We start from the raw sequence: 118,513 nt of genomic DNA on the forward strand, positions 1-118,513 counted from the left end.
GAGCAGAAGGAATGGTACATTAGAACACGTGCTGAACCAAACTTCCAATAAATAATGTTTTGAGGAGGAAAGACTCAATGTACTAGACAAAGAACTTCTAAATACTGACCCTTAATTCTTATAAAGCAAAGATAACCAGAGAAGATGGAGAGCGGGATGGGGATGGGAGCAGAGGACATAAATCATCAAGAAGGAGAAGCAGAAGAAAAGAAGGAAGAGACGTGAAGGAAAAACATCAGAAACACTAAACAAAAAGGAACCAACTCTGAGCCCAGGACTCAGCCTGATGAGATGGGTCATCATGAGTTATACCCTCACGGCTCACACGAGAGCCACGGTGCCTGGGGCCAGGGACCTCCCTGTCCAACACAAGCTCCAAATTCCAGAATCATAGACTCTTAGAGCTAGAACACTCCTCTGAGTTCATCTCTCACCCCCAGGGGAGTGGTTCCTCTGCACTACCCCTAAATCTTTCCGTGTAACTTTGTCCTGTGGCAGGACACTCATTACCAGTGGGAGTGTTCCTTCACTGGGCCACTCTAAACACCCCAAATCCTTCCTAATGATCTAGCTTTATCATGTAGAAGACTAAAATCTGCTTCCCTGTGATATCAACCAGTTCCGTCCTCCACCATTTGGAGTTCAAATGATATTTCCTGGTGGTTTGCCGAGGTACAGGCTATTTCTCCCACATACAGACTCTGGGGCCTGCCTGCCTTAGTTCTCACCCAGGTTCAGCATCCTACAAGCTCTGTGGCCATTGGCAAGTGACTTAATCTCTCTGTGCCTCAGTTTCTCATCACAAGATGCAGATAGTAGCTGTAGCGACCACTCCAGCACTACTATTATGAGCATTAAGGGAGATAATCCGTGGAGAATTGTATGTGGCATGAACAAGTGATATATTAAGCGCTCAGTAAATTCCATCTGCTGAACTGTGCAATAGATTGGAGGATCTTCTAAGACAAAGACTACATTTTATTCATCTCCGTAACGTTTTTGCCTAGCGCGGGGTCTGGCTGAGTATTTGGTACAAAATCAATGTTTACCAGTTGAATAACCAAATGTTTAATTGGCAGTAACTCTATTCTGGTGTAAATCCCTATACGTGATCTCGGGTCTGCGACAAACTTCTTATAAAAACCCATCCCCCAACTTTTCCGCTGTCCCTAATTTAGCCCTCTTTATTACTACTTAATCCTGAAATACCAACTTCTCTTCCCAAGGTGAGCTGGAGGGCTTTGCCTTGAGGCAAAGGTCACGAGTCACATTCCAGGTACTGAGACCGACCCTGTGGAGGAAGTTGCTGGGAAATGTCCTTCACTGTTTCCCCGTAACCAGAGTCACACTGTGATTGAGGTACTAAGGCTAATATGGTAAGGATTTGTGGAGAGGGCTGCAGGCCTTCGGGAGGGCTGGGGCATGAGAGACAGACTGAAGTGAAGAGGAATAGGAAAGTTCTTCTGGAGAAACTAGATCAGAAAGCAGAAGAAGATGGGGTGGGATGGAGGTGGGGTGGAGGCAGCCCAGGCTGGGAGGGAAGAAGATGGGTGGCTAACTTGGGTTGGGAGTTTAGCTGGATAGAAAAAGCCCTCGGGTCTGGTAGCAACCAGTTGGAAGCACAGCAGAACTAGGGTAAAATTTCCAGCCACCAAACAGAAATAGCACTACCTGGGGAATGAAGAGAGGCGCTAAGGGAAAAACTGTACTAGAGCTGGGATCAGAAGCAAAATGCTCTACTAGGAAATTAAGTATCATGGAACTGCTTGTTAAAAGTTCAGAGCACGTTCCCATGCATCAGCTCATGCCCACTCCAGTCTCTCGCAAAGCCAGTAGCTCACACCCTGCCAGTGCTGGGCCCAGGACTCAATCAAGGTACTCCAGGTCCCTTTGCTGAAGCCCAACATTTCTTGGACTATAAATGACCAACCAAGTGGCTTCTCTAAGATACACAAATGGAAGCAGAAAAGAAGGTGGGCAAATTGTGACTTAAAATGTTTTTTGGTGGGGATATGCCTGGGTGGCTCAGTTGGTTAAGCATCTGACCCTTGATTTCAGCTCAGGTCATGATCTCATGGTTCCTGAGATGAAATCCCTGCATTGGTTTCTGTGCTGTCAGTGCTGGAGCCTGCTTGGGATTCTCTCTCTGCCTCTTCCCAGAGTGCGCTCTGTCTCTCAAAATAAATAAATAAACATGAAAATAAATTAAAATTTTTTTTTCTGAAAAACCACACTGCATTCCTCATGAATGTTGGGGGGGGGGGAGCGGAAGCCCCACAGTTGGCTACCCTGGCACCTCCTTCACTGGGGCTTTCTCCTAACTTGATGTCTTTCCTCCCTATTCCCTGGGTGAATGGTGGTAGGGCACCCCAGCATCCTGGGGGAGCGCAGAGCTGCCTCCAGCCTTCACAGAAGTGGGTAGCAAGGGCAGAGAGGGGAGAGGATTGCTTATTTGTTTCCTGGAACACCCTGTTAAGAATCTCAGCAATTGCAGTTAGTGCCCGATCGTTTGGCAAGCGGAGTAGCTTCTCGTCGTTCCCAGCTGCACGGGATCTAATTCGCAAATGCACCATCTTGCATTCAACACTTAAATGGAAAACAAGCAGCCCCGGAAGGGAGGCAGGCGGTCGAACTCTGCAGGCCCGTTTCGGAGGGATTTATGTTTCTACGTCGGGTGCTGCCGTCCCCGGAGAGGATTTCTTTGAGCGGCGACCCTCTCTCATCTCGTCTGGGCTCCAGAACTCACTCTGGCGGAGGTTGTAAACTGCAATTAAACATGGGGAGAAAACGGAATTTAGTTGGGCCTTAGGCCTTGCCAGTATAAAATAGTACCTAAAATCTATTTGAGAGCTCAGATTTTAAAGGGAGATACTGCTTATTCTTCCTCACTGGAAACCTGGTTAAAGGAAATTAAGGCCTCTCTTAAAGGTAACTAAGATTAGAGGGCTCGGTTTCCGTTTTCTGTGTTTCTGTGGGCCGAACGCCCAGGTCGGTCAGCGAGTTTCTCTCTGGGTGGAATGACGAATTCCTCTCGCCTGAATTCTAAAATGATAACTTTGCTTGGTGCTGCAGCTGCGAACGTCTGGCGCCCAGCGACCCATCCAGGCGGTGGCGTTGCGGGGGGTGGGGGTTGGGGGGGGGTGGAGAAGTAGGGGTAAATGGGGACGGGGAAGAGCCATCCCTCGGTGAAAAGTTGGGAGAGCTGATAGGAGGAAAGTAAACGTGACTCTTATTGGCTTCGGCCCCTTTAAGTGCTTCACTGACTCAGCTAAGCTTCCCCCTCAGGTCGCGTTTTTTATGAATGAAAAACGTCCTTACATTCATTATATAAACAAGCCTGTGCTGATTGGCCAATGGCCCCCGGTGCATAAATTATGTAAAACAGACCCCTGAGGGGGTGGGAAGGGAGACAATATTAACCAATGGGAACTGGAGTTGATGGGGCGGCTTGGCTGGATTTGCCCGCAGACAGGGTAAACAAGACGTGATGGACAGGCGCTGGGGCGGCCTCGGACCAATGAGAACCAGGCTGAGCTAGGACTGCGGGCCAATGGTGACGGGCGGAGCAGCAGGCCCCAGGGGGCCGGGCCAGCGCTCCAGCCTGGTTGGCAGCTGCGGCGCAGAGTCCAGCCGCTGGTGCGCGGAGCGGTTCAGCGTCCCCGGAGCGGTTCGGCCCAGCCATTCGCCCAGGCGCCCAGGCCCGGTGCGCGCGTGCGTGAGCGCGCCTGCGCCCCGGGGCCGCTGCAACGGGAGGAAAGCGGCTGCCTCAGGTGAGGGGGCGTCGAGGAGGCAGGGGGGCATCGGGGTGTCCTGGAACGGGTCCGAAGGGCCCAGCCCGGCGAGAGTTCACTGGCTGATTCAGAATCCTCAAAGTCGGGGTGCACTTTCTATCTCAACTGAGCCACCCCCCGAGCCGGGCGCCCCCTCCTCTCGTGGCCCGGTCCGGTTCGGTTTCTGGGAGGAGGTGAGGGGGCTAACGGTTCCGGAGCGCGCAGAGAGCGGGTTTCCGCACGTCGCTCCGAGGCGCGTCCGGGTGCAAGATGCGGGGGCTCCTGGGTGCGGATGGGGGGGGGCGGTGCAGAGTTGCGGGGCTTTACCATCTCTGGAGGTCTGAGAACCCGGGGGAGACTTGGAGGCTCGCGAGAAGAGACGCCCGGCGGAGCTTTGCAGTGGAGAGGAGGGGGCGGGAAGCAGCTTGAAGGTGGAATATTTGAGAGGTGATGCCCCCCAAAGCACCGGGAGGGGTTAAGTGACACAGGCATGTGCAGCCTGAGGGGTTGGGGGTTGGCCAGGAACTTAGGCAGGCCTTGCAAGTTTCAAATTGTGGAAAGTGGACACTCAATCCCCCAACTCCCACCCCCAGCAGCTTGAGGGCGTCAGGCTGCACCGCGGTTCTCGAGAAATCGGGGAGCATCGGAGCAGCGGCCTGGGAATAGTGGGGAAAACGGGTGCGGAGGGGGGGGGGGGGATGGAGAGATGCTGGAGCCTCGCACTGGATTAGGGATCTGTCCGCATTTTCAGAGAGGAGACCTCTGGGGGGAACCGAACTCCTATTGAGGAGCAGTGCCAAGGAGAGATGTTTGGAGGTTTGGAGGGCTGGGGGCATTGGAAGAGGTTGGTAGCGCCCCGCGCCGCAGCTCGGTTTTATGAATGTGGATGACTTTATGAATGAAGCGGGTTTCTTTCGTTGGCTCGTTGCTCCCTGCGGCTTTTTTTTTTTTTTTTTTCCTATCCCTTTTTGTGAATGAAGCATTGAGCTTTCTTCCTAAATCGCTGGGGTGAGGGGCCTGCGTCGGAGGCTGGGCGTGCGTTGGGAGTGGGGGCGGGGGTGCATCTGAAGGAGTTTTCATGAATGGGGAAGGCTGGGAATTGGGTGGAAGTGTGTCTTGTTTTGTGAATGGGGCCCAGCGCGAAGGATCCAGTTACAGCCTTTACCTGATGTGGCGGCCGCGGCTCGCTCTCCCATTCATAAAACCAGGCCCGCTGCGCGCCGCGGGGGAGGGGCCTCGATCGCGCCGCTGCGCCGCGTTAAAGTTTTCCTGGGGGCACCGGGAAGGGGGGACCACAAAGGAAGTGGCTTAAACTCCCTTAAGGTTTTTTAAAAAATTATACTTTGAACACGATTTTCCTAGCCCTTGAACTCTGAGAGCTGCTTTAAACATCCTCGATGCCTCTTTTGGGTTCGCTTATGGTAGCTTCTTTCTTTTACTTGATTTTTGAAAAGGTATTTTTGCTCTTCCTGGTGAAGTATTTTGCAATTGATTTCATCGTGAGGCTCTGAAAACATGTCCCCCTTCCGATCTTTTCCCCGTTGTCCCCTTTCCCCATAGATATTTACAGAATTTCTAAGGTCACGATTTAATCTGACAGATTTTGAAAGCTACAGAGGACTCACTTTCATGGCCCTGAACTCACTGCCGATGTTTCTCAGATTTTCTCTACGGGTTGGTGACATTTGAGAAAGAGGCTTTATTCTGAACGTTTAGCGCTGTTTGGAAGGCACGCAGGCAGGCTAACGGGTGTGTTTTTCTAGGAAATTATGGACTGTATGCAGTTTTGCTCCTCTCCTTCTTTCTCTTTGACTTTGAAAATACCTGATTACTTGGGCCCCAGTGCTGAGAGGACGTTGGCCATGAAGGGTTTTCTTGTACCCTGCTCACTTAAAAAAATTGATGTTGTCCACAAAGTGAAAAACACACTGGATGGAATTGCCCACGGAGAGAAAGTTCCCTTTTAAAAATTTGTATACAAGGCAAACAAAAGAATTATCCTTAAGCATTTTGCATTGTTTAGAGATGGGGTAAATGAAATTCCTGTTTTCTCCATTTTTTTTTTTGATTTAACTGCATCTCTATTTGGAGAATGAAACAAAGTGTTTGGGAAGATGGTACCTTCCTAAAATTGTTACTTGATTCCTCCCAAATTAGAAAATAGTTCCTCCTTTCCATTTTGACCTTCAACCTGTTTTCCTAGCTGCAAGACTGGACAGTGCTGAAACAAGTTTAATTTTTTTTTTTTTGGCAAGTTTGAGGAAAATTGACTTCACGATAAGAAACAAACTGAATTTTCTTTACATGGATCTTTTGCTTTTAATGTTTGTTTTTAAAGACCTGTGGTAAAGATGCATTTAAAATATGTGTGGTGGAATTTAGTTTCCTTTATCCCTTAGTTTTCGTAGCTATCTTATTTATTTTAGAAATTGGTGGTGTCATAGATATTTCTGTAAGTTGCCATAGGAGTATTTGTGACATGACAGACACTATATCTGTTTGCACAGAAGATTTAGGTTTTAAAAGAGTGTTGTGTGAAGATTAAGTATACTTCTGATCGATATATCCCTGGAACTATATGCGGTGTTTTACCACTGACCTACAAACTACTTTTAGAAACACTATGTATGTCAGATTCTTAATTGCCAATAATTTGGAATGCTTAAACCCATTTTCTCTACTTCCTGTCACTGTACTGTCAAGAATGAACTTATTTAAAAAAAAAAAAAAAAAAAAAAGACCTAACATTACCAATGCCCAGGAGAATCTTCTATTGGAGAGAATCTTGAAATCACCCTTTTATAATGAAAATAAGGGGTTTGGGGCTTTGTTTATATAGGGAGCGGTTAGTAGCAGGTAACTTACCATGTTAATGAGAAGAGAGAGAGGGAACAATAGGTAGGTAAATCGATGTGACTCGAAGTACGTGAAGAACCTTTGATGCCAAGGGAACTTTTAGTCTGTAAAGCTCACACCTTGAGCAGGCTTTAAGTACCTCAGAGAAAGGTAGTGATTTTGCACAACCCCTAAAGAAAGCAATAGTAATTACTTCATTTCTCTTCCCATCCCCCCTCTCAGTTAAAATCTCCCAAATTCATATTACAGGAGGACCCCTTTCCTCCCAGAAATTACTCAATGCTGAAACCTTTCAAAGTGATATTAGAGGCGTTGGAAGCACCATGGATGGGTTTTATGATCAGCAAGTCCCTTTTATGGTCCCAGGGGTAAGTTTATGTGGCTTTGGTTTGTTTTGTTCCCTCTTCGAATATGAATCTTCTCCTTATTGGGTTAGTGGCACAACCCCCTTTTTTGACCCCTTTGTTACCCTTGAGCCTTCACTGTCTTTTGGCCTCTTTCAGAAATCTCGGTCAGAGGAATGTAGAGGGCGGCCTGTGATTGACAGAAAGAGGAAGTTTTTGGACACAGATCTGGCCCATGATTCTGAAGGTAGTGAAGGTTTCCCTTGGGGCTGTGGCTTCCTCCAAAGGCCCTCTGTGCACAGCCCTCTGTGAACGGAGCACAGACTCGCCCTCAGTCTTCTGCCCCCACCCCCACCCCCACCCCCACCCCCAGGAGTTCTCATGCTGGTGTCTTCTGTTTTCAATTCCAGAGTTGTTTCAGGATCTCAGTCAACTTCAAGAGGCTTGGTTAGCTGAAGGCAAGTTTCTTGGCTGTCTGTGTTTCCATAGAAAACATTTTCCTGTGCTTTTTAATAAAACTTCAAGGTCTAAAATAAAAAATCTCTTTTCCAGCACAAGTTCCTGATGATGAACAGTTTGTCCCAGATTTCCAGTCTGATAACTGTAAGTACCTTTCTGGTGGCGGCACATTTGTTCTGAAAATGTTTGGTCTTGGAACATCCATGCGTGGAAAACTCTTTTTGGCCGTCGCCAGCATATTCGGACAGTGGAATGCATTTAGTTTCTTTTAGTAATTCAAAGTTAACCCCCAAAACTTTTGTTTCATTCTTTGTTGGAGTTATTTCTAAACTGCTTTTATTCTATTGCAGGTGAGATTTACTGAACACAGTTTCATCCTAAATTTCTTTTTGCCTAAGAATATTGCAAGGCTTCAAACTCAAAATTATAAATCGATTGACATTATATATATAAGATGTTGGCCTTAGCATCCATTAACCAGACATTATTATATGGTGTTTTTTGTTTGTTTTATAAATTAAGTCCTTGATGCAGATCATGAACCTGACATTCTTTCTCTTTTAAAAGGTGCAGAAAATAGTTAATGGAAGATTCCAGTTAATTGTAGCTTCCCCACGTGTTGTCAATTTTGTTTCTACTTCTGGGTTGACAGAGGGTGGTCACGGCGTGACCTGATTTACCCTTATTTTTCATACAGTTGTCAGGACTTTATCTTTCAGAGGGGAGTGAAAACTTTTTCTTCAAATGGTCATTAAGTGCTCCTATCATTGAGATACCAAATGCAGCAGGAAGCTCAAAAGATGGCTCTGGGCACTGGTAAGGACATGGTTAGCTTTGCACTGATCTTTCGGGGCTGTCCTCAACAGGTTTGGGAGCTTTTATGGTCTAGGCAGAGCTATCAAGGACAAAGCCGGCTGATGAAATGTGAGTGGCACAGGGCAGCTCTAGAGAGCATTAGTCACTGGCGAGTGAGCAGGTTTAAGAGAGGCCTGGAGAAAACGTTGCCTCTCTTGAGAGTTGCATCATAGAGAAATTCATGTCTCTTAGTCATAGTTTATAATAGCAAACACCTGAGCCAGGCAAGGATTCGATTTCTCATTTTGCACCAACAAATTTCTTCCTGGCTTTGTTTTTTTGTTTTATCGTGTGTGTGTGTGTGTGTGTGTGTGTGTGTGTGTGTGTAAATGCCACTGGAAAGAGGGGGTATCTTTGTATCGAAGTAAAAGCTGGGTGTTCTGAGTCATTAGATGAAAGACCAGATGGACCATCTAAACATTCTTTAATGATAGACCTCCTTTTCAAGGCACAATGCCATGAAACCTTTAAAGGGGATAAACTATAACCCACAGATGCATAGTTACCTTAGCGTTGTCACAGCTTGCTATAGTTGTTTTCTATAGGAAAGTAAGTGCATGTTAATTATTGCCCTTTGATTGCTTTCAAGTGATTGGGAAGCTTGCCACTAAAAGGCTAAAGATAACCCAGATGTGTGTGTGTGTGTGTGTGTGTGTGTGTGTGTGTGTGTGTGTGTGTGTTGCAAGATAAAAGACAGGATTTGTAATCCCACTTTGTTCTGTGTTGACAATTTGGCCCAGCCTTTCCCGTTTCTGCTCAGAGCAGCAGAAACTGCAGCCTGGGAGCTTTCTTGGCAGAAGTTCTTTGAAATGCTTTTATGACACTTCTGTTTGTTTCTCCGTAACCTAAAGAGTTAAAAGGGAGATGAGGTGACTGCATTCAAATTTATTTTATGTAACTGAAGCAAAGGTAGACTCTTGAGAGAAAGATGTCCGTAAACAAGATTTGTATTTGGAGAGATGTTAGGCTAAAGAGAAGGAATCAATAAATGTGTTTTGTTTGGCTCCTTAGAAGTAATTCCTGCTCGACGAATAGAATGTGCTAAACTCTAATTAAATTGCCATACCTACCTAAAATGGACATGCTTTGGGAGATATTTCTGCTTACCAAGTGTGATGTGTTTTTTACTTTGTTTGCATTTTGCTTTAACTTCTTCAGGTTGAGCTTTCCTGGATTTTAAGGATAAAACAGATGGTTGAGAAGCCTCAAAAAGTCTGTTAATAATTCTTTCCCCCTCTCTGACTCTTATTTTGGGAGATAGAGCCTTAAGAAGGGTAGCTTCAAATAGATCACCTGGCCTTAGAGGTTACGTAAAAATACAAGTGTGGGGTGGGATGTCTTTGAGCTGTTCATCCTTACTGTTAAGTGCGACTGGTTTGCCTTCGGTTGTGGATGGCCAGTGTAGATGCATGGGAGCTGGCAGAGCCTTGGGCTGGGCTTACTCCCGGTAGCACATGTCACAGCCTTGGATTGTGGATTAACTTTCACTGTAGTCACCTTCTGGAAGAGCCCATGACTATGCCAGGGGAGGGGGGAGAAACTCACTCAAATTTAATAAAATCTTATGAGTTGATTTGAATCAGCCAATCAATGAACTATAAACCAAATTTGCACTTGCCCAGGAAAACAAACCTTTTCCCTGTAGTTGCAAAAGCATTTGTAACAAGTATGTTTCTGTGGCCTGCCACTGATTATAGTCTACCTTTCCTTTTAACGATCATTTGATTACTGTGTGTGTGTGTGTGTGTGTGTGTGTGTGTGTGTGTAAGAGAGAGAGAGAGGCAGTGAGAGTCTGTGTGTATGTATGTATGAGAGAAAAAGAAATACTAAGTAATCTGGGTAGTTGTTTTTATTTCAGAATGTCAATTTTGAAGATTATAGCTTACTTTTTTCAGTAAGTGCTATGAGCTCAGCTTCTAAAGAGATTATGTTTTGTAAGTTTTCCAGATTTGGGTTCCTACCCATAGGCATCCGTCCATAAGTGTTATTTGAATAAATGAAACCATTGTTGTCTTCTAGAAATGTTCAGCTTACTTCTAGCTGTGTAGATTTCACTTTATGTCACAAATACAGACATTAGTAAAGCATCCCCCTTTGGAAACTCTTAAAGGTCAAATTCAAGGGAACAGAAAGGACAGCCTGTAGACCATAGGAGTTCTACCAGTGTCCCCCATGTTCCTTGGTCCTGAGAAGTAACCTTGAAGATTCTGGATTGTTTGTGCTGCAAGTCCCTTGTAGAGATAGTCTTGCCCAACTCCTTCATTTTATAGAGGGGCTAATATAAGGTCCAGGTAACTGGAGAGACTGACTGGTGGTTTGAGGCAAATGGAGAGGTTAGGTGAAATGAAGAGGAAAAAGTTATACAATAAGATCCTTAAAGAAACTGTCACGAAGCTGCAGACCCAGGGGGTACTGGCATGTACAGGTGAGTTCTGGGCTCTCCCTCATTATTACAAAGACCTAGAGCCAGCACTCAGGAAAGACTTAGGGAGACTGCCGGCTACCCAGTCTGACACCTCAGATTTCTTCATTCCATGATGCTGAGAGACGGATTAAATATCTTGGTGCTTTGAGTATTTCTATCTAGGATTTGGAAGAAAGAGACCTATAAAACAGAAAAATTATAAAACTGACATCTTTTCTGCAAGACACCTTAATGTGCATACAGATAAAGCTGTGTGTATATATCTTATATAAATAAGTGTGTGAATGCATGTATATCTATATAAATGTGTGTGTAGCTAGATATGTATATTAACACACAGAGTTACAAACCAGGAAATCTGGGTCAGCAGTTAGATGTGTGTACATTTTTACCACACACTTTCATAGAATTAACTATAAATCAAAGCCATGGATAAGATTGGAACTCAAAGAGCTTAGATTTGTGGGGGGCTTACATTAATTTTTCTGGGCTAAATGCTTGGGCATTTAAGGATATTACTAGATTTTAGCATATATTCATAGTAGTATTTTTTAAATGCAGATTTCAGTTCTAATTTTATTTTTAATCTCATGCATTTGTTTCAATTGTGATATTGTGAATATTTAACTGTCAGCATCTTGAACAACAAAAATATTTTACACTGGGGAAAAAAGCATGATAAAAATCTTATTTTAAAACCATGGCCTCTGGGGGCACCTGGGTGGCTCAGTCAGTTGAACAACCGACTTCGGCTCAGGTCATGATCTCACAGCTCGTGAGTTCAAGCCCCACGTCGGTCTCTGTGCTGACAGCTCAGAGCCTGGAGCCCGCTTCAGATTCTGTGTCTCCCTCTCTCTCCGCCCCTAACCCACTCACATTCTGTCTCTGCCTCTCTCAAAAATAAATAAACATTAAAAAAATTTTTTTAAATAAATAAAATAAAACCATGGCTTCCATAGCAAATATAATTTAGAGAATTGTTGGAAAATCCAAATGACCTTATTTTCCCCTTGAAGTGTTCTTTTTTAGATCTGTGTTTCAAAAAGAATGGACCGACTGAAGGAAGTACTAGTAATTTCCTAAGGACTGGCTAATTAACTGATAAAATCGACTTTTCATAAATACATTGTAATAGGTGGCTGGGAAAATAGAATGAACTGTTATGGCAGCCCTTGATCCTAAAACACATTGATCTTAATCTTATTTCAATATGAGATTATTCAACTGGATTTTTTTTTTTTTTTTTTTTTACTACATATGAAATTGACATAGTAGAGGCAGTGCCTTCCTTTTGTAAAGGGCACATCATTTTGGACCCAGTTTGTAACAAAACTCTGGGTTTACTTTCTGTGTGGCCTTGGGCCATTTTTATTTGAAAAGATCATCCCAAATTCTTTTTGTTATGGAAAGTAAGAAAACAACAGTAGGCACTTTGAAAATAAGAGATTTGAAGGAGTCAAGGCTATCAGTTTGTCTTTTTCAAGAGCTCTGGAGAGTTCTGAAGGTAGAAGACAGAAGAGGGCTACATCCAGGAAGCCAGAGGGATATGTGGGGGGGAGAGGTTATTTGACTCCAGGCTACAGTGTAGCTTTCAAAGTCTTTGTTAGCTAGCCCACTACCTTACCACTGAGAGGGTGCTAAGTGACTTGAAATCCTTCCTGTTTTGATAGCCAGCCTCCAAGATCCTTAGACCAGGACTCTTAAGGATCCAAGACCTAGAGTTCCCGTTACCTAAGAGAGCCATATGTTCACAGAGAATCCATTTTATCTCATTTTAATTCAGTCAGGCGTACTGAAACCAGTGAATTTTTCTCTTCCTCTTCGATGTCTTACAGCTCTTAGCCCTCTAATAAGACCCAGTAACCTTCCCAGTCCTTTGTGCTTGGCAAGAAAGACTTGGGATGGGGAATTACATGTGTGTCTGCCCCAGGCAGATCGCTTATGTAGATTCCAGAGGTAACAAAATCCTGGTAGCAATTGAGAAATTACCATCTATCCCCAGTTTTCAGCATTCTTTACTTTTATAAGATTAAGATGTAGATAGCATGATAAAGCTGAGAATTTGTATTATCTGCCATTTCTACCATCTAAGAGTATCATTGTTTTAATTTCAGTCCCAGGAAAAAACGGTGGTGGTGGTGGGGTTGGGTGGGGTGTGGGATTCTCTACCCAGAGACTGTACCCTCCACATGTTTCTCCAGTTTCAGTGGTGGTAAAGTACCTCCAGGCTCAGAGGCTGACAACCCCCTCTCAGGCACATGGCTGCCCTTGAGGCAGCTTGGGCCCCATCTGTGCCCTGGCACACAGTGCTTCTCCTCTTGGAATCCAAGGAGCTCAGAGTCTTGTCATGTTGCAGCTCCCAGCTCTTGGACAAGTGCCAGGCATGCTGATGCCAGTACCGGATTAGGTTGCTTTTTTAAAAATTCATTTTGTGAACTCATCAAGCTCATTTAACAGAGGCTTTGGTCGTCAGTTTCTGTCATTGTCCCAGCCTTCTGAGAGGCTCAGCTTAAAGGAGGGGCCGTAGTGTAGATGCTCGCCCCTAGTGTAGATACTGGTGGGCGCGTGTGAATGTGTGTGTGCGTGTGCGTGTGTGTGTGTGTGTGTGTGTGTGTGTAACCACAATGTAAGAACACCTTTAGGCTTGGCAGGTAGATGACAATGGAGTAGCAGCTCCTCTCAAGGAGAAGAGCCCCTCTATAGCAAATAAAGGGGGCTCCCCTGCCCAGGAGGAGGAAGCGTCTGGGGGAAAGCGGCAGTGTAGGGTGCAAAGACTCCAGGGAGAAAGATAAGATCTAGCTATCAAGAGGCCAGGAGTTTGCCACTGGTCTGCAGAGCAGCCAAGGCACCAAATGGGGATTCTGTGGTCAGAAAAACTATAGAGGAATGCTTCCCATGTCTCCATCTGGGTTCACTAGTGTTGGTAATGGGGGCAGGCAATGAGAAGAGGTAAACAGAAGGTATTTGAAAATAGCCAAATGTGTTATGGAAAAAAGGAAACAACCCATGTGCTAATTTACCTCCTGGATTTGATTTTCATAAAGTAGTATGCTTTTCTTGCAATAAACTCTGGCTGTCAGACTGGCTTTATCAGATCTCCTTCAGGGTAATTATTGAAAAGTTGGGAAAAATTCTCGAAGAAACCTAACCAGTTTTTAGCCTTGTACTTTGCGTTGTCCTTGGAGTAGTTTTCACCCGCCAACCCCAGATACTCATGCTCTTCCCTTTTGATGTCTCTTGGGCATGGTATGTTGGTGTGTGTGTGTGTGTGTGTGTGTGAGCACGCACAGATTATAAACCTTCCAAGCCCGATGTGAAACCAGTAAAAGAACTGTGAAGCTGTTCGTAATACGTGGCTTGCACCCTCCCCCCTCTGCAGCCAGAGAATCTAGTAGTGTCTCCAGAGACCCTCTCCCTTGGGGAGGATGCCAGGTGGCTCCTGATGTAGCTATTGGCAGTGAATGGAAAAGCAGGGAGTCTGGAAAGGCTGAGTTCCATAGAGAGCTGTCCTCTAATACAAACCAGCTTGCCCCCGGGAGGCAGGAGAAATACCTGTGAAGTCTGTTTCTCTCAGCTGGTAGCTATAGTCAGATTCTGAACAGGGCAGCACTGGATAGTTTTCTTTTGCCAGAGGGCACTTGCTGACCTTACAGCTGACTTGCACATCCTTGCAGATTTCAGATTTCAGCCAGGGTCTTGGCCATCTGAATCTTCGGGAGGGTGCAGAGCAGGCAGGCGCCTGCAGTGTCTGAATTTCTTACATAAACACAGCGCACTGGGCGAGCAAGCGTCCCTGTGGCGACAGCTGGGCTCTGTTCCGTCTGCCCCAGCGAGCTGAGCTGCTGAGTCCCCCTCTTGCCTGAATGGAGCATTCCAAATTGGTTGTGAATGGAGGGCGGGGCTCCCTTGCAGACTTTTTCAATGAATAACCAGACCCTATTGTGCAGCCTGTGGAAAAACAACCAACTCAAACAACACTGGGACTGTTAGAAATATGCTTGTGATTGGCAGCTTGGAGAACCTCCAAAATTAGTTTCCTTTGGCTTCCCCGCTGCTCCCTGTTCTCCGAGCCTGGGCTTAATGAGCCCGGGCTTAATGGGGTTCCAGTTTTCTTTTAAGTGCTGGCTTTAACCCCGCCACTGCCAGGCTGCCGGCCTGGGCTTCTGGGGTAGGGCTGCTACTGCCCAATGAGGCCGCCCGCCTCTCTTTGTCTCTGTTTGTCTCTGTAGCTGTCTAAAGGGGGTGCTAATAGGAGAGGGTGGTTTAGCTTCCCTGGAGAGAGAGGTGTTGAGACTTGATCCAAGGATATTACCCTTTTATCTCCTGCTTGCCGTGGGGCTGTGGCTTTAGCTCCCAGTGAAGATTGCTGCCTGCTCTTCCCCTCCAAGCTCCAGCCTCGCCTCCGGGACTGAAGCTCGGGTGTTTGCCTGCCACAGCGCAGCAGAGGTCTCCTGCTCAGGCTTACATTTGGACTTGGGAATGACAAAGCTGTAATTTCCCTACTCCTTGGCCTTCTCTGTCCTGTTTCATTTGCCACTGTGGTCGGATACATGTCATTTTAAAATGATCCTTCCCAGACTGTTACTCAGCTACGGGGGAGCTTCACTCCGGCTGTGACCCTTCCGCTGGGCACTCATCAAATGCCTTGTCTCCTCAAATGAACATCACAGGAAGTACCAGAAAGAACCCAGCCTCTGTGCAACCTCAAAACCCGAGAGGCCTCCTCCCCTGAAGTGAGGCCAGGTTCTAGGGGTCTGCTTGCCTCAGCTGCACCCACCTGAGACATCCTCCACCATCTTGGCCAACAGCTCACAGACACGTGCGGTCAGGACAAGGGCTAAACCAGGGCCACCGGATAAGCATGAAAAGCACAATCCGTGAAAAAGCAACCCAAAACTTAGTAGTAATGATTCAGTGCAGCTGCCTCAGGGTTTTAAAGAGCTCTTCTGAGTTCCTATCCCTCATCCTCACCACTGAGATGAGACTGTTGCATTTGTGTTTTGCTCTAACGTGGTGTTTTTTTTTCTTCCCCTGAAATATTTCCTTCACTATACATTGGGCCTGCAGGAATGTCTTCCTTTCCCCATTAAAAAAAGAACAGGCCTGGGCAGATTGTTCTTTTGTGAGACACTTTGAAACCTCTCAGGAGGTAACCCTAGATATCAGCTGTGTAAGAGGATGCTGATATCTGTGCTTCTCCGGAGGGGCTGAGGAGGACTTCAGCTTACATAAACACTTTTCAGCTGAGTGCCTGGAAATGCTTTGTGACTGCCTGAAAGGGCACTTAATGAGGGTCCTTTATACTTTCCCCATAGAAAAGGTAGAATAGACGAGGAGGCTGTGTCTTCTACGTGGCTGCAGGCCCACAGTAAAGACCAGATCCTGGAGTGCCTACCCCAAGTGTTGAAATCTGAATCTTAATAGAGAATAATTTAGTGGTGATGACATCACAGTGACGAGGGCTACTCAAGTCAGAAGATTTCTGCCCCTCAATTCCTTTCCCTCTCCAAGGAATCTTTCTTGAGGAATAAGGAAAAAGCAGCATAGGGTTTTAATGTCTTCTGTATTTTGATGAATATTAAACTTAGTCCCTGCTTCCCGACTCACATTCTTGTTGAAACAGGAAACAATTTCTCTTAGGCTCTAAGTGTCTCCAAAAGCAGAGAATCCCTGTGCTATGTTTCTTTATAACTGCTGGAGCCATAACACTGAGCACTGCACACAGCCACTACTTGGTGAATGCATTTTGCACACCAGCCCGCTCTCTGTTATGAACCCTTCCCACTCGCGTCTTTCAACAGCCCCCAACACCAGCCTCTAACCGCTTAGAGCAGTAGAGGATCTCAAAACCCCAGTTCTGAGAGTCCTTGGGATGACCTCAGAGATAAATAGGAAAAAAACTAGTTAGGACTAGTTTCTCATTTTCTGATTCCTCCTTCAAACGCATCCTCAAGCCAACTCTTCCCAGGCTGCATTTAGACTTTGTGCAGCTAATGCTATGTTTCCCAGTAAAACTGCATGTGCTAGAGAACAAGTCACAGTGTAGGCACCCTTGACGCACTTGCCCAGTTTCTGCTTTTAGGAGGAGGGCCATAGATAGAACAGTTCTCGGAGAAGCTGATTTCCTAATTTCTCTAGAGTTGGAATTTTCTCCTGTCAGATTTTAAGTTTGAAGTCAAAGATGAAATTGTCCACAGTGCCTAAGTCCCACTTAAAAGACTTTTTAATGATAATAAAAGTATTATTAGCACTTTTCTTTAATGCCGGCTTAGAGAAGAATCATGTAAATTGGGAATAAATTATAAGAGGGATGTTGAAGAAGGTTTAGTTTTGCATTTTTTTCACCATTCAGGAAAAATGCCGTTTCCCCTTTTCTTGCTGGTGTGTTGCCCGATGAGCAGCTCTCCGTGGTAAAATCTGCTGTCATTGACATAAGGCCCACAGTAGAGGAAGCCATCCTGTCATCTCTGCTGCAAAGGCTCTCAGTATTTATTTACTTAAAAAAATTTTTTAAGTATTTTCATTTACTTATTTAAGTAGGTTCCACACCCAGTGTGGAGCCCAATATGGGGCTTGAACTCACCACCTGGAGATTGGGACCTGATCTCATATCAAGAGTAGGATGCGTAACCAACTGAGCCACCCGGGCACCCCACAAAGGCTCTCTTTAGACCTATTTCTCGCAAATGAAAAGTAAATAAATAAGTTGTCTGTCATACGGGCAAAAGTCGAATATTAAAATTCTTTGAACAGCTGCCCCAGGAAAGGAATTAATAAGAACAATGTTCAAATTTTCCTTTTGGGGCAAGGAGGCCAGTCAGCTACCTTTTTATCCTACTACCCTCTGTCTGTGTTCTGTTTTTTGTTTTTTAATTTGAGAAAGAGAGAGCTTGAGTGGGGGAGAGGGACTGAGGGAGGGAGGAAGAGAATCTTAAGCAGGCTCCACACTCAGCACGGAGCCCCAATGCAGGGCTCGCTCCCACGACCCTGGGATCATGACCCGAGCTGAAATCAAGAGTTAGAGGCCCAACCGACTGAGCCACCCAGGTGCTCCTTCCTGCTGGTCTCTTAAGCTTGAAAGTAACCAAGTGCCCCAGGTGGAAGCCAGTTCTCCAGGCTGTGGGTCTAAAAAAGCCCCACCCCGTGGTAGTTGTAACGGGGTGGTGCATTTAAAGCCAGAAGAACCGCTTATTTTTATCCTGACTCTCCTCTGAGTCAGCTCTGTACACTCGCATAAGCCTTTTACTTGACTGTCAGATGCTTTGGTTTCTCCACGGCCCACAAATTTGGGGATGTGACACATTTATGCAATTAGATATATTCGTTCTGTGAAAGAGCCTCATATCTGTTAATACACAAGCCCTCCTTCAAAGTTGGGCCAGTTCTTTTCGAATCTCCTTGTTGTCTAATTTCTAACTCTTCTATTCAAGGCCTCTGGGTTTCCATTTTCAAATTCTAAAGTAACAATTCTAAATTGTTGGGATAAATGCGTCCTTTGAAGAGAAGGAACTACCCAGATCCAGGCTGTTACAAAAATAATACTGTGGTATGGAGAGTGTGACCCTGAAATAAACCTGCAACTAATTCATCTGTGTCAAAACAACAACAACAACTCTGCTACCGTTGGCATTAAATTATCTTCCTTCTTTGATAGCAGGTTTTCTGTTTGGAAATGACTATTCGGAAGATTTGCAATTTTGTGCTGAGGACAAGAGGGAGCTGTTCCGTGGTAGACACTTGTTCTTACCCACAGTTTCCCATCTGTGAATCAGGACATTCCTGATTCAGTACCTACCTCCAAAGTGGGTTCCTCCTCCTAACACCACCACTTCTTTTAAGGAGGATTCATATACAGAATCGATTTCCTTGTGTTTCAGCCAGATTTAGAATAGAAACCTTTAAAAATCACCTGTGTCGTTATGGTTATACTGACAGAGGTAAAGAAAGGACAAGATCAGTATCCCAAGTTCCGTTTAGCAACTGGTCCTCCTAGATGACCAGAGAAAGACATGACAAGCCAACTTTTTACCCTGGCAAACTCTCCTCAGGACCACAGGTCAGCCGTGAGGACTCTTGCTCCTAAGCCTATAACAGGCCGTTATCGACCTGAGCTCTTCCCGGGGCCCACTCAGCCTTTGCCGGTGGAGAGTAGCTTCCAGCCCCTTGCAAGAGAAGACACAAATAGCTCTGAGGATCACTTCTGCTCTTCTGAGCCAAAGCTGTCCCCCTCGCTGTCTCTCCTATAGAACTTGGGTGTCATCCTTGACTTGGATCACATTTTCTCCTCTCTGGAGGGGGAGTAAAGAGGCAGGGGAAGCCTTGAGCCCCGCCTGGAGGCTAGGGTGCCTCCCGCCCCCATATTCTGAGTGGTCGGCCTGAGAGGTAATACAGTGGTACGTTACACAGTGACCTCCCAAACTGACTTTCGTGGGCGAAATTTAGTTTTTCATCTTAGGGCGAGTAGTATTTCGGTTGGTGATTTGATTCTGAGATACCATGTGCTAGTTCTGCCAGCCAGCTGCTGCCATTGCTGGAAGAGACCGTGGAAGAAGGGGGAGGGGAGGGAGGCCATTTATTTGCGGGATGTTGTAATCGTTGAGCTGAGCCTAGCAGAGGCAAACCTCCAAACCACCCCCTTCCTCTCCCCGTTATATGAAGTCACTAGATGATATAAACATTATAGTTCAAATAATATGATCCCAACAGTAGAAAACACCCCAATAAAGCCCTTTCCTGTGAAGCATAATCCCTGTCAAGTCAATCCCCCTTTCCTACAGAGAAACTTAAAACCTCTTGTAAGTGTAAAACCACCGTGGTTTTTTTTCTCTTCTTCTTCTTCTTCTTCTTCTTTTTTTTTTTTTTTTTTTGTCTTTTCCTGCTTTTACCCTAGCCAGAAGGGCTTTGTGTGAGGGTCTAACAGAAGCTACAGGCTGGGGGGCCCCTTGAGCTGGAACTGCAGATGTGGTTCAGGATCCTTGGAACTAGATTTCTCTGTAGTTGAATCTGTCTCGCATCATACCTTCCACATTCCAGGGAGTCGTGAGGGCATAAAATGCCATAACGCCGGCCCTATACAAAACAAAATTTAGAAACCCTTCGCTTTCCAGAGCCAGTGTGAGCACTGCAGCATCCTGTCACTGATCCGATGCCAATCCTGTGTACAGCCAGCCTTTCCCCAGAGAAAGCAATGTTCTGCGAGCTCCACGTGTATCCATGGCACGGCCTAGACCCATGTTGCCGTCCGCTCCAGTCCCTAGAGATTTAGGGATCTCCAAGGTAAACAGAAAATGGAAGAGGGGCTTACACAGCCTGGCTTCGTGGTTTTAACTGCCTCGTGGTGTCAATTCTGTTGTCTGATTTGAAACCCAGGTGGAAGAAGTTCTATCAATAACTCTAATTCCTGTACCCTGGGAGGAATTCTACTGCCTTTGCAGGTGGCCACTTAGAGATATTTCAGATACCACTCTCCACTCGAGCTATTTATACATTTTCAAAGTTGGGCCAGTTCTTTTCTAAGCTCCTTTTCCTCCCTTTAATTTCTAACTCTTGTATGCAAGGCCTCTGGGTTTCCATTTTCAGAATTCTGAAGTAATCTTTTGATGTCCCCGCTAACCCTGCTTGTCTGCCACCCCGTTTGTGAATTGGGAGTGAGTTCTCCAGAGACCAAATCTCCACCCTGTCTTTCAAGTAAGTACCTATCATCTTTAATAAGAGCTCAACCAATGGGATTCCTAAGCTTGCATCCCCAAAAAGTTTCCAGCTCTTGAATTTCCAAATATTTGATACAACCTCATCCACTCTGATGAGCAAAGAAAGGTATCTTCTTCCCTCACCCTTTTCCTTGAGCAAGGCCTGGCTCCAGGGTTTTTTTGTTTGTTTGTTTGGGGTTTTGTTTTGTTTTGTCGTCATTTTTGGGGTTTGTTGTTTTGTTGTTGTTTCACTCTAGTATTCCCCAGCCATGTTCATGCAGGGTCATAAGACTTGAATCTCACTCTTAGGTTAGCCCTTTTCAAATAGCAGTGTAACCCTAGCCCTACTTTTTGGATCTGCCTTTTCCATAATTCATGTCATGATAGTAAGGTCAAAGTCTTTTTTTTTTCCTTCGGCTTATTGTGTTACCCCAAGTTTTTAGCTCTAAATCATGAAAAAATAGAGTGGGTTTTTTGTTTGTTGTCCACACACCCAATTCCTGAAGCCTCTCTTTTGCTGACTGTACGTTTTCCCCACTGCATAGAAGAAATCTGATTCCTGAAGCCAGATGTTCCGGGAACTAGCTTTATCAGATCCTAATTTGGCTCTTGCGTTATTTATCGTACAGACGATAATATTGGTCATATAAGAAGGGCTTCTACAATTGCTAATTGATGAATTCTGCTACCTCATGGTTGGTTCTCTACCTTGGGGCCCAGAAATAGACCACCAGGGTGATGATACTCAGTCCTTTGGTCCCCAACAAGCAACTTGACAAGTAGGAAAATATAACCTGGAGTAATCAACACCGTAACCACCACCATGATTAATCACCAATCTGAAACCCTGAATACTGCCACTGTGCTAATCCTGAAGAGAACTTTCCCTGTACCTACTGATACCACATTCAATCCCGGAGAGGAAGCCTTGCTTTCTTAATGTGGGATTTTGCTGAGGACAAATGCAGCCATTCTTACAGTTTGGGACTGCAGAATGAGTCTGTCCTGAAATCTTAGTCCGTGCATGTGTATGCTGACCTAGATGTTGGCTGCACCAGATGTTTGTCATATTTCCCATGAGTTATATAGAGAGCTTTGATTCCACAGCAGAGTCCTACTGCCATCCTTGATTCCCAAAACATAAATGCACGGGGGAATTCTCTAAGCCAACATACTTTTAAAATACAACTTGGGTCTTTAGTCCACATACCTTTTTGATCTAGCCTGGTAGGCTAAGTTAGACCAGTTGGAGCCTCCAGAAACTCTTGTGCCTTTTCTCTCTAAGGCTCAGAGCACCAAAGGCCAAGGCTGCCCATTTCAAGCTGCTTCTCCTGGCCCTGCCCACCCTTTATGGACAGAAGGAGCCAAATTAGCTGCTTAGAAGGGAAGAGAATGAAGGAACCTCAAGGAAGAGAACTTTAATTCTTTTTCATTCTCCCAACCTTCACAGATTGGTGGTGACTACATTGTGTCCTCTTGAGGACTCTAGGGATAAAATCTAAGGAGTTGTCCACCTGTTCTGGTAATGTTCTAAACCTGTTGTGCGTATGTATTTACATGTGTTTACAAGGAGTAAGAATGCTTTGTGGTCTTGAGTTGGGCATATGTTTTAGTTCCCATTATGTATGTATTAATGTGTATGTGGAATTACTGATAGATTTTACTTTTTTTGATATTTTGTACTTGTGTAATTACTGTCTTTTTACGCAGGCAGTGGTAGAGGTGGCCATGGACCATAGTCATGATGACAGCAGTGGCACTTTTCATTTTACCCTCTCTTGGGTGTTGTCTTCTCCTGAGTAGACCAAGGCCAAAAAAAGTATTTGAGAACTACTGGCTTAGATGTTAGAATGTAACCAACATTTGTCTTTGTGTAATTTTAGATTCCCTGGGCTGCATCACCCAAACATGGTCAGGGATAAACGGGATAGTATCCTTCCAATTTGGTAATGGGCCCAGGGTAGCTTTCTTCATGTGTGAATGCATGGTTTTGAAGTTCTTAGCACATCTACTTTTGACCTGTTAGTCAACCATAAGAAAGGCGTTTTTTTTCCTCTGAGTATCTCAGAGGAGACGGGGTATAATATCTGTCTTATTGATTGATTTTTAAAACATATTCCTGTATTTGCTTCATTTCTCTGTGCATAGATTTTTTTTTCTTTCTGAACCATTCAAAAGCAAGTTGTAGACATAATATTTCACCCCCAAATACTTTAGTGTACATCTTCAAAGATTAACGATATTCTACATACCTAAGAAAATTAACTTTTATTCAGTAATATTCAGAATTCCCCAGTTGTCCCTTAAATGTCTTTTCTAGCTGACACTATCATTGGCTTTGTTCTCGGATTCAAGTAAGAATCATATATTGTATTTACTGTTATGTCTTTTTTATCTTCTTTACAACAGTCTATCCCTTTTTCCCCCGTAACATTGACCCTTTTTTGAAGGGCCCTAGACAGTTGTTTTTTAGCTGTTGACTTTTGGGGGTGCATTTAAAGGATATGTAGAAATGCAAACATATAGAAATGCTGGCCTGAGGCACAGAAATGTCCTATAGGGTGCTGATTCTCTCACTCTTATATCCATGTTATTGTGTTGACTTTAAAATTTTTTTTTCAACGTTTATTTATTTTTGGGACAGAGAGAGACAGAGCATGAATGGGGGAGGGGCAGAGAGAGAGGGAGACACAGAATCGGAAACAGGCTCCAGGCTCTGAGCCATCAGCCCAGAGCCTGACGCGGGGCTCGAACTCACGGACCGCAAGATCGTGACCTGAGCTGAAGTCGGACGCTTAACTGACTGCGCCACCCAGGCGCCCCATGCGTTGACTTTAAAATACTGGTAAAAGAACAGAGCAAGTCAGATGGAGATACTTGGGTCAGAGATAGTTTGTGCGTGTTTGAGGAGAGGGCTTTGGAGGGAATCATTGAAATTTTTTAGCACAGCTTACTAAATAGTTGACTTTACTATTTATGGATGATTTTTCACTATATTCAGTTTTTAAATTTATGCTTACCAAGGTTAGCTGTGTTAGATATGAAAGAAAACAGCACATTCTCTCATACCTCTTCCAATTCTGCTTTTGGATCTTGTGCCCCCTAACTGCATTTGATAACATTTCAAATTTTTATTTTTGGAAACCGTTGCTGGGCAAAATTAACGTTAACTATTACAATGGGTTTGAGTATGTTTCTTATTTGGTTTGGAAATCCAAAAGGCATCTCCTTTTCCAGATGCTCTTTTGAAGTGCCAGAACTTATCCACTTACTTTATCTGCCTTAAACCTTCTCGGTTCCCAGAACAGGGTATTATCTCCTGTCCTTGTCATTCACCAGGACTGCGATAGCAATCACAAAGAATATTGAGACATTAGGAATATATTTTATGCTTGAAATGAATTTTTAATCTACTCAGCCCTAAAATAAAGACCTCTTTCTGACCTCTTCTGGTAATATGGTAGAATATAAAAACTAAGCCTAATTGTATCTAATCTTTTTTTCTTAGAACTAGCTATTTGCGCTTTGTCTCAAAATTTGTCCAGAAAAGGCGAGAGCTAAGGAAAGGCAACGGTATATTGGAAAGTAGGCCTGTTGGCTTTGTTGTGCTGTTCAAACCAGAGGTCCCAAGGGACACTACATCTGGTGACTTAAAGCCCTCTGGTCTTTGCCAGTAGGGTACTCTGACAAGTAGAGGGTAAATGAGAAGAGAAGAGATCACACTTGCTCTTTCTGGGTGGCTTCTTTGGTTCTATTTGACCAGTGTCCTTTTCATACTCACATGTCCTGCTTGATGGTCTTTCCCTCTGCCTTCTTTCCTCATGCTCCACTCACTGCCGTAACCGAAGAACAGTATGGGCAGATGTCTTGGGCTCTCTCCACCCCCCCGCCCCCATTCTTGAACTAAACAGTACATATTTCCTTTCTCTGGAGGGAAGTGAAGTGGGATGGTAGTGGTCTAAGTGAGGAACAGTGACCTAAATCCAGCGGCAAAGAGAGTAGTAAGCTTAAGAATAGACCTTCACTTTAGGATTACGACTCTGGAATCTCGAGAAGTCTCTGACCACGACTATATTCCACGTCACGTTTGTTCAGAAGGGCTCTGAGAGGCTCGAGAGACAGGCGAGCCACCTCAGACACAGCCTCGTGGACATGCCATTTGGAGGCAGGTGTTGGTATTCTGGTCAACTTCCGTCATGAGACACAACTTTCCATGTGAAGTAAGAAGATCGTGGCTGTCGAGTGTGACCAAATAAGGTCCTCCCCCAAGGGCAGGCCTGCACAGCTGATTTGGGAAAGATTAGTCTGCCCCAGATGAAGGTATTGAAACTGAAGAAGGGAGGAGGAAAACCCCAAAGCAAAACCTGAATGACGATTACCAGGGGAAGGTAGGCAAAGCCTATGTGTGAAGCAGGAGAAACAACTAGTCTTCGCCCCACCCCACCCAGACTGCAGTGTAACTGATTGGCAATTTCTTTAACACTCAGCAGCTACCTAAATGTTACATGTATTCACAACAAAGTCAGTGGCAAATTGAAACTTGGATGATTATGAAACACTAGAGGAAAGGCTTATTAGACGAGGTGGGTTTTGTCTTTCTTAAAAAAAGAAATTCATTTTGAATCAAACTGTCGTTCATCATAACATTCAACAAAAGTGTTTTCCTTTGTTTTGATCGTATGTGCTGTAATAGTGAAGTTCACTGCCAGCACTGGCATGGGGTAGCTCCCTTGGACAGAGTCCACAAGCCTGTACTTGTGGGCAGGAAACAGATTTTGTCAGCAGAGGGAATTATTATTTCTCTTGAATGGGCCAGTTTGTCTATTTTTTTCTATTTTAAAACAATTGGGCTATTTCTTTGGAAGACTGCTTCTCTACCCTCACAGAATAAAGATTTTTTAAAATTTGAGAAATCTTCATAAGTATTAACTCAACGATGCTGTTTAACAGGGCTGCTCTCTTTAAAAATGAGGAATTTGGTCTCACTTCAACACACATACTAAACTTGGAACGATACAGAGAAGATCAGCACAGCCCCTGTGCAAGGATGACACACAAGCTCATGAAGCGTTCCATATTTTTCCTAAAATAACACTGTATGTGAACAATCCTGGTATTAAAATTCTAATACTTAATTAAAAAAAAGAAACAGACTTGAAATAATGTAGAGCAATCGTAAGAGTACAGTTTGACAAGCTGTACAAGCATTTGGATCAGGACCCAGAAAGCTTCTCAGAATACAAGACCCCTTGTGGCCCCTGAATAGGCACTACCCTCAGAGTAACCTCGATCCTGATTTTAAACACCGTGTATTGGTTCTATCTCCTTTTGAATGGTGCCTAAATCTTTTGTGTCTGGCTCTCACTCAACATATTTGTGAGATTCCATGTTGTCCATGTAGTTGTAATTTCTTTATTCTCATTTCTGGGTAGTGCTGAGGTTTAGTTTGGGGTTACATTGAGCCTATAGATAAATTTGGGAAGAATTGATATCTCTATAATATTATGCTTTCCAACCCATGAACATGATATAGTCCTCCATTTATGGAGAATTCTGTGATTTTCTTGGGTTTTGTAGTTTTCAGCTGAGGCATCCTACATGTCTTTTATTAGATGTGTTCCCAGGTATTTGATGTTATTTGTTGCTATTATAAATTTACTTTTTAGATTTCATAGGTCTACAGAAATAGTTCTTTTTCACATTAGCCTTGTTGCCAATCATCTTCATAAATTAGCCTATTGATTCTTCTATTTTGTGGATACTTTTATATTTTCTACATACCCAATTAGGCCATCTGTGAATAATGACAGTTATATTTTTCCTTTCTAATCCTTTTGCCTTTTATTTATTTTTCTTGACTTATTGCATTGGCTAGGATCAGGCCAGATTTTTTTTAAAAAATTTTTTTAATGTTTGTTTATTTTTGACAGACAGAGAGAAAGAATGGGGGAGGGGAAGAGAGAAAGGGAGACACAGAAACCAAAGCAAGCTCCATCCAGGCTCTGAGCTCTCAGCACAGAGCCCGATGTGGGGCAGGAACTCATGAACTCCAAGATCATGACCTGAGCTGAAGTCAGATGCTTAACCGACTGAGCCACTCAGGTGCCCCAGGATCAGGCCTGATTTTTGATCACTGTGTCAGAAAAATGTCCCAAGGAGTTTTCTAATAAGTTAAGTTGATTGGTTTGTGAACTATAATATCTAAATTTAAAATGGTGTTATGCTGGTCTACAAAGCAATACACTGTATTTTATGGTGCATATCCACAGATGTGGGCTTAAATCTAATCAGATAGCCGTCCTTGTCTTTCCTACCCCTGACAAGCAGAGGTATAAATCCCATATTTATATGGGATATATAAGTATTCCATATATATTTGTGCATGGATCCTTAACAGAGTTCTTATACTCCAGTAGGAGTACAGATAGTCCAAAGTGTTCTTGCCTCACACGTGGCATTGAGAGGGCATTGTCTAGAGTCAGTTGCAGGAGGGACAAGACATTTGGGGAGAGAAATGGTATCCATGGTAGCAATGTGTTATCTGGCCAGTCAGTGACTGACTGTGGAAGATACCAGGTCTCCAAAGTTCCTGCAGTTGTCTAAATAAGCAGAAGATATTGGCCAACTGGAATATAGAAGGGAGAATGAGATCTTTTAGGTAGAGTGGGAGGCAAGGACTGATAATAAGTAAAGGCTACTGGAGTCAAGAAATGTTGGTTGCCAGTAGGAGTGAGGGAGGGATTCTGGGCATTTTAGTGGCCTAGGGAGAGGGAAGGTGTGAGTCGAGTGGATGCAGGTGTTATCAGGTGTCCCTCCAGCTGAAGAATGCAGAGAAAACATGAGGATACAGACCCTGAGAGTTGGCAGAAAGTATTCTTCCACTCTCTTCTCTGGTGTTGTCTTTCTTCTCCATCTCTTTCCCTATTCCTTTTAATTCCTTTTTGATTTAGTCTTTTTCTCTCAGATTTCCTCTAGGAGGCAATGTGGTAGAACACTAAGCAGTGTTTAGGTAGGAATCCTGACCACTTACAGCTACGAGACTGTGACAGATTACTTACCCTTTTGAGTCTGGGTTTTCTCATCTATAAAGAGGGGACACTGGAAGTAGCTTTCTCACTGGGTTGGGAAGATCGAATAAAATAATGTATGTAGGAGCAGTTCGGTGCAAAGTAAATCCTAAGGAGTCTATGTGGCTGCCTCTGTCTTGATCTGTCTACCTTGTTCTTTTCCAGAGGTTTGTTCTTATTCATTTTTTTCTTTGTTCTAGAATACTTTCTTTCAACCAGGTGTAATGTGATATTTTTGTTTTTGTTGAAAAAAGGTTTATGTACTCTATTTTTAATGTACAAAGTGGAGGAGTGAAATGTCTCCCATTTCTGTCAGTGCAGTAGATTACCGAAATGACAGAAGCTCTGGCTTCCTCTCTTCTCTAATAGCAGAAGCTCCAAGACCTTGAACAATTACTGTAATTCCTTTGGGTCTCAGTGTCCTTATAAATGTAGGGGCCTGAATGAAGTGAACTGTGAGGCCCTGTGAGGTCTAACTATACACGCATCTATGAGATGATGCTAAAAGTCAGATTCCTCACAAAATTGTACATGCCATGAAGAAAGGGCCATGTTTGTTGGGCATACCGTCCTGTCCTCAGCATCTCCAGGATGCTTGACCCATAGAATATGCTCAGTGAATGGATGAATGGATGAATGGATGATTGAACGAATGAATGAATGAATGAATGAATAATGAAATATTTACAACAATGAATATGTTCCATACTCACCAGGAATATTTGTCAGGGCACCATTGGCTTTATAGGCCCATCTTCTATAACTCTGAGCTTAAACTCAGAGTTTTTAATTGTAGAAAATGTTTATCAACTTACATACTCAACATTTTTGGCATTTCTTTTCCAGTTTCCTCAGGAGTTCATGATCTTTTTAAATTCCAATTCATTACCATGCTTTGTAGTCCTGGGTCTCTGTCATCGTTTAGTAAGTTGCCTGTGCGAAGTTAAATACTCTATTTTTGAAAGCACAGTGTATTAATACACAACATCATTGCACCATCTGCAAGGTGCTGTGCCATTTTATTTCTCAAGGCAGCATCACATATCTCATTTTACAAAGGAGGGAACAGACTGAAAGCAAGGAGCATTGCTTGGGCTTCTAAGTTCCTGCTTTAAATACACCACTATCTCTGACTAATGCATGCCATAATTAGGTTCCTTCACACATCCCCTGGTCCCTGTAGAGAGCTGAGCCTTCTTCCTTACCACTCCAACGGCCCCTAATGATTTTCTTGTCAGGGATCTGAGAAACTTTAAATCTCACTCTGGCCGTGTTCCACATTCTTTTCTCTCTTTCGAATGGTTCATTCCTGGGGAAAAAATATTTATGACTAACACTGCTTTGCCTTGTAGGGGAAATGGAGTCCCAGACTTCAAGGTTAAGAATTCATTGGAAACATAATCCATTCAGTCGCTCAATGTCTTAGTCCATTCAGGCCGCTGTAATGAAACACCACGGACAGGGTAACATAAACAACATAAATTTATTTCTCAAGTTCTGGAGGCAGGAAGTTTGAGATCAGGGTGCCGGCATGGTGGGGTGAAGGCTCTCTTCTCGTTTTGTCCTCACATGGCTCTGCCCTCTTGACCTAATCATCTCCCCAAAGCCCTCTTCCTAATACCACCACATTGGGGATTAGGATTTCAACATAGGAACTTGGGGGAGGGCGGAACACAAACATTCAGACCAGAGCACTCATCAAATATTTCTTGAACTCCGCCTTTGTGTAGAGAACATAAGATTTCAGGTAGAAGACAATTTGAGGGTAGTAAAAAGTATCCTATATTTTGCAGGCAAAATGATACGATACACACTGGATTTGAAGAAATCAAGACATTAGACCTAGCTGGCAGTTTAGATTCTCTTTTAAAATGGGTATATATGGTTCCTGAAGCCATTATAAAGTTTTTCTTTGTGGACAACTCTGGTTTATCCTCTGGTGTTAGTCTTGTCAGCAGATCTGGTAACTTTTTAAATAACATTGTGAAAATGTCAAGACATTTCCAAAAGCTTAAATAGGAAAATTGAGTGATACCATAATTGCTTACTTTCTAAACGTAGGTAAAATAGTGATTATAAATGATTTTCTTTAGATAAAGAAAAGTAGACGTTTCAAGGACATGTAACTTTTGTTTACACTGGGGTATCAACACCTTTCCTTATTACTTTTCCAAAACTTTATGAGAGGAAAGGTGACGAATGACAAAGGGACAGTGCTGAGAACCACCGGAATATGCACTGCATTGGAGAAGTGCTTTGTTGTTGTTTTTTTTTTAACATAGTCTTTTCTCTTTTTTTTAATGTTTATTTATTTTGAGAGAGTGTGCGGGTGGGAGGGCCAATGAGAAAGGGAGAGAGAGAATCCCGAGCAGGCTCCGTGCTGTCAGTGTGGAGCTTAACACAGGGCTCAAACTCATGAACCAGATCATGACCTAAGCTGAAATCAAGAGACACTTAACCGACTGAGCCACCCAGGCCCCCGGAAGAAGTGCTTTCTATGTCAAGTTGTCTGACTCTCCCTTTTCATTTACTAACAACATTCTAACAACAATACGCTTAGTCATTTTCTGTCTAAAATGTCCAAAAACATTTGATAACAATTGAAGGGTAGCTGCCATGATGTCACCATCAAAAAATCATGAGACTCTTATGACTTCTAAATATAATCTTACAGTTCCGAGCCTATTTCATGTATTTAGGAAAAGCAGTTGGCATTATGTAGGAAAGGAAAGATAAAAACCTATCCTTTCCAGTCAGTCATTGGCAGGACTTTGCTTTATAAATTTATCATCTGTGATAGTCATCTGTCTCATTTGCTTACTTCTGAGACCCAAATTTGGGGTTGGAGAAGGCACCTGAGAAATCAGTTGGCCAGAAGATTGTTCAGTCTTAGCAGAAGAAAACAGATGCTCACTACGCTCATTCTGCCTAATATAATCACTAAGAATTAACCAAACACCTGAAAGTATATTAGGAGTAAGCCCTGAGTCATACAGAAATTTAAGTGGGTCACCAGGGCACTGACTGTGGTTAGCTATCTAATGAGACCTTTGATACACTGGAGAGTAGCCGGCACAAAACTTAACTCCTCCCCCACCCTTCAAGATAGCTGGACAGAGAACAGCGATTCTAACTCCTCGGTAGAAGAAGGCATCCCCCATGGTGTAGCGTCTTTTAGACTTTGTCCTTCTACCTTGGGTAAAATGCCCTCTGTAAAATGACTTCGCTCCTAGATAAGACAGAAAGGGAAAACCTGGTGTTACTTTGTTTCATTTTGCCACCATGTAAGTCATCTTGATTTGAAACAATTTGTCCTCTCAGAATCACATATGGAACATGCCCTTGACTTCCAAACATTACGCAAGAGCTCTGTGTATCATTTCATCAGTTTTGGAAAAGTAATTGGCACTTATCTCAAAGGATTGGTTATGAAAGCTGCCCTTCCTGGTTGGTCGGTAGGAAAGGCACAGAGCAGACCTGAGCACAAAGCATGAAGGTTTCCAGGACTTGTCCTTATGCGGTTAGCCTTTCCTAGATCATGGTTTAGTCCATTGTTGTCTTCCTTTGCTTTTAAATTTTTTGAAATGCCCTTAAAGTTGAGTATTTCTTGGGGCGCCTGGGTGGCGCAGTCGGTTAAGCGTCCGACTTCAGCCAGGTCACGATCTCGCGGTCCGGGAGTTCGAGCCCCGCGTCGGGCTCTGGGCTGATGGCTCAGAGCCTGGAGCCTGTTTCCGATTCTGTGTCTCCCTCTCTCTCCGCCCCTCCCCCGTTCATGCTCTGTCTCTCTCTGTCCCAAAAATAAATAAACGTTGAAAAAAAAATTAAAAAAAAAAAGTTGAGTATTTCTTACTCAGAGCTGATATTTAAAGCCACTCTAGGAAGGACTTTTAAAAAGTCATATATTTAATTTATATGCCTCTGAGTAAGAAATGTGTTTGCCAGGGCAGTCTCAAGCCTCTGATAAGCTAATGTGGAATGTCCACCGATGTATTTTTGGCTCTTTTGCCCTTTTTGGAAACAAAATTCTTCCTGTCTGCAACTCTTGGTATTCTCTCACACCTGCATTTTTCTTGACGAACCGTCACCTGCAGGAACTTTTAAGGATTTCAAAGCCTCTGGGAAGCAGACCCAACACCAAAGAAATTGGGGGGAAAGACATGGCTCTTCAAAATGATGTTGAATTGTGACTTTACAGAACTTTTCATTGGTTTTAGATGGAAGGCTCTGTGTTTAAGTGTTTGGCTTTCTCTGGCATGAGACTTGACCTGACTCCCAAGAACAATCAGCCAGTTCCAGGGTTTGCAGAAGGAAGCATCGTGCTCCCTGTTAATCGGCTGTCCTCTCTCCGTTCCCCCCTCGCCCCTCTTCTGATTGCAGTGGTGCTTCATGCCCCACCTCCAACCAAGATCAAACGGGAGCTGCACAGCCCCTCCTGTGAGCTGTCGTCCTGTAGCCATGAGCAGGCTCTCGGTGCTAACTATGGAGAAAAGTGCCTCTACAGCTATTGGTAAGTGGAGCCAGAGCGAGGCTGGCCAGAAAGGAGCCGTCGGGCCGACTGTTTCAAGTACTATTCAGCAGACACTCAGCGTAGCGTTCCTGGTCTTTCATGGCGACGTAATCCCCTAGTGTAGGCCAGTCCAAATGGGGCCTTTGTGCTGCACATAAAAAGCAAAACTGCTAAACTGGCTCCATGGGGGAACTGAGTTCATGGGGTACTGAGCCCTCCTAAGGGAAAGAACCTTGAATACTGGGATATTTGATCTGTGGCTTCTAGGGAGGGAATATATACTTCTTCATGTCTATCATATGTTAATGTGAACTTTAAGCACCAAAGAAGTAATCTTCAAATCAGAATATATGAAAAAGTCCCGAGGCTTGTGCCCTTTACTTAGGAATATCCAGGCCCCAGGAATGAGGCTTTAATTTTAAATCATTCTTTGCTCTAGAAGATAAACATAGATCTGCCTGAAACGGGGAGAAGAGTCGTTAATTCAAGTGATGTTACAGCAGAAATTTATCTGCAACAGAGATTCTGACTAGTTCCTGGGAACCCTGGAATACTTGGGAGAGTGGGCCAGAAACCTCCCAGAGCAAAAACTCTCCCCTCTCCCACCCATCCATCCCTACACACGCATACATGGAGAATTCTGTTAGAAGGGGGAAAAAGGAAACCGGAAGCAGAGGCTAAAATTATCTTTGAGAAGAATCACTAGAAGTGTTAAACAAGTCCCTGTGACGCAGTGTGTTTGTCACTTTTCAGAGGTACAAATATTCCCTCGGGGCTGCCAGCAATTTAACTATGTTAATGCTGTCACTTCCTGGCAACGTGGACTGCAACCTAGCCTAGCTGTTCTGCTGGATCTGGTGACCGTGCTAATGGCTTCGTTGCAGCTTAACGGTTCCTTCTCTTTTTCTGTTTACAGTGCCTATGATAGGAAGCCTCCCTCTGGGTTCAAGCCATTAACCCCTCCCACCACCCCCCTGTCACCCACCCATCAGAACTCCCTATTTCCCCCACCTCAGGCAACTCTGCCCACCTCTGCACATGCCCCTGCAGCTGGCCCGGTACAAGGTGTGGGCCCCGCCCCCGCCCCTCATTCGCTTCCTGAACCTGGACCACAGCAGCAAACCTTTGCGGTCCCCCGGCCACCCCATCAGCCCCTGCAGATGCCAAAGATGATGCCTGAAAACCAGTATCCGTCGGAACAGAGGTGGGTACTGATCTGAGCTGCTTTCACCGCCTCCATCGCCTCCCCTTTGCCCTGTGGGGAGAGAGGAAGCAGGTAGTCGTATTTACCAGGTCCCTATAAAGATCTCAGTGCATCGAAGCCCCTTGTGAGGTAAGATGAATGATGATATGAATATGACCTGTTCTTGAGGCACTCCGAATGATTTATGAAGTAGATAAGGGAGAGATCATTAGTACTGTCCCCCCCCCCCATTATGGAGGTAGAAGCAGAGTGGCTTGACCAGGATACACAACCTGCTGACCCTCCCTGAGGGCAAGTCTCCTGGCTCCTCATTGGATCCTGCCTACTAGAATTGAGCCTTGGTTTATGCTACCCATAAATACTTTATTAACATTTTACTTGCATATCACAGAAGGTTGCTGAAGTATAAAAGGTATTACCACTCATCTGATTTTAACACATTTTAACAGGGAATTAGCTAAAGACCTTATCTGTAATTACCTACTTTTGAGATAGAAATCTCCTGGTTTCATTCCAGGTAGGTAGTTCTACATTCCTAGTAAGAAAATTGAGGCATCAGAGTCACTCATTTGTCGAACAAACTCCAGTAGGAAGGTAACCTACCTGCAAACATCAAACTTAATGTTTTAGGTCCCAGCCTTGTTAGTCCTTTACTGGGGAATTCTAGAATTTTGTGGATGCGTGTGGCCCTCCTTTACATAGTGTGTTCCGGGACCTGTCTTTTTCTTTCAAGTCTCTCTGGGATGTATATAGGTGAAGAGTCATCAGTGAGGATGTTACCAGGGGTTGTAAGATGGTGACCATTGCCTTTCCTTTCTGTCTTTCTTGTTCTGCCTCGTGTGGGTGTGGAGGTGAGGGGTAGGAGAGGTAGGAGGGAAGAGTATACCTTCCGCAGGCCTGGTCCAACCCAGATGCCTCCCAAAATTTGTTTGAGGGTCACTTTATTTCTAGATGAAATACAGAAAAAAAGCAAGCGTTCTTGTTTGGTTCTGATCCCCTTCCCCGCCCCTGCTGTGAAAGTCACCCTAAAGAACTACATAATTTGCCTGGTTAGTCTTTAGTCCCCTCGTGAGGCCAAGAGCCGTGAACGCTGATGATACATAGGGCCCCAGGGGGCAAGCGCTGACTGGGGGACTGGCTCAGCAGAGGGCCCTGGTTTCAGTAGAGAGCCCATCTGAAGGAGACAGCCACCACGAAGTGTTGCCAGTTTATTACCTTGTTAACAGCCTTGCACTTCTTCAGGAGAATTTGGAAATGTGGATTTTTGTGTAAAAACCCCAGGTTGTGTGGTTTTTCTTTTTAGGTTGGCAACTAACTCAAATTAAAAACAACAGCAACTCTCTACAGACTAAACAAAACCTCCCTGTGGGCAGAATCACTCTGCAGGCCTGCCAGTTGGTAAACTCAGGCCTGGACACCATTTTTATTTCAATAGTTTTTTTTGGTGTTGTGTTTTTAAACAGTATCTTCCTGGTGTGTCTGCAGGGATTATTAAGTAAGGAGGAGGGATGAGGTGGAGCATTAGATTTGGTATTTGAAGTACTTAAACAAACGTTCTACCACGTGTAAGGGGAAATTATTTCATGTTAAATCTCTTTGATTCATAGTCCCCCCTCAATCCCTGTTTCTTATCCAGGGGGCTTGTGTAAGGACAATGTTTGTCCTCCCACAGCCCCGGCAGACAGGTTTGTCACCAGGCTACCCAGCCCCCTCCCACAAGGGGGAGGTTTGATCCCTGAGATGTAGGAATGTCTTCCCTCAGGGGTCCAAAGAGACAGAGGCAGGGACCAGAAACCAGGTGTTTCTTTTTAGGGGGGATTCCTCCCTGAACTTTGCCTGTCCGTCTTGGATTTACCTCCCCTACACGCTGCCATTGGGAATATGGGTCTAGAATAAAAAGACCTTGCACACACTGGGCGGGTACAGAGATCCTTGAGAGAACTGGGGTGAAGGGCAAAGTCCTAAATCGATGAAGTAAAAGCACCACTGAGGCAGTTAGTCTTCTACCCCAGGGCACTGTAGTTGCAAAGTTGCAAGGGTGCAGGAGTTCCCGTGGAATTACTCAAGATGCAAATTCCTCACTCCACCCTTGATCTTGAGTTTGGTGTGTCTGGGGCATAGCCTGGATACTTCACCGTCCCACTTGGAGAAATCACTATCCGGCTGTCTCTTCTGCCCCCAACCTTACTCCACCCCACCTTTTCCTTAAGCGTCAAGTACCCAGTACTCTGAATTTTGTTCTCTTGCCCTTGTCTGTTATTAACGGGGGTGTCCATGTGATATTTGTGTGATGCAAAATACATCAGAAACGTGGCAAATGATTTTGCTTGTAGATACTGGAGAGCACACAGAAAATGAGGCAAACTAAAATCTCTGGTCTGATTTTGTAAAAGTAACAATTGCGTGTGTGTGAGAACAAGCTTAATAATCCCACCTCTAATAATTGTTACGCCTGCCTGAAATGGGGTAGATTACGTTTTTTTGTAGTTTGCTCTTTGCTAGCTTTTTGTTTAAGCAATATTACTTCAAAAGTAACCCCCTAACAAAAATATATGGCATTTTGCAGGATAGAAGGAACTACGGCCTTATTTGAGCTTTTTATTAACAGTCCTGTAACAGAGCAGAGTGAAATACACCATTTCATAGATAAGAATATTAGGCCTCAGAGCAGCTAAGGGACTTCCTAATGGTCACATAGCCAAATACAAGGGCCTACATTTAGAAACCAAAACATTAATTCATAACTGCACCATTTGTTTTGGTTATGATGGCGGGGGGGTGGGGGGGGGAGCGTTGCTAACTGCCAGAACTTTATCCATGTCTTAAATTACAAAATCCTACTAAATTCCTACTTCACTTATCTAAACTCATGTTGTGACAGGTATCTTTTTTGTTTTGCTCACAGTATGCCTTATCTCTGCAGTTGAATAAACTTTTTGAGGTTTAAAAACCATGCTTTAGACCCTTCTTGGCCTGGTGTCTTACTTGTCCTCAGTGTATGTTTATTGATAGTGATAGCAGTTTGCTAGGATTATACTTTAAACAACATAATCTAGGCAAAAGTATATTCTTAATTTTCTGAATGATCTTAGTATATAATTCTTCACAACTCATAAGTTATTTTTAGAAGATAAATACTGTGTTTGGAAGCCATGATTTATATTTGTGATTTCCTCCCCCACAAGGAGGGAAAAAAAAAAAACAAACCATGTAATTTGGCATGTTGAGACATGTTCCATTTATCCTTAAAGACCAGCCGCTCCTTAAAGAGTGGGTGTGTTTTTCGTTCAGCCATCCTGATCTCAAAAGTTTTTTCATCATACTGTTTATGATGTTTACATGGGCTAGGTGGAGGAATTTAGAAAAGGTTCCTACCTTATATACCCATTGTACCGGTCAGGTATGATTTTGTCCTTCGTTATATACCATTTCTCATTACAACTCAAGGTGAAGGAGTCCCCACAATTCCATTGAAAGGGCTCCACTAGGAAATTTATCATCGAAGAATTTTGGGATACCCTGCTCTCTCACCCAGCATCAAGAAGCACAACATTTAAGAGAGTACTGCTAGTGGAAGAATCCCCCGCTTCTTGATGTTCCCCAGAGGCATCAGTGTTGTAATAGGCTAGCCTGCTGAAATTGATAGAGTGCTCCCAAGTCCTCAAGAAAGGGTCAGTTAGGCACAGCATCTTCTAGAAGAGCAAATCGCCTAACCCGTTTGAGAAAGTTCTCTCCCTCAGTGGTTCTGATCAAGGTTTCAAAGCTTAAAGGAATGAGCTTAAGTGTTCTGGAATTGTGATTTGATAGATAACTACTCATTCCCTGAAGATGCTATGTTTAATATACTCAAGTCTTTCTGCTGTTTGTACTTCCCCTCTTAAAGTCCATCCCCAATAAATTGCCATTCATTTTTGTCCTTTAGATTTTGTAGTTTTTAGAGAGGGAGGAACTTGACTGTGAGTCATATTTGTAGCCTGGCCTGGAATGAAGTGAATGTGTCTGACGCATCTCCTCTCCACGCACGGCTGTTAATAGCATGTTATGTATGGCAGCACACATTCACTTTGGGATCCGAAACTGAGTCTCTGAGATGCTTAATGGAGCCTTCTTTGACAGGCTGAATAATGTACTTCTGATGGTTACAGTGTGGGGTGTTTGTAGTTCTGAATCTTAAGAGGGCTTGTTTGTAGCATTTCGCCGTGTTTACTATAGGTGTTGTTGTTGTTGTTGTTGTTGTTGTTACCTTTTGTCAAGCTAAAGGAAATTTCCTTGTATTCTTCGTTTACTCAGAGTTTTTAATATGAATGGATATTGAATTTGATCATTTTTTCTGCCTCTGTTGACCTGATCAAATGAATTTTCTCCTTCCATTTCTTAATGTGGTGAGTTACACTGGTTTATATGCAACCAGCATTGTATTCGTGTGATAAACCCAACTTACTGGTTATGGGTTACCTTTTTTAACATCGCTGGACTTTGTATTCCAGTATGGTATTTAGGACTTCTTAAAAATTTTGTTATGTTTTATCTATTTTTGATAGAGACAGAGTGCAAGTCGGAGAGGGACAGAGAGTAAGGGAGACACAGAATCCAAAGCAGGTTCCAGGCTCCTGCCAGCACAGAGCCTGACACGGGGCTTAACCTCGCGAACCGCGAGATCATGACCTGAGCTGAAGTCAGACGCTCAACCGACGGAGCTAGGTGCCCCTGTATTTAGGACTTGTGCATCACTATCTATGATTGAGGATAATGTATAATTTTCCTTTCTTGTATTATCCTTGTTGGGTTTTAACATTAAAGTAATTTTCATCAGATAAATAGAGGGTGTCCCCCTTTTAATGTATACTAGAATAGCACATGTGAAATTGGAATTTTTTATTCCTTGAATTTTTGGAAGAATTTACCAGTAAACCATTTGGGCCTGGTATTTTCTTTGTGGGAAGATTTTTAATTACTGGTTAAGCGTCTTCACTTTTCTAGTCCTGCTCTGAATTTCTATTTAGTTGAGTGAATTTAATAAATTACTTTTTCTGGGAAATTTTCCATTTGGTGTGAGTTTTAAAATTAATTGCCGTGAAATCTCTAGTTAGTCCTTGGCAGACAATATCATTTGTCTTTTCAACAAATCAGCTTCAGTTTTGCTCATCCTCTCTATTAGATGTTTTCTATTTCATTGATTTCTCTCGGCTCTTACGAAAATAATTTTATTATTTCTACTTTCTTTCAGTTTACTGTTTTTCTTTTCCTAACTGCTTTGGTTGGATGATTCACTCGTTAATTTCTTAGCTTTTTGTCTTTATAGTATAAACACGTAACCAAATAAAACTTCTCCTAAGGCTGGGGTGACCATACATTCAGTTTTTCCCAGGTCAATATGGTTTATGCCTTATCTGGAAGTCACTACTCATACCTTTCCTTTTTACTCCCCAAAATGTCCTGATTTGGATACCCAGTTATTTGATTTCCCTACCCAAGTCCTGCTTCAGCTGCATACCACAAGTCCTGACTTAAATTAATTCTGATTTGATTTAAAAGCTCAGTTCTAAGTGTTTTCTATTTTTTTTCTCTCAATCCTGTAGTTCTTTAAAAATATATTTCTTAATTTCCAAACATGGGAGTTTTCTAGCTGTCTGGACTATATGATTTTTGTTTAAATACCATCAAGGGAGCATTTAAAAGCAGTTATAGAAACAGTATGGGCTCCGGAGTTAGGCCTGGGATTGAGTCCCGGGAGCTCTGCTGTTTCCTATCTGTATGACCTCAGGCAGGCACTTAAATTGTCTAAGCTTGGGTTTCTTCATGTGAAAATGGAAGAAGAGTAGATAACTTCCCACATAGAAACATTGGGTGGGTTAAATGAAATCATACTGGCACAGAGAAGGTACTCAATAAATGCTAGCTTCTATGACACTTTTACTTTTTAAAGATTGCTTTTATAATCCATAAAGAAAGCTATTAAAGGAATCTTCCTAAAATGATACAGATATCACAACTTAGGAACTTCTGATGCTTCATCGGTCAATGCTAGGTTTTTAACGGGTGAAACTCCCTTTATCTATAGTCTTTTCATCGTCAGACTTATTAGTGTTGTACATATAAAACTAGTACTTTCGGCAGCTGATACTCTGGGGACATCTTGTATTTCCATCACCTTCCTTCTTGCATGTTTGATGTTGGGAAACCAGACAAACATCCAGGCCTTTAAAGGGCGTATTTTGTTCCTCCTCTATCAATGTTTTATCACAGTTTAGATGGTCCAGTTTGCATGTACACAGTGCTGACAGACCTCACAGAGCCCTGAGAGCTTTTGCAGAGTTCTGTGCTGTGCTTTTAGGGAGTGTTTGAGTTTTGTTTTGCAACAGTGTCTGGCTCTTGGTTTATGGCAGGAAAATAAACATTAGTGTGAAATAAATGTGAATGAAAATCAGCACTTTCATTGTGAGAAAGGGAGAATGGATTTTGGGTAGGCAGCTAGTGGACTCTGTTATGTGCGTGTGATAGTTTTCTCCCAGTTCCTTAAGATCTCCCCTTACATTTGTATAGCTTCTGAATTTAGTTTATTGGGGGTTGGGGGATGAGATGGGGCAGTTGATGGTGGTGTTTGAAGGTAGTGTATATTGAGAACTTAACAGTGTGCCAGGGGTGGTTTCATGCATTGGTTTATGTAATCTTTACAACAGACCTTTGGAGAGGTATCCAGGTTGTCCTTACTTTATTGACAAGGAAAATGAGGCTCAGAGCGGTTATATAACTCACCCAAGGTCACACAGCCAATAAGTGGTAAAGATTGGATTTCAGCCCAGGATCTTCTGCCTTCACAGCCACAGCCTCTTACCCAGCTATGCTGCTTTCCTGTTGTATCTTCTCTTAGCCTAAATGGAAACGTTAAGTACATGGTATTGGTTTCTTGGCCGATTTTATGTGTCCTCTCCCAGCCGGCCTCTGAACCATGGCTACTTTACCTGGCACCCATAGCCACTGTGTAGCCTTCATCAGATCCACACTTTTCTCCTTTCTTCCTCTAAGCATTGTGTTTACTCTGTGTGTTGGCAGCAGAAACCGAAAAGGAAATGCAGAAAAAGCATCTAACGGTTTTCATAACGTAAACCAAATGTTGGTAGCGTGGGTGAGCTCTTGGGAGGGAAGGCGCTATATAAATCTGACAAATAAATAAATAACTGTTTCTTTAAATAAACTGGCACTGAAAAAGCCTTAATCCGTAACCTATTGAATTTAAGCTCACCCAATAGTCAGAAATCTCCTTTTGCTCACCAACTGTGAGTTCACCACAGCCTGGGGAGTTCTCTTGGGATGACGGGTTGGGGGAGGAAGGAGGGAGAGGGGGGTGAGCAGGAGAAGGGGTTTGTTAGGAACCAAGCTGCCTCTCCATTGAAAATGATTGCCTGCCTCAGTAAACAAGAGGCATCTTTGTCATTGCTGTATTATATATACAACACATTCTTAGATACTTCAAAAGGATTGCGGAAAGGGGAAGGGGTTCAAATGAAGGGCAGTGAGTAAAGTTCACGGGATGTATTTTAAGGACAAGAACGGAATTGCTTTCCTCATCTCTGCAAATGAAAGCCATTATCAACAGCAAGCTCTGAGAGAATCTTTCTCCAAGTATGTTGGTTCCGTGACCTACCCTTAAGATCCCCTTTGCCACTGCCACTCCCTCAAAACAAACCCGGCCTGAACCATCCCAATTATAGACTCTGTTCTGCAGATCCCGGGCCCTTAAGCACCGTGCACCATTCAAGCGCAGCTTGGGGGAGGGACAGGGGCTGCTGGCTGGTGCCCATATGGAAGTACCTTTTCCTGAAGGGACCACACCAGGCCGACTCTAAAGTTTCATTCTGGAAGCTGAGAAGATAGGCACCGAGAGGAAGGGAAGGGCCTGGGCCTGCCAGCAGAGGCTCTGGTTACAGAACTGAGCGGTTCTGTGCCCTCTCGGCGCCATCAAAGGAAGTGACTTGTGGAGGTCACCTTTGAAGGTGCGAAGATGGTGGCAGAGAGGAGAGAATGTGGAAGACGTGCCCCTGTTACTGTTCCTTCCTGCTAGCAGTAGGTTTGGTACCTGATAAAAATAAGGCCTTGAGAGTATCTTCATCTTTCTCTTCTGCCCACTTCTTCAGAATTTGCTTCAGAAATTTCAGGTTTGCAGTGTGCTGCTGGGGCCTGTGTTCTAAATGTCAAGCCTAAACCCGGGTTTCAAATTTGCACTTCTTCAAAGACCATGGAAGGTTTCCTTAAATAACAGCAACCTTGAAAATCCTCATTCCTGATGAAGTTGCACCGCAATGCAGTCGGCGCCCCGGTGAAAGGCTCTCAGCCCGCCGAAGCTTCCGTAGTTTGTAAAGCTTGCTTAATATATTGGCCAGACAAATCCTGATGCCTTTGGTGTCTGGGATGAAAGGATAGGTATTTGTAAAATTGTTTGGTGGTCTTCATGTTGTGACATGATCTTCTGGTGCTGCTTTTGGTAAGGTAGTAAGGAGTCACACAGAGTGAGTGCCATGCTAAACCCCGATCTAAACGATGTTTTATATGCATCCTGATCTCTTCAGTTAAGGATTTCAAATCTTGATGTTCTACAAATCTGTTGGCCACCTGTTGCCACAGATTGATTCAAATCAAGTTTAAATTATCTCAGGAAAACTATTAATAGGGTTCAAGCTAAATTTGGAGGGAGGCCTTAATACGACAGGATTCTATTGTTGATTTTTAAAATACCAGTGAAATTAGTGCTCAGTTTTTTATTTTTCCCTGAACCTTGGCTCCTGCTTTCTACCTGAGGGCATATATTCAGAAATGCTTTTCCTTAAACACATGGATGAGTGCCTTATACATATTTCATGGACTGACATCTCTCTTCGAGGGTTACACTCTCTGACTTCTACACCGGCCCCGCTGAAGTCTACACCAGTGTGTCCGTGCGTATGGCTGTGGCAGAAACCAGGCTCTGTAGACATGATTTTATTTCATCGTTCCAGCAGCATTTTGGTGGCTGATACACCCCCATGTTACAGAGGAGGAAACTGAAGCCAAGAATATCTGCCCTCTGTCACTTTTCCTTTTTACTGCACTGCCTTTCCAACAAAGAAAGGCCAGTTGGCACCATTTCAGATTTTTCTGACAGCTAAAGGGTATTTTCTTAATAATTTTTCTAATTTTTGAATGTTTGTTTATTTTTGAGAGAGAGAGAGAGAGCACAAGCGGGGCAGGGGCAGAGAGAGAGGGAGACACAGAATCTGAAGCAGGCTCTGCACTGTGAGCACAGAGCCAGACGCAGGGCTCCGACCCACAAACCGTGAGGTCATGACCTGGGCCAAAGTCAGACGCTTAACCGACCTGAGCCACCCAGGCGTCCCTCCGACAGCTAAAGGATGTTATGATATTCAACAAAGAATAAAAGCGTTTTATGGTTCTGTCTTACTATACAATAATCATATTTATTAAATTGTAGATGAACAAAAAAATCGCCTAAAATCATAATCAACCAAAGATAAGCAGTATTCACACATTTAGGTGCAGCTCTTCCCAGGATTTTGTATGACACCACAAATACTTTTTTTTTCATAAGTACTTTTTATTTTTGCAAAAATTTGATGTTCTTCGTACTTTTTCACAATATATCAAAAATACCTTTCCAGGTTCTTACATATTTGTATATTACATCATATTTGTTGCTTTCAACTGAGTAGCCATATCATAATGTACTGAGCCACATTGGTGCCCATCCTTGTAGCTACAGCGCTTTTTATGTGCCAGGCACAGATTTATTAGCTGCCTGTTCATCCTCCAAGTAACCAGGACAAACCTGTTCTCTCTTAGTACTTTTCCAATTACTAATGAACTTGAACCTTTTGTTTGTTTATGATCATTAGTATTTCTTCTTTACTGATTTTCCTATTTGTATTCTTAACCCATTTTTTTCTACCAGGATATTCATAATTTTTTTTTAATGTTCATTTATATTTGAGATAGAAAGAGACAGAGCGTGAGTGGGGAAGGGGCAGAAACAGAGAGGGAGACACAGAATCTGAAGCAGGCTCCAGACTCTTGAGCTGTCAGCACAGAGCCCGACACGGGGCTCGGGCTCAAACTCATCAACCACGAGATCATGACCTGAGCTGAAGCCAGACACTCAACCGACTGAGCCACCCAGGCGCCATAGGATATTCATTCTTTACTGATTTTGAAAGGCTGCTTCTGTCAACAAATTTAACAGTGCTGTATCTGGTAGAGACTTTTCCCCAGCTTGTTTTAGTTTGGGTTTTGTTTATTTTTTCTGATATTTTCTGACTGTTACAGATGTTTTCTTCAGTTTGTTTTCTTTTTATTTTGTTTCTGGTGTTTTTTGAACTATAGAGATTTATACAATGAGGAAAATTTATACAATGAGGAATATTTATCTTGATGATTTCTGCTGTTGGTATGATGTGTAGAAAGGTTTTCCCTCACTCCAAGATCATATATTTTCATATATATATTTACTCTACCACTAAGGTTTCACATTGAAATCTTGAATCCATATGAAATTGGTTTTGACATATGGTATAAAACAGGATCTAACTTTTCCACCATTAATTTGAAATGCTAAAACTTTAGCAAGTACTAGATTTTAGAATACGCTCGACATTTTATGACTTCACATTCAGTTCCTTTGATATGCCTATCTTTCATTCCTTGTATTTCTGTTTTAATTATTACAATTTTACAAAAGTTGTGAATATCTAATAGAAATAGAAAATCATTATTTCTTTTCAACAATTATTTAATATTTTAAATAAAGTTTAGAATCATTTTGTCAGGTTGATTTTGGGAAGGCATTGCTTTTACAGAATAATTTTCAGGGAACCAATAGCTTCAAAATCCTAAATATTTCCTCTTTAATTAAATTTTCTTTCTTTTCCTCCAAAAATAGTTTTAAGGGCTTTTTTTAAAGGTTTTTATTATTTATTTTTGAGAGGGAGAAAGAGAGAGAGAGAGAGAGAGAGAGAGAGAGAGAGAGAGAGAGAACATGCAAGCAGGGGAGGGGCAGAGAATCCGAAGCAGGGTTCAAAATCACGAACTGTGAGATCCTGACCTGAGCCAAAGGTAGATGGTTAACTGATTGAGCCACCCAGGTACCCCCAGGTTTAAGGTTTTTATTCTTATATGGCTTACACATTTCCTGATTATCCCTGAGGTTTTATGTTTTTGATTGCTATTATGAATGGGATTTTTAAATTACATTTTCTAAGTGGTGAATTTGTACTCTTTGGTCTTTAAAACTGAGTTCTGTCTACAGGGGAAAGAATGAATGAACTAGTAAACACATGTATATGTTAGTACTATTTGCAGATAAGTGGTCTGATATATTTAGGTACATAATCTGGCCCAACTGTACAGATAGACTGTGCATGAAATAAACATGCATGGGAGATAAGAGGCTACCATGTCATTGCTTTGATTGGTTTTTTGCCACTCCCTTACTCAAGAAGTCTGAAATATGCCGTATAATTTTGGGAAGAGGGTGCCTGAACTTCTAATTCCCAGTGCTAAATCATAGTAGGTATTTATCATGTTCTTAGTTAAAAACTGTAACTACTTTCTTCTTACAGATTTCAGAGACAACTGTCTGAACCCTGCCACCCCTTCCCTCCTCAGTCAGGAGTTCCTGGAGATAATCGCCCCAATTACCACCGGCAAATGTCCGAACCTATCGTCCCTGCAGCTCCCCCACCCCCTCAGGGATTCAAACAAGAATACCATGATCCACTCTATGAACATGGGGTCCCAGGCATGCCAGGCCCCCCAACACATGGGTTCCAGTCACCAATGGGCATCAAGCAGGAGCCCCGGGATTACTGCGTTGATTCAGGTTAGCATAAAATCATGCCACTCCTTTCTTCATTCTCTCATTTATCTGTCTGGTCGGTATTGTCTTCTGTGTGCAGGGCCGTAGGGAATCATTTTATAAAAATCACCCTCTAAGAACTTAGGAGCTAGTGAAGCAGACTTGTTGATGCATAACCAAATACAGAACAAAACAGAAAAGCCATCGGATGGTAGGAAGTGCAGGAGGCATTCAAAAGGGGTGGGGAGTACTCGTCCGAGTCCAAGACTGAAGCTCCCGTCTTGGCAATGCCCTTTTTAAGACCCCTTATCTTAGGGTCACTGGACAAAGGAAATACCATTTCTGCATTTTAGTCCTGCCCCTAGCTTCATGGATTTCTTTTTGAATACAGTAGACTCATAAACTCCCAGTGTGAGCATAAGGAAAAGGGTCCACATGGAGGGTGGGATTCTTTCTGTTCTTGGAATGAATGGTACTCTGAGAACACACCTGGGGTGACATAGCAGTACAGAGTGCTGGGTGCACCATGGAAAAGGTGGTCTTGATTGCTTCGTGGGATTCACTGCCCTGTTGCAATGCTTTCATTGGGGGAAGTTCCTGGTAACCTTCAGAGGCTGCTGGTGTACATGGGGAGAGGTAACATGTTAGGGCACTTAGGGCACCCGTTGTCTGGTTATGGGACCTCTCGTCTAGAAATGGAAGCATTTCAGGAAGTTTAAGCTGTACTTGGGAGCTTTCCCCCTGCCACCCCCCACACTACTCACTAACTACATACCTTACAGGCCAGACACATTAAATGAGGTCATTAGGGGAGAGGAGGGTGGGAATTCTACAGTTTGCACATTTAGGAACTGTTTCCTCCTCCTCTTTTCCTCTTCTTTTAGAAATTGCTTAAACTTTTTCACTCTTTTCTTGCAGTTGGTGCTAAGGGAATTTGAGGGTGGTGTGTGGGTTTTCAGCCTTTTCCAATGGGTGTTTTTCTTGAAGGCTCTGGGGAGGGGTGGGGCAGTATGTATTTGAATGGTTTTTGCAAATGGAATAGGATATAGAATTTGCTCTTGGCCTTCTGGGAGATAATATGTAGATTGATTAATTCAGGCAGAATTGGGTTATGAGAAAGCCTGGGGAGGTAGACAGAAGGCAGACATCTGTTGCTTTATGATAAAAAAAAAAAAAGTCAAGTGTATAGGTATTGATAGCTTATAAAATTCCCACTGGGCTTTCCTTCTGAAGGCTTTGATGTATTTTTCTCAGGAGCAGGCATGACCAGCAACATTTTTCCTTTGGGATTGACATTTTAATCTGTCCTGACGAGTTTTTCACCCCAGACTATCCCTGAATTCAAGACATTCAGCAGATGTTACCGTATCTGTAATTTGTGTGTCCCAACTGGGCACAGCTCAGCTCACCAGCTTTCCTCTCCATAGACACCTTGATAATGTAATGCTTGAAGAAGAGTTCACTTGAGCATGGGTTTGATTCTACCACCTCCAACATGGGGAAATGTACTGGCAAACTACAATCCCCTCCCTCCTGCCAGCTCTTTTCCTAGCTTCCTAACCTCAAATCCCCTCATCTCTTGGGCCTAAAAAGCACCTTCACCCATTAGAGTAGAATTGAATGTGACCATCCGCTGTAAAGGGGGGCAAATTGGGGAAGATCTAAAGCACCCCTCCTCCCTCTCCAAACCCCAAAGCTCCCAAGTCAGTTAGAAACAGAAGGCCAAGCTTGGCCTTTTGAAAGCCAGTTTCTTTTTCTACCATTAACCGTGTTAGCAAATTTCCAAAATGTTATGAGAATGAAGCATCGTTTTTCCCTCCTAGTTCTCTTGATTAGGAGTCAAGAGTCCTACTTTCAAATGGTGGGTGACAGTGTTCCCCATGTTACTTATTAGGGTGGTACCTCTTTCCTAGGACAGGACCAGAAAGACGTGACCTTGGGGTAGGGGAAGCTTTAGGGGGCCTTACTGGAGAGCGGCAGTTCAACCCATATGCTGATTCACCTGCAGAAACTACTGACAACGTGTGTGTCTGTTTCTCTTTCAGAAGTGCCTAACTGCCAGTCGTCCTATATCAGAGGGGGGTATTTCTCCAGCAACCATGAAGGCAAGTAATGCTTTTTAAAACAATATTCAAGGAAGCTTAACATGCTCAGCTTCCAGGCTCAGATGTGAGATCAGAGGTTAAGCCTTTCTTAAGTCATGAAAATGGGAGCTAATTGATGGTAATCTTCAGTCATCTTGAGGCACGCTCCTGAACACAGTGAGCGCCACCATCAGTTTCAATAGTAAGGACTCTAACTTTTAGGAGTTTATGGAATAACATGAAGAAAAAGTAAACCAAGCTGGTTTCCACATTTCCATTCAAGGAGGTTTTATATGGCTGTATATAACATTATTGGCCTAAACTGGAACTGGGGAACTACGTCACAACTTGAGATGGTGGGTTTAGGACTTCTTCCCTGGACACTTAAACAGGAAATGGGTTTTTTTCTTAGAACATTTTCCACAGAAGTTTGTCTTGTCTTTTGTCATATATATCTGTCTTCAAATACCTAGAGCAGTGTGATTCCCCAAACCCATAGCATGAGCTTCACCTGGGATTTGTTAGAAATGCAGGTTCTCAGGACCTGCTCCCCCCCCCCCCCCAAATGGAATCAGAGGCTTCAGGGCTGGAGTCCAGGAGTCTGTGTTGTGACAGGCCCTCCTGGTGATCCTGATGGGCTCTCAAGTTTTAGAACTACTATTGTGTCATGAGTTGCAGCTTTGGCTGCATGTTAGAATCAGCTAGGGAGCTTTTAAATTTTTTTTTAATGTTTATTTACTTTTGAGAAAGAGAGAGAGAGCACACACACACGCATGCACGCCTGGTGGGGGGGGCAGAGAGCCAGGGAGACACAGAATCCAAATCGGGCTCTGAGCTGTCAGCACAGAGCCCAACACGGGGCTCGAACCCACGAACTGCAAGATCATGACCTGAGCCAAAAATCAGACGTTTAACCAACTGAGCCACCCAGGTGCCCCCCAGCTAGGGAGCTTTTAAAACTTTTGGTGTTCAGGCTTCATCCAGAACAAGTAACTCAGAAATTCTAGGGTGGAGCTTAGGCATTAGTTTTTAAAGTTCTCCAGGTGACTCCAATGTGTATCCAAGGTTGACAACCACTGTTCTCTAGAGGTTTTGAGGAGGTTTGAAAAAGCTAATAAAACAGCACTAGGAAGCATCTGCTCATTTTGTAAGCTACCGGTTTACAAGCATGATTTCTATGGGTAGCTGCTTCCCACTGTCCTGGTGAGAGAGAAGACCCAGTGTGGTTGCACTGGGTGCCTGAGAATATTCTGAGTGCGTGTCCAGCCCTGGGAAGGAAGGGCTGTCTACCGGACCTCTGACTGCGACCGGCACAGCTGTGCGGGGCTCTCTTCCAGGTTCCCGAATGTTTCTGCGGCAGCAATTGATGTCTGCAGCAGGCAGACTGGGAGGGAGTGGGGGAAGAGAGGGAGGAAAACATTTTGCATAATTACAACATTTAGGAAGGAGCATGCTCTTAAAGGAAATATTTTTAGTAAAGCTTTGGGCTGCTTACTACACACAGAATATCGGGCGAGTTTATGTGTTTTCCCCCTCCTCTTTCCCATTCCTTTCCCTGACCCCACACACATCGGGGAAGCTACTTGCAAAGAGACCTGCATTCTTAATTGCTCTAAATTACCGTGACGTGGGCTTTTTTCTCCTTCTTATTTATATATGCTTGACCACAGGCGCCAGTTAGTGGAACAAGTGTTTCTGATTGGCATCTGTGATTACTAAGATAGCCGGCCCGCCTTAGCGTTCACCTGGAATCTCTGCAGAGCGCGTGAATCTTTCATTTCCACTTGGCTCTTCACACAGGTCCTTCCTTCCTGCCACCTTCAGTGGAGTGGTTGGTGGTTGTGGCCACAACTGATGTAACTGCTGGTGCAAATTTAACTGACTTAAATTTCACTTAAATCAAGAGCATCTTGCAGATGTTTTAGAGAACCTCGCGTGGCAGGGACTAGTGACCACAGAGACACCAAAACGACTCTCACCGGCAGACCTTCATCTGATTGGTTTGAAAGCCAAACCTAGGATTTCATCTAGATGTACATTTTTTTTTCCCCTGTGTGCTGTGAATGTAGTATCCTTACCTAGAGGAAGAACAGTGCCAAAAATAGCATGGCAAGTTTGACAGATGTGTAAACGTTGAAGGAGTTTATTCATGATGACTTGACAATAAAGGCCATTAAGACATCACTGGAGTGTTAAAATCCATGTGGAAAGTCAGGAAATATATAGCTTCCTAGCAGCCAAGGCCAAAAAAAAAAAAAAAAAAAAAGAAGAAGAAGAAAGAAACATGAGGGGTTATGTAATTCTTGTTGCTAATATAAAGTATAACAGTTTGTCATAAAGTCAGTTTCCTAGTACCAGATTGGAAAATAAATATATCATAGGAGTCACTGAATCCCTGACTTAAAAGTTAACATTGTAGGGGCGCCTGGGTGGCTCAGTTTGTTGAGTGTCTGAGTGTTGATTTCAGCTCAGGTCATGATCCCGGGGTTGTTGGATCGAGCCCTGCATGGAGGGCTGAGCATCGAGCCTGCTTCATATGCTGCCCCTCTCCCCCTGCCCCTTTCCCGCTCTCATGAGCATGTGTGGGCTCTTTCTCACTCTCAAAAAAAGTTAGTATTGTATTTTTAAATCTTTTTTTAATGGATTCATTCATACTTATTCAAAGATTTGTTGAGCACTTATGTACAAGGTGATATGAGGATACTAAGATATTCAGGACGTGGTCCTTATCCTCAAGGAATTTAGAATCCATGACAGAGAATTATAAAAGAAAGCTCTCACATTATCCAATTAATTTCTTAATAGTACTTATCACAATGTACAACTACTCTCTTCATTTTTTTAAACTATCACTTATTGTACATTTATGTGCCAGGAACTACTCTTGGCACCCTGGCGTAAAGATAAAACAGATCAATGTAACAGAATATATATTGACTCATTGTATTCTCACACAACACTGTAGCAATGGCTATCTTCCCCTGTCAGCAGATAAGGAAACAAGCACAGAGAGGTCACGCAGCTAATCTAGGTCCATCAGTCTGGCTCCAGGGCCCACACTCCTTAATGCTCCACACTACCCTGTGTCTCACTTTTCCCCCCGCCTTTTTGGTGCGTGTCCCCCAGTCGGGATACAAGCTCCATGAGAGCAAGCACCGAGTCTGTATTCTTCTTATCTGCCCCCTTCTAGCACAGTGCCTGGCATAAATATTTATTGGATTAAATAATAAATAAATGCTAATAAAATATGCTTCCTTTGATGTTGTTAAATAAACAGAAATAGCGCTTGGGGCTGAGAATAATACAAACCTCAAAATAATCTCAGTTTCCTCCAAGCTGGGCAGTGCTTTCCCGTCCCAGGCCTCTTAAAAATGGTGCTGGTCCTGCCGAGAACTTGATCTTAAAGAACAGCAGATTATTTATTTCTTGGCGTCTTTCCCCGCGGGTTTTTCAAGTCCTAGCAAATCCCTCTCAGCATCTAATGCCAGTCCTTCACTGCAGAGCAACTCCCCTGGCCTCTCCCCACGACAAACCCAACACACATAGCCTGTACCCCGCAGCCAGATGAATGGAACGGGGCGCATGGCTTAGCACACAGGAGCTGCTAGGGCTCTCTCCTGAGGGGCGTGCTGGTAGAGGACAGTGCGCTTGGCATGCTCACACGTCAGACCCAGGCTAGGCCACAGGGAAGGATGTGGTCCCCATCAAGCCTGTCTATTAACCAGCTTTGAACTGAACACTGATCTTGTCAGGGTGCCTGGTGACGTGACGTGGTGGTCAGCATCGAATGCCTATTAAGGGTTTGTGGACTGAGAATGCTGGCCATCCTTCCTTCTCCTTGACCCCTTTCATTTTTTGCCCTACCTTCCTTTCATTTCCATTTCCATGTGTTGAGCCCATCAGCTCCCCTTTTTTGACCTCTGTTTTATTGTCTAGACAATGAATAAGTTTTCTTGCTAGAAGAAATCTCTTCAGATTTCCTCCATTACGTCTGGTGATAATACCGCCAACTTGCTTTTAAACTTATTGCTGGTCACAGTCCTCCCCAGGCCCATGTCTTTACTCATTTTGGCAACATCGTCTACCCTCTAAGCTCCTTCATAACTGAATGGGGTACAGTGGCAGCCTTGACGATTCGTAGGAAAGGTTGAAATTAATATTTGCTAGAAGGAAAATGGCAAGACTACGTGCAGATCAACCAAATCCTCCCAGCTAGGCCAATGGAAATAGATGAGATGCCTTTTCAGATATAAAAGCTTAGCCACAGCAACAATGACCCACACAGACCTCATAACAAGATGTGAAGGAACTCACCCGTGACTCAGCGCTTCCCCGCAGTCTTAGCTCGAATAGCAGGAATCGATGCCTCTCTGACTAAGACATCAGAACACAAATGCCTAAGTCCTTTTGAAGCCCCCCAAATTCAGACTCGCACGCATACCGCAATTAATATGCCTTCGGACCTGAAATGGTAGAATTCCATTTTAGTCCTTAAATCCAGAGTGTTAGTAGAATACAGATCGAGTTTGTCAAGCAACATGGTTTTTCTTTTTAACTTTTCCTTCAGGCTTTTCATATGAAAAAGATCCCCGGTTGTACTTTGACGACACTTGTGTTGTTCCTGAGAGACTGGAAGGTAAGTAGCCTCTCCAGTTTGTTGCTAAGCCAGAGTGTTGGAGATGTCAGAGCGCCTCAGTCAGTGTTGTTAACACCGAGTCGGCAAGAACAACTCCTTCATGCCTGAGACGCCTGAGAAACTTAAGACTAAAGTATTGCATGTATATCCTTGTCCCAAATAGGCAAAGTCAAACAAGAGCCCACCATGTATCGGGAGGGGCCCCCTTATCAGAGACGAGGTTCCCTTCAGCTGTGGCAGTTCCTGGTTACCCTGCTTGATGACCCAGCCAATGCCCACTTCATTGCCTGGACGGGTCGTGGCATGGAGTTTAAGCTGATCGAACCTGAGGAGGTAAGCCCTGGCTAGACTTGGATGATACTTGACCCACTGATGATGATGATGAAGATGATGGTGATGGTGACGGGTGCTCGTTTAGTTCTCCATTGAGGCTGTTCACTGTATGAAATACACTCTTCCTTCTCATTCACGCTGTGACCTGGCCAATGGGCTCGGCAGTTCTTTTCCTATCGATAGGACAATTTACAGTTCAGGGACACGCAGGGTTCTCCACTGGAGAAAACACAAAAAGTATTAGTTAAACATCTGCATAATCTATAGAGTGAGGCCACAAAGACTTGCATTTAGAGAACGTCTGTTTTCCGTCTTGGAAAGTCTCTCTCAAGTGTTGTCTCGTGATACCAGCTCGTTTTGGTGTTGGTCCTCGTATGTGTCAGGCTACATTTGAGGCTACGCGGACACACTGTGTGACATTTTGGTAACATAAGATGCAACTTCCCCACAGCATATTTCAAATGGCTCTAACCTAGACAAATAAAGTGATCAGAAATGGGTCAGTCTTATGAGCTTAGTTTTTTTTTTTAAGCTTATCACGTGGCATCACAATAGTTGAGAGGTGACCCCAAACCTTCATTATTTTAATAGACAAAGAAACATTATTACTGTCCTTTGCCCAGAACTGTTGACAGATAGGCCTACAGATAATACCAATACCATTTCTTCAATGGAGAAAATACACACAAAATGCCTTTCCTGAATATCACATAACAAAGTGAATTAAATCATGGTTTCAGTTTGGCATATTCCAAAAGCGCTGATTTTAAATTCCTATTTGATTTAAAATCTAAAGAGATCATAAATGGGGGGGGGGGGGAACCCTGCCCTGAAGATCTTGACATATGCTTCTTTTGGTAGCATATACCTAGGCATTATATATTAAACCAGCAGAGCAGAAGTTGTCTTTGGGTTGGGTTTAATCAAAATGGGAACAGTCCTATTGGAAGGTATTTGAGCAAGAACTACAGTTTTAGATGTTGTTTGATTAACACCAAGGCTCACTCAGCACACCAAGGGGATAGTTGGTCTGGGAGTTAACAGCAGGAAGTAACCACTTGGCACTTGGTTTAGAAAAAGAAAATGATCTGAAAGTTAAGATGAGAAAAGGAGACTATGTGGATTGGGAATTTATAAAGAATCCTGACTGATAGGACTGATAAGAAAGGCCTCACTGAAGGCAGTTATAAAAAGAAGCTGTACGGCGTTCCCTGTCTTGTATCATTCGTGAAAATGGAAATGCGTCAACATCTATCGTAAACAGTTTCTGTTAAGACTCAGTCTCCCTTCAAAGCCAGAGTTTAGTACTACTGTGTTTTTCTAAGGTTTCTTCTGGGCTAAGTCAGGTACAAATGGAGCCCTACTGGAGAGCCCCCCACCCCACATCCTTTTCCTGGTATCACAGCCAGGTTTATATGACGCTTGAGGAAAGCATGTTGCCTAAACTCACTGAGGCTTTTCGAAAGCAAATCTGTCATGTGGGCAGCCCTTATTGATTTATCTCATTTCACAAGCAGGAGCTTTTATTACTTTATTGCCACTGCCTCAGGCCTAAGCACAGGCTGTGCAGCTGCAGGTAAACCTGGTTATGACCCTTTATAAAGCTGTTATTGAATCTTCTGCTCTCCTACCAGTGGTAAAGACAACGATGAACAGATGGTAAAGGGCCCCTGCTTTCGTACTTAATAGAGAAACTAATATTAATCCAAAATGCTCATAAATGTCAAGTAGCCAGGTCGCACCAGAGGCCTGTGGTGGCCTTGAGCCTCCCTCGGCTGACTGGACAGCTTTGTTTCTTCAGGAAGTACTTCCTTCCACTCCACCTTGAAATCCCCCAGCATTCCCTGAACTCTGAATGTTCTATTCTCTGATGTTCTAGGACCGATTCTGTTCTGTGTGTGCACTTGGGCCTCAGGACACACAGCCTGCAGCCTTGGTTTCCTTAACCTGCTGGTTGTATAACTTTGGCCATCCCTACTCTTTGTTAAAGTCAGGAAGATACCAACTCCTCGAAAAGGCTGTAAGACGTTGTCATGGGGGGAGCTTGAAGGGTGAAGCGGAGGAGGAAGCTGTTTGGGACGTAATTGTAGGCAGCTGTGTGGCTGAGTAGTGCACTCTGGGTAATTATCCATAATATCCATTACACTGTGCATGGAAATTGTGGTTTTAGAACTGCGTTTTGGCAGGCCCCCTAATCAAATGTCTTTTGATAGTCATCCAGCTTAGCACCCTCTCAATTATGACTGACTCGGCTTTAATCTGGAGCCATTTTAACTGTGAATCTGCATTAATGAATATTTTGGGGGGTAGGGTTGTTTGTTGAACATGTGGCAGATAACTGATGCCATGGGGAGGTTTAAAAGGATGGGCTGCTCGAAAGAGCCGCTCCTTGTGCTGTGGCTTGCTCTCTCTTGAAAAGGGAGGAAAAGAAATGTGAGTCTTTTAACTCTTTCAGCCTCCGTCCTCAAGAGGCATGTTATCGAAGTCATGAATGGAAAAAATGAAAGAAAGAGCTGCTGACAAGCTATTGCCTGCTCCCCTTCCCCCAGAAATGGGGCAGCCCTCATTTCCAGCAGCCTTCAGTGTGCCGTATCATGCCTTACTGTGGAAGGAGCAGCCCTGGGGAGGGCTATTGAATCACAGGGCCCTGGCCCAAGAGGATGAGTCAGTAACTATGGCTACCAGAGCTGCTTCAAAGTCAGCGCATATGCACAACCTCTCTCCAGTAAGCTATTGCATATGCAAGTGACAGCAAGGAGAGGCCAAGGCTGAAGTTGGAGAATGTTCAAGAGTTGGTTTCCACCACCGAGTACAGTAAGACGTTGAGGCTGGGCTTCTTTTGTAAGGCCCCCTGTGTCACTTGACGGCTCATAGTACTTCAAGGACAGCTTTATGGTGTCATTGCTTTTGAAAGACCTGAATTGGCGTAGCAGGCTTCCCTTTTACCACTATTTCTTCCGGCTTAAAATGTTGTATCTTCTCTAACCAAGGGATGGATTTTTGCTTAATTGTGCCTTTTTGGCTATTTCAAAGATGGAGTTGAATGGGTGCAGTATGGGGAAGGGAGAGCCAGGGACATCGTGTTTGCCATAGGGGCGTGAGGCAAACAAATGGAAAGTTAACTTTCACATGGTCTGTTGCGAGGCAGAGGGGAATCATGGCTATTGAATTATTCTAATGTAATTAGGACAGACGCATTCTTCCTTGCTTATCAGATCATTTCTGATATTTTTTTTTAAAGGTCAGCTTAGAATCCTGACTTCAGAAGATGTTGCTTTCATTCTGCCCAAATACTTTAAGGAAGTAACTTTAAGTGAAATGCGTTTTTTATGACCCACTTTCCCGTTCGCAGTCTTCCTACTTCCCATTTTGTGTGTAACATCTGGTTTTTTAAAGATCAAAGGAATACAGTTATTTTGTTTGTTTGTTTTTTTAAGTTTCCAAAAGCGATCTCAAATTTTCAAAACATGAACCCCTGGTTTACATACACTTAAAGACCTCTGAGGAGACTCATGTGTCTGGAGTTATTCTTCTCCTTGGACAGTCATCCTTACAGGTAGGGTTTGGATGTTGAGATACTTGAGAACAGAAGTTGCTTGGCTGTCCTGATGATTGGGAAAGCCTACTAGGAAGTTTTCTTGTTGTAAGGCTTCTTCGCCCAAAGCTCCGGTTACATCCCCATCACTGCACCTCAGGTGGCCTGGGTTGGGTATAATGCACTTCATAACTGTTTGGGAAGCCCTGTTAATTTTTCATTAAGTGGATAATGGTGCTGCATGTCTTAATGTCCATTCTGTAAGTCTGCTGGGAGCAGGGGATTGGATGGCAGTGGGCTGGAATGATCCGGTTCCCCCTTACTCCATGAGCTGCAGTAAGTAAACAGCTCCCAGCCCCTCGCCAATCTTATTAGAATTGAACTTTTGCTCTGCTGGCCCATTAGCAACTCACTAGTGTGTTTCTAATGTTTCAAGAATGACCACTCTAATTATTCCTTATTGACTGCTACAGAAGCCATAGCACTTAATGGCAACATGTTAATGGTCTATGGGTATTGGTCAATAATTCATATGTGGAGAAACACTAGAGAGCCTGCTTCCTCTGGGACCTTAGCCAAGCCCTCTGCAATCTTAAAGTGCTAGGATTCTTCCACCTCTAGATCTCACCTCTTAGCAGTTGTGACTAAATCATCACCTTTGTTGAACATCTGGTCTTGAGGGAATTAAGTGATTTTGCTTCCAGGTCAGGGAAATGGATCGTTGATCAAAGCAGTCAAATTACAGAACTGGCTCTCCTGGGATTGGGAGAAAACCACCAGGCCCAGGGAATGAGTTTCCATTGCTCTCTGTCTTCCTGTCTCTTTAGGTTGCTCGGCGTTGGGGCATCCAGAAGAACCGGCCAGCCATGAACTATGACAAGCTCAGCCGTTCTCTACGCTATTACTACGAAAAGGGCATCATGCAGAAGGTGAGCAATGATGAGAGACACCTAGACCGCTCTGACCACTTTCAAAGAAAATGCCAAGGGCTTCCATAATAAGACTGTTTATAATGGCTGGGAGAAAATGTCAGCCTCATAAGTGATTCTGCTGTAGGAAAAAAATCTTGGAAAAACAAACTTAAGATAAGAGTCAAATGAGATATAAAGAGCACTCTTAATGCTCTTGGGTACACAGAAACCAGAGGTTGCATGTGGAGCATGCTATGGGAAAATTAGGCTCCTCTGCTTTATTTAAACTGCCTCTAATTACAAAAATGTCCAGAAACTTAGGCCAACTATTACATCCATAGTACATGAGTACATCAGGGAATCAACTTGAAGGTCTTTACTCCCATAAGTGCTGAGTTGAAATCTTTAGCTGTCAAAACACCTAGACCTCTAAATATCTTGATTTAATTCTTTTTTTAATATAATTTATTGTCAAATTGGCTTACATACAACACCCAGTGCTCATCCCAACAAGTGCCCTCCTCAATGCCCATCACTCATTTTCCTCTCTCCCCCACTCCCCCATTGACCTTCAGTTTGTTCTCTGTATTTAAGAGTCTCTTGTGATTTGCCTCCCTCCCTCCCTCTCTGTTTGTAACTATCTTTTTTCCCCTTCCCCTCCCCCATGGTCTTCTGTTAAGTTTCTGAAGATCCACATATGAATGAAAACATATGGTATCTGTCTTTCTCTGACTGACTTATTTCACTCAGCATACTACCTTCTAGTTCCATCCACATTGCTGCCAATGGTATGATTTCATTTTTTCTCATTGCCAAGTAGTATTCTGTTGTAATATAAACCACATCTTCCTTATCCATTCATCAATTGATGGACATTTAGGCTCTTTCCATAATTTGGATATTGTTGAAAGCGCTGCTGTAAACATTGGGGTACATGTGCCCCTATGCATCAGCACTCCTGTATCCCTTGGGTAAATTCCTAGCATTGCTATTGCTGGATCATAGGGTAGTTCTATTTTTAATTTTTTGAGGAACCTCCACACTGTTTTCCAGAGCAGCTGCAGGTTTAATATTCTCAATAGTGTTAGAGGAATAAGGAAATCCTGTTTCTCTCTCCGAACCTATAGAAACTGGAACTCAAGTTAAAAACCCAAGGTTTATAAAATGGCAGCAGAATCACTTGGTAGCAAGTTGTTTGCAGAATAAAGGATGAAATGTATTTTGAGGAAGCCAGCACAAAATACTTATTGGGGTGTCCGGTGAGAGGACCACAGTCTGAAAATCCTGTGGATAGGCAGAAGATGGCAATGGCAGATCACTGGTTCATCATTCTTAGCCACCATGTTTTATGCCGTGCTCTAACCCAGACTCTAACATTTACACATTGCGGCAGTCTGGTGGTGGCCGATAAGATGCACTTGGCAGAAGCATATGGCCATTGCTGTTGAGAACCTGGCTATGCTGAAGCCAGGTTTATCTTTCTCGTGGGCAGGTGGTAATGTGACCCCATATTCCTCTCACCAGCTTAGCAAATATTAAACAGCTTTTCATTGTCTTCTGGATAAAGACGTGAGGTAAAGATAAAAATAAAGTCTTACGGTATTTCAGTGCTTCATATAGACTATAAGGCTATTCCCAGTCTGGGCACCATCACCTAACATCTGTTTCCTTACCTGCATTTGACCTCTGTCACTTGCACAGACATCTTCTTTTAATTAATGTAGTATTTGTTTGCCAAAGAATACAGATCACATGCATGTAAGTCATCAAACATATTAAAAAATGAAAAAAAAACCACATTAAACTATCATCCTATTTAAGAACTAGAACATTCCTAGTCCCTTCATTGCCTGGCCAGCCAATAATCACCTTAACACTCCAAGAATCTGAAGTCCTCGGGTTGGGTCCCTTTCCTGCTTCCAGCAGCACCTACATGTATCTCTATCATGGCCCTTGTCTCTTTTTTCTAAGTTACTCATTACTTGTCAGTATCCCTCACAGGAGTGCAAGCTCCTTTGGGACAGGGCTGAGGGTTTCACTTCAGTGCTTGGCACAGCGTTGATAGAGACTCTAGGATGGGCAATCACTCTATTCTACTTCCCCTTTTTATAAAGTGTGCAATTCAGTGGTTTTTTAATATATTCACAGTTGTGCAACCATCACCACAATCAATTTTAGAACATTTTATCACCCCAGAAAGAAACCCTAAACCCATTAGCAATCACTTTCCGCTTTCCCCCAAACTTTACACATACACATACACATACTCCTCTCCCCCGCCACCATTTTAATGTTAATACTATCAGGTGGAATCCTAAATTCAGGAAGAAGAGCTATTATTCCTTTGCTGTTTCCAACTCCAGATCCAATCTGGAACTTGAACTAGTTGTCCCTATGACTAGGTCCTTGTTTTTTAAGGAAGTAGAAGAGAACTTCATTTCTGAGAATAAAACAGGCAAAGAGTAAAGTAAGGCACAGGAATGAACTTGGATGGGTTCAGATCCTAACACTCCCATTTATTAGTTGTATGCTTTGTATTAACCTCCCAAAGACTCTATTCCCAATAAAAATGGAGATGAAAAATGTTGCAGCAATTTCACAGGGTAATTTATGGGAAAATGTTCCAGAGATGGTAATGCACTATCCAGTCAGTGTAAGGGATTTTTGTTGTATTGGTCACATGACCCATGAGTAAATGAGAACTAATTAAAGATGAATGATAGCATGCCCATGTGGGGAGAAATTTTAAAAAGCTATAGTCCCATACCCTCAATTCTTGAAAGGGAAAATTGAGGTTCACAGAGGTTAAGACTCATTAGTAACTGAACCAGGATAGGAAGCTATCAAGTCCTAGCCCCTGATCTTATGTTGTTTCCACTATGCCCTCCTGCCTCACTTCTACATACATGTACTGGCTTTTGAGGGACGGAATCCAAGATTTAGTGTAAATCTATAGCTTAAAAAATCTAAATAGGGATGATTAATTGTGTACATCCGCCACCCTTAAGTCTTGGCTTTGGTGAAGATCCTAACTGTCCAGTTTCATACATAGCCCCTAACTCCTAGTGTTTAAGTTCCAAAGAACGTTGGTGCAGACAGCCATGTTCTGGTGACTAGACAGAAGTATCACCATAAAATAAGCTTTTAGGCCTTATTAGGATAATTCTTTTTTTTTAGTTTTATTTATTTATTTTCAGTAAGAAAGAGAGCGTGAGTGTGGGAGAGGCAGAAAGGGAAAGAGAGAATCTTAGGCAGGTTCCATGCCCAGCGTTGAGCCCAACGTGTGGCTCAATGCAGGGCTTGATCTCACGACCGTGAGCTCATGACCTAAGCCAGAATCAAGAGTCGGACACTTTACTGCCTGAGCCACCCAGGCACCCGAGACCTATTAGGATAATTCTATCACCTCTACAACCTGCCTCTGTAGCCACAGATTTGTTAAACCCAAGATTTGGAAGCAAAGGCATATCTCTGCAATTAAAAAGAGATTTTATGGGGTGCCTGGTGGCTTAGTTGGTTAAGCGTCCGACTTCGGCTCAGGTCACGATCTCACAGTTCACACTGGGCTCTGCGCTGACAGGTTAAAGCCTAATGCCTGCTTCGGATTCTGTGTCTCCCCTCTCTCTGCTCTTCCTCCACTCTCTCTCAAAAATAAATAAAGATTTTTAAAAATTCAAAAAAAGATTTTACAGTCACAACAGAATGACTGAAGGGCAGGGTTAAACTCAATCTTTTGAATTTTTGAGCCTAAAATGTTTATTTTATCAGTAATTTTAGCTGCCTTCCCTTGCCCCTTTGCATTACCCAAGTGAAGCGCATTATCAGGTTTGATTTTGAGTGGTGTGTGTCTTCTTGTGCTGATGCTAAACAACCAGCAAAGAACAGGTGATCCCATTGACCTAGATGGCTCCTCGAACTGCATTGTGAGGCCTTTGAATCAAGACCTTTTGGTTCTAATAATGTTATCATGCATAAAATTCATTAAAAGGTCGTTAGCAGTTCTTCAGTGTAGCAGAACCATGGAATGCATAATGTAAAAACCACAGGTAAGCCAAAAAGCAACTCTGCTTGGCTTTAGGACAAATTTAAGTTCCCACGTAGGCTCTCTGATCAAATTCCTCGCCCTTCAGAATAACAAAGCTGTAGGGTGAAGACTGTGAGCCTTGGAGGTAACGGAAAACGTGGTCCCTGTGCTGCATTTAACCTTTCAATCACCCTTGTAACACTAAGCACCAGCCTCATCGTAAGCTTTCTTCCTAGGTAATGAGTATAACACAGTGAGAGTTCTCTAAAAGAACTTATTTAGGGGAGCCTAGGTGGCTGCGTCAGTTAAGCGTCCGACTCTTGATTTTGGCTCAGGTCTCGATCTCATGGTCCCTGATTTAGAGCCTCATGTCCGGCTCTGCACAACAGCATGGAGCCCACTTGGGATTCTCTCTCTGTCCCTTCCCAACTCATGCACACTCAGTCTCTCCCTCTCTCTCAAAATAAATAAATCAACTTAAAAAATTGTTTAAATAAAAGCCTTGGGGTTCCTGGGTGGCTCAGTCAGTTAAGCATCCGACTCTGGATTTCGGCTCGGGTCATGATCTCACAGGTTCATGGGATCCAGCCTCACACCAGGCTCTGCAGCGCAGAGCCTGCTTGGGATTCTCTCTCTCCCTCTCCCTCTCTCAAAAACAAATTAAAAAGCATTTAAAAAATTTAAAAGAGCCTGTCAAATAAATAAAATAGCCTATCTAGTGTGATCTTGAAATTCGGGTATCTTCTTTTTCAAGTGCCGAGCTGTGGTGTCATCCCAACGCTTGGCAGCTAACAGGTCCCCAAGATTTATCAAAGTAAATCTGAATGATTTGGACAATCAACTACTAATGAGCCTCCTTTGGTCCCTGGCTTCTTGAGAACTTGATGACGTTCAATTATCTCATTATCCTACCCTTGGTTCCCATCCTCCCCGCCCCCCCCATGCCCTGTTCCAGCTGGGCCTTATAAAGCGTGTTTTCTCTCTCAGGTGGCTGGGGAGCGATACGTTTATAAATTTGTCTGTGACCCGGATGCCCTTTTCTCCATGGCCTTCCCTGACAACCAGCGTCCGTTCCTGAAGGCAGAGTCTGAGTGTCACCTCAATGAGGAGGATACCCTGCCACTGACCCACTTTGAAGACAACCCGGCTTACCTCCTGGACGTGGATCGCTGCAGCAGTCTCCCCTATGCCGAGGGCTTTGCTTACTAAGTTTCTGAGCGGCTAAGCGGCCAAACCCTAGAGCTAGCAGTTCCCATTCAGGCAAATGAGGGCAGTGGTTTTGTTTGTGTTTTTGGCTGTTCCTAAAGCTTGCCCTTTGAGTATTATCTGGAGAACTCAAGCTGTCTCTGGATTGGCACCCTTAAAGACCGATACCTTGGCTGGGGAGTGGGGACAGGGAGGAGGGGCAGAGAAACCACCAAAAGGCTGGTGCCTCAGCTCTGACCCTGACAAGGTTTCTGGGAAGAGATTGAAATGGAGCCTCCTTCCCATGGACAATATATGCAAAGCAATACCTTGTTCAGGTTAGTGCCCACAAACCAGGACGGAGTGTGTGACAATCTGCATTGATCACGGACTACTAATTGCCTTTACGTAGAAGGGCTCTGATTTGCACAATTTATTGAACAAGAAATGACAAACCTGTAGAAGAGTAGGTAGGCTATGAAGTCAGGGAGGCTCAAACCATGAAGGGTTAAAAATAGATCTTAAAATCTGGAGAGTTCTTCTAGCTCAATCTGAAATGTTTCCCCCTTGGTCTAGAAAGAAGGATGGGGGCGGGGGAGAAGTCAGAACAGCTGTTACCCACTCCATGGTTCTCAAATAATAAACCATTGCTACTCTTGGGAACCTTCTAGCCATGTGGTCACCAAGTAGAACAAGCCCCCTTTCTCTTCCCAGTCACACGGCCGTGTGTGGATGGCTTTCATTTCAGAAGGGTGATTTACACTTTTGACAGTATTTTGTTTTGCTTTGATTCGGGGGATTGTTTTGTTTTGGTGGTTGTTTTGGAAAAACAGTTTATAAACTGATTTTTGTAGTTTTGGTATTTAAAGCAAAAAAAAAAAACAAACCTTTTGGTAACTGCGCACTGCGTCCTTTAGCAGGGCGGTGCCGACCGATGAAGACGCTGCAGCTTGAAAGGGGCTTTGCTGGGGGCTTGCCCTTAGCAGTGTCCAAGCCCACTTTATTGCCTGCTTTGTGCTTTCTGCACCAGACAGCCTGACAGAACATTTGCACCTGAGTTGTACATTTTTGAGGTGTGCAGGGCAGCCTGGACACCCCGCTGAGATTCTATGTGTATAGTTCCCCGCGTTCTCTAACACGCCCTCTCTGGAAAGCATATGTACATAATACATATCATGTCCATTTGAAACCTGGCCACCTGGTGGGAACCCTGGGGGTTTCTCCCTGGGCGTGACTGATGACAATTTCCATTTCATTCGTCTGTTTTGTTTCCTTCTTTTTTTTTTTCCTTTAACCCTTGGACTTTAAACCCTGCATATGATTCGATAGGGTTTCAGATGTACGTGTGACACTGACAGGTAAAAACAGTGCTAGCGTTTTAGTTTCTTGCCACCTTCAAAAAAAAAAAAAAAGCTATTCTGATTGCTGTATTATATTGGAAAAGTTTTAAACAACCCAGCTAAAGCTATGTGAAAGTTGGCCTCGAAGTAGAGGAAAAGTTCTTAGGAGGTGGTGGTACCTTGCTACCTGCCCTGCTGGTAGGATTCCGTGCTCCCCGCGGCACTCAGCACGTCAGGAACGACTGCTGTTCTTCATACGGGGAAGACCGTGCCGACACGGTGAGCGGAAGAAACAGGCTTTGATTTGTTTTCCTACGATTGGGGTGCGCTACCGTCTCAAACAGTCCCCCTTAAGACCAGCAGCATGTCTGTGAAGAGGGTCCTAGGGATAAGGGGGTGCGTTTTACAGCTCTGAAAACAGGAGGTTTTCCTCTATTGGAAGCTAATTAGCCCACAAAGGTATTGAACCTCTAGCTTGGGCCTTAATTAGCATTGTACTCTCATCAAAGGACTCTTTCCAAACCATATTTATAGCTCTCTAACCTCCACATAGTCTATATATAGATGCATATTTTACCCCCAGCTGGCTAGAGATTTATTTGTTGTAAATGCTGTATAGGATTTGTTTTTTCTTTCTTTACTTATCCTGGTTTGGGTTTTCTTTTTTTGATGAATTTACGCTGTCTTAGCAAAGTATGAAAATAACCCTCTGTAGCCCGAGCTCCCCTCTCCCCGGCTGTAACTGCGTGGCCTGTGCTGTCACGGGACCTAGGATGGCGGCATCACCGTTGCATTCCCATCGGACTCATGCACCTCCCGGATGGTTTTGGTTTTTTTATTTGTTTTATTGTTTTATTTTTGCTTCTTTTCCAGAGTGTGGAAAGTCTACAGTGCAGAAAGGCTTTAACCTGCCAGTTGATTTGAAATACTTTCCCCTGCGCAGGGCCGTATGCATCCTGCCAAGCTGCGTTATATTCTGTACTGTGTACAATAAAGAAGTTTGCTTTCAGTTTACCGAGTGCCTGAAACCTGCCTCTTTCTTGCCCTCGGTGGTCTAATTTTTTTTTTTTAAGTTCATTTATTTATTTTGAGAGAGTTCAGTGAAGGGGTAGAGAGAGAATCCCAAGCAGGCTCCACACCAGCAGCACTGAGCCTGACACAGGACTCAAACACGAGAACTGGGAGATCATGACCTGAGCCAAAACCAAGAGTTGGACTCTGAACCGACTGGGCCACCCAGGTGCCCCTCAGTGTTCTAGTTTTAAAGTAAGCAGAAGCCACCTGGCTTCCTCTCTCTCTCTCTCTCTCTCTGCCCACCCTCTTCCATCCATTACGCCCCCCCTCAGATATTTAGAGAGGAATTAAAGGAACAGTCACCTGGAACTAGTGCACAGTGCTCTTTGGCCTCCCCTCCCCTCTTAAACTGTGGCTAAAAATTCGAGCTGAAGGAGTAGGAGGTAGAGAAGTCCTCTTCCCAGCCAGTGGTGAGCTGAGACCACCCCACCCCCTCAAGCCCACCTACCTGCCAACTCTTAGTAACAATTTTTTTAAATGTTTACTTTTGAGAGAGAGAGACAGAGTGTGACCGGGAGAGGGGCAGAGAGAGAGGGAGACACAGAATCCAAAGCAGGCTCCAGGCTCCGAGCTGTCAGCACAGAGCCTGCACGAGGCTTGAACCCACAAACCATGAGGTCATGACCTGAGCCCAAGTCGGACGCTTAACTGACTGAGCCACCCAGGCACCCCTCTTAGTAACAATTTTTTAAAGTGTAGCTCATGTTTGGACCCTGGGTTGTGTGAAAGATTACTAACCAGGCCAGGACTTGGGGTTCCAGAGTGATTCTAGCTCAGCCCCTTGGATACATACTTGAAAAAACAGTAAGAACCTAAGAAATTCTTACATACTAATTTTCCCCCAACAAGCTTTGATCTTAAGAAGTGAAATTGTTCCTAATTTTAAAATCAGGCTGTTCCCTTGAAAATTACAACAAAAACTTAGGAAGTTTTTTTCTAACCTGTTTTGTTTTTTTTTTTTTTTTTTCTGTTATTGTTGTTTTTAGCCGTGCAGCAGTAAGAATTTTTCTTCCAAGTTTGTCTCCTTCTTGTGGGCATATATCGCTTGGGGAAAGTGTGGAAGAAAAATACAGTCTGCAGACTGTGTGCAGTGCTAGGCCCCGTGGTGTTCTTGTTTCAGTCTCTTTTCTGTACCTTCATGTGGGCTTTTCAAGACTCCTGTTACCGTAGAGGAATAAGTAGAGCCTTTTTCCAGGCCTATAACAGAAGCCTTTCTGTAAGTTTATCTACTATCTTTCTTCCACTGTTTTACAAGCCCTTAAGTGGAGAAACATCTGAGACTGAATCGGTGCACAGCCGCTTGAATCGGAGCTTGTGAGGAATGAATGCCTGCCACATAAACCCATTAGCTTCGACAGATTAAGAAAAGATGCTTGGGGAGAAGGCAGGGGAGCCCAGGACAAAGGGAGCTCTGCCTCTCCGCTTCACCAAGATAAGGCTCTGACAATCAGCTCCCCGTTATTCACGGGCTCATTATCCAGCCTGGGCCCAGACCCAGATCGTTAACCTAATGCGGGAGGTCACCAAACACTGGGCCGCCCTTCCAGTGTCGGGCGCGAGGATAAGGAAGCCCAGAAAATGTGAAGTTTACTCTTCGTCGAGGTCCCCTTTCATGAGCCAAGCCAGGCAAACAATGCTCACTCAGTCGTTAGATGACAAAGAGGTAGTGTGAGGGCAAAAGAATGTGGTTATGGGAGCCAGAGTATGTGCAGAATCTAAATTCTAATGCAGCTGGGACAAATGTAAACTAATGTGGAGGAAAAACACTCATGTACCCAGACGGTTGGAAACCTTAGACAATCCGTTGCCCAGTGGTGCAGGTGGCTGGAGCTCAGTGTGCAGCCTCTGAAACACAAGCAAAAGGGAAAAAAAAGCCATAAAAATCATCAGTTTTAATAATACATATATATGGAAGCATTGGTTTTATTTAGCCTAAGCGCACTGTACTTAAAATAGGCGGTGGGGGTGGGCGTGGCATACAGACAAGCCACTGTGTCCCCGTCCCAGCAGATACACTCCTGTCCCATACACTGGTCAGTGAGCGACCGACCAGCCTTTCTGTAGCTCCTCCAGTTTAAAACCTGGCTCTACACCCAGGCCTTGGTTTATTGACCTTGGCAGTGAACCTCAGATGGCTAACCTTTGAATGGCACTTTACAGTTTACAGAGCACTCTTTCATCCCCATTATCTTTTTGGCAGGCTTTCTTAAATGGTAACACTTTGTTGAAATTGAATCTGAAAATACGGCTGTTAGCCTCCCCGAGTACTTTCTTGGATTGTCCACAGTGGCTACTGTGGGAAGAGGGCTACACACAGGGGTTCTGGCCCCAGCTCTGGGATTGGCTGGATTAACCAGACGATCTTAGGGGCATCCTGGCCTAACCTCCCAGGTCAGGGAGGGCACTGATGAGCTGCTACTTCCAGAGCTCTTAGGAGATATGGGAGAAGGAGTTCCTTTGGGAATTCAAGGCCAAAGGATGCCTGGGAAACACAGGTGCACAGGTTTAACAGTTAAAGACATTCTCCAGTCATTAAGGAAGCTCTGAAGACTGCTGAGTCCACCATTAAAGGAATATGTTTGTTCATTTCCCAGGCATCCACTGAATACCTACTAGATGCCAGCCACTGCTGGATACTGAAAATAAATGACTGAAGGTGGCATTTTTATATAAAGCCCTGTTCTTGACAACGATGATACATGCAATGACTCCTTAAATGCCCTGCTCACCAGCTCACAGCTGCTCATACTTAAACACAACTGACACCATCTTATTCTGACCACGTTGACCAGAGGCTGAGGTTGGGCATTTATCTACTGCCACTGCTGGTGGAGGGTTGTTCCCAGGGATTTTAAGTCCTTGGTGTACTTCCTACCAGGAAGAGAAGAGGGTAAGCCCAGATGTCAATGAGCTGGGAGCTGTTTGCAGATGCAGTAACGCAGGTGGGCTGCGGGGACCTGAAGCAGGTGTCGTGATGGTTGCTATACCTATCTTCCACATTAGCAGGACTCTCCTGGATGACCTTGTTTCTTTGTCTCCATACTGAAGGTGAGTGATTCTTTGCTTCCATCATTCCGTTAACAAGCATATATCAAGCATCTTTTTTGTATACTGCAATAGACGCTTTGAGGTGGGGGTGGGGGTCCCACAGTGAAACCCACCCTCCCCTTAAACGGCTCACAGGCAAATGGGGAAAACAGTTTTCTACATGAAACTAGAATACAAGTTATAAGTTACTATTACTCATCCAATAAATAGTGCCTATTCTATGCCAGGCATCACTCTAGGACTAGTGGAAGGAAAAAAATAGGGACAAGTCTCTGCTCTCAGGGATCTTACATGTGGGGAAGAGGATAAAAACAAATGAAGCAAGTAAGTGATGACATGCATTAGACAGCGGTAAGTACTATGGAAAAAAATAAAGTGTGAGAGGGAAATAGTGAATGGTAAGGTGCATGGGTTGCGCTTATAGAGATATCAGGGAAGACCTCACAGTTGAGCAAAGACTTGAGAAAAGTAAAGTAGCCAGATGCATATCTGAAGCAAAAGCTTGTAGACAGAGGGAAGAGCAAGTGAAAGGGCTTGGAATTTGAATATACGTGGAATATTTATGGAAAATAGCAAGGCCTGTGACTCCAGAGTCACGGTGATGGGGTGTGTAGTAAGAAACAAAGGCAGCAAGGGGCACCTGGGTGGCTCAGTTGGTTGAGCGTCAGACTTCGGCTCAGGTCATGATCTCACGGTCCATGCATTCAAGCCCTGCGTCGGGCTCTGTGCTGACAGCTCAGAGCCTGGAGCTTGTTTCAGATTCTGTGTCTCCCTCTCTCTGACCCTCCCCTGTTCATGCTCTGTCTCTCTCTGTCTCAAAAATAAATAAACGTTAAAAAAAAAAGAAACAAAGGCAGCAAGAATAAATTGTGGTTATATTATCAAGGGCCATGTAGGCTTTTTAAGGACTCTGACATTTGCTCTATTCGTGTTTAGCTGTTAGAGGTTTTGAGCAGAGTCTTGACATAATCGGACTTCTGTTTTAAAGGCTCGCTCTGGCTGCTGAGTTGAAAATAGATGGTAGGAGAACAGGGGAGGAAGAACAGCCAAGTAGTAGGCTAGACAGTAATCCAGATGAGGTGACATGGTGATTTGGTCCAGGGCACAAAGAGGCCATAGTCTAGATATATTTTTCACATAGAGCCAATAGGTTTTAGATGTATAGAGTGGGAGAAAAAGAGGAGTCGGTTATGGCTTGAAAGTTTCTTGGTCCGAGCATTAAGGAAGTGTGAGGTTGCCATTTACAGCTATTTATTGAGATAGAGGAGGAGAAATCGGGGGTGGGAGTGGGGGGAAGAACAGGTATCCTGTTTTGAACATATTACCTTTGAGGTGCCTATTAGAAATCCAGATGGGAGCATTGGTTTGGATATACGAGTCTAAAGTTCAGAAGAGAGATCCAAACTAGAGAAAGAAGTCATCAGTGTGTAAGAGAGTATATAAAGCTGAGCTGATGAGATCACTAAGGGAATATACCTAGATTAAAAGAAAAAGAAAAATTCACAAGAAAAGTTCAGGATGAAGAGGCTGAGGCGATGAAAAAGAACCATCAGAGGAGAAGGGAAAAAAGTGACTAATCAAATAGTGATGATCAGAACGGTATTTCCAGGAGAAAAAAGAAATTAACATGGCTGATGCTTCTGATGTGTCAGTAGGGTGAGGACAAGGACTGAATTGGCAACCTGGAGGTCATAGGTTACTTGTGCATTTCCGCAGAGTGAAAGAAAGAGACAGAACTGAATAATACAATAATACAAGGGGGGGGGGTAAGTTTATTCTCAGTTGGAGGCAGAGATCAGAGAAGTCTCCATGGATTCAGAATCCTGGGCTTGAGTTCAGCTCAGCCTCTCTCCCTAGTCTTTCTTTCCATTCCTTGACTCTCAAAGTCTGAAAGAGCCCTGGGTGGGCATCCCTCTCAGGTGTCTTGACCAGAAGGTACTGGGTGAGCCAGTCAAGGATAAAGGAGGAAAGATTACTATGCTGTTACCACCATTTTTGTCATCCCTATGGGACCCTATTCTTGTTTTGTGCTCTTAAATTTCTTTTTTTGAAATGTTAACTGTTTTTAAATAACCTTTTTTTCATATTACACAATTAGCATATGTTCTTTGTAGAAAAACAGAAAAAAAAGACCTTAGCCCAAATTTAAAACTATTCTGAGAACTCCACCTAGAAATCACAGTTAAAACTTTATTGTACATCTTTCCACATGGCTTTTCTTGGCACTGTTATTTAATTATAAAAATAAGGTCATGCTATACAGTGAACACAGTTTTGTCACTTATTTTTCCACACTGTAGTTTGAACATCTTTCCAAATCTGGGAGTATTTAATCATTTTTAATGCCTGCATGGTGTTCCATAGTACATAAGTATTACAGCATTTTTGAGCAGTCCCCTTTGCTGGGAATTAAGGTACCATAAACATACATCCAAAACCAATCCAAGTGTTCTCCATCCTCAAAAATCAAACAAACAAACAAACAAAAAATAAGAATTGGGGCTTTTTCTTGTGTTCCCAATTAATAACTAAGTACTAATTTTACCTTCTAGATATCTCTCAAATCCAGCTCTGTCACCTGTCATAACTCATCCGCAATCACCACTCACAGACTATTACCATCACCAACTAACACATCTCACCACATCCATGCTTACCTCCTCCGACCCTTCTCCTTACTCTAGTCAGAGTGATGATTTGTAAGCCCAAGCCATTCCTTCACTTAAGCCTTTTCAATGACACCTACTAGAACACCTAAAATTTAAAAAGACTACCACCACCAAATGTTGGCAAGAATACACTGCGGGGGGGTGCGTAAAATGGTATGACTCCTTCGGAAAACTGGTGGGTTCTTATAAAGGTAAACATACATCCACTTTGTGATCTAGCAGTTTTAGTCTCAGGTATTTACTCAAGAGAGATATAGACATGTATTCATAAAAAGACCTCCGTGAGAACATTTAGAGAAGCTTTATTCGCAACAGCCACCAAAAGCAACACAAATGTCCATGAAGAGAAGATGGGAAAAACAGGTTGTGGACTTTTCCAAAGAAGACATCCAGATGGCCAACAGACGCATGAAGAGAAGCTCAACATGACTCATTATCAGGGAAATACAAATCAAAACCACAATGAGATACCATGTCACACTGATTAGAATGGCTAAAATTAATAACTCATTTAATACTTTCTATTATATTATGAAAGGTTGAAAAGGATATAATCTCTAATTTATTGTAAATTCTTACATTTTATAATATGATTATTCCAATTTAACAATGGATTCTATATATGCTAGCAATTTAATTACCACCATCACTAAATTTTCATCATTCATTATCACCAAATTACACAATCTCTTCTTTCACAGACTTTTATGTCATTCTTTTATTTGTTTATTTATTTACTCATATAAATTTTTTAATGTTTACTTATTTTTGAGAGAGAGAGAAAGACAGAGCGTGAGCAGGGGAGGGGCAGAGAGAGGGAGACACAGAATCCAAAGTAGGCTCCAGGCTCTGAGCTGTCAGCACAGAGCCCTATGTGGGCTCGAACTCACGAACCACAAAATCATGACCTGAGCTGAAGTCAGAGGCTTAACCAACTAAGCCACCCAGGCATCCCATGTCATTCTTTTTTATCCTTAAATCCATATTTCCATGTACACCCCCCAAAAGAATTTTATCCTGATACAATATATTTTTATGTTTGGAAGTTGTTTTGGTTTTTTTTGTTTTTTTTTTTGTTTTTTTTTAAATTTTTATTTTTTTTGGGACAGAGAGAGACAGAGCATGAATGGGGGAGGGGCAGAGAGAGAGGGAGACACAGAATCCGAAACAGGCTCCAGGCTCCGAGCCATCAGCCCAGAGCCTGACGCAGGGCTCGAACTCACGGACCGCGAGATCGTGACCTGGCTGAAGTCGGACGCTTAACCGACTGCGCCACCCAGGCGCCCCTGTTGTTGTTGTTTTTTAATGTTTATTTATTTTTTGAGAGAGAGACAGAGTGTGAGTGGGGGAGGGGCAGAGAGAGGGAGGGGAAGACACAGAATCTGAAGCAGGCTCCAGGCTCTGAGCTGTCAGCACAGGGCCCGACGTGGGCCTTGAACCCACAAGCTGTGAAATCATGACCTGAACCGAAGTCAGACACTTAACTGACTGAGTCACCCAGGCGCCCCTATGCTTGGAAGTTTTTATCTGCCTTTTAATCTTACTCTATCATACCTATTACAACACATTGTTTTAAATAATTTCCTTTGGCAATAAGGCTTTAGATGTTAAAAATTATTCTCTATTGAGTGATTACTAAATTAATAGTTCACAATTTATCAAAACAACATAAATATATGTCCAAATCTGACAAATAGATTTAAAGATGATTCAAACATAATCAAAGTTTCTTTTTTTTTTAGATTTTATTTATGTATTTATTGAAAAATTTTTAAAGCATTTATTTATTTTTGAGAGAGAGAGAGATGAAGCACAAGCAGGGGAGGGACAGAGAAAGAGAGGGAGGCACAGAATCCGAAGCAGGCTCCAGGCTCTGAGCTGTCAGCACAGAGCCCAATGCCGGGCTCAGACCCACAAACCATGAGATCGTGACCTAAGCCAAAGTCAGACGCCTAACGGACTGAGCCACTTAGGTGTCCCAAAGCTTAGGGGACTTTTAAAACTTGTCTAGGGGCGCCTGGGTGGCGCAGTCGGTTAAGCGTCCGACTTCAGCCAGGTCACGATCTCGCGGTCCGTGAGTTCGAGCCCCGCGTCAGGCTCTGGGCTGATGGCTCGGAGCCTGGAGCCTGTTTCGGATTCTGTCTCCCTCTCTCTCTGCCCCTCCCCCGTTCATGCTCTGTCTCTCTCTGTCCCAAAATAAATAAACATTGAAAAAAAAATTTAAAAAAAATAAAATAAAAAAAAAATAAAACTTGTCTAAACTCACACTGGTTATGTTTGAACCATGTTTAAATCTATTTGTAACAGCAGCTTAACTTACCCTAACTACTATGCCTTGTTCATTTAAACAAGTACTTAGGAATGGAATAAGCTGAGAATGCTTTTGTTTCTTTGTTTTTTAATGTTTATTTATTTATATTGAAGGGCACCTGGGTGGCTCAGTCACTTAAGCATCTGACTTTGGCTTAAGTCATGATCTCACGGGTTCGTGGGTCCAAGCCCCACATCCAGGCCCATGCTGACAGCTCAGAGCCTGGAGCCTGCTTTGGATTCTGTGTCTCCCTCTCTCTCTGCCCCTCCCCCTCGCATGCTCTGTCTGTCTGTCTCTCTCTCTCTCAAATATAAAATATTTAAAAATTTTTATTTATTGTGAGAGTGAGAGATCGTGCACATGCAAGCATGAGTGGGGGATGGGTGGGGTGCAGAGAGATCAGGAGAGAGAGAATCCCAAGCAGGTTCCACACTGTCAGCACAGAGCCTGATGTGGGTCTCAATCCCATGAACTATGAGACCACGACCTGAGCCAAACTGAAGAGTCAGATGCTTAAGTGACTGAGCCACCTAGAAGTCCAAGCTGTGTGTGTTTTTAGTAGAAATATCACTCCATTATTACAAGTCCTCCCATGTTACATGCCAAAATTTCACATACTGTTATTCATCAGAAATTATTTTAAATGACCTACCAATTGACAATTCTATTAGGTCCTCCTTCAACTTCACTGACAACAAAAGATTAGAATCAATTTAACTTATAAAACCAGAAGTTACCAGTCACTAGAATCTAATCATTTCCTCAATTTCTGATAAGTATACCAAAAAAGTTCTTAACAAGACTTAGCTACCAAATGCTTCTACATCAATTGTTCTCCAAGTGTGGATTCCCGACAAGTGCATCAGCATCATCTGGCAACTGGTTAGAAATGCATATTTTTAGGCCCCACCCAGACCTACTGACTCGGAAATTCTGGGGATGAAACCAGTAGTCTGTGTTTTACCAAACAAGCTCTCTCAGCGATTCTGTTGCTGAAGTTTAAGAATCCCTACCATATGCTATACCTGTAATTCTTTCTCCTGGACTTGTATGTAATCTGATAGTTTCCAAAAGCATTCAAATATTGAAATATTCATTTTAACATATCTTTGCCACTTGTATTAGTTATCTCTTAGTGCATAACGATGTTACCACAAACTTGGTGGCTTCAAACAACACCTATTTATTGTCTCCCAATTTCTGTAGTTCAGGAGTCCAGGCATGACTTAACTGGGTCCCCTCCTTCAGCGTCTCATATGGCTGCAAAGTGCCAGCTGGGACGGCAGTCTCATCAGAGGCACAGCTGGGATAGGATCTGCTTCTAAATTCACATCGTCATTGGCGCAGTTCTCTTCTGTCTACCAGCTAGAGACCACCCTCAGCTCCTTGCCACTTTGAGGTCTTCCTAATATGGCCATTTGCCTTACAAAGCCAGCAAGGCAGTCTCTCCTAACAAAACTGGAGTCACGCTTTCATGTAACAAAATCATATAAACATCCCATCACCTTTGCCCTATTCTCTTACTTAAAAGCAAATTCTAGGTTGCACCCACACTGAAGGGGAGGATATTACATGGAGGCAAGAATACCAGGAAGTAGGGATCGCCTGTCTGCTACATCACTCAGTACTTTTTGTTTAAGTGCCTTTGTTTCATCACATGCTTTAACTCTATTTTGCCAAACTTCTGAGGTACCATTTAGGTCATTCAATAATAAACATTCTGAAAAATATTGACTAGAATAATCTTTGCAAAGCTGGGCCTCATGGTCAATCCAATCAGCCAACCCTGACTATGACTTACTTTCTGTCAGAAAAGGTCAGGTGTCATTTTTCAGTTCAAATAAGTGTGTTAATCTGAAATTTAAGAAATAACATAACAACTTGGAATAATACATTCTATAGCACATATGGTAAGATAGATTACTAAAAGCAGTCACGTCAAAATTAAATGGATGCATATCCAATATAATTGATCACATCTAAGTTACCAGAACAAGATGATAAGGGTAGTACTCATTACTTTATAATTATTCAGCATGATATGTGACTAAAGCTACCAGTTATTATTAATGTGATGAGTATTACGGAAGGCAAGGTACTCCTTCAGTAAGTGTATATCCATGTGGGTACTGAACCCTGGTGGACAGCTTCTGGGGATAATGCAATAAAATGATGCATTATAAAGGCCAAAATAGCTCCATTAATTTCATTAGACATTATGATTAAATTTCACATGTATTTAATGAAAAAGAAAGGTATATATTGCTAAAACTAATTGGTCCAGCAGCTAGCATATAATCTTATTTTTTGTTAATAAGAGCTGGAAAATCTTATTATAAGCTGAAATAAGATGAGTATTGGCTATAATTGCAATGCACATTTCATAATATGATTTGACAAAATAGGTTTGAACTATTTTATTGAACGAGGCATAGCAAATTTGAAACACATAAGATTTTTATATAGCACCTATTTTGTGTGCTTGCATGAAGGATACTTGGTTTGCAAATTTCTTTTTTTTATCTCAAACCTATGCAAAGTGGGAAGAATAATACAATAAACACTGGAAAACATTTCAATTAAATTCATCTAACCTTCTACCTTTTCATAAAGGTATATAAAATGAAAGCTCCTGAGCTGCAAGGACTATACCAAGCCTATTGTCTAGGAAAATGTGTCACAAGCTGGATTCGTCTGACATTTTCTCATAATTAGATTCAGGTTAGACATTCTTGGCAGGAATACTACTTAAGTGTTAGTGTACTGCCTATCACATCACCTCGAGAGGCACATGATGTCAGTTTGCCCTGATAATACTGATGCTGAATCTGATCACTTGATTAAGGTGATGATGCCAGTTCTTTCTATTATAAAATTACTCTTTCCCCTATGTGATTAACAAGTAGCCCATTCCCCAATTAAATTTTGCCTGATGATTTTATCATCCTCTGATGATCTTGCCTGAGTAAATATACACATTGGATGTTGTCCAATGTCAATTTCCTGGTATATCTTGAAAGGTGAGTAGACCTCTTGGCTCATATCACAGAAAAATCCAGGGGTAACACATAGTTGAATCCAGAAGCTCAGATCATTTCCCCAGTACCTAGTTTCTTTCTACCACACAAGGCTCTGCTTTTCATTTTGTTGGTTTCATTCATGGGTTACACATGATGGTGGTCCCTGAAAACCCAGGCTTACACTTTACAGCTTCAAGTCCAATAGAAAAAGGCTACCTCTTCTGAGATAATACCAATAAAAGTCTTAGAGCGAAGTCTTCTTGACTCTGATTGTCTTAGCTTGGGTCATGCCCCATCTCTGAGCCAATGCCTGTGGCCAGGGTGATGACACCATTTGATTTACATACCCAGTCCTGGAGCAGGAGCTAGTGTCTCAGTTCCAAAGAGACCATATGGACTGAGAGGTGGTTCCCCAAGGAAAACAGAGGGGCTGTTATTAAAGGGAGAGGCAAAGGGTGCTGGGCAGGAGGCAGAAACAACAGATGTCTCCTATAACTGATTATTCAATAAAGATGTTTAGACATCTGATAAGCCATCTGAAAAGACCAACGTTGGGGAATAGGGAGTAAAGCAAGGCACCTATTCACTCTTCACATCAAAACAAATTCCAGATGATTTTAAAATTCTTTATGCAAAAACAAAACCACAAAAGGACTGGAAGAAAGCATGACTGAATAATTTTAAATGTTGGGAATAGAGATAGACTGTTTAGGCATGACACAAAACACAGAGATCAAAAAGGATAATATTGATAAAAGTTGAGTACATAAAGCCTTAAAAGCTTTTGTACATCAGAAATACCACACTGAGTGAGGTAAGGAAGATCTGCAATGAAGATATAATAGTTTGAAAATCTATACACCAAGAAATGTAATACTGACCATCATGTAGCATAAGTTAGAAAAGATACAAGAAGAAATAAACACAAATACATTAGAAGGAGACTTTATTTATTTTTTTTTTAATTTTTTTTTTCAACGTTTATTGATTTTTGGGACAGAGAGAGACAGAGCATGAACGGGGGAGGGGCAGAGAGAGAGGGAGACACAGAATTGGAAACTGGCTCCAGGCTCTGAGCCATCAGCCCAGAGCCCGACGCGGGGCTCGAACTCCCGGACCGCGAGATCGTGACCTGGCTGAAGTCGGACGCTTAACCGACTGTGCCACCCAGGCGCCCCTAGAAGGAGACTTTAATACACCTCTCTTAGTCCATGACAGGTCAAGTGGATAAATGATGATAGATGAGCAATGATAGATAAGACCTTAGTCTTATCTATATATAATTATTAGTAAAGAAGTTCTGATAGATAAAATTTCAACTCTCTACCCTGAAAATAAAGAATACATTCCCCTTCCCCCAAGGGTCCATGAAACGTTCATGAAACTTGATCAGGTATTGGACCATCAGAAAGCATTCTCAGACCGATGTAAAAAAATACCAGTAATAATATAGTCAGAAGATAAAAAGACTCTTCCACCTTCAGAAATTTTTTTTAATGTTAAAATTCTGTCTTAAACATTTCTTGGGCTTAAGGGAAAATGACAACTGAATTTCTAGTCTATCTAGAAGCAGCAATAATGAAAACAACATACCAGAACCTATGGGCTAGATTTAAAGCAGTGTTCAGTGAAAATTCCATAACTTTGTTTATACTGATAAAGAAGACAGAAAAAAACAATTGAGCATCTGATTTCAAAATTAGAAAAAGAACAACAGAAACTATAGGAAACTAGAAAGAAAAAGAAATCAATGTTGGAAAAGAGAAAAAATAATAGAAATAAGAATGAATTAAGACATAATGAATAAATTAAGGGGAAAATAATAAAATAGATTAAATTTGCCAATCTATTAAGTAAAAAAGCAGGTATGGTAGGCAGAATAATGGCCCAACCAAAGATGTCTACACTCTAATCCCCAGGACCTATGAATGGCAAAAGGGACTTTGCAGATGTGATTAAGGTGAAAGACCTTGAGATGGAAAGAGTATCCTGGATTATCCAAGTGGGTTCAACCTAATCCTATGAACCCTTAAAATCAGAGAACCTTCCCCCGTTGAGATCAGAGAGAGATGTAACAATGGGTGAAGGGTCAGAGAGATGTATGAGAGAATTTGGTATGCTATTGCTGGCTTGAAGATGGAAATAGGAGACCATAAGCCAAGGAATGCAGGTGGTCTATGGAAACTGGAAAAGGCAGAGAAAGGGCTTCTCTCCTAGAGCCTCCAGAAAGGAACAAAGCCCTGTCAACAACCTCATTTTAACCTGGTGGTACCCAAGTCAGACTTCCTACCTACTGAAATGTGAGATAATAGGCCACTATGCTTGTGGTAATTTGTTACAGCAACAAAAGAAAACTAAAAAACAATGAGGAAGTTCAACTTCACAAACAAAAACTGACAGGGCAGAACTATACCTTAGAATTAGAGGAAATTTAAAAATCAGGAGGCTAATTTGCTAAATCAATGCAAATAACTTTGAAAACCTGAATGAAATTGATAAACTTGTAGGAAAATACAATTCCCTAAAATCAACCCCAGAACAGGTAGAAAAGAAAAGTAGACCAATTTCCATAAAAGGAGGTGAGAAATGTATCAGAGAGCTACTCCCTCCAAAAGCAGCAAACTCAGAGAATTTCACAGGGAGTCCCCCCCACCGCCCACCCACACACCCCCACAGGGAATTTTTTTACCAGACTTCTTGAGAGTTGACAATGCCAATGTTATCTAAACTGTTCCACAGCTAAAAAAAAAATTAAAACCTTATAAATGTTTTTTTATAGTGAGAATTAACACCAATACAAATAAATAACAAAGATTACATACACAAAAGCTACAGGTCAATCAAATTTATAAATATAGATACAAAAATCCTAAGTGAAATATTAACAGACCACAACAGAATTAAAAAAAAAAAAAAGACTACATGAGAATGAGAATAGACTATGAATGCATGGATGGTTCAATACTAGCAAATCAACCAGTATAATTCATATTACCAGATCTAGGAAGAAAAAGAATATGACCATTCCCATAGACACTGAAAAGGCATTTGACAAAATTTAAAGAGCATGCATTTAAATCACTAATAAATATACAAGGAGTCAAGGAATTAGAAACTCATAATTCAGCAACCATTACAATAATATAATTGATGCAAGCTAAGAACCATCGGTGGATGCTAAAATTAGTAGGTGAAAAGTTTGAGGACTAACAGGATATTTGCATAGTCTCAGAGTATCTCCCCAAAGATATTTATTAATTGCAATGGAAAACATAGTAACAGAGGAAAACCATCTGTTAACAGATGGTTAACACTGTCAAGCGGTGAAAGTTAATGTCACCAATAACAAGACAAATCAGCACCCCGTGATATGACACAATGAAAAAACACAGCATTCTTTCAGTAGTATTCCTGATTTTTATCATTGACTTACGTTTATACAAAATATATACTGAAGTATATAGGGGTAAAGTAGCATCCTGTGTGCAGCAGTTCAGGAAAAAATGTATAAGAATAAATCAATGTGTTAGAAAACAGAAAAATAGTAGAATTAAGAATAAATCAAATAGGGGTGCCTGGGTGGTTCAGTCAAACATCTGACTCTTGGTTTCAGCTCAGGTCATGATCTCAAGGTTTGTGAGTTCAAGCCCCACATTGGACTCTGTGCTGACAGCACGGGGCCTGCTTAGGATCGTCTCTCTCTGCCCCTCCACTACTCTCTCTCTCTCATTCTTAAAACAAATAAACTTAAAAAAAAGAATAAATCAAAGCATAATGAATAAATTAAGGGAAAATAATAAAATATATAAATGTAAACATATCTATTTTTTGTTTAAATGAAATTAGATTGAGAGGGAGAAAGCAAAGGTGGTAAGCTGGAAACATTTGGGAAATCTTGGCAAAACCTATGTGGGAATTCTTTGTATTGCTTCTTAAACAGCCTTGATTATGATAAGGAAGGAGAGAGAAGTTGGTCAAACGTTTGGAGGGTTTGGGGTATTTTTGTAAGACTTTTTAAAATTTTAAGTAAGATCTACACCGAACATGAGCCTTGAACTCACAACCCCGAGATCAAGAGTCATCATGCTCCACAGATTGAGCCAGCCAGGTGCCCCTGGGGTATTTTTAATGAGAGAAACTTGAGCATACTTAAATAAAGATAGCAGTAGTGGGGAGCACATGGTAAACGGGGAGAGAGTGTTCATGAGAGAGAGGAAGAGCAAACGAGTGAGAGAACAGAAGATGAGGAAATGCTTGAGACTATAAAAAAGAATAAATAAATATTCAAAGCTGAAAATGTGGTAAACATGGAAAGGTATGTATAAAAGAATACAAATCACCCATCATAACAAGACCTAACACGCAGGCTCACTGATGGACTTGTTTTGGCACAGGCAGGCCAGAAGGAGGCACAGGGCTCTCATTTCATAGATGGGGGAACTAAGGCTCAGAGACACAAATTATCTCCTTTAGATTACGGAACTGGTTGAGGGCAAACATCACTTTCTAATTCCCCACCCAGTGCTCTTTCCACTTTAGAGGAAAGCCCCCAGTAGTTGTCAGCCAGGGGAGGCTCTGCCCCCAGAAGCGATGGCAGATGTGGGAGATCCTTTTTTGATCATCGTAAGACGAGGGAATACTACTGCCATTTAGTGGATGGGGACCTGAGATGTTAAACTTGTTACAGTGATCCAAGAAGTCCTGCACAATGAAGATGGTACTATCCAAAATACCACTGCACCTTTGTCAGAAAAACTGTGCCTAAAAATCAGTCTTCTGGGGTCTACAGTCAACCAGCCCACCATTACTGAGCCATGTGGACTGGGCAAGGCACCAATTCTTCTCATTCATCTTGAAAATGAGCATTTTGTTCCAAATGGGAACTCACATCCTTCAGCCTCTGACATGCCCAGATTCTGTCATCACGTTGGGTGGGCCCCTCAGAGGAGACCAACAGCCCCTCAGAGGAGACCAGGCTGATTCTGCCAATGATACACAGGTGTCGGCCGAGTAAATCCCCAAAGCCTCCACTTTGTAACCTCCTTGGGCTGGGCTGGTTCATAGACTTCCGAAGCTAGACATCTGGAATTTAGATGATAACTGTGCTTTCTGTAAAACTCTACAGTTACAAAGTATTTTCACCTGGATTATTTCATTCAGTCGTTCCATTAGCCCAGGGAAGAAGTTATTACAGCTCCAATTTTATAAAGGAGAGAAATTAGATTCAGAGTAAAAATGACTTCCCTAGATAACGGGTCAGTAAGTGAAAGATGGAGCAGGGATGAAATCCTGTCTTCTGAGGCCAAGTTCGGACCCCCTCCTTCCCACCCCTACTCCCACCATTGCCCTCGGGACAAATGCCAGTCTTCTGGTCCCTTTGGTCGAGGCTGGGCAATAATCTCCTCTCTCCCCCACCCTCCTGTTTTAGGCCATTCTTTTTGCTAGGATCAGAAATCAACCGAAGAGCAGGAAAGATAACCCCAGACTTGCTCTCAGCTTCCTGAGGAAACAACTTCCTAACACCAACAATAGACGGCCAACTGGTCTGAAAGGTAGTGAGCTCTCTGTCACTAGGGGTGTTTAAGAAGACACTGAATGACTACCTGGCAAAGATGTAGTAGAGGAGATTCCTAATGTGCAAGTTAAAAAGATCTCTGAGGTCCCTTCCAAATTTGAGAGCAGAGGACTCCGTGCTTAGGAAGACAGCATGGTTCGGAAGCCGGCTGGGCAGAGGCCCAGGCTGTGGAATAGAGACAAGTCTGAAGAAGGAAAGAAAGAAAGAGAAAAAAAAATCTGAAAGCAATTGTGAAAACGAAAGCGGACTCTTCTCTTCCAAGAAAGAAACTGGAGCCCCAACAGGGATGGGGAGACAAACTGGGTTGATGCCTAAAGAGAAAGTCAGAGGAAATGTCAGTATTTCTCAAATAGCCTTGCCCAGAAAATGTGTCAACAAACACGCAGCCAAACTTCACCGACTACCACTCAGGCAACACAGACAAGGAAAAGAGGAGCAGTCTCTTGAGAGAGAAGCACTTGAATTGAGTTAAAAATATATTGAATTCACAATCAATCAAAAATGCTAAAGGCCCAGAGCATGCCTCTGGACTAGACTTCTTCCATTTCCCTGAAAGTAAGTGGTGTGAGATTCTTTTTAAAGTATTATCTGAATCAACGTTTGAGGGCGGAGAGTGGGAAGGACTGGCCTGTAGTGGGAAATCTGCATTTCATCTTTTAGCCAGAGCGGGATTTTAAATGCAATTGCAGAGAGCATTCTGGGGACTCCTGCTCTTCTTACAATGGAAACCAGGTCGAGAATGTTCCCTTGCAACCTGGCAGCCTAAAGTAATAAATGCTTCAGGTGAAAGAAGGATCCACGTTTACAGTATCTGACAGAACCACTCTTCCCCAAAATCCGTTAGAAATCTCGTTCAACATCTCTTTCAACGAAGGGTACAAAGACTTTAATAAATTTAGAAAAAGGGTTTTAAAATAACTCTTTTTCTTACACGTGTAAAACATTGAGAAAATGCAGATGCACTAAAAGAAGGAAATAAACATGGCATGTTTCTCCACCACCCAAAATAAGCATTTTGGTATGTCTACTCAATTTTTTTTAACGTGATTTTTAGTTTTTTTGAATGGTTCAAAACAAAGTGGTATTGAAAAGATATTCCTTGAGAGTGTTGTCCCCACCCCACCTCCATCTATCTGTTTCCCACCCACTCCCATCCTGTTAGGTGAAATCTTTTTGGTTGTTTGTGTATCCTTGTAGCACTCCTTAATGCAGATTACAAGTACAAACAAAGCTTCGTGTTTGACACCTTCCTTACCCAACGTGGGGCTCCAACTACAAGAGGCAGCCTACCACATATAGTGCATCTAACTTTTTGCTCTTGATAATATATCATTGTTCAGATTTTTTCCTGTGTTTATGCAAACATTTACTAAAATGGGATCACACTTTTGTAAGTGGCTTCATCACTCAAGAATGTTTTACGGACCTGTTTGTATATGATCAAAGAGTCTATGGTATGGTTTTTAATTTTTTTTATGTTTATTTATTTTTGAGAGCGAGAGAGACAGAGCGTGAGTGGGGGAGGGGCAGAGAGAGAGATCAGGAGACACGGAAGCAGGCTCCAGGTTTTGAGCTGTCAGCACAGAGCCCAAGGGGGGCCTGAACCCATAAACGCGAGATCATGATGTGAGCCTATGTCAGACACTTAACTGACTGAGCCACCAAGGTGCCCGTCTATGGTATGACATTTAAAAAATTTTTTTAATGTTTATTCATTTTTGAGAGACAGAGAGAGACAGAGCCCGAGCAGGGAAGGAGCAGAGAGAGAGAGGGAGACACAGAATCCAAAACAGGTTCCAGGCTCTGAGCTGTCAGCACACAGCCGGACGTGGGGCTCAAACTCATGAACCAGGAGATCATGACCTGAGCTGAAGTCGGACGCTCAACCGACCAAGCTACCCAGGCGCCCCTCTGGTATGAATTTTAAAGGGTATTGATGTCAGGAAAAAGCTCTGGGGTACTAATATGCCAAGCTTTTGTCCCTCTCCCAATCAGATAATGTCTGGACAAGGAAAGAAGAATGCTTTGGCCCCTGGCGTCAAAAGGCCTATGAATGAGTTTCAACTCAGCCAGTTTGTTACCAGCTGTGTGCCCGCAAGCAGGACTTAGGCTGTGAGAGTCAGTTTGAAATATTTACATCTTCTCATCCACAGTAATGCCAACCTGGCCTCTCTAACCCAGGACTGCAGTAAAGATCAAATGAGACAGTGGTTAGGAAAAGACCATTCATTGTGGGGCAACAAGGTGTTAAAATATTGATACAGCTACACCATGTATACAAGCATCCATCCATCCATGCACACACAAGTATTGGCATTTTTTTAATGTTTATTTATTTTTGAGAGAGAGCAAGCGAGCAGGGGAGGGACAGAGACAGAAGGAGACAGAGAACCCAAAGCAGGGTCTGCCCTGACAGCGGAGAGCCCAGTGCAAGGATCGAACCACGAAACATAAGGTCGTGACCTGAGCTGACGTCCCACGGGGGAAATTGAAATAATCTATAATTTGCAAAACTCCTTGCCCAGCTTTCATATTATATACATATATGTGTGTCGACGCACGTGCACACACATATACACACACATATAATTTACAAAACCGGGTTCATATTGTTTATTTTGTTTTTGTAATCTCCTATTCCCACTCAACAATATAGTATAAATCCTGTTCCATATTCATAAATATTATCTTTATTGTTATTAATGGCTATATAGAATTTTATTGCATTAGTGAATATACCATACTTGGTCTAGCCAATCCACTTTTGTTGGAAATCTGAGTTCTTTTGAGATTTTTAATATTATATATAATGCTATACTGGACATCTTTATAGCCAAATACTCACATACATTAGAGAAGTCAATTTTGAACGAATGCTGTATGTTTTCTTTTACGCATTCAACAACTGCTCTTGAGCACCTACACTTCACCATGAACCATCTAGGTGTTAGAGTTATAAAGATGCATCTAGGGGCACCTGGGTAGCTCAGTCAGTGAAGCGTCTGACTCTTGGATTCAGCTCAGGTCATGATCTCACGGCTCGTGGGTTCGAGCCCTGTGTTGCAGAGCCTGCTTAGGATACTCTCTGTCTCGCTGCCCTCTGTCTCTCAAAAATAAATAAACATTTTAATTAATTAGTTAATTAAATCTTTAAAAAATTATCTAAAAAACCCAACAACAACAAAGATGAATCTGGCGCAGGAACTGTCAACCTAGGAAAGGATACTAAAAGAATCATTCATTACCCCTTGGGCTCACTAGACTCCCTAAGGTTCCTAGTGTGCCTGGCAGGCCCTTCCACAGCCCTAAGTCTTATTTGTGCAGCTACCCTACTCCCTAACCTGAAATGACCCTTTCTTTGCCTGGCAAACTTCCATCTATTAGTCAAGACCCAATCTAAATATCCCTTGCTCTATGGAGCCTTCCCTAGCCCCTCAAGATAGAATAAGTCTCTCCTGGAGAATTTCATGGCACCTGTCACACTGCATTTGTAATTATTCATATTCCTTCCATCTTTGCTCTTTCTCTGCACTGTCCATTGGAGTTGGAGACTTTGTCTTATCATTATCTCCAACTAAGCCCAGAAAGATGCCTAACACATAGACGTTCTCACTGAGCACTTACTGAATGAGTCACCGGTACCATGTGCTTAGTAAAATAACAACTGAAGTTACATTACTGGCAAAGAAGTGCTCTTAGCAAAGGCCCAAGGTCAACAACCAGTTTAAAGGAGGCTCAGCTGGCCTGGCCCATGGGCTGGGCCAGTTTTTCCCATGTTCCTATTCTGTCATTCTCTCTCTTGACCCTGACTATTGAAGAATTAGACTTCATTCCCAAATGTCTTGGCTCACTTGAACAAGCAAGGGGCATAAAGGGCTCACTAGGGCCTAAAACTTTTATAATTGAAGGGACTTTTTAAAGAAAAATCTGGAACACTGGGGTGGCTCAGTTGGTGAAGCGTCCAACTTGGGCTCAGGTCATGATCTCACAGCTCGTGAGTTCGAGTGAGCCCCATGTCAGGCTCTGTGCTGACAGCTTGGAGCCTGGAGCCTGCTTCAGATTCTGTCTCCATCTCTCTCTGCCCCTCCCCCGCTTGCACTATCTCTCTCTCTCTCTCTCTCTCTCTGTCTCTCAAATATAAATAAACATTAAAAAAATTGTTTTAAAGAAAAACAAAATCATGAATACTGAATTAGGTATAAAAAAATATTAATTTTGACCAAGAAAAGAAATCATAGCAAATTACAAAATTTAAAAGCTGACCAACGTTGTAAAATCCCTCACAGCCTGACACACTTGTCTAATATTTTTAAAATTTTTCAATTCTGATAAAAATATACATTAGTCTCGGGGCGCCTGGGTGGCTCAGTCGGTTGAGCGTCCAACTTCGGCTCAGGTCATGGTCTCGCAGTTGGTGAGTTCAAGCCCCACATCGGGCTCTGTGCTAACAAACAGCTCAGAGCCTGGAGCCCGCTTCGGATTCTGTGTCTCCCTCTCTCTCCCCCTCCTCTGCTCATGCTCTGTGTCTCTCTGTCTTTCAAAAATAAATAAATGCTAAAAAAAATGTTTTCTTTAAATATACATTTGTCTGAAATTAACGAGTACACAGAACAATATTAATACATTTTTAAATGGCTACATTCTAGGGCAGGATATATGCACGATGAGCCTGTAGCATGTTGTAGTGCCAGAAAGTAAGGAAGTCTTGAAAAAAAAAAAAACAACTGATGGTCATATGTCAGAGGGACACTACAGCCAACTGAAAGAGCTCCCAATGGCCAAACTGGAACATTTTGAGACACAAAATTTAAAAAGTATTTCATTATAATCCAGAATATAAAGTAAATATCCAGAATCTACACTGATATAGATAAATGATTGAATAAATAAAAAGAAAGGAAGCATGAAAAGAAAAAGAGAAATCTCCCAAGTAGAATTCCAAATAATTTATGTAGATACTGCCCCCTCAAGGAGGGTTATGTAACTCCCCACCCCTCAAGTGTGGGCTGCACAAAATGATTTCCTTCCAAAGAAAACAGTGGAGAAAGGGCAGGGATAGGAAGAATAATTAAGTGGAGAAGCTGGACAAACACCATGTCAGCCAGGTGATGGAGGTCAACATCAACAGTGATAAGTCATGTTGAGAGTATGTACCCTTGATATGATGAAATGAGAATGGCACTCTACCTCTGAGGCCTTCCTCCCCTAAACCTATAATCCCAATGTAACCATGAGGATAACAGACAAATCCCAATAGAGGGCCACTCAAAAAAACCCGACCAGCATTGGTCCTCAAACTGGTCAGAATCTTCCAAAACTGGAAAATTTGAGAAATTGTCACAACCGAGACAAAGTGTAAGAAGGCACGATAACTAAGTGCAGGGTGGTATCCTGGATGGGATCCTGAAACAGATAAAGGACGTTGGTAAATACCAAGGAAATCAGAATAAAGTATGAGCCTTAGTTAATGATAATGTATCAATGTTTGTTCATTAATTGTAACAAATGTACATTACTAACATAAGATATTAGTAGTAAGGGAAAACTGGGTACAGGTTATATCGGAACTCTGTACTGTCTCCACAACTTTTCTGTATATCTAAAACTGTTCTAAAACTTCAAGTCTGTTAGGAAAAATGGGTATAAGTTTGTACTGAACTCCACAAATGTGTTCTTAAATTATTCCTAAATTACAAAACTTGTTAATGAACACGGATTGCAGTTTTATCATGAGAACACTTGTTCTTAGGCCACTTTGTTGCATCAGGAGAAATTTTCCCTGTTCTTTTATCTAGAACAATCAGACTTTATCAGTAAATGAAGGGTTTCCAGGTCTTACCTGGAAGCATATACCAAAAAATTAACAGATAAATGTGAGGGGTCCAGTTGAAGTACGGATGGAGGCCTGGGCCTTCCTCTCCCCAACGCTCTGGGGCATCCAAGAAACTGCCCACAGCTCTGAGGAATATGTTTCATTCATTCATTCATTCATTCATTCAACAAATATTTGTGCTGGTAGAATGCAAGAGAGACAAGATCTCTGCTTTCAGAAAGAGGTGGTTGGAAAACCCTGGACTGGCTCTCAATCCTGGCTGGACTTTGGAATCACCTGAGAAGCATTTTATTATTGTTTTTTTTAAAGATTTTACTTTTAAGTAATCTTTACACCCAAAGTAGGGCTGGAACCCACAATCCCAAGATCAAGAGTCACACGCTCCACCAACAGAGCCAGCCAGGTGCCCCATCATCTGAGAAGCTTTGTAAAAAATACCAGTATCTGGGCTTCTCCTCAGAATCTCTGAGGGTGGGACCCAGGAATCTGTATGCTTTAAAATCTCCACCAAGAGATTCTAAAGAGAAGCCAGGATTGAGAAACAGGCTACATGATCAAAGAGCAGCTTGCTCTAAAATCCCTGTTCCGTGATCTTTGCCATCAAGGGGAAAGAGGAGAAAAGGGCTGAAGTCCAGACCCCGGAGAGTGCCCCCTCTCCCTGAGGGAGTCTGGGGAGAAAGGAGCCGGGGTGGCAGAGGTTCCTCCGCGGAGGGTAAGGCGGGCGTCGCAGAAGTGGGGGCGAGGGGCGGGTGCTGAGGAGCAGTGGTGCGTAGCAACCCACGCACTTGCTAGTTTTAGAACAAATCAGCTCTTCTCCGACATATGTACTGAAGAAGCCTCCTCCTGGAATTTTCCAGACAGAGCTGAGGACTACTCCCAGCATAAAAGCATCAAGCCTAGATTCTGCTTCTCTTGATACAAAGAATCCTAAGACTGGAAGGTCCACCCCCTTCCCCGCCCCCCAACATTTCAATCACGTTAGTGCCACACGCTGTATGTTTCAGAGCAAGTTTTCATGGTGTGTCTGAACATTCCATGCAGATATTTGGGCTGCCTTTTGGCATTTTTTGCAAACACAACCAAGAACTCTGTTTAAGGAAAAGCCTAGAAAACATGGAAGAGGCCCAAAGAAAGGGAGAAGGGATGACCTGTGGCGTAGAGTTGAACAACCCCTCACCCCCTTCCAACCTGATAGAGAAGACAGGACCCTCCCAACTTTACAGAGCTTAGAGTCAAATATCTTCTCTAGGCTCATTTAGCTAGCACAGGGCAGAGTGAGAATTTACTTCACCTTCACAACTCTATGAGGTAGCTTTATCGTCCTCGTTCCCCAGTGAGGAAACTGAGGCAAGCAGGAAGATAGTGGGTGGCAGAGTGAGGCTTTCACGGTGGTCTCCTCCACCAAAGTCAGGGCTCTCTCCTAAGTATCACAGCTGCCTATTGTGTCACAGGCACTGTCTGCTGCCCCCACCCCCATCCACACCAGGAAAGTCTCTGGCAAACTCTCTGTACTGTCTTTGCAACTTTTCTGTACATGCAAACTTATTCCAAGGTAAGTTTATTTAAACATGGCAAATATTCAGTACCATTGCTCTCTTAGACGAAACTCTTTGCAAACAATAAAGAAGCTTAAATTATTTTTTAAATGTTAGCTTTTTCATCTTTATACATTTTTCAATATCTGTTTCTGTGTATGTTTTGGAATGTGCATAATATACCAATACAGGAGCCTATGAACAAATTATATTCATTTCTTAGGGCTATAGTGACAAAGTACCACTTACTGCATGGCTTAAAAATCACAGAAATCGATTGTCTCACAGTTCTGAAGGTTGGAAGTCTGAGGGCAAGGTGTGGGCGAGATCTCTCTCTACAAAGGCTCTGGGGGAGAATCGGTTCCACCGCCGTTGTCTTGACTTCTGGTATTAATGGCAGCCCTTGAAGTTACTTTCTCTGCCCCGTGTCATGTGGCCTTCTCCCTGTGTCTCTCTATATGCATATTCCCTTCTTATCAGGACACCAAACATAATTGGATTATGGGCCCACCCTGCTCCAACATAACTTTATCTTAACTTACATCTTAACGACATCTGCAATGACCCTATTTCCAAATAAGGTCAGATTCTGTGGTTCCAGGGAAGGACATGAATTCGGGGGGACACTAGCCAACCTAATATAGTCTGCCCTCTGACCCCCCCAAAATTCACATCTGTCCCATGTACAAAATATATTCACCTGAGCCCAACATCCCCCAAAGTTTTAAGTTATTCCAGCATCAGCTCTACATCCAAAATCTCATCTAAATATCATCAACTCCAGGGGCACCTGGTTGGCTCAGTTGGTTGAGTGTCCAACAATTGATTTCAGATCAGATCATGATCCCAAGGCTGTGGAATCAAGCCCCATCTCTGCGCTGTCATCACAGAGCCTACTTGGAATTCTCTCTCTCTCTCTCTCTCTCTCTCTCTCTCGACTCTCTCTCTCCCCTCCCCTTGTACACATGCTCTCTCTCTCTCTCTCTCAACTAAAAAATAAACCACATCTTCTTTATCCATTCACCAGAGAAACTTAACAGAAGACCATGAGGGAGGGGAAGGGGGAAAAAAAAAGTTACAGAGAGGGAGGGAGGCAAACCATAAGAGACTCTTGGATACTGAGAATAAACTGAGGGTTGATAGGGGGTGGGGGAGAGGGGAAAGTGGGTGATGGGCATTGAGGGGGCACTTGTTGGGATGAGCACTAGGTGTTGTATGGAAACCAATTTGATAATAATTTATATTTAAAAATTAAAAAAATAATAGTGAAATTTAAAATAAATAAATAAATATCATCAACTCCAAAAGGCCCAAATTTCATTATCTAAGTCATTTTATGGGGTGAGATTTGAGATATGGTACATCCTGACACAAAATTCTGCTCTATGTGAGGACCTGTGAAACTGGAAAACAATTTATCTGTTTCTAAAATACAATGGTAGGACATGCATGGGGTAGGTAGTCCCAGTCCAAAAGGGAAAAAGAGGAAGGCAAAAAGGGGCCATGGGTCCCCAGCAAGTCTGAAATCCAGTGCACAAATCTAGGTGATAGTCTAGCTTTATTCATCTAGTCTTGCTGTTTTTATATTTACTTACATTTTTCCAAAATTAAAGAAAAGGAAAAATAGCTCCCTTTTCCATGATACAAGAACTGCAGGCTTAGTGCAGAAAAAATACAAACAAGCAATAACTATCACTCCTAATTCCATGACACACAAGTAACCCACTGTTCACATTTGGTGCATATCCACATATACCTCATTTTATTTTTTTATATTCTATCACTTTTTTACGTTTATCTTATAAATATTAAAAAGGAAAATAATGTAGATTGTATATAAATATAAATGTATATTTATATATAATAATATATGATTCTAACTACTTTGTCTACTCAGTCTCCCATACCACACACCCATACCCATACCTCCCATACCACATACTAATTGTAAAATTAGCCATATTACAAATAGCTATGTTGGAAGAAGCCATTGCAATTTGAGGTGATAGCCAGCCACCAGCCACCAATTACCACAGAGATCCACTGGAATGGGGAAGTTGTCTTAGAATGAAAAGTTACCTTTTCAGATGAAAGTCCTGGGTCTTTTAGGCTTTCTGTACAGTGACTTGTATTCTTTCTTTTCTTCTTTAGCGGACTAAAGGAGGCTCTAAAGAAATCACACTCTGAAATATATTATCACAATAGATTGTAAAGAAAGATAATCACAAAAATAATTATTTGAGCTAAGATATCTGTAGCTCTCAGAATCTGTAGCATTATTTATTTTTTTAATGTTTATTTATTTTTGAGAGAGAGACAGAGACAGAGACAGAGTGTGAGCGGGGGAGGGGCAAAAAGAGAAGGAGACACAGAATCCAAAGCAGGTTCCAGGCTGTAAGCTGTCAGCACAGAGCCCAAGGGGGGGCTTGAACTCACGAACCAAGAGATGATGACCTGAGCCAAAGTTGGAAGTTTAACGGACTGAGCCACCCAGTGCCTCTGTTTATTTTAATTTTTAAATATAGACTAAAATTCCGGAGCTACACATCAATTCTGGAAGGGATATTATTCCAACAAATGAATTAAATGTAAATTTAAAAGAAATATCCCTTCTTATGACTAGAAACAAACTAGGATTGGATTAAAGTGGTTGATCATGCAATGTTGAAAATTATTCAAGATAACTCATAAAATCTCATCTACGTATTTATATCTCCAAACACTTGCTCAGTAAATTCACGTTTTTGAGTTAAGTTTTGGATGCAACAATCCCCGCAACCTAGCATCAATCAGCTTCCCTTCCATCAGACCACGCATCCTTCGCCCACCAGTGTTTTTATTAACTGGGACACCGTCCATCTCTGTGCAACTTTATGAAATGTGTTTTGGCTTGGAGCACAGAAAATCCATTTAGACATTAATAGTCTAGTTGCGAGTTATGTTATTCATTCACAAAAGTAACAACAGTATGCTGTGATTTTTTTTCCAGCATTTTCCCTTAATTTTACTGGCTAATAAAATCCAAACACTGGAACCTTTTGCCCAGAAAGTGGCGCCAAAGGAAAGCAGCTGCCCACCCGGACCCCCCAGGGACTCTCCAAGCAAGACCTGAGTCTTGGGTGAGGCCCCAGGGGAGAGAGGAAGACCTGCTCTCCAACCGCTAGCCCTCCCCACAGGGTCAGCCAGCGTTTTCCTTTCATCTTCCTGACCAAAGGAAGAAAACCCGGGTCTCCTTGTAGTTCTAGAAATTCAAAATGGTAGTATCACTGCAAAGCATTCCCCATTTACTTCTTTCAATCAAGTGTTCTTTTTCTTCCAAACCCAACAAGTAATTTTGAGCAACTATTTATTATGTGCCAGATTCTATGTACGGTGGGCCTATAGAAAGGAACTTGTGGCTCACTAGGAGAGAGAGAGATGTAAACCAATAATTGTAGCACAACCTGATGAGACAGAAACAAAGGACATGTAAGCCCGGGATGTATTTGGCACAAAATCAGTCAAACGAAGATTTAAAAAGTATAACTATTTGTAACAATAATTATCAAAGAGCTATTATTTATCCATATAAAAGCGGGTAAAGGGGAGCCTGGGTAGCTCAGTTGGTTGAGCATCCGACTCTTGATCTCAGCTCAGGTCTTGATCTCAGGGTTGTGAGTTCAGGCCCCACGCTGGGTTCCACACTGGGCATGAAGCCTACTTTAAAAAAGAGAGAGAGATGGGGCGCCTGGGTGGCGCAGTCGGTTAAGCGTCCGACTTCAGCCAGGTCACGATCTCGCGGTCCGGGAGTTGGAGCCCCGCGTCGGGCTCTGGGCTGATGGCTCAGAGCCTGGAGCCTGTTTCCGATTCTGTGTCTCCCTCTCTCTCTGCCCCTCCCCCGTTCATGCTCTGTCTCTCTCTGTCCCAAAAATAATAAATAAAAAACGTTGAAGAAAAAAAAATGTTAAAAAAAGAGAGAGAGAGGGAGAGAGAGAGAAAGTGGGAAAAATATATACAAGAACGTCACCTCAATCCCATTAGACAAATGGTGAGGGACATGGAGTATGAGTACAAGAAGAAAGAATAACAAACAAGAGGTTTTCAAAGATCCTCTATTTTACTGGTCTTCAAAGACACAAAAGTTAAAACAATGAAAACAAAAATTTATAAAATCAAATCCCCAGGAGTCTACAGAAAAAACAACAACAACAAAACCCTCTTAATCCATTAGTAATGTAAATTTATACAAGCCTCTAGGAAGACAATTGGGCAATATGACACAATTCAAAGCAATAGTTATCTTTCTAAACCCAAGATCCCAATTCCACAGAATTTATCCTAAGGAAATAATTATAATGAAGAAAAAACCAAATGTATAAAGATATTTGTCACTGTTATTTATATTATTATTATATATGACTGTCACTGTTATTTATATTAGTGATAAATTGATTGTGACATACATACCTAATACAAAGGGATGTTTCAGTAGATTACAAAAATAATTAGAAAGTCTGTGTAGCAATATGAGAAATGATTTACTTCTTAATATAAAATTTAATGAGAGGAAAACACAAAACTGTACATAATAATAAGTATAACTCTAGTCCCTGGATCCAGGTGGGACTTCAGCATCAGAAACCTTCAGCTAGAGCAGGTTTCAGAGTAATTTGGCAAACGTTAGGCTAGATAATTCCATAGGCAGAGTTAATCAGCTCTTCTCCTTTAGGCTTCCTTCTCCCTAGCCACCTCCCAACCTTGCCATCCTTTGCTTTATTTATTCTATCTTAAGATTTTTTTACCTCTTTATCTCCCTTCCTTTGAGGTAGAAATTATGTCCTACTCATTTTTGTAATCACCTACCCTCTTTACCAGCCACTCACAAACTCAATAAAGTCATGATTCTTTGATTTACTTGACAATGTACAAGTATGTGATGAGAGGGAATACAGGGAAATGACAATAATCGTAGTAGGCTGCTGAAACTCAGAGTACATTTTTTTTTAATGTTTTTCTTTTATGTTTTGTTTTACAATTTTTTTTTTAAGGTTGAATCTTAAATGCCCAGACAGGATTTCACTGTGCTATCTGAAATCAGGCTTTGGGTATTTATGTCCCATATGAGTAAGCAAGTTTATCTGGAAAAGTAATTTATAAAAATAAATTTATAGACAAGCCAAGGCGTTTTTGGAAAAAAGTAAGAAAAGGGACCTTATTCTATAGATATTATAACTTCTTTTAAATCTATATGTGAGTGAGAGAGAAGCCAACAACCCACACCCTTAACTGAGTGTGACTGTGTTATTATTACTGGAATAGGTCTGGCTTTAAAACACACACAGAGCAGGTACTTCCAAGTATTTAATAATGCTGGTCTCCCACACATTTTTCATTGTGAGCCATGATGCATCTGAAGGACCACACTTGGCAGAACAGCATAGGGCCTACCTTGGACATGACTCAAGTTCAGAGTGAGGGATCCTTTATTTCCTTCCTCCTCTTGTCAGTAATTCTCCAAAATGTTCGTTTTATGATACGACTCTTAAAGGAATTTAACTCGAATAGCACAAAATTGTATAATTATGTTATAATTCAGTTGCAATTATTAACAGATACAAGTCTTCATCATTATTAGGTAAGAAAAGATGATGATGATAATGATAGCATCCGTTTACCATGTGCCAGTTACAGTGCTAAACAGATAGGAAGATGATCAGGCCCACTACCTACTAGACCGCTACTTCATGTGGTCTAGTTATTTAGCATCAAAAATTCTAAGAATTTTAGGTGGCCACAGTCTGAAGGCAAATGAGTCACATTTTGCTTCCAGGGTGCATATTGGATGCACAGGCCCTAGAGGAGTGTCCACATCACCACTTGGCAACTATGGGCAGGAAATGAATTTCTGAGGTTCTCTTTAGATAAGGCATGCACTTCCTGCTTCCCCACAATCCTCTCTGCTCCCTATCGGACTTACATCCAGCCTTCTTCATAGCTTGCTTGTCTCCTATACACCTAAATTTTCAACCCCTCCACCTAGAACCATGACTGTAAGTCAGGCATTTGCCACTAAGTGGTACAATGCCAATAGGTAGACCTAAATCTAAAATTGGCAATCATGTAGACCGATAGTTTTTCCCAACTTTTTATAGCAGTGGAGTATTTCCTCTAATGAAATCTTACACAAGGCCTGATCTCTAAATACAAAGAGAAGCTGATCTGGCTGAGAGTGGGGAAAACCCCAAGAAGTACTCAATCTTCTACTCTCTATCCTCCTCCCTCACCCCCTCTGTGAGACCCCTCGACACTTCAGGGGTGCTGGCCACAGTCCAATCTTCTAATTCCACAGCAGAAGGCATCTGTCCTCAATCACACAGCTGGTTAGTGGTGGGGAACCCAGGTCTCTGATAAATGATAAATGTTTGGCAGCTTCTTCCATTAAAAAGTTGTTGAATTTGTAGAACGGAAAAGAAAAATTTTGAGTAAGAATAATGATTCTCTATCTGTGTCTTTTTTCAAGCTCTCATCATTCCATGTTACATACCTTTATTAGAAAAGTTTTAAATTTTGTTGTACTAAATAGGCAGGCATAGAATTATCAAATCACATGGTCTTAGAGCAGAAAGGAATATCTGAAGTTTTTTCATCCCACCCCTTCATTTTAACAGGCCAGGAAAACTAGGAATTACTTAACCAATTTCCCTTCATAGGTGTTCCCAGTTACTGTCCCATTCAATACATCAAGTACTGTTACATCTTGATGTCAGAAACAAGAGCTTTCTATTTTAACCAGTTTCTCCATGAAAATCATGAGTTTGGGGCGCTTGGGTGGCTCAGTGGGTTAAGCATCCAACTCTTGATTTTGGCTCAGGTTATGATCTCACAGTTCTTGAGTTCCAGCCCAGAGTCAGACTCCATGCTGGCAGCATGCTACCAGCAAGCGGGCTTGCTTGGTATTCTCTCCCTCCCTCTCTCTCTGCCCCTCTCCTGCTCAGGCACACACATGTGTTGTCTCTCTCTCTCTCTCTGTCTCAAAATAAATAAATAAAAATTTTAAAGAAAAGAAACTCATGAAGTTAAGATATAAATTAAAGTTGTGGTTTCTTTCTCTTTGTGATTTTCTTCAATCTTTGAAATACACTTTCCCTGTGGGACATTCAAACATCTCTTTACTCCAGAAAGTGTATTTCCACACTTATGGGAAGATTGTTTCAGACTAAACTTTGCAGGAGAATTCAAGTCAAACCATCTGTGGTCAAGAGCTTTTATTTTAAAATTTCTAACAGGGCGCCTGGGTGGCTCAGTAGGTTAAGCGTCTGACTTCAGCTCAGGTCATGATCTCACAGTTTGTGAGTTTGAGCCCCGCATTGGGTTCTCTGCGGTCAGCACAGAGCCCGCTTGGGATCTTCTGTCCCCCTCTCGGCCCTTCCCCCACTCTCTCTCTCTCTCAAAAATAAACATTACAAAAAATTAAAATTTCGAACTAATCTTATGAGAGACCAATAATTTGTAAAATACAATAAAATCCAGTCGAATTTTTAAAAGACTCACAAAATACAACTATTTTGTTATTATTAGATTCTAAACATAAAATTACTCTATCAAATTGCTATAACGGTTGTTAACTACCTATTTTCTGTTCCTGTCCCCACCCCATTGTGAGCCAGCAACACACTTCATGAACAAATCATGGAGCTACTTTGAGAAGCTCCAGATAAAGCACAATCCAGGTGGTTGGTCTAGATACAGGGTATGAGAGTTAGTCTGCTCATATGAACCAGGTAATGCTTCCCACCTTTTGTTCCCAGTCCAGCCAGCCATTTTGAGAATGTGGCGTGGTCCTTAAAGGTCTTGGGGCATGGTCTCTGCACAGCTCAGCAGGAAAAAGATGTAGACCACCTTCTAACTGCACCACTTGGAAAAGAGTAGGGCAGGGTCCAGATCATGGAGGCCATGCAAATGAACTAAGAAATATTGGGAAGTAATGGGAAGTCGTTAATCCTGAAAGTAATGGGAAGCCGTTAAACTTGACTTGAGTTGTATTTGGATATGAGAACAATGTGTTTGCCTGCAATGTGGAGTATGGTCGAGAGGGGAAAAAGACTCATTGGGAGGCTTCTTCAATAATTTTGGAAAGAGATGATATGGTCTGAACTCACATAGTAGCAGTAGGGTTTCAGAGAAATTTAGAGCACTTGGTTATTGATCGAATGTATGTGATGAAGCGCAAGGAGAAGTCACCAATGACACCAGGCTTTGGCTAGAATGACTACATGGCTAGTGGTACCAATTACTAAGATGGGGAGCTCAGAAGGAGGAGGGTGCTGAAAACAATGAGTCCAATTCCTGATAGGCTGTATTTGAACTTCCTGACTCTGCATTATGGCTCATGGTGGTCTCTAAACTGGAATGTCCACTACTCATCAAATCTAAACCATAAAAAAGACATTGCAACCATAAAAGTGCATATTAAGAACACTAAAACAACATGGAAAAATATTTATTAAGTAATGTTAGGTAAAGTAATAAAAATGCAAATTAAAATAAGGTAAAGCTCTTCCCCTGTTAAATTGGCAAAAAAAATTTTTTTTAATTAAAATGCCCAAACTGCCAAGGATATGGGAAAACTGGCACTGTCACACGTTGCTGGTGGCAATGTAAATTGGTACAAACCTTTTTGGAAGAAGTTTGGCAAGACACATCAAGAACCATAAAAGAGTTTGTTCCTGTGACCCTGTAATTCCACTTCTGGAAATCTATTCTAAGGAAATAACTCAAAATGTGGAAGGAAGCATTTCATACACAAAGATGTTTATCACAGCAGAAGCTGGAAACAGCCAGAATGTTCAATAGTAGGAGATGGGTTGAATAAGTCATGAGACATTGATTTGCTGGCCTCTTGTGCAGAATGGAGCTGCTCAGTAATGAAGAACGCTTGTGCTGGAGTGTGAAGTGTCTGTGGAGAACACATCTCTGCTTTCATCCCGCTTGGGTAAGCAATGGCCACAGAAGAAAGACAAGAAGGAAATGGTCGTGATGATTGGGTTACAGTGATGAGTCCATAGATCATTTCTAAAGGTTTTTTTTTTTGAAGTTCATTTATTTATTTTGAGAGAGAGAAAGAGAGCCAGCTTGAGCAGGGGAGGGGCAGAGAGGGAGAGAAAGAATCCCAAGCAGGCTCTGTGCTGTCAGTGCAGAGCTCCATGTGGGGCTCCATCTCATGAACCATGAGATCATGATCTGAGCAGAAATCAAGAGTCGGATGCTTAACCAACAGAGCCACCCAGGTGCCCCCTTCTTTTTTTTTTATTATTGAAGTATAATTAGCATGAAATGCTATATTAGTTTCAGGCATACAGCATAGTAATTTGGCGATTCTGTACATTACACAGTGCTCACCACAATAAGTATAGGCACCATCTGTCACCATACAATGTTATTACAATATTATTGACCATATTCCCTACCCTGTTAACTATATATTGACTACATTTCCTATTCCTGATTTCATCTCTGTGACTTGTTTATTTTATAATTGGAAATTTGTACCTCTTAATCCCCTTCATCTAAATTGCCCATCCCCCCACCCACTTTCTCTCTGGCAACCACCAGTTTGTTCTCTGTATTTATGAGTCTGTTTCTGCTTTTTTTTTTTTTGCTTGTTTTCTTCTTTTGTTTTTTAGATTCCATGTATAAGTGAAATCATATCATACTCTCTGTCTCTGTCTACTATATTTCACTTAGCATAATACCTTCTTGGTTCATCCATGTTGTCACAGATGATCAGATTTCCTTATTTTCTACAGCTGAGTAATATTCCATTGTAGATATAAACCACCTCTTCTTTATCCATTTATCTATTGATGGACACTTAGTTTGCTTCCATATCTTGGTCAAGGTAACTAATGCTACAATAAACATAGGGGTACATTTATCTTTTTGAATTTGTGTTTTCATTTTCTTTTTTTTTTTTAATGTTTATTTTTGAGAGAGAGAGAGAGAGAGAGAGAGAGTGGGGAAGGGGCAGAGAGAGAGGGAGACACAAAATCTGAAGCAGGCTCCAGGCTCTGAGCTGTCAGCACAGAGCCCGATGCGGGGCTAAAACCCACGAACTGTGAGATCATGACCTGAGCCAAAGTCAGTTGCTTAACCAACTGAGCCACCCAAATGCCCCAAGACACTGCATTCCCACCAATAGTGCACAAGCGTTTCCTTTTCTCCACATTTTCATCAACACTTGTTATTTCTTGAAAGACTTCTTCTCTTAGGGCTTTCCTCATCTTCTGATCAAACATTATTGCTTCTTCTTTGAGCCACCATGGCATTTCTTTTTCATTCTTGTATGAATGTGGCCCAGTAGTTCCCAAACTTCATTGTGCATCAGAACACCTGGTGGTCATTACTGGGTCTCACCCTCAGGGTTTCTGATTCAGGAGATCTGGGGTGGGGTCTAAAAATGTGCATTTCTGGCAATTTTCCTGGGATGCATATACTGCTAGTCTGGGGACCACACTTTGAAAACCATCATAGGAGTAGATGCAGACATAGTAGGATCCCACCCCCACCCCCACCCCCAGAGAACGTCTGCCAGTTGGAACACCTCTTCAGAGACAGACACATTCTCAGGGAGCAGTTACCCGTGGTAAACGAGGAGGCATTTACCCAGTGTGCTGCACTTCTCTGGAGATTAGGGAAGGGGGAATCAGTGAGCCCGACCCAGCCAAAAACTCAGTCTACTGCTCTGGCTCCTCCCTAGCATCATGGGAGTTTGTCCCATCAGCTTTCAAAGGTTCAAATAAAGTAACATACTCTGGACAAGGCACCAGGTGGGAATGGGGAAGACAAAATAAAGCTTAGTCCTGTCCCCAACGTCACCAGTGGCACACACAAACAAATGCAGGACACGGTCCCATGGAGCAGAAATGAGGTGGCCTCAGCTTTGCCTGGAGGAGGGGAGGAAGTCTTCTCAGAATGAACCATATTTGGACTGGGTCCTCGAGGATAAGGAGGAATCCCACCGGCAAAGTTGGGAACCAGGTGAGAGCAATCCAGGTAGAAGGACCAGCCTGGGCAAAGGCTCACAGACCAGGCATACCGTCCCACCTGTGTGATAGCACGTACCTACCTGGAGGTGTGCGAGGTTGATGGAGAGGAAGGGAGGGAGGAGGTGCAGACAGATGGTAGTTTAGGGTCACCTGAACGCTGTACTAAAGGTGAGGCTTTTATCTGATAAGTAATGGGGAGCCTTGGGTGTTTTTAAGCAGAGGAATAAAAACTGACAGCAGCTTCTAGGAAGAACAAGAGGGACAGGAAGGCATATCAGAAAGTATCGCTGCCATTGGTGAGGATGACGAGGACCGGGACAGGGGGTTGTACTAGGGAAGGACAGGAAGGGACGGCTTGAGAGATGTTGTGGGGGTGGAATCCCAAGAAGCCAAGCCTGTTCAGCGTTGTGAATCCTTCCAAATCCCTTTTACACACACCTACCCCCACAGCCCCCCAGCTCCCCGGCTCCCTAGCATATCCTTCTTCCCTCCTTGGCTGTTACATTCTAAGGCGAGGAGATTCCAAATGCTGACTACATCTTCCTTGGCCCATCTCAGCTTTTGGCAAATAAATTGGTGCCGTTCCCCAGAAAGCTTTTCTTGAACTTCATAAAGTTAGCAAAGAGAAGAAGTGTTAACAGTATGATCTGTTGAGTCTCAAATTCTAATCCCAGCCCTCACACTAACCCAGCTTTTTCACTCCCTGAAGTTCTGCCAAAATCAAAAGAGAAGGTCTGTGCCAGACGCAAGTAATTCCAGCTGAACAAGCACTCCGAGCGCCACAGAGTGCTGCTGTGCTCACAAAATGTCCTGCTGCCGTAGAACAGGCCATGGGCGGCTGGTGGTGGGGTCCACGGTGTCACACGGTCAAAAGGAGCATGAAAAGTACTTTTCTTTGGTAAGTAAATGTTCCACTGTTGATGCTGAGTTACAGCAGAGGCTCTAACAAGACAGGTGTGATTCATTTATTAAAAGAATGGAGGCAGAGGAGGCACGATTCTAGATGACCTTCTCAGGAGAAACAAAAAAGATTCATCCCCGGCCGCTTGAGAAAAAAGTCAAGGTTTGGGAGGCATCCAATGCACATGCTGTGTGTCTATTATGCGCATAATCCTTTAGAAATACTATGACGTTTAATCCCCACAAATCGCTCTTCATGGAAGATGGTTTTATGCCCATTTCACAGATGACAGAGCTGAGGTTTAGAAAGATAGAGTTGTGTGCGCAAGGCAGTGTGTAAGCAAACTCCATCATGGTCAGGTACGGACTGTAAAGAAATGTTCTGACTTTGGGAAACAAAAGGGGAAAAATGATGTTGACTCCCTTACCTTTGGGTACCACTCCAGGGTTAGCAGAGTGTACTCACATACATTGTTCTCATGTCACGCTCAGCAAGACCCTGTGAGGAGGACAGTGATATTCCCATTGTAGACATGGGGGAACTGAGGGTCAGGGAGAAGGTCAGTTGAACAGAGTTGAACACAGAACTGAGTCCAGACCCAGTTCCTCTTCCAAAGAGGGAGGCTCTGTAAAAGACCTAGGGTGTGATAAGAAGGAGAAGAGCATTCCCAAGAGAGAGAGGACGGGGGGGGGGGGGGGGGGGGCGGGAAAGGCCCTCGGGGAGCCTTTATGGTGTCTGATATGGAGTCTAAGGTCCACATCAGCCATTACACTGATGTTCACTGGTGTTGGGGTCCTATGTGTCAGGCCTGGAGCCACGCCACCAGGATTTGAACACAGATCCTGCCATTCAGCCCCCCTGCCTCAGTTTCCTCATCTGTCAGTGCTGACAGTAACAGTCCATCCTTCATAGAGAATGTTGTGAAGAGTGAGCAGGAGAGAAGCACTGAGTAGAGGGCCTGGGGCATGTATAATCTGAATGCAGTTTGGCTATTATTGCCACTGTTATCGTTATTACCACTACTACTACCATGGGTGAGTCCTGGGGATGAGCCTGGCCTGAGGAGAGAAAGGTTGGAATCTCAGGTGGCAAAGTTCGAACCTCGTCTTAGCCTGTTCAGGCAGCTATAACAAGGCAGCACGGACTGAGTGGCTTATAAACAACAGAAATGTACTCCTCACGCTTCTGGAGACTAGAAGCCTGGGATCAGGGTGCTGGCACGGTCGGGTTCTGGTGAGGATCATCTTCTGGGTTGCAGACTGCTGACTTCTCATTGTGTTCTCACATGGCAGAAAGAGGGTGAGAGAGCTGTCTGGGGTACCTTCTACAAGGGCACTAATCCCATGCCTGAGGGCTCCACCCCCATGACCTCATCACCTCTCAAAAGCTCCCACCACCTAATAACATCACATTAGGGTTTAGGGTTTCAACATACGGCTTTTGGTGGAACACATTCAGCTCATTGCAAACCTGAGGAAGCAAAAGTAATAAATAGGAGGGCGATCTTAGTTAAAACAGGATGAAAGCATTGTTGGATGATGATGCGTCTGGCCCGCGTACACAGGCGTCCCCTGTCACTCTGCCCCATCTGGACCAGGACCCCACCTGCAGGCTTCCTAAGCTGCCTGTGCTCCTTCCATCACCCCCATTCACCCCAAGGCACTGTAAGTGCCCGATAATTGCCTGCCTCCCCAACTGGACCATGCTGGTCTTCCTCACTGGTGCATCTGGTGCCTAGTACATCGTCTGGCACCTACCGGGTACTCAGTGAATACCCTTCTGATGAACAAATAATAAATGGATGGAGTGGAACGACAGTTTGGAGAGGAAAGAATCTATATGGAGACCAGCCAAGAAGCAGGTGCAAGAGGCAGATGCAAGACGGAGTTAGGATGGGAGAGGGAGTTAGAAAAAAATAAGAAATGCAAGAGGCATGCGAAAGAAAGCACAGATAGGTCTTTGTGAGTGATGGACTATGGGAGTTCATGGGAAAAGGAAGATCAAAGGTGACTCCAGCCCCAAGGTCCTGGACACTGGCAATGACCCTTCAAAAATGGGAAGGAAGAAGGAGGCGTTGGCTTGTGAGAGAAGATCTGGCCATAACTTTGCCTTTGTTGAGCTTCATAGACGTTGCTGGTGATGCAAATGGAGTAATATAGGGCAGTGTGGGATAAGAGGTACTGGCTGGGGATGGGGGTTGGGAAGAACCTGTTCAGTAATCTTCAATGAGTGCCTCTTCTTCTAGGAAAGGGACGGCAGCAGGAGTGGGTAGGGACCGCCAAGTCTAAAGAGGCTAGAGCAGAGAGGAAACAGGAAGATGACAAGGAAAATTGGATGGAACGATAGGACCATCATTTGCAGCCTGTAGTGCCTCGTTTTTGCCTCAGACACGCCCAATCCACCTGGTGGAGCTGGCTTTAAAGCCAGCCCTTGGCCCTGCCCAGACATCCTATTTCACTCTACCTCCTCACCCTGGCCTTCTCCACTCTTCCCTTCCCTCCAGCAGTCACCCCATCTTTTCTCTGATTTGCTAAGAAAAAGCATAAAATACAGGCCAGAGGAAGGCACGTTCACCAAGTGTCCTAAATAAAGGCAGTGCTTAGCTCTTGCGACCACTTACTCCCCTCTTTCTTTTCTCCTCCATCCACACTTGCCCAAGACCCTGCCGATGGAAGAACTGAATCAGAAAGGAAAGCCATCTATATCAGAAAAACAATTTAGCTTCAAGTAAGCACAGAAAGAATTTCACTTTTGTTCTGTTTTCTTGAAACATTGTATTCTAACCGTGGCTGCTGTGAACCCACAACTTCTCATTTCTTCATTTCTGCAGGAAAACTGCAGTGCTGTGTGGCCTCAGGAGAGAGAAAGCACAGAGCCATTTCTGCACGTTTCTGCCTCCCCGTGGTAGGTGGAAAATCCAAGTAAAGAAAGCTAATGCTTGTCCGCACTATGGGACAATCGGGGGAAAAAACGGACTCTGGAATCAAATATTCTCAGGTATGCTCTGTCACTGGTGGGCTGACTCATCTTTCAAACTGCCGGTTCCTCACTGGTCAAACACAGCAAGAATGACTCTGCCCTCTGGAGAGGATATGATCGTGGCACAACGTGGTCAGGTCCTTTTCCCGGCACAGGGGCTCCCGCAACACTGGCCCCGCGGTCCCTGCTGCTTCTCACATGAACCTCCTAGGCTCTGCTATCTGCCAGCTGCCCGTGGAGCCACATAGGAGGCACAAGCTTAGGGGCACACTCTTCTACCGGGTGGTTTCCAAGAATTGTCACTTTATGACACATTTTGTTCAGACTTCATCCTAATTTGACTAAAATATAAAGAGACCTCACAAATTTGGGGTAGCTAGAGCAGCACGCTTCCTAAGCTTCTCGCACTCTGCGGGCCCAAGTTTGACACCACCTCCAAAGAAAACATCTATTTCTGGCCAAAAGAAGGCCCTAGAAAGCCTGAACTATCTACTTCATCGAGTGGTGCACTTGCTTGGAAGGGGTCCAAATGTGTTGGAGTCCTGGCCAGCCAAAAGCACCCAAGCCACTTTTGGACAGGGCAGGCGGAAGTGAGGGCTCTGATTTTCATGTTAAATCCCCATTTGGCCTTGGAAATGTTAAAAATAAACTTTCACCTGCATCTGATTTTCCTCTTTGTGATTGCAACCATTGTCTGTTTGAACAAAGAGGTAGCAAGAGCCTCTTTGAGCAGTTCACAGAGTTCAAGCGAGAGCCCAAATTGGAGGGACACAGATGTTAATGAACAAGGGGACCAAGCAAGAGTGCCACTGGGAATCAAAAACCTTCCCCAGGATTATCAGGCCACACTCTGCACCATCAGCGGCCCCTCCCGGCTCTCAGGAGAAAGACACGGGAGCTGCCTGTGCACTTCCCCCTCTGCAACTACATAATAGAGGGAGGTGGAGATTCAGCCCTCCCCCAGCCCCTGTTTTGCTTCCCACTTGCTTGCATTTTGGAGGCACCCATCAAATTTGGGGGTGGGTGGGTGGGTTAAAACAGAATGAGAAATCACAAATTAGGCACTACAGAATTTACCGGTTACCTTGGAAGCAGTATGATTGTTATAGAAAGAGCCTGGGCTTGGGAGCTGGATAAACCTGGGTTCAAATCATTTAGTTTCAGTTGTGTGACCTTGGGAAAATTACGTGACCTCTCTGAGCCTCAGTTTGCCTCTCAATAACATGGGTCTAAAAACACCATATTGGTTAAAGCAATGCTAGCTGCTGTAATAAACACACACCAAAAAAAGTTAATTGGCTCTAACGTTGTGGAAGTTCATTTCTGATTCGCATAAAGTCCAGAACAGGTGTCTCTAATCTACCGGCTGCCCTCCTCCAAGAGGGGAGTTACATGCTGGGTCCTTTCTCTGTCTGGCTTTGCCATTTTCTAAACATGGCTCCCAAGGTCATCAGGCTTATAGATGTCAATCCAACAGTAGGAGGAAGGTGATGGAGGACTGTGGTAAGTGGAAAAGTTTTCTACTAAGCCTAGAAATATCACACAGCACTTCCACTCACGGGCTAGGGTCTGTATCACAGGCGTGAGGCTGCAACTAATTGCAAAGAACACTTAGAACTAAGGTCCAGGTGTGTGCCCAGGAAGATGAGGAAACAGATGTTTGGTAAACATCTACCTAGTCTTTGCCACATACACCAACTTTTCAGGGCAATAACAGGGTTAAGTGAAACAATGACTATGAAACAGTGCAGCTTTCAAGACATGTTGTTTTCTTCCCTCCTTCTCTTTCCCCACCGCCAAACTTTTGCTAGAAGCAATGAGAGAAGGCTTCATTTGTAATAACGCACAAATAGGAGCAGCTGCTGTCAACAGGCTCAGGACCCCCGCCGCCCCCGTCCGATACTCCCCATTGCCAAAGCAGGGGACCCTGAAATCTTGTTCTTGCTCCTTCCCCTCATTTTCAAGCCCAGTCCTTACAGCTTCAGCAGGTCCCTACCCGTCCACAAAATCTGAAATTTCGGCAGTTAAACTCAGGGTCAGAAAGCCATCTCGTAAGGAACAGTTGAGGTAAGTTACGTTTAGCGTTACCGGGTTTCTGTTAAATTTTATTAACGCCTGTAGGTAGGTCACACAGTCTCTCCTTGCCGTGGTCCCCACTATTTCCTGTGGATTACAACCGGCCGGCTTCATGCATTTACCTCTGTGGTTCTTGGAAACGTTTGGATTTGATACCCTCCCCCCAAAACCTCCTGGGGGCTCCCTAGGTCTCCTTGCGGGGCTTCCACTCTCAACCCCAGCACCCTTTTCTTGGAAGCATTGCCAGTCAGCCATTCAGACCTCGTGGGTTTTGCCTGTACCCTGAGTCACTCCTTGGCTCTGCTTTCTCTTTCTGTACCCATACGTGGCTTCGGGGATGCCCTCCTTTTGACCTCCCCAAGTACTGCCTTGTCCTCCTTAGCATTGGTTTCATTATTTTCCTGGGTGTGCATCTGGGCGAAAGCATTAGGAGATAGTCTTGTTTAGAGTGTTGGTACAAACATTTAATGAAAATATGTATACATAGCTCAGAGCATAGTGACAATACCAAGTAAACACTCATAAATAGCAATTTATTACAGTTTGCCATAACGTAAGGAAGAATTAGGTTCATCAATGCTGTTCATTACATTTAATCGTTTACTCATTTTTTATTAAAGTATAATTGACATACAATGTTCTATTAGTTTTAGGTGTGCAACATAGTGATTTGACATTTCTACGTCTTACAAAATGATCCCCCACGGTAAGTGTAATTACCATCTGTCACCGTACGTAGTCATTATGACGCCACTGACTGTGATCCCTATGCTGCACTTTGCATCCCTGTGACTCATTTAGTTTATAACTCGAAGTTTGTACCTCTTGATCCCTTTCACCTATTTCACCAATTCCCACCCCCACCCCCACCCCACCCCAGCAACCACCAATGCTGTGTATTTATGAGTCTGTTTCTGTTTTGTTTTGCTTGCGCGTTTGTTTTGTTTTTTAGATTGTTAAAATTTTAAAGTAAACTTTTTTTTTTACATAAAATCTCAACATATAATTAACATATTTTTACCATGGAAAACTAGGGGAAAGGAGAAACTTAAAGAGGAGAAAATAGAAATCAACCGAAATTGCACTATTCAATGAAAACCACTATTATACCATCTTGGTGATTTTTCCTCTCAGTATTTTACTATGTCCATGTTTTACATCGTTGGAATTCAGCTAACTATAATGTGATTTCGCATCCAACATTTTCCACTTAACACATAATAAGCTTTTTGTCAGTAAAAGTTCTTCACGAATGCCAGTTTTAAAGAATTTTAAATTCAAGGACATTTTTTCACGATTCAATAATTTATTTACCCATTCCTTTCGTGCTGAACATTCAGATGATTTCCACTTTTTTTTTTTTACTGTCATGAACAACACCTCCCTATAAAATCCTGCAAACTTTATTTTTGTCTATATTGGTGTTTATTTACTTAAAACAGCTTCCTAGCAATAATACTGCCAAGTCAAAGGATTGCACATTTCTAATCCTCTTGCAAGAGCCAGCTGAGCATTTCCTTCAGAAATTCTATTACAACTTATTCTCTGGAGTGTTTTAAAATTCATGCTGTTGCTGTTCTATTCACTTCTGCACCGAGCCCAGGAGTTGACTCTATTGCCAGGGGACGGTTACTTTGGAGAGTACATGGTGTTTGTTTGGGGTCTGCCTGGCAAGCACTTCCTTTTCCTAACAATGCCCTGAATTCCACTGGGGGAAGTGTCTCTGCTCCTTGTACGGTTTTGGTAGGACTTCAGAGCTGGAAGTGTCCTGTGGGCAGGAGACAGAATAACACTGAGGCCAGCTCCAGGAGCACCCGTACCCGGGCTCTGCCCCCTCACTACTGGGCTGGAGAGCAGTGTTCCATGCTCCTGGGGCAGGGGCCTCAGGGCCCTCTATCCATGGTAGGTTCCCCCTCCACCCAAGAGCCTCTCTCCATGGCGGGTCAGGCCAGTGCGGGAGCCTTCAGATAATACCCTGGCTCTTCCTTTCCTTAATCCTAAACTAGGCACAGAGAAGGCACTTAATCCCACAGCGCCAGGTGCAGAGACAGTATCCAGCACATGTTTGTTGAAATGACCTTGGAGGGGGACTGAGAGAGCCTAACAGAGAGAGACCGAAGGGCTGTCATACACACCATATAACTGTCCGCTGGAGCCTTGTCCTCAGAGAAAGCCCCTGAAGGAATTCATGTGGGGCAAGGCTGGTGTCACCCTTTCTAAACAGAGGACTCATCCTGCCATCTAGTGGTGGGCAAAGGGAGCTGGGCAGGGACAAGACCCCCGTAGACGGCAATTGGGTACAATGAACCTGCAATCTGGGAGCAGCCCACCAGTGGGTGGGGAGACCCAGAGCACCCCGTGGGCACCAACAGAGCTCAGGGAAGGAGGCAAGGGCAGGAATTGTTCCCAAAAATATTTACAGCTACTGTTTATTGAGCACTTACTGTCTGCCAAAGACTGTCCAAGTGCTCTTCGTGCTTTCAATCTTTTGGTCCTCCCAGTGGGCCCTTGTGAGGATGGGAACTAAAGCCCAGAGAAGTCAAGTGACTTGCCCAACTTCCCACACTAGTCAGTGCCACAGGCAGGAATTAAATACACCATCATCTGACTTGATAGTTCGGGTTTCTAGGGACCTTTCTAAAATCACAGAGAGATCTCCTGCCCGCCTTCTGTTTCATCACCCCCAGCCCCACCCTCACCCAACCACTCCCTGGACAACCGAGGATGGTTTTGTTCACTGTGGTACATAGCCCCACTTCCACCTTCCATGCCTCTCTTGGGTCCCCATGTCTCTACTCTGAGCAGCTCCAAAGGGAAGCTATCCTCTCCCTAAGCCTGGAGATTGTTGAGGGGGAGGACAAGGTGGTAGTGGACTCCCGTGTCTACTGTCAACAAATATTAAAATATTGTAGACTTTCTGTCACAGTCCTTTTCCCTTACTGGTTATGGGAGACGAAGACGCAAACTAGCCCTTAAAGGAACAGTCCCATTTCAGATGAGCCTCTGTAAAGTTTGCTTCAAAGCCCAAAAAGGGCTTCATGTGCCTTCTAAGAACAATGGCGGGGCTGGCCCAGGGCTACCTTTGTCCCATGGCCTGAAAGGACCCACCTGCCACCCCAGTGAATACACAAGGCGGCCAGGGAATACACCAGCCTGCAGACACTCCCCATGTAGGGGATGTTGAGGTTTATTTAGGAAAGAACAGCCATTTTTCCTGCCTGGCCCACCCAGATGAGTAATAAACTGCCTATTTTTAGTTTAAGGTTTTGTTTTTCTTTTCCCTTTTTAGAAATTTATCCAGACCCATTTCCCAGGGTTGAGAGTTTGAGCTGCATTGAGTTTATTGCTCAGGGGATAAGGAAAGTGCCCTTTGAAAAGGAGAGTGGTCCTCAGATGCACTGTGACTTCCCCCCAAGAGCCAAAAGTGTCTGCAGTAACTTCAATATCATTCATTCCTTGCAATAACTCCTGCATCATAATAAATACTTGCCACTTGATGCCTTAAGAGACAAAAACGGCTGCTGTTCAGCACTGCCCTGGCTCTTTCTCCTCCGGGTCAGATCCTAGGCCACTGCAGGCTCTCACACAGGCACTCATGCCATCCTGCCTCACCTCTCCCAGAAGTGGACAACTTCTCATCCACTAAGCACCACTTGCTGGTTCTTACCACTCTCCAAACTATGCACATGTTTATTTCCCTTTTCTTATAATGATGTCATCAATTACCTTTATTCACTCATTTAGTCAATCACTACTTATGGATCACCTAACACGTGTCAGACGCCGGGATAAAGATGAGTGCAAGTCTCTCACAGCCAAGAGGAAGCTAGTAAGTAAGACAATTACAGCATGGCATAGGATATGCTAAGCCAGAAATATACAAAGATATTATGGAGTCCCTTCCCGCATCTTCTCTTTCCACTTTCCTACCTTTGCCCAGGCCCCACCTCAAGCTCCTTGCTTTCACCTACTACAGAGCTTCTAGGGTTCACTTTAGTTAAATGGTTAGACGGCACCCATTACCCTGGCATGACACAAACCCAACCACAAAGAGGAAAGGAGCAAGGGCAGCCTTTGGAGTGCGCACCACTCCAATAGGAAAACACATAGGAGACGAGAGAAGTCCACAAATGTTTCATCAGTGCTGGTGCTAAAAATAAAGCTTGTGGACGCATAAATAAAGGGTAGATGAGTGAACAGATGAATAATTGAATGATGATTCAATAGATGATTTGATGAATGAATCAGAGAATGCACTTCCATCCTTGAAGCAAAACTGAACTTTAGAGTTTCCAACATTTGTGTTTGCTCATTGAACACCATGTTCCTGAGAAAATTCTGTACAAAGATTTTTAATTTAAGAAATTAAGATTACTGGGGTACCTGGGTGGCTCAGTCAGTTAAGTGTCCGACTTCAGCTCAGGTCATGCTCTTGCAGTTCACAAGTTTGAGCCCCACATCAGGCTCTGTGCTGACAGCTCAGAACCTAGAACCTGCGTCGGATTCTGTGTCTCCCTCACTCTCTCTCTCTCTGACCCCTCTTCTGCTCAGGCTCTGTCTCTCTCTTCCAAAAATAAACATTCAAAACATTTTTTAGAAGAAATTAAAATTACTTAAAAGTCCATTGGGAATGTGACAATGCACTTGGAAACACTGGAGCTGCATGGAGGAGTTTCAAAACCAGGGTTCAGGGTCACTTATGCAGGCAAACAAGAATGCTGAATGGCCCCCAACTCATGTTAGGGAAGAAGCTTCAAATTCCTCAGGCTAGAACCTTTTGAGGCAAATTTGACTATGAGGGAGGGAGAGCTACAAAGGGTGTAGGTTTGGGGCTTCTCACTTAACCAAACAGGGGTACCACCCTGAATGCTAGCTGGAAGGTTGTGTGTGAGTCAAGTTACTATGTCAGGTCACCACTGCAGTGTTCTAGTGAGAAGAGAGCATCAGGGGAACCTTTGGCCTTCCAACAATTGGTTTTAACACATCTGTTCTGTAAATGTGGATGTTGTGTGGTAAAGAGAACCAGGATCCGGAAGAAAGGGGGTTGTGTGGTCTGGGGCCTGTCTGAACAGTTTAAATGCCCCTCAAGGCTCCCTGGTTCTCCGAGATAAACTGGCTGAAGCTTTGGACTTATTTAATCGGTCAGTCAGCTTGACATCACAATCTGGCTTCATTTGATAGAAACGACACATGTTGGCCATTTCCTCAGATTCAGGAAACCCCAGCTTCCCTCAAGCTTCTGGGGTGATCTTTTAAGAACAAGTTAAAAGACAGGGAATGCCATAGCCCACATTTAAAATAGTTTGAAAACAAAAGTATTCACCTTAGTGATGATATAGGTCCACAACTCTTTAGCCTAAGTTGAAAACTCAAGAAAGTCTGAACATTTTTTTTTTTTCAACGTTTATCCATTTTTGGGACAGAGAGAGACAGAGCATGAACGGGGGAGGGGCAGAGAGAGAGGGAGACACAGAATCGGAAGCAGGCTCCAGGCTCTGAGCCATCATCAGCCCAGAGCCCGACGCGGGGCTCGAACTCCCGGACCGCGAGATCGTGACCTGGCTGAAGTCGGACGCCCAACCGACTGCGCCACCCAGGCGCCCCGAGAAAGTCTGAACATTTTTTTATAAGCAACTTTGCAGCCCGCTGACTTCTCTGAGCTAATTTGGTGGCAAAACCTGATCTGAACTTATGTGAAGCTATGTATGGTGTTCAGTTATCCCATTTAATGGAAATAGTCACCTATTTTTCTGCGGACATGTTGACGTGTTGATTACAGGTTCCTGCCCCAGCCCCTGCTGGTGATGTTACATAATACATGTAGACCATAACCTATCTAAAAGCAGGAAGATTCTGAAAGCTAAATCTTTTCTGGCTCCAGAGAAGGGGGGGCCCAATGGGGACCAAGGTACTGGATAAGGTACTGTGGATCTGTACCCACCCGCCTTCACCTCCCCACCTTCCAGCTACATTTCCTCATGGCCTTCACCAGGCCGCCCTCTGCGGTATTCTACCCATTCATCTCTCCATGCAGCATCTAGGCTCTCTCACTCTGCCACTGGGCTCTCTATCCTATCCTTCTATCAACATGGCCGATGTTTCTTCCATCATCACTCCCCTTCTTGGTTATAAATGGGCATTTTGACCATCCCAGCCTCTGCCAAGACCAGGCCCAAACAAATGCTGCTGATCACACATTAACTGTCACCTTCCACAAAATCCAGTCCCTGAGTCCCTTCTGACACTAACTAGACCAGTAGTTGCCCCATCTAAGTCACCAAAGACCATTTCTAGCTATTGGATCCAGTGTAATCTGTCTTTAGTCCCCAAAGATAAACTCTAACCTTGCAATTCCACTTGGCTTTAAAAAATGTGACCAACACAAGCAACTTCTTTGAAAGAGTGATTGTCAAGTGCCATTTATAATAATGAAAAATCAAACACAAATTACGTGTCCAAAAACAAAGGAATGGTAAAATAAATTTTGATACATTTACTCTAAGAATATTGTGCAACTATTACAATTAATGTTTTTGAAGGAATGTAACAAAACAGTAAAATGCATACTTTTAGTGAAAAAGCCAGATACAGAATGGTACATATAGTATTATTTTAATTTCATTACATAAACACCCTAAAAACAACATTAGAAGAAAATGTGCCAAATCTTAACAGTTACTATCTCTGAAAAATTGCATTACGTGATCGTTATTTTCTTTCTTATAATTTTCTGAGTTGTCTGCAGTAAAGCATTTGTTATTTTTGAAATCAGAAAAAAATTAAAGTTTTAGTGAGTTTGGAAATAGAACACTACAAGAGAGGCATGAAAGATGACTTCTGTCTCCTCGGGTCATCCTCCCATCCTGCAATTTTGATTAACATCCTTCAGCCACATAAAAGATTATTTTCTGTAGATTTTTGAAGGAAAGATATTTGTTCTATTGTGTCTCACTTTCTGAGAGAACAATGTTTCTTTTGGGATTAGACCATTTCAGCCAGACCAGAGTTGCTGACGGGAGTTTGCTTTGGAGCGTGCATTCACTGAAATTATGAAGCAAACAGCCTCCTTCCGACCCGACTGGGGGGAAAGGCAGACTTCCAGGGCTGGAGCTCCACCTTGTGGCCACACGCATCCTTTCCCAGAGTAGCGTGGTGCAGAAGGGCTTCCCCACTCTAGCCAGACAGTGGAGAGCATCAAGTCCGACGTACAACTAAGAACGGCATTAACCACGCTGTAGAACTCCCAGCCTCTAATGCCCTCAAACTTTCGGTATCAGGGAAGTTTCTGCTGCATTCTAAAACAACCTGATGTGCTAAGAATAGTCAGGGACCAGGTATACGATTGAAAGATGCTTGGAAGGTCCTGAGCCATCCAAAATAATGTCTAGCCAGTCCTCTGAGAATGAACACACACACACACACACACACACACACACACACACGCTCACACTCCTTCACTTTTCTCCCCTTCTCCCTTGAGGAATTCAAACCCCACAAGACAAAATGAGTATAATACCCAAATGCAAATACCCTGGGAATGGGGTCAGTCACTGAGAAGCAAATTTGTACCCAGGTACAAATAAGTGACTTGGCAGATCTTTTCAGAAGTCCTTTTTCTTTTTTTTTTTTTTTTTTTTTTTTTTTTTTTTTTTTTTTTTTTTTTTTTTTTTTGCATGGGTCAGGGAGTAACATATTTTCTCCACGAAACTGTGTGTGGTTTTTAGTGAGATTTCCAGACGCGGTTTTGTAGCTGGATTGACAGCTGTAATAGCTCCCCACCTCAAAAAAAAAAAAATGTCTTGGTCTCCTTATATTTCCAGTACCTGAGGCAGAATTGGGAATATTGATACCCCCTCAAGACTCACTTGGACCAAGAGTTACAGATAAAAACAAAACCAACCTTCTATCCCCAACTCTAGGCAACATTCTACCACAGGGATCAGCAAGCTTTTTCTTAAAGGGCTAGATATAAATATTTTAGTCTTTGTGGGCCATATGGTCTCTAAATATTCAGCTCTGGCATTGTATCATGAACACAGCCCCAGGCAACACATAAACAATGGTGTGTCTGTGTTCCAATAAACCGGTATTTACAAAAGCAGCCCTGAACTCTGTAAGGAAGAAGGGACCCCCTACTCTGGAGAGACCTTGGTGCTGGATAGGACCTTAGAAATCATGAGGAAACACTCTTTTCACAGCTGGGAGAACTGCAGCCAAGCGAGGCAAAGAGCGCATTAGTTAACGCCTGCCAGCTTGAGAGAAGTCACGGGCCCTCCTTTCAGCTCCGACAGACTCTGTGTGAGGCACACACAAACACACACTTCCCTCTGAGAAACTCTGTTCTCTTTCCCTTTCCTTGGAGAAATGGCTGGTGGTGCTTAATGTTATCAGCTCCTCTTGCTGGTCTTGCTTTTACAAAGCTCTGTGCTAGCCACACCCTCGTCCAGGCCATTCCAGCCTGATCAGCTACTGAGGGCTCACTAAATGCCAGACCCAGTGCCAGGCACCTCCCGTGCGTAACTCATTTCAGCCGTGCAACAGTCTCAGGAGAGGGATGTGACAACCTTTTTAAACATATGAGTAAACTGAGGCTGGAGAGGTTACATAACTTGCCAAAATTCCACGGATAGATGAGGGGAGAACCAGGATTTCCTTACTTCCCCCAAAGAGCCTCTGGTTCATTCACGTTGATTCTAGATTTTAGCCAGACCAGCATGTCACTCCCTCTGGTTCATTCATGTTGATTCTAGATTTTAGCCAGACCAGCATGTCACTCCCTCCGCCCGTACACAGTCTTGCCCACCCTCAAGGACCACCTCAAGGCCACTTCTCCATGAAGCCTTCTCCTACCCTTCTCTGGTCACCTGTAGCACAGATAGTGTGGGCAACACAACCGAGCACCCATGGCATCCTGTTTTGTATTGATCATGGTGACTTCATCTGCATTAGGATTTTTACCCCACCTCTGCTGTAAATTGCTCAAAGATCCCCCCCAGGACATAATAGGGACATGATACATATTTATTGCATGCCAGACACTTTTCACCTTCTTCATTGCTACCACACTGGTCCAAGCCACCATTCTCTCTGACTTGAATTATTACAAAGTTGGTCTCCTTGTTTTCACTCTTGCCTTCCATAGTCTCTTTCCCACACAAAAGTCAGAATGATTCTGTAAAAACCGAGTCAGCTCATGTCATATCTGTCCACACTGGCAATGGTTCTCTGAGTCTCTCAGAAGAAAAACCAGTGGCTTACAGGACCAGGCTCTCTGTTAGCTCTGTCCTCACCTCCTACTTCCCCCCACACTTGCTCTGTTCCAACGACACTGACTGTTCTCCTTGCCCTGAATATTCACAGAGCTCATTATTTACCTCCATCAGAAGGTGCTTAGATGCCACCTTTTTTTTTAAATGTTTTTTAATGTTTATTTATTTTTTTTTCAACGTTTTTTTTTTTTTATTTATTTTTGGGACAGAGAGCGACAGAGCATGAACGGGGGAGGGGCAGAGAGAGAGGGAGACACAGAATCGGAAACAGGCTCCAGGCTCTGAGCCATCAGCCCAGAGCCCGACGCGGGGCTCGAACTCACAGACCACGAGATCGTGACCTGGCTGAAGTCGGACGCTTAACCGACTGCGCCACCCAGGTGCCCCAATGTTTATTTATTTTTGAGAGAGAGAGAGATACAGACAGAGACAGAGTGTGAGTGGGGGAGGGGCAGAGAGAGAGAGGGAGACACAGAATCTGAAGCAGGCTCCAGGCTCTGAGCTGTCAGCACAGAGCCCATTGCAGGGCTCGAACCCACAAACTGTGAGATCATGACCTGAGCTGAAGTCGGACGCTTAACCAACTGAGCCACCCAGGCACCCCTTAGATGTCACCTTCTTGAGGAGGCTTGCCAGTCGTCTTTAAATCTCACATCCCATCTTTACTGCTTTCTCTCCACAGATACTTTCCCCGCCCTGGTTTTTCTATAGCACTATCACCTTCTAACGTACAATATATTTTACTTACCTGTTTTATGTTTATTATCTGTCTCCTGCACCAGAATATGAGCTTCATGAGGGCAGCGCTTTGTCTGTCTTGAACTCTTTATTGCTGATTCCCCAATGAGTGATTAGCGAATAGGCCCTCAAATATTTATTGAATGAATGAATGAATGAACGAACAGACAAACATATTGGCTGTTTTAATCCTCAAGACAACCTTGAAACACAGGAATATTAGGTACTTACCTGAGGTTACTCAGCCAGCAAGCAGCAGAAGGAGATTCACACCCTCATCTGTCACTCCAAAGCCTGTGCCCTGCTTCTGGGGTGATATGGTTTCTCATAGATTCCCAGAATCCCAGGCCAGAACCCAGCGTAGACATGACCTAACGCCAGCATGCTTATTTTTTAAATGAAGAAACTAAATCTATTAACTTGCCCAATGCCGCACAGCCAGAAGGCAGTCGGCTCAGGCAAGAATCGAGGCCTCCGAATGTCATTCCAGCGTAAAAGTGACTTCAGGCTTAGCGGCCAGGGACTAAATACCATATTTTGTCTTTTGTAACAAAATTAGCTTCCTGACTGAATATCTTATAGGCAAAACGTCTGCTTATTCCTTAGATTAAATTAAATTTTCTATTTGTAGAGCCTCTCTGTTTGAGGCACTCAGAGTCAAGTCTGTTCTGACTTTGAGGTTTGTTTTTACTTCAGAGTTGATGTTCTTGGGCTGAGTTTAAAAGCAGCTGTGGGACAGCGGTAAAGAATATGGCTCTGGCCTGGATGGCTCAGTTCATTAAGCATCTGACTCTTGATTTCCACTTAGGTCATGATCTCATGGTTCCTGAGTTCAAGCCCCAGGTGGGGCTCTGCAATGACAGCACAGAGCCTGCTTGGGATTCTCTCTCTCCCTCTTTCTCTGCCTCTCTCTCTCTGCCCTTCCCCCACTTTCTCTCTCTCACTTGCTCGCTCTCTCTCAAAAATAAACAAACTTTAATAAAAATAAAAGCAGCTATATTTACAGTGGTAAAGAATATGGCTCTGGAGCCAAAGTGCCTGGGTTCAGGTCCTGGTTCTGCCTTAGTCCTGGTTCTTGGGGAAGTTACTTAGTGTATCTGTCCCTCAGTTTCCTCATCTGTAAAATGGAGGCAATTAGCACAGCGTCAGGTACCTAGTAAGTGTCATTACATTTACATTAGTAAATGTCAGTTATTCCTATAGTGGAAGATGAGATTTGGGGATACCTGAGGCTGTGTTTTACAGACTTTGGGGCCCCTAATGGGACTGGGTGCCATTAGAAGTTAAAGGCATCATCTTTTCACCGAGGCTCGATCTGGGAAGTGTTGTGTAAGCTGGGTTCTGAAAGCTGGTAGAGGAGGCATGGGGAGAAACGGAGGTGAAGGGATGGGCTACATTTACACATTTATCTAGTCATTTGTTGCACTATCACCTGAGTTGTCTATGGTTCAGGGAGGTGCTCCTGGCTCTAGCTCCAGTCTACTTTGCCTGCTGCTAGTTATGCCTCTGAAGTGTCCCCAGTATGTGACAAGAGAGAAAGACTGCGTTGCTGCACTGATTTTACAGTGTGGTATTCTCTCTGTGCCAGAGCCACTTAGGACTGTGGACAAAGAAAATGTCTCCCAAAGGGTAGGGGGATGCTGGTCAGTGACTGGCAGCACTGGAATTACCAGGAGTCCTCATTAAACTACAGTCTTTGGGGCCCCAGCCCAGATGGATTGAATCAGGCTCTGGAGGCAGGACTGGGAACCTGTCCCTGAGGAGTCAGCATCCCTTGAGGGATTCTGACCATGGGACCCAGGTCAAGAGGAGAATGTGTTCCCTGCTGCCACAGAAGGTCAGGTGGATGAGCTAGGAGGAGAAGTCATCTTGTCCAACTTTCCCATTAGACATGAAAGAGCTAAGGCTTGAGGTCACAAAGTTGACTACTTAGATAAGAAACATCAGTAAGAAGTGTAACCCCTTGTGTTTCCAGTCCAAGATCCCATTCTCTGTGAAGTCCAGGACAACCTGGTATCCCTCTGAAATTCACATAGAGCTAAGCACATGGAAGACATTCAAATGACATGTGTCCACTGAAGAGAGGAAGCCGGGGAAAGAGGGAGGAGAGAAGGGGTAACTTACACTACAACCTGCCCAAGGTGTAGTAATCATGGGCTTCCACATGGTGAGAAAGTTTTCAAAGAGGCTGCATGCAGATGCTGGTCGTGGGGACCAGTGTCATGGGGACACCAATGGACCAGAAATACTCCTCTACCTTTCCCTTCCCATCAATGTGTGGTATCACCAACCTGCCACATACTCAGGCAGTTGACAATCTCCAGGCCACCGTATCACATGCTTCAGACCCAGGCATTTGGCAGCCTCTGCCATCAGCTTTCCCTAAGGGACAAAGGTAAATTTTTTATATAGAGTTGCATAGAGACAAGAGGATGGGTGCTGGGTCCTCTCCACCCCCTCTTTTTCTTACTGTTCTCCTTGGACAGGGCGCTCTCCCAGCATCAAAATATATTTAAGGTGTCATATGAGAGGCCACCAATATTAGCAAGCAGAAGCTCCACCATGTCAAAATACCGAAGCCCTCAACCTGCTCTCACTAGGGCCATAGACTTTGGGACACTGGGAAGTGGCAGGGAGTAGAAGAGGAAAGAGGGGAAGGGGCAGAGAAGAAAGGATTCCAGGGATCCATGAGAAGCTGAGAGGCAACCTGGTGGGAATAGTCAGGAAAAACTGGCCCCTCCCCCTGGGCTTTCAGTGTCTTTGTGGTACTGCCACATTTGCATATACACTGGGGTGCCTGGGTGGCTCAGCTGGTTGAGTGGTTGAGCGTCCAACTTCAGCCCAGGTCATGATCTCACAGTTCGTGGGTTTGAGCCCCACCTCGGGTTCTGTGCTGACAGCTCGGGGCCTGGAGCCTGCTTCGGAGCCCTCTCTCTCTCTCTGCCCTTTCCCCACTCATGCTCTGTCTCTCAGAAATAAACATTTAAAAAGAGAGAGGGAAAAGGAATGCCTAGCATATGATTCAGTTTATATAAAATGCAAAAGAAAAAACTAATCTACGGTGATAGGCATCAGAATAGTGGTTGCTTTTGGGGATAGTGATTGAAAGAAGGTTAAAAGGGGCTTCTGCAGGGCTGATAATGTTCATTGTGTGAAAATTTATCAAGCTATACACTTAAGATTTGTGTACCATGTACCTTTCTGTATATATCTTATACTTCATTAGAAAGTTTACTTTAAAAATACGTTTTAAGGAAAAATAAGTTTAGAGTGACTGAACAGGAAAAGCTAACATGGGCAGATACCAGCCTATAAACATTTATGCTGGCTGGAAACAAAAACCTGTGGCTTTGTAACTAAGCTAATCCCCGCCAGGGCAAGTAGTGACCCATTAA

The 118,513-nt window shown here is 43.3% G+C and overlaps 1 protein-coding gene and 1 non-coding gene across 2 annotated transcripts; both read left to right on the forward strand.

Annotated features, from left to right (window-relative positions):
* The first annotated feature begins 3,610 nt into the window (after window positions 1–3,610).
* ETV5 (ETS variant transcription factor 5) lies at window positions 3,611–64,080 on the forward strand. Its single transcript, XM_003991824.5, has 13 exons — window positions 3,611–3,770; window positions 6,876–6,994; window positions 7,130–7,217; window positions 7,381–7,428; window positions 7,523–7,573; window positions 31,843–31,972; window positions 32,889–33,176; window positions 44,783–45,042; window positions 47,064–47,123; window positions 51,670–51,738; window positions 51,902–52,071; window positions 56,434–56,535; window positions 61,529–64,080. The coding sequence occupies exons 2-13, from the start codon at window positions 6,950–6,952 to the stop codon at window positions 61,748–61,750; spliced, it is 1,533 nt and encodes a 510-aa protein (XP_003991873.1). The 5' UTR covers window positions 3,611–3,770; window positions 6,876–6,949; the 3' UTR covers window positions 61,751–64,080.
* LOC111556376 lies at window positions 25,378–25,480 on the forward strand. Its single transcript, XR_002735861.1, has one exon. It is a non-coding gene; the product is annotated as a U6 spliceosomal RNA (small nuclear RNA).
* Window positions 64,081–118,513: the final 54,433 nt, after the last annotated feature.

This window comes from Felis catus, chromosome C2 (genome assembly GCF_018350175.1).
Source record: "Felis catus isolate Fca126 chromosome C2, F.catus_Fca126_mat1.0, whole genome shotgun sequence".
In the NCBI taxonomy this organism is placed as follows: domain Eukaryota; kingdom Metazoa; phylum Chordata; class Mammalia; order Carnivora; family Felidae; genus Felis; species Felis catus.

Excerpts from the sequence above, each read along its gene's own strand:
- ETV5 (XM_003991824.5), top strand. The coding sequence starts at position 6,950 with ATGGATGGGTTTTATGATCAGCAAGTCCCTTTTATGGTCCCAGGG. Across the intron at positions 31,973-32,888 it reads AAGTGCCTCTACAGCTATTG|TGCCTATGATAGGAAGCCTC; the intron begins GTAAGTGGAGCC and ends TTCTGTTTACAG. Across the intron at positions 45,043-47,063 it reads GGATTACTGCGTTGATTCAG|AAGTGCCTAACTGCCAGTCG; the intron begins GTTAGCATAAAA and ends TTTCTCTTTCAG.